Source organism: Topomyia yanbarensis, chromosome 2 (assembly GCF_030247195.1).
Source record: "Topomyia yanbarensis strain Yona2022 chromosome 2, ASM3024719v1, whole genome shotgun sequence".
Classification (NCBI taxonomy): Eukaryota; Metazoa; Arthropoda; class Insecta; order Diptera; family Culicidae; genus Topomyia; species Topomyia yanbarensis.
The window spans coordinates 86,110,700-86,235,647 of NC_080671.1; the positions used below are offsets into that span (position 1 = coordinate 86,110,700).

Genomic DNA, 124,948 nt, shown 5'->3' on the forward strand with positions numbered 1-124,948 from the left:
GAACGAACCGCGAAATTACTAATTCAAAGCAGTTACGGTAATAAAGCTCTAATCATGATCGCAAATCGTTCGTTTAAAGGGTATGAGTTATGAATAAAAATAGAACATTTATAACCACTAATTCTACACACGTCCTAATATAGCCGCATGTGGATTAGAACAATGGAATGACTATCAGGGCACGTGTGTCGCAACATAAAAAAACGTAGTGTAGGTATGTATAGTCGAACGGGGTGGAAGGGCAATGGGTTCGATCGAGAATAGGAGACTGATTAGAAATTTAATAGCTATCGATAACAGGGTGGTGTGGGTAAGGCAAAAACTTACTGATGTAATCAGTAGGACAAAAGAATATCTTATAACGTTGTTAGATTTTTTCTTGCATTTTCCATTAAGGTATTGAACAACACGTTTTAGGACTGATTTTATAAACATTAAGTCTTATGCAGATGGAAGATAAAATAGTTATAAAATTACAAACCAAATGGCGGCACTAAACAATTATTGACTAAGGATTTTCTTTTGCAATAAGAATAAAAATGCGGACGATTCGCTTCCTTTAATAGTTGTTTACTAAATAGTAGTTATTTCACAATCGTTTGTAAATTACAAAATAGGAAATATTAATGACTTAAATATCTTACTGCTTATACTAAGCTAACCGTTCGTAAAGTATACGCTAGAATTACTGTTTTGCATAATATGGACGGATTCGATTATTATATGTAGTATTGTTGAAACTGTTCCAACAGTAGTGTAATTAAATGCTCAAAACTCTCGTGATCTTTTAACTGGAAACATAACCTACATATAAATAGAGAAAGAGACTAATGTACCCCGCTAAACACTGCCCTATATCAATTCAATATCGTTTGGTATAGCCGTAAAAGCAACGAAACAGTAGTCGAAATATTGTCAATCCATTCGTACTTGTAGGTATAGTAGAAACATACGAAATATCGTTAGTAAAGCTCATCACTCTATTTATTGAACTGTCTGCAATGCGTCATATCACCTAATCTACATAATCGTCGTTCAGTTCTGGGAAGATGTAAGCTCATTTAACAATCTTTTCTTTGCTGATTTTTTCTTCTCAATTCTTCATTAGCGGATCAAAACAATTCATATATCTTTATTCTTTAATCAATTCGACCTTCCGTCGACTTGGCGTCTATTCTGTCCAAAAAGGATTGCGCATACGTTTAGTATGAAATTACTGCTCAGCCGCAATGTGGGTTCTTGAACGGGGCTAATTGCGACAGCAGTATGTCCTAAACGACGTACATTCAAAGAGACGCACATGAAATTTAATTAGCGTTCGTCTGTCGATCCAAAAGAGAAAGGTAATCTGTAAGTAGATTGGAGGAGAGAAAAAAGGTTAATGCTAAACGAATGCAATGCAAATGAGTCATTTAGTGAGATATTGTGACGTGTGAGGTACAGTCACAAATTGCGAGTATACTTCCCTTAATCGCAAGTCAATCCCATGTTCTATGGAATTCGCTATTTACATGAGACTGAGTTACGATTATAGGCAGTATACGAGATACATAATTTAAAAGGCGCAAATAAGTGTACGTGGTGATACGTATCAATCACAGAGAACAGACATCCATCTCGAGGGTATTCGATCGCTGTTCTCTATGGATAAATGAATTGAAAGACGCATTCGCGGTCAATTGAAAGGTTGCTCTAGTTATCATCCAGGTTTATTTTTATGACTTATGATAACTGTTTACAAGCATTGCAAAAAGCGATGATGTATACTTTTAATAAATCTACTGTCTATTGTGCAGTTTGTGTGCTGATAATAAACTTGAAAAAATGTACAAAACGCCAGCATTCTAGGTATTGAACTCATATTTACTCCATTCCGTCCATCTGAAGCCATTGACCAGGGGTGGCATTACGCATCTCGATTCGATCAAAATTCTATCGAATCGACCTTGTTTCGCATTATGTTTTTCGAACCGGTCTCGAAAGTAAATTTTCGTTCGAGTTCGATCGAAGAAGTACTAGATGTTGGCATTATGGAAGTGTTGGCATTATGGAACCAAAACAATCGAACTCGAAAGCGACTCGAGTCGAACGTATTTGCTCGATAGTTTTATTGCTATCGACTATCGTTCGAGATTATGATTTGTGTATTTATTTCATGTCATTTTTTAAATTGGTTAACAATCAGAATACTTAGAGGATATAAAATCACCAAAAGGTGTAAAAAGTTCCCGCGTACTTTGAGCTACTTTATTTTATATCTATTTTCACTATCAGGAACATACTTTTTTGTAAAAAGTAATACTAACTTCTGATAGTTAATTATCCTACACCAAGTAATAATAAAAAGTGTTAAAACAAATCGATGGAGCAAAGTGAAGACACCTTGACTTGTCTAATCGCCATTCGATAGATGTATCATTCATTCTTGATTTCAAAGTGGTGATTTACACAATTTTATATTCGAATTGATGCATTTGTTTCCGGCTATACCTCAATGGTTTTCAATATCACAAGAATGTAGCCTTGAATTCAATGCCATAATGTGCGTTTTATACACCAACGGATATAAACAGAATTAGGTGTTATATCGTCATTTGTATTAAATGCATGAAAATACATAATATTATTTTATATAGCAAAGAACTTTGAATCAAATTGGATTGCTAACAAATTTGAATGCATCAACCGATTAAAAATTATGCCATCTACAATTTCTGGAAGCACTAAACTTTATAATCTTCATTTTAATTGTGTTCTCCCTGCTTCTAGTTGTGTGCTATATCTTTAACAAAATAATTAATTAACAAGTACACGGAAAACTCCACAAACACAAAAACGAATTTTTGTCTTGACTATTCCAACTAAAAATGGCTATTTTAACGAACTAGTTTTTTGATTTTTGCGCCATCAATTGCTGAAAAAATTGTTGCTTTTGGAAGCAAGTTTCCTGAAAAAAACGCTGAAAACAAAAATTTTAATACAAAATTAGCCATTTTTATTGAAAAGGGCAGTTTGTTCGCTATGAATATTTTCCAAAAATTTTGAAGCTAATATAAAAGCGGCTTCGAAATTTAATTGTGCTAGTTTGTTCTCTTAGAGGTGAGGGTGAGTGAAGTGAACAAATTATGAACATGTTTGGGTCAATTTCTTTACCACTACCACTATTTTTACTCTGTGAATTTGACGCGAAAAAAAACAAAACAAAGTGAAATTTTGTTTACACTGAAAAAAATTCTTAGGTGGATTGAAAATTATCATACAATGAACGAAATCATTACTTGTTTTCTGCAACGAAGCATATTCTTGCATAGTAAATAGTTGGTTTGGTTTATTTCACGAACTGAAAAATGGCATCTTAATGAACGAAAAGTTGAGTAATGCTACATATTTAATGTACGGGTCATTCCACGGCAGATTTACAACCACAATTTTAAATCCTTCCAAAAAAAATTCTTGCATTCTTAGCACAAAATAATTAACATCTATTTTTTGTTTTGGCTGTATATGAGATTTTTTTTTTAAGTTATGAGTTTTTTTTTTAATTTTACGAATTGGACCATTTTTCAACCACTGATAACTCGGAAACTCTTCGTTGTACGGAAAAATGTATTAAATAATAAAAAGTGCGTTTTCGCATGAGCTCTCCAATAAAAATCTGATATAGTTTTTTTGTTATTTATGTTATGAATGCTGCAAATGTTAAAATTTAAAAAAAAACAAGCTTGGACTAAAAAGTTTTATGACAACATTTATAATTATATTGAGAACTTTATTGCTTTACGAGATATTTCAATTAAAGCTGATCAATACATGGCGTTTAATACAAAACTGCCCCTTTTAATGGTATAGTTGTAATGTCTTGTAAATCATTTTAAGATCCACTGCAAAATTTTTACACAATATGTTTAACATGATTATTATCATTTAAAGAAAAAATAAGCAAAAAGAATTGATCCAACTTTTAAACAATTTTTTATAATATTTGCAGAATATAGAAGTTGTAAAAAAAAATTCTCAATTTTTCCGGCAAGCTCATGCGAAAATGCAACTTTTTCATGCGAAAATGCAACTATTTTTAGCTACAAAAAATTGGGATTGAACTAAAATTTTATTTGTAAATCTGACGTTGATTGGTCCGTACGGTGCATGAAAGTTGTCATCGATATCCAAACTATTTTTCGTGAATGAAACGAAATGACTCGTTCTTTTATCAATTGTTTTATATCGTATGAATATTTTTAGAAAGGTTAATTTTTTTTGTACATAAAAGGAAAAATTACATCGGATCTTTTTGGATCGATGGTTGACAACATCGATTTTATTTCAAAGTGCTCACCCCTATTGAGTACTAGAAAAAATGTTTCCAGTCACTCGAATCGAGATGCGAAATGCCACCCCAGCATACTATGTGGTAACAAGTGCAAAATGCTGGCCAAAATTATTTCCCTTTGATCTATGTTTATGTGTGTTTCGCCCATCGACTGCATTTTGAAAAAGCTTCAATAAATGATACAAAGACCAAGTATCAAATACGCTACACTAAATCCAAAAAGTAAACCTGAGTTTCTGTGCTTGGCTACCCGAGACATCAGTCTCCAGCCTAAAGCAGCAGCCAATGCGAGATGTACTAAACGTACATGGAATTTGTTGCATTTTTTCAAGCACAATTACAGTATTCTAATCAGGGCACTGACCGGACATTATTACATGGCATTATTCAGCGTGCTGAGCATTACTCGTTGATCTTTGTGAATTCGTTAACGGAGCTGCATATCATTTGATATGTAACTACCATGCAGTAATGCAATTGCGTATCCGGATTTTTGGTTCTCCATACATAAGATTTGTATATCTATCTATATATATAAAAGTCAAAGTTTGTATGTATATGATTTATAGACTCCCAAACGGCTCAACCGATTGCAGTAAGGCGTTTGTTCTGGAGCGTGTTTGTGTGGTATTGGTTGGGGATTATCTGCCCGCCAGATGGCGCTTCGGAACAAATTGTGTTTTCCTCCTATTTCGTTGAAAGTCGCAGCAACGCGCGGTGAGTATTAGCTAGTGTATTATAAAATTCAACTGACAATTTGTCTAAATGAACTAAACTAAACTAAACATAATTAAGCTAGTGACAATACACGATGACGAAACTGTAAAGAATTCATAACGAAGTCGAAAATTGGACTGTTGGTAGCCTAGTTAGTGCTGCGCATTTCAGAATGCAGCAGAGCTCGAGGGCGAAGGGTACGGGTAGGCGCGTAGAGGCTAATTTGACACGAAGGTAGCCTACGCTGCGTGTCTCCGATGTGTTAAAGTATTAAGTCCTAAAAGACGACAACGGTCCTCGTACAGTGGCAGGTTTAACGCATCATTCCACGGCAATTGACGTAACGCATATCGTACGAATTTACGCTGGACTGCTTCAATCCTATGGCTCCGCGTAGCTTGATAATGGCACCAGATGACGTTTGCAAATTCCAACTGCGGACGTACCAGTGAGCAATAAAGAGTCTTAAAACACAGAGGATCCCGAAATTCGTTGAAAATTTTGAAAATAAAACCCAGCAATCGATAGGCTTTGTCGATGGTCACAGAGACGTGATGAGTATACGTTAGCCTTCCATCAAACATGACTCCTAGATCGTTCACGTGTTCAACGCGTTGTAGCTGAGTTCCTGCGATGTTATAGCTGAAGGTAAGCACTTCTCGTGCGATAATAGCTAATGACAAAACATTTGGCAACACTAAGGACTATCATGTTTCTTACACACCAGCAATAAAAGGTGTCGATAAGATGCTGTAACTTACGGACATCAGCTTCATTCCGTATAACAAGAGAAATTCTTAAGTTGTCGGCAAAAAAACAACTTTCCTCCACGCCTTAGAACGAAAACTGCATCGTTCACGAACAGTGAAAAAAGCAGTGGACCTAGCGTACTACCTTGAGGAACTCTGGAAATGTGGCAAAAGCATTCTGAAACAATATCGCCAATTTGAACAACGATTTCACGGTGTTCAAGGTAGGTTCGAAGCCTAGCTTATCAAGCTTTGCTGTCAGTATATCATGATTAACGAACATTGAGAAGAGGAAAGATTGAGCCTGGGGTATCAACCCTTGAAAAGCTGCGGTAAGATACTGGATTTTAATCAACTGGCCAACGACTGCGAAACAATGCTTCTCATCAGGATGACCTTTTAATGAATGTGATTCAATTAACACTTGTACTTGGACTTGTGCTAGTTTGTTCTCTTAATTTGTTTTCTATGATTTTCCTAAAAATACCGACTCCATTATGGAAGCTAGGATGACCTTAATTTATATTAACCCTACAACGGTTTTGTGACTTTTTCTATACGTAAACGGTTTTGTGGGGTACATTTGTACCCCAAAGCCAAAATCGCTCTAATATGCCTAGTTTTTATTGAATTTATAATTAAATTGGATAGTTTTATGCAAAAATAAGCCAAGCAAAGCAGCCTTTCAAAAATATTTGCGTTTTGTAAATTTTATTATGCAATATTTCATTTTTTTTAAACAGGTCTTTAAAATACGTCAAAATCCGCTTTTTCCTTAATATTGGTATAACTTTGGAAGTTTCTAACCGATTTGACAATCTATACGGTGTTGAAAAGATTATTAAATTGCCTTTTGAACAAATAGTAAATAATTAAAAAACCGACAAAAAAGTGTATTTATTACGATGCTTGTTTGAAAAACAAACGCCAATACAAACAGTAAATATACAGCAAGATACAGTAACGAAGTTAAAACAGGAAGGCGTCGAAGGGACAGGCCAGTGCACTGTACGTTCCAGAGCCTGGGCTGCAGAAGATGAGGAATTGAGTGGTGCGTAATACATATTATATACAAATCATTCTCACGAATGAGCTTTGTCTCTTTTGTCCTCAAAACCATAAAGTATGATAACGCTCCAAGCGCCTTTTCTAGTTACTTTGCTATAGAAGCTTTATTACATCAAATAACAGATTCTATTGTTCAGCAGTGTTGAAGCATATACAATTTAAAGCAAGTTTCTCGCTTACTATGTATCGATATTTTCCTTATAGAAAAAGATATAATAAATTTTCCGAATTATATACACATAACACAAAATCTAACGTAAACAGTTTTGTGGGGTACATTTGTACCCCAAACTTTAAGCGGGCACTGCTAGGTTGGTCAAGTGAAACAAATAGGTTGCACCTGCTTTAATGGAAATTCAATAACCAAATTGATTTATGATAAAGTTTGCAGGGATTGCAAATAGCTCTGGGGTACAAATGTACCCAACAAAACAGTTCTAGGGTTAATTTTACGGGAATCTGCTTTTCTCGGAATGGAACAAGGAATTTGTCTAAGTCAGTGAGAGGCAAAAAATGCCAGTTTAAAGGTGTACTTTATCCGAATAGACGTAGTCATTAGGCATTTTATTTGTCTGACAAAATGATACCTAGATCTTTGCGTTTTTTTTATTTTTTAAGCTTTCCAACTAATTATAATAACACTGGAACATTCTTTGCTGATTTTCGAACAGTACAACTTATACAGCTTGTAACCCGCCAGGGTAACAATTTAGCACTGGGTGGAAATATACCTATTTGTGCGTATTCTCTCCGTAAAGTGTATTGTTATTGCAACATAACTCACCGCTGTTCATTATGCTCGTTCATGTTTTTGATGTAAATTTCGTTTAAATAATAGTCCATGAACGTTGTCATTAGTCCAGATAGGTGTAGTAATTTTTGTTGTGTATTTGTAAATAAATAGCATAGGGTTTAGTTAGGTTACCGCTCTCCTTTCGCTGCAAAAGTGGTCTGACTATGCTGTGCTATAGCGATGACAGCTATGCGGCGGTGCGTTTTTTTTGGTGTTTGTTTTGTGGAGTGATGAAGGCTGCCATCGACAGGGATGCCAAGTGCACAGATTTATCTGTGTTTCACAGATTTTCAATATGCTGCACAGATTGCAAAAAGTGCACAGATTTCCACTGTTTTCTGTTTTAAAGCACAGATTGCACAGCTTTCTTCTAGAATGCACAGATTAGCACAGATTTCTCAATTTTTTACCTTGCGCTTCATTTTTGACTCGCGCGAAAACCAAAAAAAAAGGTCACCACATCTTGTTTTCAACCAAATTTGTACGTTTTCCGTGACACAGATAGACACAGATTTTTAAATGGGCCGCGCACAGATTTTTCAGAATATCACCTGGCATCCCTGGCCATCGATAAGATAGATAGGGACAGACCACGGGAAAATACAGACGACCCCGTTACACCAGCTCGGGACAGTTTCCAGCCACAATAGCCGTAGTGCGAAGTGCGCGTGTGTGACGGAAAGTTATCCGTCGTAAAGTGCCGGCCCGTGGTTTGGGCGCTTGTTTATTTTGTGGTGCTGGAACGCCGTCGGGGGAAGCTAATCATCAAGGAATTTTCGCTTCCCCGGCTAACCGCAAAGGATCCAGACGCACCAATCCGCCCTCGCTGGGAAGGATAAGCCGAACGAGCCTTGCTCTCCTTCCCAGCTAATAGCCAAGGAGGGTGATGCAGGGAGGACAACGGCTCCCCCTGGGAAGAACACTGCGGTGTCTTCCGGGATTCTTTGTGGGGAGCAAAGAATCCGGTGATTCGTCACCACCGACGCTAGGGAGGTTCCGACAAAGGAGCAAAGCTCACCTCCCTAGAGAATTGTTAAGGACCGCTGCCGGAGCAGCCAACGAAAACAAGGAGAACTCGGCCGTTGTAGTCCCGGCCGATCGGACGAAATCGCCCGCCTTTCCGTCCGCAGCAGTGACTCACCAGCAGTGAAGTAGAGAAAATATAAAGTCGGCAAATTTAATTTGTTTTTTTCCGTTTTGTTTGTTGTGTAACGAAAATCCGAAATTCCGGTATAGGCACCTAGGCCGCCCTGAAAAGAAGGGTACGCCGGGCAAACAAGAACCCGAGTAGTGGACTAACTCCTACTTACATTGACTTACAAGCTTTAGGGAGGTTTTCGTGAAGCTACGTCATTATCAGGGGTGTTTCGAGGTACGCTTTGTTCGCAATGACAATTGTAGATGTTCAAAATATTTTGAAAAATCGAAGCTAGGTGATAATCAACTCTTGTACGCATATTAGTATAAATGTTTGGAAGATTGACGTTTTCATCCATTTTTTGCGAAAATTCGCTTTGCTTCCGGCAAAAATACAATGAGTTTAGCAGTCATTTTTTTATAATTTGGACCCCAACAAAAATATTTTGAATCTAATAAAATTATCTCAAAAATTATTCAAAAGGGCTAAAGAGATTTTGTAAACAAACTTATTTCGATCATTATTCCGCTGCCGCGTTGAATTTCATGAAAAATACATATGATTCGACATCTTTACCCTTGGTAGAATCAATTTCAAATGTTTTCTGGGTTGTAATTATGATGAATTAAGAGAAATCAGCAAAACAAAAGTTTGTTTACAAATCTTATTAGCCCTATTCAAAAGTTGATATGGAAGTAATTTTTAATTCGAGGGTTAAGTTTTGCATTTTGTTTCAGTTAATGACATCAACGGTTACTTATTGGGCCTTAGTAAATTTACTTTTCAGGATATCCCAGAGCTGCTTACGATGGAAACTAGATCCAGCCACAATTTAAATAACTGTTCATCCGATTACTTGTTTCTGCTTGGCAAAAAACGTGAGATACTGACCGACCGACTAGCCAGTTACGCTTCGATTAACATTGAGGTTATGGTCGCTCGTGGGCATGTCGTGTTCCGGTGAGGAAAGAGACAGAGAAACGAAAAACCGAAAAGGTACATAAATTTCACTGCCATTAACCTCCACACTATATAGGTACGCACAGCTGTCGGTTTCATTTGCCTATTTTTAATAAGACAAGTTTCCTTTCCAGAGATGTCTCGATTTCAGCGAGAGACCTTCGCCGGTCCAATGAAGTGCAAACCACAACTCAACACCGGCGATGGCGACAGGACGGAGGCAAGCCAAACCGGTAAGCACGGTGCTTTTACTAGCTTTTTCTATTATTTCAGGAACGATTTCTTATTTGTTTTTTTCCTCTACTGAATGACTTCTTGCTTAACTATCGTCTATACGGAGGGCAATTACTTTGTAGTTAGTTTCTATTTTAGGAACGACAGTGGCGTAGTAAGAAAATTTTTCGGGGGGGGATATGAAATTTTTTTATATATTTGAAAAAATGTTCAAAAATATTCTGAGTAGGAGAAAAAAATGTTCAAAAACCAACAACTCAGGGAACGGGTTTGGGTAGTCAAGGTAGGAAAGCTAGCTGTTGGTATAGAATAAATGCTCTTCCTCTACGAGGACAATCTGGGCGGCAAACTTCAGACTGTCTAATTTACTGAGCCCTTCAGTTCCCTTGTGCCATTCAGTACCACTTCCTCGTTGAGCTTCCGACTGGTTCGCGAACTACTCGGTCTAGTTTTCGACGCTAGATCTAGCCTACTCCGACGAAAAGTTCCCCGGCGAGAGAAGTTCGAGCCAACCAGCCAGGTGCTGCGGTCAGTTCGGCGATTCCGGTAGAGTAGGGCATCCGGTTTGCTGGATCCCAGGCGCGACTGGTGGTGTATCGTCGCGGTCCACGCGGTCTCGTTCCCGGCGATGAATCTGACTGTAAGCTGACGGAGAGGTCCCAGACGAAAAAAGTTCTCCCGATACCGATTCTTATTTGGTTTCAGTACCACAACTTCTTGATCCCTTTGACTCCGTAACCGGTGCCATTTAGCACCGCAACTCCTTTAAGCCATTTAGTTCTCTTCTTGGGCCATTTATCACTACTTCCTTGATGGTCCATTCAGTCCTCGACTTGTTCGCGAACAACTCGGTCTAGTCCCCGACGATGGACCTGACCTACTCCGACAGAGAATTCCCCGGCGAGAGAAGTTCTCCCGAGATCGAGCTAATCAGCTAGATGCCGAGGTCAGTTCGGCGATTCTGGTGAAGCAGGGTATCTGATGCACTGGTGCGCCGATGACCCGCGACTAGTGGTGTCTCGTCGCTGTCTACTCAGTCTAGTCCCCAGCGGTGAATCTAGCTTACGCTAACGGAGAGCTCCCTGGCGAAAAAAGTTTTCCCAATATCGATTCTTCTTTGGTTTTCGCTATTTTCTATCGGAACAACAGGTGGGGTGCCGTGGTCGGTCGGGCGAATCCGCATGGAGCGTGACGTCCGGTTCGCTGGCGTTTCGACGACTCATACTCGCTGCTCTGTTGCAGTCTATTCGACTAGTCCTCGGCGGTGGATCTAGCTTATACCTGCGGAGAGTTCCCTGGCGGTGATTGCTCTCCCGAAACCGTTGTTCGATGTCCATTCCGCTGTAAGACGGTGTCGATCTACATCAGCGGTTCTCAACCTTTTTCTTACCACGGACCCTTTAGATATCACACTGGGTTGCTGTGGACCCCCACAGATAAACATAAATTTTGTATGCTATCAATATGTTATTTTCAATTTGTTAGGAAACAAGATTTGAAATTCAATATGCACTCGGAAAATATATTTCTCTTCGCGGACTCCCAGCAATGACTTCGCGGCCCCCTAGGGGCCCGCGGACCCCAGGTTGAGAATCACTGATCTACATCATATCTCTGTTTACTGCGTTCCACGTCCTTACGTCGCATGTAATTCTGTAGGCTACATTATCCGGGTTGATGTCCGGTCCTCCCGTTTTAAGTAGCTCCCTGCACGTCCCTTCAAACCTCGGACATTCAAAGACTCTGCTCGGACATTCAAAGACTTCAAACCCCGGACATTCAAAGACGCTCCGGTGTCTCCTCGACGTTCTCACACTCCCGGCACAGTGTTGACGTTGCGTACCCAAACCGATGAAGATACTCCTTAAGCATCTGTGGCTCGGTAGGAGCTGTTTCAGGTGGAAGGTTATCTCTCCGTGCTTTCTATTGACCCACGTCAATTGGATTGGATGAGCCGGTTGGTCCACTTTCCTTTCTCCGTATTATCCCATTCCTGCTGCTACGTCACCATCGAATCGATTCTCATCATCTTCCTCACGTTTCTGACGTTTCATCGATTGTAGCACTTGATATCCTCCGTCAGGGCAATGCAGATGGGAATCATCTCGGCGTCAAGGCATACTGCCTCCGGTACGCAATCGCAACTCGTACGACCAGCAGTCGAAGAGTCCTGTTCAGCTTTTCGCGGTTTCACTTGGTTTTCAGCGCCGCACCCCAAGCAGGAGCCCCATATCGCAGTATCGATGACGAAACACTAGATAAAGACCCGACATTTCGCATGTGTAATCAACGTGGTTGTTTAAGCTCAATCAGTCGTCGATTATCACTCCCAATTGCTTCAGTGCACGCTTCGATGCATTCACATGCCCTTCGATGGTGATCTGTATCCGCTGAACCGCTTTGCAGTAGCTGTCCAACAACAAATCCGTCTTGTAGTGAGCTATTTGCAGCCTGACCCGTTCATCCAGCTCTCGATCGCATATATTGTCTCTGTCACCGACACCTCCATTTCTTCAAGTGTCTCACCGTTATTGACACATCGTCTACGAAACCAACGATTTTCACTTTCCTGGGCAGCCGCAGTGTTAAGACCCCACACTGATAGAATATATTCGTAAATCGCTAGGAATTAATTTCGTAGAAACAACTTTCATAAAATATACGAATTTTTCCTACATATGATGAATTGTTCGTAGTTCTATCGAAACACTTTTATTTTTTATTGCGAGTTTTTCGTGAAAACCACGAAATGACTTTCGTTGGCTTATTACGAAAAAGCTTCATTCAGCAAACGAGTCGTTCGCTGTTATATACGAATATCTTTATAATATTTACGAGCACCATTCATCAAACAGTCCACGTCAAAAGAGCAATATGGAGCCATTGTTGATATTCGTCAGATAATTGTTGTTGTCTGACTATTTAGTAGTCGTATCTGTGTCCGCCGGTTGCAGGAAGATTCCTTGAACCTCTTTCGCTTCCAGTTGATTCAGAATCTGGAGCAGTACAGAATCGATTGAGCCGTCGCGAACTGCTCGTTGATTTTGTATGAACAATTTTGAGTTTTTCTCTGCCGGAGCAATATCGGTGCATTCAAACATCGATCCTAAAAGATCGAATGCGACCAACGAAATCGTTTGTAATATACATAAACGTTTATTAAAATAAACGAAACATTTCGTTTCTTTCACGAAAAATAATGTCGATAACTTTCGTGCAATGTAAACTAAATAAGTAAAATTTACGAAAACTTTCGTTCATCAAGCGGCCATTTCTTCGTACCACAATAAAATCGATTTGGCAACATCGATTTTTTTAAACAAAAAAAAACGATTTTGTCAAACATCGATCCCAAAAGAACAATAAGAGGCTAATAAATACGAAAACTTCTAAGATAAACGAAAAAATTTCGTGCGACCAACGAAATCGTTCGTAATATACACAAACGTTTATTAAAATAAAAAAAAAAAACATTTCATTTCATTCACGAAAAATAATGTCGTTATCAACGATAACATTCGTGCAGTGTACATACATAAATGTGTAAAATTTACGAAAGCTTTCGTTCACCATACGGCCATTCTTATTCATAAAATGAACGAAACTTACTATTTACAGGGCACGAAAATACTTCGTTGCAGAAAACGACGCATGAATTCGTGCATTACATGATTCATTATATTCACGAATTTATATTATCAGTGCATCCCATTCCAAAGTGTTGGACAGAGAATGGAGCCCTGAGTAACGCCCGCTGCGACTCGCATCGCCTTCTGCCCTTTTGTTCGTCTGGTATAGCAGTGCTCTACTCCGGAAGTAGCTCTTCAGGATGCCACATTCTTTTATGCCACGCTGCGCATTGGTCTATTCGAGGCTGAATGGCCCGGTGACTTCCGCCATGGTTGGTATTCCATCCGGACCGGGAGTTTTCTTTGATTTTAGTCACATCGACGTGTCTTTGAGCTCGCCGTTAGTCACTTGCCACTCGACTGTGTTACGTGCGGTGTCGGTGACCAGGTATTTGTATCGTGATTCGGGAAGAGACCCTCAACGATTATCTTTAGCTTACCCGGGCATGTTTCAACTGGTGTCGACGAACCCTCGTCTTCGTGATGACGACTCAGTACGCGTCCCCCAGGGATTGACGTTTATTTCTCAGCACAGATACTTATGGCAATTGGCTTGCTAAGCTTGATCTCCCGTTTTAAAGAGTCCCTACCTTCTAGATGCGCTCCTATTTCAGTCTCCGATCTTGCGCTCTGAGCCCGCCTTCTGGCTCTAAGACAAGCAGCGTGTAGCGTACTGAGTTACTCATTTAACCAGTAAACTGCACGCCGTCTACTGCATGGCCCTAGTTTTCGTGACATTGTAACGTCACAAGCCGTCGCAATCCTTCTTATTAACCGTCAGCCGTATAAACGTACTTGATTCCGTTGTTCGCCGAAGTAACTCAACAAAGAGGTTTTCGTTAAAGGCGTTCGTCTTCCACTTTAGCTTGCCGCCCGTCTTTCTTCGTACTACAGCAGGGTTCCATTGGCCGATGCGGTAGCGAATCGCCTGGGGGTCTCTATGGGGATACTTCTCTCACACTCTCCAGTCCATGTTCGCCGTCAGTCAAGGACTACAGAATGTGGCGAAATTTCTCTCGGTACCGATATCCGTTTCGTGAACCATTAAGCTCCTAGATCCTCGCTTCGCCGCGATCTACTCGTTATAGTCCTCGGCGGTTGAGCTAGCCTCCACAACGTGCCGAAAGGAAGGTATCGAGTCTGCAGCCAATTTTCACTACAAGGAAATATTTTCACAAGATAACTTTTGCAAATGAAACTTTGTGAATTTAAAATATTAGGCATTTTTTTGTTCAACATATTCAATTTTCTCAAATTTCTCCAAAATATTTCGGGGGGGGGTTTCGTCCCCAAAACCCCCCCCCGCTACTACGCCACTGAGGAACGATCAAGAGTGGCTAGTTGACGCCATCTGAGGTAGTAGTACGACGGAACGCTAACATCTAAAGAATGTGTAACAAATAAAGTGGTTTTTGATGGCAGATTGGCAATGTCTTATGTTTCACCAGGTTCATTACAGGAAATCTCTTTTCATTCGAAGCTTGTTTAGTTCGGAAAAAAAAAACTTGTAACATTTGTCCCGCAAATTATACAAAGAGTTTGTTCTGTGTTCTGACTGCCGTAGTAATAGTAATATTTGAATGATTTGGAACGGTTTGCTGTTTTTTATTTAGACACAATTTACTTTCACAACGACGGCGAAAACACTCGTTCAACTCAGGTATTTTTTCGTCAACGCTGCTCTCAAACTAGACCGTGCAAAATGTTATTTAACCGTGCAACAAAGTTGGCCTATTGCCACCGGAATGCCTTGACCATGGTCAACAGAGTCAGTGAATAGCATGGCCATAAAAACAGCGCATAGAACTGACACCTCTCTGATCGTTGTGAACTTCGGCGCTGCTGGTGGCGATAGTAGTTATTTTCTTGTTTTTTTTTTCTTCTAACGAGCCTGTAGTCCCCATGAGAAATTCATGCTGGCATGGGGCGGAACTAGCCCGAAACAAGCCGTCGATAGCTGTGGCTGCGTGACGCACGATTTCCGCGCTGTAAGGTTAAGTGGTTTTGCACTGGAAATTACCACGAAATAGATTCGCCCTGCCTGCCGATGTGATAAAACTAAGATCCGCTTTGTTGCGATTATATCGCAGATTCACACCGGCATGGTGAAAGCAAATTCCCAAAAGTTTGATGAAGTGTTAATTCGTGTTTATTATCAACTGGGAATAGCAAATATAACCATGATGGCGCAAAAATAAGTATTTAGCGCGGATATAGGGGAAATCAGTCGATTCTCTAAGTTTTGACCAATTTCAGGTGTTTGGGTGGTGATAATTCAATCTGCGTGACTCGGTGTGCGTGATTGTTGAGACGCTGTAGTAGTGCCGGCAGATGTTTTTATAAAGTTGTGCCAAGGTTCCATGAAACATATTGTAGCTACCTGAATCGGCAAATAGTTCGCGTGACACATGCTAACCGAGTAATTTCGGCTACGTGTAATTGTAGGTACCGATGTGATGTTTACTGTTTCCATGCTTCGGAATAGTGTTTGATTAGGCAAACAGTTCAACGAATTAAATTCAGTATACAGTTTATTTAAGTACACGAAATGAAACAAAACAGACTGCATGTTTTAATATCAGCAGAATGCGAAAATTACACGGCGCTTCAATCAAGAGTTTATGCATTGTACAGATAGTTGATTTGACTACATTTTTGCCATGTACATTACTGTGTAGCAACAAATGACACAGGATTGTCCTGATTTTTTTTCATAATCAATGTGACTAAAAACATATTTATTTGAAAAACAAAAACATGGTAATGCTTCAACAGTCCCTTTTTAACCGTTGTGTGTCCGACGCGGTACCCGGGTACCTTTTTAAGTTTCAATTAATTAAATTCCTATGTTTTATCCATAGCTGGAAATTGAAACTTTGTGACATCTTAGAACTTCACTAAGTCAAGCTTTTACGTTAATAATATTGTTGATATAGTAAGGGTGGGAGTGAGGAGGGGCTCCTGAATTTTTTTACTACGTAACAGGCCGACGTGGGTACCCGGGTACCCACAAAACTAAAATGCCCGTAACTAAGGTAATATCCAACCGATTTCGATACTTCTGGCCGTTTTGGATTCAGGAACTCATCCACTTTTGGACTTGGTAAAAATGAATCGGGTTACTTCATTCGGTTCCCGGGAATCCGGGTTTCCGGAAGCAGGTTCCAGTGCTGGGGTACTATTTGCGAACTTCAATGGAATACTAGCAATATGGGTATCAAAATTCTTGGAATTGCATCAGTAGGCTGTATCTCGTGGTTTTGGAACCATTTGGTGATTTGACCCCGGAACGGACATTCCGGAGCAGGCTCCCGTGGGGCCGTGAGTGGCCATTCCATTCCAATTCCATTTTTCAAATTTCCATAGGGTCCCGTAACAATAAAAAACAGACTTCTGAGACAATTTGAAGAGTTTTGATACTCATATTGCTAGTACATTATTAAAATTTACAAATCATATCCTAGTACTGTAACATTACTCCGGAAAATCCGGATTACCGAAAACCAGATCCATTATTCCGGTTCTATTGTACAGAATCAAAAACTGGACGAGTTCCTGAATCCAAAATATCTAAAAGTGTCCAAATCGGTTAAAGGAAGCCATAGTTATGAGCATTTCAATTTGCGGGTACCCGGGTACCCTCGTTGGCCTGTTAAAGGTGTTTTTTTGTTGGACACATAACTGTTAAGAGTCACTTTCAAAGTTCACTTGTTTTACCAAGAGTTCATATAGTGAAGGGGGGTAAGGGTTTCAGCGTGAAAATAAACACTTTTTTGTGAATTTTTTTAGAACTTTGCGTGAAGCGAATTGATCAAAACTTTTATACATTATAGTGTATCATTTCAATAACATTCTGTAATTTTTCTATGCAAAAATATCGACAAACGACTCGGTAACGAAGCTTTTTGTAGAACGTCTCTGGAAAAAAATGATTTGCGGTGTTACCTGCCATTCAAAAACTACTTGACCGATTTCTTTCAAACTTTGCATACACATTAGACTGGTTAAATTTTTGACTTTTAGCTTTTCTGATTCCTTTTATGGTCCTTAGTAATTGTGCAAATTTTGGTACCGATTGGTTGTGTCTACGGACCCTCCAAAAATTTCAAAGTTTATATGGAAGTTTGTATGGAAAATCGGTTAACATTGAAAATAAATTCTTAAAAAATCACCTTATCAATCAATTCGTGAGAACACTATATATTTCCAAAGGTAATCTTCTACTGAACACATTCGTGGAACATTAAAAGTTTATGAGAAAAGTTATTAACTAAAGAAGCAGCATGACTTAAAAACAAGTGGATTTTATTATTAATCATAGCAACCCTGTTTGAATAGCTGTATCTGCCATACGCGAGCGGTGGGTGGCAAGTCTAGTTTACACTGGTATAACGATGTAGCTATTCAAACAGGGTTGCTATGGTTACTAATAAAATCCACTTGTTTTGAAGTTATACTGCTTCTTTTGTTAATAACTTTTCTCAACGAATTTTCATAAAATTGCAATGTTCCCCGAATGTGTTCAGTAGAAGAATACCTTTAGAAATATATAGTGTTCTGATTAATTGAATGATGAGGTGATTTTTTAAGAATTTATTTTCAATGTTAACCGTTTTTCCATACAAACTTCCATATAAACTTTGAAATTTTTGGAGGGTTCGTAGACACAACTAATTGGTACCAAAATTTGCACAATTACTAAGGACCATAAAAGGAATCAGAAAAGCCTGGTGGAGTTAAAAGTCAAAAATTTAACCAGTCTAATACACATTCTATGTTAAAAATGACGAACCCCTACGTTGAGTTTTCGAGATAAATTTTCAATTAAGGGAGTTAAATACACTGGACGGTTTACAAAATGCTTCGTCACCGAGTCGCTTGTTGATATTTTTGCATAGAAAAATTACAGCATGTTATTGAAATGATACATTGTAATGTACAAAATTTTAATAATTGCGCTTCACGCAAAGTTCTAAAAAAAATTGCAAAAAGTGTTTTTTTCACGCTGATACCCTTAACTAATTTGATTTATTTATTTTATTAATTCGTTTTATATAAAGAATGATATTCATTATTTCATTTTATGTATCCGATGCTTTTGTTTTATTAAGTTCTTAATTTTATTGATTTTATATCATTTATTCAATTTATTCGTGTAGGACTCGAAATTCGTTCATCTCACTTTTTGCTGGGTACTCCTACTTCGCATGAGTTCTGCAAACTAACCTAATGATATAAATTTGTCCATATTTTGTTTATATTCGAAAAAGTGTCAACTGTCTCTGATGTGAGACGACGAAACTCACCTCACTTTACGTGACTTTTCTCACCCGATTCTGAGAGTCGACTCGGGTGAGGAGAGATTCCCCATAGCGGTTAAATGGGCGTCTCTCGTCACTCGTTCAGAATTGAGTGAGAAAAGTCATGTAGAGTGAGGTGAGATTAGTCGTCTCACGTCACACGCCGCGCAGAATAGCGCCGATTATATTGGTGATCAGCTTTTCCATCACTAGGTATTTAATTTTGGAAAGTTATACGGCCCTATTCTGCGCGGCGTGTGACGTGAGACGACTAATCTCACCTCACTCTAAGTGACTTTTCTCACCCAATTCTGAAGAGTCACTTCGGGTGACGTGAGACACCCATTTAACCGCAATGGGGAATCTCACATCACCCGAGTCGACTCTCAGAATAGGGTGAGAAAAGTCACGTAAAGTGAGGTGAGATTAGTCGTCTCCCGTCACACGCCGCGCAGAATAGGGCCGATAGTGTGTAAAAACAGTTCATGGGTCTCGTACAGTTCCTTGACGAATGTAGGATTTTTCAGAAGTTCATAGAATATCTCTCGATTTAAAATGAATGAAAGCAATAAGACTTCTTGGAATATTGCACAATTTCCGTGATTTTTGGATAAACTCTTTGAATTTGATAGCATTTCATTTAGCATTTCCCCATATTTATTAGGATTTTGGCAGGATGTTCTTGAATTTCGTTGGAATTTTAAACAATTTTAAAATTATAAAATTTGCAGGATTTGCTTGAAATTCATAGCATTCCTCTGAAAATTTTCTTGAATTTAGGATTTTTGGGATAAGGTCGACCGTCTAGAAAGCAGGTCTGTTCATTCATTTTAACTAACTATATGCATATTAGTTATGCAAGCTAAAGTAGATGAAAAACGCTTTTAATCCACCTAACAGTGTGATGATACATTTCCTATAACTCTTATCGCTTCCTTCAGGCATTATACCGATTGAGAACATTTAGAACTTGATGCTTCGCGATGTTTTTGATAACACATACTACATGGGATGGTGGTAGGACTCAGAGAATCGCTTATATTAGCATAGGACAATATCATTGCAAGAAATCTCAAAGGCTAAACCAATTTGATGGTAAAGCTGAAAAATGGCCCATAAAATAGACATACAAGCGAATGCTCCGTTTATTTATCTAAATTCTCCAATCAATGTATTGTGTAGGGAAAACTGAATTTTTCTAAAGGGGTTATGTATGTTGTGCTGAGTCAAAAAAATCAAAAACAAATTTTTGAATGGATTTGAAGTTCATACTCTCAATATTATTTACTCAAACTTCGAACGCGGCTGAGAACTAAGCACTGAAATTTCAGCTCTTGATCTCTCGCTACCTCTGAAGTGCATAGCTTAAACTTTATTTCGATATAGATTTTGTTTAAAAATGATTTCCCAGTAGTATCTTTGATCTGAATTGTTATCCCTAATCCTAATGCCAAAGAACGAATAAAAAACTCCCGAAACCCGTTAGGAAAATCGTCATCATTACTGGAATTTTCTTTTTCACGAAACTTCACGATAACCTTCCGTCACTTCTATTGAAAATTTTCAAATACTTTATAATTTTCACAATCTTATTAGGGAAAGTTGTTTAATAAGCTTTTGTAATATTGTGTAGGAAAAAGCTGAAAATTTATGAATTTTCTTTATCTGCAACATTATGAACCCTTATCAACGAAGGCATGGTTCAAAGGATTGGATGTAAGTCGGGACTTCATCCGTGTGATGTCTAGGCTCATGTCCAATCATTATACTTTAGATGCGCATCTCCGTCGTATTGGGCTCGCTGAGGGTAATCATTGTGCTTGTGGAGAAGGTTACCATGACATTGAGCATGTTGTTTGGTCCTGCACTGAATATCGTGAAGCCAGATCACAATTAGTAGATTCTTTACAAGTCCGAGGAAGACCAATCCATGTTCCTGTTAGAGACATCCTGGCGTATCGCGATCCTCTATACATGGAACTTATCTATCATTTTCTAAAAACAGCGTCTGTCAAAATTTAATTAAATTCATCTCCTCATACTCTCATCCAAGGCTAATCATTCACCAATTAAAGTGTCCTAGAATATTTAGTTTTTAAATTTAGACAATAACAGAAAAAAAGTAAATAAATACACCCGAAAATACTAGATCAGTATGAAATACAACAATGTAAGGAAAAAAGCAAACAATAAAGTGATTTCAGTGTTAGTTTTAGACAAAGTACTAGTATAATTAAAATTAGTCTTAAGGATTTTTGTAACGTGCTATGTAAAAAAAGAAACTGGCGTAAAAAGCTTTTGCAAATGCCGTGTCAAATAAACGTATGAAAAAAAAAATTATGAACCCTTAAGTATACCAATTAATATAGGATACTCTTTTAACATAAACTGTCGCACAAATGGGAACAGGTTCGCTGAATTTTGGAAGTCGATAAAATAACCCCTTGAAAACTATCTAAAAATTGGTGTTGTTCGATGCAATTGAACGAAAATATCTTCAGAAAATGGGATGTACCTATTAATGTGAATAATAAATACAGTAAAGACCCGTTTTTATCAGCTCCATGGTGTATTTTAGGCTGACAAAATGGGGACATTGACTAAATCGGAACATTTTTTTCTTCATAATAAACTGAAGCTATTAAAATATTCTTCCCTTGATGTAGTCTAATAACTATTTCTGATTATTTAATATAGGGTTCTAGCACGAAAATTTAAAAAAATATTTTTTTTTACTTTTGCATATTTGCATCTTTAGATAAGGAAAACATGCTCAAGACAGGATTTACTCGAATTCAGCCTTGTTCGTCTGTTAGAGACCATTAAACATATTTTCATATGAGGCTGACAAAATTGGGGACTGATCAAATCGGGTTTTCAATGTATTATAATAGATAGGCAGTATTTGAAGAAGTTTCTTGTGGACGAGTGCAGAACGACTTTGTTCCTAGTTACTAGTAGTCAGCGGCGTAGTCAGAAATTCGGTTTGGTGGGGGTTTGGAGAAAATCTAACTTACTGTCCAAATGGCATAATTACGAAACCACCATCTTTGAAATTTTTAAATAATGGAGAATCAGTTTTTCAAAAAATTGTTACAAAGTTCCTGTTTTTAGAGAATTTGTTTAAACTTTAATTTAAAACAACTTTATTGTAGGCATGAATAGTACGTATACGGAGTATATCGAGTTATAAAATGATATTTACGAAGTGTTCCTTAATCTAGCTTTTATTTTCTAAAACACTTTCTATTGTGAGCTTCACAAACTCAAGCTATGGACAAAATATGAATTTTATTGTTTATAAACAACAGAAGAGATTTATCATAAACAGTAAAATCATTAAAATTCATTTTGAAATTAAATACAAATAACCTAAAATATGTTAATACCCTTAACACATGGAGCCTTCATGTCTTCAACAAAGTGGTTTGTAGTAGCACTACCCAAAATTTTGCTGAAGACATTAAGTCTGGAACTAAATGTGTTTGAAGAGTAAATTCTCCATAAATACTTCTTGGAGGATATAACGCCAAATTTTTTTTATCAGATGATGTGCTGTTTAGCGTTTGTAAAATTCATCGAAGATACTAAACCTGCGAAATTGGCGGTTTTAAAATAATGCGATCTTGACATTAAATTCCTGTTTTCGAACATTTATTTTACCTATTCATATAATTGGTTATTCAACAAAAATCAAATGTTAACAAAAGTATATCAGGACTTGCTAAAGTCGAACGGAAATCGCCACTTTTCATAAATTCCCCAAATTTTGGAAAGTGTTATTTTCATTATCAATTCTATTACGTTTTCATCTCAACTCTACGCATTTTCAAAATAAAAACATTTACAGCAAATATTGAATGTTTTGCAATTTTTCGCTGAGCAGTCTATGTTTCATAGACATTAAATGAATTCCAATTTCGCTTCCTATTTTAAAAAGACCCTAATCTATATTACAATACATCTCTTCAAAACTGAACTCAATATGATAGAAAATCTGAGGATTATGATTGATTTCAGAACTCTGGAATGAGTTTCTATTGGAATGCTTTTAGGCAGGTATTTAATATTGATGTGAGATCAAGACCAATAGATCAGTTACAGATCAGGGTCGCATTCCCACAATTTTTCTAAGGTCCTCATGATGTTTAAAACAGCAGGTTATCAATGTACTGATCGGATAATTATCATTGTAATATTGAATTAAACCAGTCTGCATAAATGAATTTTTAACTTCAATCCAATTATTTTTTTTTTGTGAGGGGGGGGGGGGGGGGTTGAACCGCAAAGCTTCCTTGGCTATACCGCTACTTGGAGTTATTTATTTCGCTTTTCATTTTCTGAGATATGTTTCAGATCGATCTGATGGTTATAAGTCAGATGGTTCACGCAAATGAAAATTTTTGCACCGATAAGTGATCAAGTTCCATCTTGATGGAATTGTTCGGTGGTTATTCTAGCGGTGGTAGATAGAAAAATGAAATACGAAATTAATTTTACCGAAATAATATTTGGCTTATTTAAATGGATTATTACTATATAGAACAATAAATACGCGACAAAGGGTAATCCACAAACAACAAGCTATAGCTTTTAAAGTATTCAAAATATGTATTTGATGTCTTCAGTAAAGTTGTTCGCAAAAGTAAGAGCTATAAATTTGCTGAAGGCATCATCTCAATACAATCACTTCCAAGGAAATTTATGAAAATATCTCACTTTTAGGGAGATTAATCAGTAAAATCACAATATTAAAAGAAAGGGCATATTGTATCCCTTAAATTATCCGAAGAAAATTGTCCTAAAATTAGCCGTTTCGGCGTTAAAAATACATTGATTGTTTTTGGTCTTATTTGTGGCTACCGTAAACCGGGGTGACATTGATCACTTTTCGAAGTAATCATTATATATTTTTAGAAGCAACACATTTTTTTCAAGTTTAGTATTTTTAAACCATGTATTGATGTATGGAGAACAAGATTGGATGGTTTTACCTGAAATTGTCTGCTTTCAGCTATTTTTCCAAAAATGAAGTTGAAGTCCGTTTTCGTATTCCGGGGTGACTTTAATAACCTGCATATTCACCCACATTAAGTTCTTGATGTCAATGTTTTTCGTTCAAGTGTTTATTTAAACTAATTCTGGAAAGATACTCATTGTTGAATAGATGTCAATTGGTATTGTACAAAGTATTTCAATGTACTATAAAATTCGAGTAACCAAAATTCGTAAAATTTGCTTCCAACTAGAATATGAGATTCTGAAAACCTTTAAAACTGCTAAAATTGTTTATTTCAGTGCTTGATCAATATATAAAAAGTTTCATCCATTTAAACACGTTGGAATATTGAAAAATAAAAAAATACTGCGAATTTTAGTTTAAAACAATTTGAAATAAGTGCCAACTAGTTTCACAAAAAATTGTAAAATACAAACTCTTAAAAGTAAATTAGGCACATCCCACTCTAAAGGAAAATAAAAAAATGCTCGTAATTTATTACTCTTGCTCAAATCTGACATTTATTTGTTTTATAAAAAATAGACACTTTACGAAGCTTCGTAAAAATGAGGTAAAGTCAAATTTCGGTTTTTTGTAGTTTTTGTACCCAAAAACCGAACAATATACTCAAAAAGTATAACAAATCAGTATTTTATAAGTTTAGAATAAAAATCATATCAAATTAAAATGATTCGGCAGACTATTCTGGTTTAATAAGCGATCTATGAAAAAAGTTTCTAACGATCAAAATCACCCCGATGATCAAAGTCACCCTGGTTTACGGTATAGGAAATGATGAAAATCTTTCACCCGCATTTAATGTTTTATACCTCTTTTGATTATAGTTCGATTTCAACAATCTATAACTCGTTCGAAAGGTATTCGTATAAGCATTCTAAAAATATATAAACTGCTTAAAGGTATTCGTATAAGCATTTTAAAAATATATAACAGCTTAACTGCGTTAAGTTGTCAATTTCGGCTGAAAATTTAAAAAAACTGCAAAGAACGCCATTTTTTCTCTTTCAAACATTCATATCTTGGAAACTAAAAATCAGAATCAAAAACCATTTAATAGCGTTCTGTCTGGGTACTACGCCTTTCATTTAAAATTGGATAAGATCGGTTCAACCGTTGCGGAGAAACACGAATGAGAGTTTGTCCGTTACTTACACACACATCACAGACATTGTCCCAAATCGTCGAGCTGAGTCGATTGGTATATAAGACTCTATACATTTCTTTTATAAGAAATGTAAAAATGAAAGGTGCAAGCACAATATTTCAATTTTTAACCAGGGCTGGCGGATGGCCTGGGTAATATAGATGGTACTATAGTATACTTACTCGAAAAAAACCGAGTAGGTTACCTACTCGTAATTTTTAAACAAGTCGAAAATTTTATATCTACGCATGTGTCTAATGTAATGCAAACGTCAGTATTGCGAAAATGCTAAAAATCCCTACAAATAGATCCCTCACCCTATGCTTATCTTACTATCTACTCGGCCAAGTGTGACGCCGGCCCTGTTTTCAACTGCAACCAGAATACTTAGCCTTCATTACAGGTGAAACGTAAAAGGTTTCATCGGAATCGACGATGGTCGATAGCGATTTATAACAAAATTTGATCAATTTTGGTGGGATTACTCTTATGTAAGTGCTTGAGTGATTTTGTATCTGGATTCGAGCAAGAATTAGCACTGAGTCTTATGGGTTTTTAGTAAAAATCAGATATACTTACATCGAACGTTGTCACTCTCGGGGCTCCGCAGTCACACTCGCTATACTTTTAATTCTAAACGTAAACAAGCAACGATGTCTCTTTTGACGATATTCGTCGCCAGCATTTTGCAACGAACGAATGAGTATGGAAATTTGAGATCAGAACCGTTCATCAGGAAATCGAATCAGACTCCACCAAGTGCTGGCGCAGGTCCGCACTGGTGGTGGTGGTGGTGATGGTGGAAATGCTGTGCGGCCGTCACGTGTCACTCCCCACACCGAGCAGCATATTGGCGGCGGGATCGTTCGCCTTGGTCGTGAGGACACCGATCTTCACCGCAGCGGCTTTGGTAGTTTTCAGGAAATCCGAACCCACCGTCGTCGTTGCGATGTTGGCGGCAGCGGTGGCCATCAGCGTCGGGGGTTTCGTGTAGAACTGGGGCTGACTTAGAATGTAGGATGGCGCAGGTTTGGTAGTAGAGATTTGGCTTGATTCGAGCAGCTCGTGATACCAGTTGAGCGGATTGAAGGTGGGCCCTTCGCCACCCAGCTCCGTCGGTAGGATATCGCGAGCGATGCAGTCATGCACTGTGGACAGGTTACCGCCGTGTAATTTTATCCTTTCGCGTGTTTTCTCCTTCAGGAATGGTCGTATTACTGCTAGTGCCGCTTCCACATACCACGGTTGACCGATGAAATGGATCGCTTTGAAGCGTATAGGAAAACAATCCTGTATAATTGGAAAAAAACATGGTTAGATTTTCGAGAAATAAATATAATAGCACAACTGAAGTGAATCGACTCACCTGTAAACCTTCTATCATCAGTTTCAGAACCTTCGGATTCAAGTTAGACGATTGCCGGAAGGTAAAATTTGTCCAATCCACGATCGCAATGAATCCATTGGCTTGATTCTGCTTGTCCTCCAATAGTTTTTCCAGTGATAACAGCATCGCTCTGTACACTGTGACTAGCGAGTACGACGAGTAATCCCAATTGGCTGCTAAGAAAATTAACACTTTCCTACCCCGCCGATCTCTGTTGGGGAGCACACCTGGAAAACCATCTCTCAGTGCCAGCTGAATATTCTCATCTAGTACGGATAACCTCTGCAAAAGCGAACCATTTCGTTGTCGATACGCATGATAATTTATCACAAGTTGAAACGAATCATTGACGTTGAATTTTCGTGCATACAGAAACCGATACAGGAATTCGTCATCCTGGAAGCAGGATTTATCTTTGAGGGCATAATCCATACTGGCTCCAATCAGCTCCTTCAGTGCCTTCAGAGCTCGAATTCGGTCCGCGGGTTCATGTTTATTGTATCCCTTCAGGTCCGATATGGTTAAGTTGTGCCGGAACCGGTTGTTGGACCACTCAAAATCACAGATGTCAGACATATTTGTGCCGTTCACTAATCTATCTCATTTGTAAGTTTTAGATACTTAATCACCAGTCACTAACCCTTACTTTTATCGTGTTACCAGCTTAGCTCTTTTTATGTCATCGATAAAAATCACTTTATCACAATACCCGCGGGGATATACTGAACACACTATGAAAGGCACCACCATTCGTTTGCCTTTTTACGGCGTACACATTTTAATCCCCAAGCTCATTGCGACTGGTCGGGATATGACGCTGCGACCGTTGTAGGAAAATCGCTTTACCTCAGGTGACTTTTATCGACTATCAGGTCGTGTTCCTAGCGGATTAGGTGTTGATTTGCGAGGTTTCTGGAAAGATAGATAGAGAAACCATTATGTGATAAAATTAAAATGTAGTAAAATGTGATAACATTAAAATGTTAAATTGTTTAAATAAGAGAATTTCAGCCTCTCTGGTTGCAAATTGCTTGCGGCAAAAATCGCCTAAAGCTGGAACCGACATAACATAGTTTGTTTGTTCTTCATACATCTTCGGCAAAGCTTAGTGAAACTGTTCTAGCGAAGTCGTTTGATGTACAATCAATTTTTTTTTGCGTGACTACTAAATTGATCGGTGTAAATCAACCCCGGAAGCATGATGATTGTTTAACGAAAGAGAAATCATGAATCGCGTCATAAATAATTATCTCATATCACGCGAGAGACTCTTTCAGACTTACTCGAAGCCCGAGCAAAGTCTGATATCAAATTGATATTGTCTGTAATGATTACTCAGGTTTTTCTTCGTTTTTGTCGTTTTAACCGTTAAAAGATAAAAACCGAGGATAGAAAACCTGTCCTATAAAAGATAACACAAAAATATTTCTTTTATCTCAAATAGCAAATAAAAATAAATATTCAATTTGAAGTTTGGCCAAAAACATATTAAAAAAAATATCTTCTAAGGAACACTAATCTGAGTTATAAATTTGATGTCCCATTTGACAAAGATAAACTGACATCAAAATGAAATTTCAATTTGATGCTGGCATCATAACATGAGTTGTACTTGCGGTAATTTGGAAGCTTGACTTTGTTCGACAAGTGTCAAATCAAGCAAAATTATTGACATTTTTTCGAGAGTTGTCCCACTGGAGCTACCTTATCGGAAGGGCTCCCCGTCAGAGTCGCTACAATTGCAGACGAGACGAGAAATGTTACCCACTAAAACACTGCTTTAGGCCAATTGCAGCGGGCCATGATTCTGAATGTGATATTCAGAGTACGATTCAGATATGTTTGGGCGTAGAGACTTCACGAACGCGTGTATCATCGTGAAGGGTTCGAGCGTTTGAATGTTAAAGTGGTCAATTACGTGGGAGTATGTAACTTCGCATGCATAAATAAGATTACGTATCCGATGCATTATTGCGCGAACATGAGCATTTGTAGGTTTGTAGGAGACCGCATTTAAAGGTTTATTAGTGCTAAAACATTCACTTAATCACCGGGGTATTTTCGTATTTGCGAGACCGCGGACTTTAGTGTGCGTGTATGATCGCGAAGCCCTTAAGTGTTTGTATGTTAACGTACTGAATGAGGTGCTGAAGAGTGAAATTTTACATATGTGGTTTAGTGGATATGCGCGTGATTTTGTCGATTGGTCCAACTGAAGGCATGGACCTTTACAACTAGGATCAATGGTAAGGATTTATGATCGCGCGCACATCGGTTTGTAGGTCCGCGCTTGAGACCGCGCTCTTAAATTTGGAAGGTTATAAGTATCAAAACGTTCACTCAATCACCAATGCTGCGTGGACGAAGCTCGAGCGTTTGTATGTTAACGTGTTTGTCGAGTTTTCTAGCGTGTATGTAACTTCGCGTGGATGAATTCGATTTTATAACCGATGAATTCGATTTTATATTCGCATCATGTATGTTTTTGAATGATCGCGCGGACCGTCATTCTGTTACTGTTTTCAATGTTCGGCTCAAATATTAGAAGAAAGCCCTAGTAACAATCGATGTTTTATGGCACTCTCGAAGGTCTCCTTAAAACTTAGAATGCATTTGTAGTGTGTTATAAAATCAGAACTACTACTTGGGAGATCCTCTATATCACTAGAGTTCCCGGTCATGTCGCCATAGAACAAGTTGTCTAGTGATTATGAGCGTCATTTTTTAATTGGAGCTGAAGGTATGAGGCTAGACTGCAATGTCATGACAAGAATGTCATGACCGACTTATGATCGCGCGAGCGTCCAGTGTATTTTTTGCCAAAATCGTGCGATCTATTAATTACACCTAAATCGTTAAATTTGAGTCAATGATGTCCTCGGAGGAATTTATGCATACTAGGTTCTTTACGGAAACAGTTAACCTCACTTTTCTTGACAGTTCGATTGTACTGTTTACATGGACTTAGAAAAATTTGTGGATGAATAGATTCGCTCGAAGCAAATCGTAAAGAATTTTTCTAAGCCCATGTAAACAGTACAAGCGAACTGTCAAAAATGAACACTTAGTTCATTTGTGACGTCACTGTAAAGTATTCAATTATAAGCCCTTTCATATGGTGATGTTATTTTAATAATTAATCTTGCTAAAAGTGAGATATATTAACCAACTTTATTGCAAGTGCATAAATTAAAATTATGTTTTCAGCAAAGTTGTAGAGCAAGCTTTTGCCAACAACCTTGCTGAAGACACGAAGTCTTTACCTTTAATATCTTCCACATTATTGCTGGTTGTTTGTTGATGATCCCTTTAAAGTCAATTCATTAATATATATTTTTAAATATCATTCTGACAAGTTCGGTATGGTCTGTAAAAAGGTTTGAATTATCAAAATGGACAACTTTCTATATTACATTAATCTCGCGTATTTTCAAAGCAATATGGCAATTTTAGAAAATAAATTATTTCAAATGGTAATTGGTCATTAACGTGGAAACGGCTGAGTTTACGTCAATAGTGTTTTCGGAATACTTATCAAAAATAGCAAGGTTTGTTATTTGCTGCTATGATACTCGTGATTAATCTTCCTATAAGTCAGATTTTTCAAATAAACTTTTTTTTGGTAAAATAAATGAGCTAACGTCTTTGGAGAAGTTGTGGGGATTGCTTTCATAAATATCTTTACTGAATTTACGAAGTCTCTTCTTTAAATGCTTAAGAAGTTATAGCTCGTCATATTTGGATGACCTCCAAATGCTTTTTTTAATAATTTTTTTCGATTATCATTCCTGCGAGTTTCATTTATTTAAATCGTCAAAATACGCAATTTTTATTAAAACATAATTGTTCATATCTCGAATATTTTGAAGATATTGGCCATTTTTTGAAAAACAATAACTTTTTCAAATCATCTAGAACTCCACTGGAGACATCGAGAGACAAGTGAACTCTATTGAGTTTTATAGTGTTGATGTACCATTTCTAATTGCAACCAGAGCTGGCTGTCCGTTTTTGCCCGTTGCCATACTTTTGTATTACCTGTAGAATTTTTGCCAATTTTGCCGAAAATAACGCAAAAATTTCTAAGTCACAAGAGACAGACCAACAATCCCATTATAAAAGATATGTATCGTGATAAGACGAACAACTTTCCGGAACATGCTGAAGCTTTATCAACGATATTAAAGAAGCTACGTCTAAGGGGCATTTCACAAACAACGGTCAATAGCTTCGAGTGTACTTTAAATAGGGATTTTTGGTCTTCAGTAAAGATGTTAAAAAACAAGTTCTTTAAGATTTCTGATGACTTTATCTTATTATTCATACTTTGAAAAAAATGTAGTAAATATCTCACTTCAAGGGGGATTAATCACTTTAACTATGTCATCAAAATGAAGATCTTGGATCAGCATTAAATATCCCAGAAGACATCATTGCTTTCGCGTGAATAATTTTTCGCGCGTTTTCGGCGAAAAAAGCCACTGTGGAGCGGTGGGTTAGTGCTTGAGATGGCGAGATCGCAGGCATAAGTATGTGTGCATGATTGTAATTGCATATTCGCGTTTGTTACCAGGTTTGTGTTAACGCGAAGGCCACGAGCGCTTGTACGTTTTGAATGGGAGATTGTGAGTGTATATGGGAGAATATGCAATTGCTTGTGCTAGTGAGTATTAGTATGAATCTAATTTAAGATATAGTAAAAACGGAAAAATAATATGCCGAAGACTGTATTTGAATGAATAAAGAAGAAAAAAAGATGCAGAAAGATTAAGTAGTAGCGCATAAATTGTTGTAAACATACTAATGAAGAAGAAGAAAAGAACACATGTAACATGCAATGAAACTACTTGAACTCGTCTAAATTCCAGCAAATGATATTTTTTTTATCATTAATGACATTGCATTCTGTTAGAAATTTGTCACATTATGCTGACCGGGAATGAATGATTCACCTGAATCGGTAAATCAATCATACCTTAATTTAAGTAAACCGATCTTTCCGAATGGATGGAATTGCACATCGGAAAAAGTTACCAACGAATCCTAGGAAGAATTACACATTATTCTATCATGTACATCATTTCTGCAACCATTCCCTGATCCAGTTCTCACAAATACTCAGACGAACACATTTTGATTTTTTTTACAGTAAATGGAAAAAACTGTCGCATTTCCAAATTAACATTGTTTTTATTGTAAAAATACATTATTTTATTGATAGTTCATTGGCCCATGTTGCCTAGAAAAAATAAGATCATTACATGTACTACTTTTCAATTCACGAGCATTTTCGTAATTCGGGGGGCTAACCTCAAAGGTTACTACAGTGCAAAAGGGGCTCACTAGAGATGGTCGGGTTTCAATTTTTTCAAACCCGAACCCGACTCGAACCCGAGAGCTTGAAAATTGAAAAACCCGAACCCGACCCGAGTCCGAAATTTTAAAATTGGAAGAACCCGAAACCGACCCGAGCCCGAACATTTTAAAATTACAAAACCCGAACTTGATAACTTCATAATTTTAAACCCGAACCCGACCCGAACTAAAAAATATAATAATTATACTTTGAGGAACCCGATCTGAGCTGGATCCCGAAGATTATATCTGCCTTCGGAGCACGAATTACAGGCGACAGTATATATGTAATATTCTGAGAAACTTATAAATCGTTGATATCTTAACCGGAAAGTAGGTTAAATCGGCGGCTAACGCATGGGGGAACAAGAGGCATAATGATGACAGATTCAAACAACCTTTCCTGTCGTACTTAACCAAAATTTCTAATCTTTAATCGAAAACCATTTCTGCAAGAGCAGTTTTGTAGTTATTACATGAATTAAATTAAGCTATGTCAATTAGCAATTCGTATTCGACAGTTTACAGGACGTCACCCGCGTTACTGTTTGGTACGGTTAAACTTGTGTCGAAAGGTCTCAATCAAGATTCTTTGACGCGTTCTTGATATCACATTATTAGCTAGTATGGTATAAGTACCAGATTTTTCAACATCTCCAATGAAGTTCTCGGAAGGACTCCAAACTTCTACAATGAAGGAATTCGGATCATGCAACGGCCCAACCCGAGGACAATCTTATAGATTGCTTTTGCTTCATATATGTACCACTGATTTGATAGTGACGCTAGTATACCATTACCATATAAGTGCCATCGTTGATAGATTGTCTCTACTTCCCGTAGATTTCTACTTACTTGAACCAATATTTGCCGATAAATTTACTTTGACTTAGTTTATTGAAGATTATCATGAAAACTAAATCGCATAAAGATTTTAGACGCGAAACACTTATTGTTTAATGCTCTCTCGTGAGTGCTCGTTTAAAAAATAAAATAATTCAGGCAGTTTGCAAATCTGAAGAAAAGAAATTTTATACATGAATAAAAATACAATAATTGAGCATCTGAAAATATGATGAATTCTAGCGATTCAAAGGTGGTAAAATTTAATATGGTTATATGTGTCATCCATTCATATCACGAAGTAAAGTTGAATGCTACAAAAAGAGACTGGGTGTTGTGTATAGACATAAACAGCGTCAAGAAAAGATTGGGTGTGATCTGTTCAAAACCCGAATCCGAAAATTCCAAAATCGAAAAACCCGAACCCGACCCGACTCCGAAAGTTTAAAATTTCAAAAACCCGGACCCGACCCGAACCTGAGAAATTCAAACCCGGAACCCGACCCGAACCCGAGAAGTTTAAATTTACAGAACCCGAACCTGACCCGAAACCCGTCGGGTTCGGGTCGGGTCCGGGTTTCGGGTCCAAAAACCCGAACCCGACCATCTCTAGGGCTAACCCACAATTCACACATCCTTTCCTTATCTTTCCTTTTAGAGTTATGGTGTCTTTGGCAAAGTTGTTGCGTGACATCTAGCGCTTCATTTGGTACTTTCATATTAGTTTGGAATTCAGTCGCTAGGGCGGCGCTGTTATAAACTTTTTAATGGAACGAGACAGAAAGATGGTGTCTGGAAGACGTCAAAATGTTCCATCCGGAATTTCACGGAAGAAAATTTCTTCGAATGAAATTTGTAGAAAATGTGCATGGTGTTACAATAAATCTGGCCATCAGCGATAAAAACGCCGTGAATGCGGAAATCCGTTTCCCATGTTTGATTCGTAGTGCCAGGGGAAAAACCTTTCTTTGAGGAGCGCGGTGATCTTCTTAAATTATTCTATTCCTTATGAGGAGGAACCGTGCCCATCAAAAGAAGTTCTTTTCAGTGTTGTGAAAATTACCTGATCAATTACCGGCTGCAAGAATTAGGAAAACTTAACAGATGAATGCCGATGCCGATGGTCGGATCGAAGACTACGCCGAATAACACTGGATACTCAAAACGATTCCCGATACTTCGACGAGTTTCGATACTTGGAACAGATAATTTGGTGAGATCAAACTTGTTTATCTTCTTAATTATTTTTATATGCTGAAAAAGGGCTAGCGTTTCTAATATTAGTAATTATTATTAGTAACATTTGTTTAAATTCAAATTCAAATAATAATATTATTTATATCCTTCGCCTTTTGTTATCTCCGTCATCTATGAAAACTGTTTCGGTTCCGAGCGTTTTCCTTAAGTAGATGGTAGGACTATTATGAAATTTAAACGCTTGTAAGGACGTGGCCAGGTGTGTGGAAATTAGCGGGTCTACGTCATTGAGAATTGTGGCGAAAATTGATATGACAATGGATATGCGTCCTTGTTGTCGAACAGCTTTGTCAACGCTTCCTTCTTCTGCTTCGTCATTATCTTCGCCGGACGGCCGCTACCCGCCTTCCGCTCCACGCTCAGGGATGCCAGGATCCGGTAAACTGTACTCACAGGTACGTTTTCGTCTCGAAAGTGATCTACCGTAGACTTTTTTTTTCCACGATGACTATGCGTTTCGTAAAACCGAACAACACGCTCACGGAGTGCTTACGGTTTCGACGCCATCTTCGATTGAACTGGCAGCATTCGAGCGAAAAGAAACATGCCGCCCATTTCTAGGGAATACAGAGAGCAATTCTCTTGGAGAGAAAAAAATTATGCTCTTTACTTTAATTACAGAAAGATATGGAAATCATTCTCATTTTTTATTGAACACCCGTTAGAGCTCGAAAAATTATAGTGTGCACAGAATGTACGTTCGCCAGGCTACTGTATACGGAATACGAAATAGAAAGAAATGCCAGAGAAAACTATATCAGAGATAGATAAATCTATTGACCACACTTTATATTTGTGGAGCACTTTTGGATTCATTCCAGAATGTTTTCCAAAAGTCCATAAGTAAAATGTTACAATCCTGTTTCTGTGCATTATTATCAAGCAGGGATCTTTGACTGATTTTCATGGTTTTTTGTGTAAAGTCGGTCCATGTGTCGCCACGACGGAACGAAAACTTCAATGTTCTCATTCTTAGCGAACATTCAAGCTTTTATTTAGAATTTAGAAACCGATTAACCCGTTATTAGAAATTGTACTGCTCGGAAAATTATTTAAAACGAAAAACTTAAGCATCCCTTTCTTATATGAACTTTTGATTGATTCAATAATGTTTGCTTGAATTGATTAAGTAAAACGAACAGCTCAACCCCGCTATCCGAAATCACCCTGCGGAAACATCCAGGAGAACGATCGAAGGAAAATGTAAAATGAAAAAAATGGACATAATTTTTAAAAAATATTTGTAATGGCCTTACAACATCACTGGGAAGCAACTTTTTTAAATAGTGAAACAATCCTTATTTGTAGCTTATTTCAGTATATTGTCCTCACAACTATGAATACTGAATAATTAGATGAAAAACAACCAAACAATAATCAGTTTTACTATCTTGTTATCCACAAACAACTGTACGGCAGACCGTGACGTGACGTGCGTTGGAAAACGAAATCAAATTAAATCATTGAACATTGAGAGCACGAACATGAACACTTTTGCTTATGATACACCAGTTGTTTATTTTTCCACACGTTCAATATTTGTGATTTGTTCGCAGTAACGGCATGGTTTTCCAAACTGAAGCCCAAAATCTCTACGATCAAAAGGCGGCATCGGTTGAAAGTAAAGGCGCGAGGAGCTAAACACTTGTTAGTTTAGTATTGAGTAACAATGGTTGTAATGTTAGGTAGATGCTCGACTATTTTACACCCTGTCTTTCAGATGCCGGTAATTTAGCAAGTACCATTAATTAAGTCATTTATATACAATAATAGGTAAATTCCTGCCTATAGCATACGCTGGAAAATTTATCCGTTTCATAATAAAGTGCTTAACAATGAGGTTATTGCAAACAGGTATTATGCTTTCAGTAACAAAAGCACTCCTTATGAAGCTTTCACCTGAAACCACTGCAAGGTTGGCGTGAAGGTCTTTTCTTCTGCTCTGATTATGCAGATGAGCACTTTGGCGAAGGCGAAGAGGTGAGATTTATGCGTGAAAATGAGGTCACTTTTCCGCCTTCGATACTTAGTTGTAGTTTCCACAGCCGACTGAAGCGAGCTGAAGCTCGAATAAACGTATACGGATTACTCATCGGTTTTCTGCAGCCCGAACGGGTGGATGCGTCTATTCGCACAACACGCAGATGAGAGCTTGATGGGAGCCGGTTTAAAAATAACCAGTTTTTACCTTTCTCCAGTCCAATGATGGGGGGTCGAAACTTAACAACCATATGCGATTTGATTTGTTCATGAACTTCACACATTTGCCATTATTAGCATAGCTCGGGTGCCATAGTAGTTGATATTACCATGGGTGATGATGGGATGGAAAATACGGCCTAATTGAGTCGTTCAGACAAATTCTTTTAATTGATTAAAGGGGCTTGAAAAAGTGACACCTCACTGCTATATGGATACAACTTTTTCATTCTATTTACCATCATTATATAGATTATTCTCACAGTTGGATTGTTTTCCGCCCTAGTATCGTACTGGGACTAATACCACGATTCCATTGTACCCACAGATGCCATACCCCGAGCTGGTTACAGCAGCTACTGCCGAGTCAGACAAAGGAGATGGATTATACACAAAGAAACAAGCTCAATAAATGGCTTTGAGGCATACCCGGAACATAATGATGCTGTTTATGGGGCTATTTTTAACAGCGGTTACATACTACCGGTTGCTTTTGAGGTGATATTTTTAATTTAATTTTCGTGTTTGTTTTCATCCTTCCCTTTGAATTTTCTATTAACCCTATTTCAGTTTCTAGGTCGCGCGCTTGAAATTGTAAGTATGACCTTAAACCATTGATCATTGAAGCGAAACAAAAACATCGAAGCATCCTCGGGTACACAGATTTGTGCAAGACTCCGATAGCTTAAATCTAAGCTGCCGCATTCAAGATGCAAATCGGCACAAAAAAGAAACTAGCTACTGTCCGAATCGTTAGCTCAATCTGCCAAGTCTGCAATGAATCATTCATACAACGCAAACCGTCCCGAATGAGACAATGTCATCCGGCTAGCCAAATATGAAAACCCGATTCCTATACTTAGCCGAGTGATGGTCAGCGAGTCTGTTGCTAATTCCAAATTCAAATCCAATCATAAAATGGAGTTCAATTTTGGTTCCCCTTGCGAATACTCCCTTGAACGCAAATCATGTTGCGGGTTGTACACTCCTCTGTTATTTGGCCACTTACGAGCCTCCCTTCTCCTTTTTATTGGGGGAAACGTTTAGCTATTAAATGGTCGCGTTAGTGCGATTGGTCAGTGCACACAATTAAAAGTTTATGGTTTCATTATGTTTTAGTGACTGACCTCAAATCTTCCACCCACAACATAGTGGTAGTATTCAGATGGTCCACATGCAGAGGACACGTGCTGCTACGCAGGTCAGTAGAGCACAGCATGTCGAGTAGCAGGTCGCACATAGTAGTACGCAGTGCTAAAACGCGGCCAAAATTATTTCAATGGATTTTTGAGCAGCGAATGTATCAAATAGCGTTAATGCCTGTTGATGTACATTTTATAAAGTTTTTAGTGTACCTCTTGTTTTACCTCCCAATCACATAACTGCTTACTAATATACAGGTAAATGTTTTGGAAAGCTTGAGGCTCTTGTTTTATGAAATGATTTTTGTTTGGGTGAAAACACAGATATAACCTAACGATTATTTCACAAAAATGTTTAGTTCGTGTGAATCGAGTACTGAAACACAACCATGCACTGTTAGGCCCCATGCAAAACTGACTCAGACTTCACTTGGTTAAAAGTTTAATAACTTCTTTTATCAAAGCTGGATTTACTAGCAGTCTTCGACAAAATTGTAGACAATTAAATTGTCTTTCTTATTTTCACTTACAGTGATAATACGATGCATACAGTGCCACCTAGCGGCGAAAATGCGAGCTGGTGGGTTTTCTCCATGTAAATTGTTGAAAATTCCCATTCAAACTTCAGGCACGTTGGTCCAGTAGTTAGACTTGTCCGATTTGCTTCAAATTCGGTGCAATTACTCCTGGTGGGACTAGGAATCGACTCAGAGGTAGGTCGATAGGGGTCATTTTTTTCCTGTCACTCTACTATCCACCCATCAAGCCGATTTGCTTAGGTAGGTCCGAATAGCCCCGGGTTCTCCTATTATTTGAGATATATGAGATGTGGAGATGTTATTGTGCGATATGAAACTTTCATATCTCCAAACTACAAACTCCGAAGGTTAGACATACATTAAATGTATATCTATGACTATTATACTTGAGATGCATGATGTAAAAAATAATTATGGTGATATTAGCTGAACATAACTTTAGTTGTTCTCTCATCCGCATTCGCCCTACATGCACAGACTAACAGACATAACATTTGAAAACAATGCTTCGCCCGCTTCAACAGTCATTTTAAATATATCTGCAGTTGGGACTGTGGCCACATTTGCAATTATGGCGCCACCGACATATGAATGGGGGATAGACCACTAGTGAAAAATTGTTCCCCAACCCACTAGCAAATGAGTGTTTGGCACCGTGCATAAAAGGTGTTCTGGGAAAATTACCGGATCGATGTTTTTTTAGGGAATCCCCTCATAGTGTAATGTCTGTTAGTCTGTACTACATGTCCAACCCACTGTAGTCTACCGTGTTTATCACCGTTCCAACTTGGTACCAGAGTTAAAAATATTCAAATTCATTGCATGAAAATTGATCATATTCAGCCGCATTCATTTTCAATATTCAGTGACGCAGCTGAAAACGTCAAACGAACAAACCGCCCATTCATCCATGCAGATTTTCATTCGTCTCCGATTATTACACGAAGCGGCCGTGCAACAACGAATCAAACGCATCAAAGTAGGCCCTGGTACAATGTAAGCGATGATGACTGTTGTTTCATATGCTTTACCGGTATTTGAAAACATTTTCCTATATAATTAGTGAAATGAATATACTGTACGATATTCAACTGAATGAATAACATGGATATTTGAATGAATATTTTTTCTATTCACCGCGAGTCGTATCAGGTTCATTTTCAGCCGTCAAAAAAGAGCTTCGATTATTTTTAACTCTGCTTGGTACAACACGTAGTTCATACGACTGCGTCATTCTTTATTTTCTACTGAGCCGCGTATTGAACGAAGAGTTCTTCTCTCAAAACACCGAGCACTCGAGTCTGGTTCCTTCAACGACCATGCCAAGTATCAGCGATTTGTATAGAGCAGGTTTTGTGTGCATCTGCAGATTACAGGGCCTAAGCTGACTATGAAAATCATAGGAAGTTCTATTCGCAACAGTAACACACACGCCTTTCTACCTCGCAGCTAACATTATTATCACATGTCCCAAGATATATGAATTTGTCGACAACGTCGTATTGTACTTTATCGATTTACATCTCGTAATCAACACCGCTCTACCATGAACTTTGTCTTGTCAGAATTTATAGTCAGTCCGATTCTCGCAGCCTTCCTTTTAACGGCAAAACTGCCTCTTCCACTACTTTGCGATCAACGAAAATGATGGCGATCTTCCAAGAAGCCAATAAGTATGTGTCAGCTACGTGGGTTTAAATGCAGTTGATGTACTTCTCTAATATATCGAAACCGCCTGGAATTGGTAAACAAAGTCCATCTGGACCATTTTACTACTTAATTGATTGCAATGATGCCAAATTTTCGGGTACGCCTGTGATCGTGTAGGTAAGCTTAATTCGGCAACAAAGACCCATTCTTTCTAAATTTGTTTTGGCGATACAGAGAATTTTAAAATATCCACAATTGAACGATATTTTATCAAATTTTCATTGCAAAATTAACTGAAAAATGAGCGAGTGATACACCATAACTCAAAATCTACTGGATCTATCCAAACTACTTCTTCGTACATATTCCATAATTATGGCAACCTAAAACGAAGCGCATTGCTCTTGATTTTTTTTCTGGAATATGTAATGCTATCAAATTTCATGATCATTTAGATGAACATTGGAATTTTAGAAGACGATCACTAAAATTCCACACTTTTAATTGACACGTAGCTGTCAAAATGGAAGCAAAAATTTGACCGTGTTTCGGTTGTATTTTCGATAGATTCACTTCCTCTTCCCTTTGTTGTAAAGCTAATAAATATCTTTTTTCTAGAAATATGCTCGGTACAAACCATAGCAATGTCGAGGATTCATTTGACTACACCACTAAAACCGTCCTGACATCACACTATCTACGAAAAATAAGTAGCAATAGACCAATAAAATTCAACTTGTACCCATATGTTTTGTTCACGATCCAAACATGATAATACCATGGAACGTATGAATTTCACAATTTACAATAGTTCCATTGTTTCGTTCAGTGTTGTTTTCAACATCCTGATGTTTCTGATATGATGAAATCGGATAGAGCCGATTTCCAACGTTGGAATAAGCTACATTTTTTCTTCCAATCAATATTCCGTTTCGTTTACTGATGGCCGAATATTACAGCCTTTGGAATCAATCAATAGGATGTTCAATCTAAGTGTCGCCATGAGATTGGTTTATTTTCTATGTTGGCATTCGTTGCTGCCATAATAAAACTAACGATTCTTTGAAATATTGTCTCATTTTGCACGAATTGCTGACAAGGTAGATTTTTGTTATATATTCCGATAGAAGTTTTGTGTTTGTTTATTGTAACTGGTTCGAGGAGGCGTAGTAAGCGAATACATTTTAAGTAATAACACTGAAAACTGACATACAAGTAAAGTTTTCAACGTGTGTAAGAAATAAAACTGTCGTTTTGAAATGCTACCAGCAAGTAGCAACTTGCCACTAGTCGGCGCTATGATCGGCCAGGAAATGCTATACGGGCGTTGCGTGCAAACATGGATAGAATGGTGATACATGCATGCAAATCTGTATGCGATGGTAATTTTCAACGTATTTTCATTTAAATGTTTACACAGGTTTTTAAGGAAAGTTTGTTCTAGCTTATATGTCTGTTTTCTGTGGTAATAATAACATTCTACCTATTAAACAAATTGGTATTCCGAAGATGGCGTCGGTGGTTACGTGTCAAGCCTTGGGCTAACCGTTATCTGTTACCTTTTTAGGATTCCATTAACAAAATTCCAATGTTTTATCCATAGCTAGAAATTGAAACTTTGTAACATCTTAGAACTTCACTAAGCAGGGCCGGCGGAATGCGTGGGTAGTACCCACTCGAAAATTAGCGAGGGGGGATTTACCCACTCGAAAGTTTGGAACAAACCAAAACCTGAGATTAACCACGAATGTGTCTTGCGCACAAAATTCTTGCATTGGAAATCCTCGATGTAAAACAATTGCATATTTTTATTCAGATACAAATTTCTTTGCTTTACAATTTAAATTTCTTGAGAATATGGGATAATACTTAGGATTTGTTTGAAATTTGGAATTATTTTTCATATTTATACTTATGGGAATACATTTTGACACATCTATATCTTAAAACAAGGAGTTCAGATCGATAGACAAAAATATTAATACCATTTTATTCAGACTATGGGATGCAGTTAGAAATATTTTTAAGGACAATATATACAATTTGTAATTGTTTAGCATGAACAATCATTTGATTAAACATTGAAACAAGGAGAAACAATCGCTAGATAATCGGTAGATATTTTTTTATAAGGAAGGTAAAAGACTGTTGATTCCAACATCAGTAGCAAAGACCGTATCAGAGAAAGCGTGCAGAGGGCGGACAAAAATGTCAGGGAAAAACAGAAATTAAACTCGTAGCTTTGTGGTAACCGGAAGATCACTATCAGGACATCATGAACCGCCGACTGGCCTTCTTGGATCCGCTGGGAACTCTTGGGACCACATTTGCAGGTAGCTGTTAGCAAGTCAACTAAAAAAGAAGATATAAATAAATTTGAAGGATAGCCTGCACATCTCGGACTAGAGCTAGACCGAAGGTGTTCGTTCACCGGAGATCTGGCGCTACACACCTAGAAAAACACGCATAAATTTACGTCTCCTGACCATGACATATAAGAGCATCAAAAATGACAGTTTTTTTTCTGGTCATACGTTTCTCTCTTGTTTTTCGCGTCCCGGTCAAAACTGGCTTGGTGGCCGGGATCAGATGTTCTCCCCTGCTTCTTGCACTTATTGTTGATCAGTGTAAATCCGTCGTCATTGTTACTACATTCGTTGCCGATGTTGCTTACAGTTGCTTTTGGGGTGCTGGATGATTCTTTTGCGGTTGTCATTATGGTCTGAAAGACTGCCACAAATTTGGCCACAGCTTGTGGTTCAGGCATTGGTATTGAAAACTCTGTTTTAGGTTGGTTTGTCGTAGATGAGCTGGCCATCGGTTGAGGTTGTCCATGATGAGCTGTCTGATTACAATACTTGCACGTAGGAGTTTGCCCCTCATGTGTGCATAGCGTAGTTTGCATAATTGTAGCTCCGTGAGTTTTGAGTTTTATTATCAAGTGGGAGGGTATAACCCTTTCAACCTGCATCCTCACTACAAAAATGCCGTTAGGAGTACCCGGGAAGAAGTTTCTTCAAGTATCAGGTGTAACGGATTCTACTTCTCCGTATGCATTTTGCAATTGGCTCAGGAGGGGTACGAGGTGATAGGTCATATAACCTTACATCTATATAATCAATCTCAATATATACGGGAATCTTAATTCCAACGTTGTCGCTTTCAACCACGTGTTCTAAGTTGTTCTTCAAAACGAAACGCTTGGCTTGTGCTAACGTGTTGAATGATATTAACACTGCATTGCGAAGATGATGATACTACATAACTTCCGCAAGCCTAAGTTGCATTTTTACCTTCAGAAGGTATTCCACTTCACTAAAACTAGATCGTTTTAAACAAAATTTAAAGTCAACGACCGCAGCGTCAGGTCGGAGTATCAGGAATCAGTAGCGTCTGGCTCAAATGGCACGTTCCCCATGTTGATCGGAGATTTGTGGTCGGAGTAGAACTTTTTCGTCAACTTTACTCATGATGACAAGAATAACCCGATATTTCTTTTGTTCTCGAGAAAATGCACACTAGATCAAGAGGCCTGTTGTTCCCTGGCTCGATTGTATGTCTGACTGCGGCAGAAGTAGAAAGTAGGAAATTTGTGTGTTTGAAGAACAATTATTACGTTTATATAAATTATAATTTTATCGCGAAACATCTATCATTTGAATGTGAATCTACGTGGAATGCTGTTGTCGCCGATAAAGGATTCTCAGTTCCGTGTATTCCGATCAAAGGTCGAATCGAGCACACAACATAGGGGCCAGCTGCCAGACGAAATATTGTTTCTCCTGTTAATCCGTTGATGAACCGGTGCCAATAACTGCGTTTTTCAGTTTTCAGTTCAGTTTAATTTGCGTTTCTAACGTCGCGTATATTCGGAAAAATTTGGGCGATTCGGCGTTCAAAAAGTCCTCACAGGACCTTTTCGCATACAATTGTGAGCACTCTGCTCACAAATGAGTAGGAAACCGTCCACGGTTGTTCGCGCCGGGCATTCGTTTCATTTGACCTTTAATCGCAGTGAGTGTTGAGAAATACGCCAGTCAAATCGTTGTACACTTCCACCGGAGGAATTTCTTATTTTCATACGATTATTTCCGATATAGTGGACGCATTGCTCTTTTGGTCAAGCGCGTTAGATTTAACGTTGTACTCTACCTCATGCCTTATTTATACAATGAGCCCATTGTTTGCAACGACGGCAGTTCATGCCCCGCGATACAAAAAGGCAAGCAAATGGACGAGCCCCGTTCAAAAGAACAAATTTTGGAAGAACAAATCCGGCGAAGGGCTCGAAAGGAGGCTTATGGGAAATAAGTTTTCTTATACTCCTCGTTTTTTACTGAGCGCAATTGCTTGCATACCAGAATATTCACTGACTATAGCACAGGGATCTGGAAGGAGCCACCCCCTATTTCGTAATTAGGGCCCTTCTCAGAGACTACACCATCAATCTTTGCTTCCCAGGCGGGTACGTAGACAAAATACTTTTTCGTACACGGTCGAGCGAGTGTTGTTTAGTTAGATCACGCGATATATCGATGATGTTAAATGGCTTGTCTTTGATCCAGGGGTCGGTTGTATTAGATATAATTTGCATCGAAAATGAGGCTTATCGGCATTATTTTTGTCATCGGGGAAATATTCAAATCGACCTCCACTAAGCCTGAAAGGATGTCGGCCGTCGAAGATAGTTTCCCATTAGTCAACACTATCATGCGGACCAGCACCCATGAAAGGTAGGTCTTATAGTGCTATAACTGCTATGCTCAGGGAACGGAAAATTAATGCAACAAAATTTAAAAGAATGGAGTAATTGGTACTTAGCTGTGGAACATTTGTAGTATCTGTATTCAACAAACACATCGTCGCTTAGCCGTTGGACATACAGCCCTGTTAACAAATGGTGTTTCCAAATAGCCACCAGATATTATCAAGGAATTTTCATTTTTACTTACACACGCCATAGCTGAACTTTCGTCACTACGGGGAGAAATTACTCCGAATCTTACTACTCACTCGGGAAAAAGGTATTCCGCCGGCCCTGTCACTAAGTCAAGTTCTTGGGTTAATAATATTATTGATATAGTAAGCGGGCAGTGAGGAGGGGCTCCTGAATGTTTTTACTACGTAACAGGCCGACGAGGGTACCCGGATACTCAGAAAACAAAAATGCCAACAACTAAGGCAATTTCCAACTGATTTCTACACTTTTGGCTATTTCCGGAAGCATGTTCCAGTGCTGGAATATTATTTGTGAATTTCAATGGAATACTGGCAATATGGGTATCAAAATTCTTAAGATTGCATCAGCAGGCTGTATCTCGTGGTTTTGGAACCGTTTGGTGATTTAATCCCGGAACGGACATTCCGGAGCACGTTCCCACGTTCATGAGTGACCATTCCGAGGTCAAATTGCCATATGGTCCCGTAACAATAAATAACAGACTCCCGCGACAATTTGAAGAGCTTTGGGGTTACCAAAATTAAATCTGTATTTTTGTCCTGAAAAATATTTTCATCTGTATTTACTCTTCGAAAAATATGTGTCGATATCTGTATCGAATCAGTTGAGTCGTTTAACCTTTTGCTGGATTTTCTATCGAAGATATTAATTCCTTTTGTTTAAATCAGTCAAGCAATGACTTTTGTAGATATATATTGTTGTATACGTTAACGGCCAATTTCTTCACTTGAAAGAAAACCAGTTTTCGGCTAATTGGTCACCAGCAACCTGAAAACTGGTTTTCAGCGAAAACCAGTTTTCATGCAGTGAAAAAATTGGCCGTAAGTCGACCAATGTAGCTGTCGAATTTTCGGACAGAAAATTGAGACTTAACAAACAGAACATTACAATTAACGTTTCTGGAAGTAGACTTCAGCCAGGCGTTTGCTGGGTGCTAACTTGAGTGCACTAGAAACCTTTACCTTTCAGAATGAGCGACCACTCTCAAAAGTGAAGATATATTTTAATTAGGCTGTGCACGCAGACGAAGCCGACATAAATAATGACTTACTGTGAGCCGTGTTTATCAACACTTCCATTAAACTGTGAAGCAATGTTTGTAAACACGGCTCGCAGTAAAAGTCATTTTTAAGTCGACTTCGTCAGCGTACACAGCCTAATATAGAGAGCTAAGCCGAGAGACACAGAGGAAGTATTATTGAAACTGAAAACAATATTTCTAAAAATAGTTTTTGTAACATCATTTCTAGCCTAACATGTCAAATGGGCCTAAGTGCAAATGACAGTTTTTCTTTGTTCACTTTCTCTTTCGCTAATAACTCAGCAGTTTATACGTTTGTTACTCAACTCTTAGTAGAATAAGCTAGTCGAAATCAGAGTTTTTCGATATATCCTGAAATAATATTGAAAAGTTTAAAGATGACTCCGTAATAATCGAAAGAGGAAGTAAACAAAGAGAGGCTCTTATTTGCACTTAGGACCATTTGACATGTTTGTCGAGATTTCTCAAAAGTCTGTATATCTGTACATATACGCAAAAATCTGTATATCTGCACATACAGATTCTTGGTCTGAAAATGGCTGAAAAATCTGTATAAATACAGATTATTCTGTATTTTTGGTAACCCTGATACTCATATTGCTAGGATATTTCAATTACACCAAAAAAAAACTCTTGCAATAGTTGCAAGCGACAATCACTTGCAAATAATGTTAGCATCGCTTGCAATTTTGCACCGAAACCCGCTTGCAACCGCTGCAAGCATATAAAATCACTTCATCTCTCGCTATACGTACATACGTTTCTTCAACACACTGCCAAAAGATTGCCACCACATTCAACGTGCCAACACTGGTTGGTATAGCACCTCACGCCGACTTTTTATTTACTGTCTGCTTTTTATTCATTATTCATCAACATCATCAAGCGCAGTATTGTGGCTTATTCATTACATACGAGGCAGTATCGAATTCCGGACGTGCTCACTGTACGAGTTTTAACGCTCCGTTTTTATGTGTAAAAATAGATCAGTTCTTATAGTCTGTACAACGATTCGTAAAGGGCACGAGTTCAAATCTGGATGCTTCCTTTACTTTTTTCATTAATCGTGAAATCATCCAAATGCTTATATATGACTTTTATCCACTCATAATTATCGGATAGCATGGTTGGATGTATAAAGTGTTGGTTAGTGATCCGTTCGTTCGCAGCTCATGTTTCAATGCCAACCTTTTTTTTATCTAACGCATATTGGTCACCAATACACATACATCGCTAATACACAGGCAAAATTGGTTTTTTTTCTGTTTCTTGCATTACATTCAAGGAAGCTTCTTGCAATTTTTGCACATTACCAGAACGCTTGCAATTTTCTCTCGTATTTCTTGCATTAATGTAAGCGAATCTTACCGGGTACGTTTTGGGTGTACAATTGCCAAATTTACATCATACCCTAGTACTGGAATATAACTCCGGAAAATCCAAATAACCGGAAACCATATACATTCATCTGCTTCTATTTAACAGAATCATGTTCCTGAATCCAAAACATCTAAAAGTGCAATCTATACGCGAACGGAGGTCTTAGCGGAATGAACGTTCTTTATATATGTTTTTCTACCATTTAATAATGGAATTAAATGGTAGAAAAACATATATAAAAAGTGTCCAAATTGGTTAAAGAAAGCCATAGTTAAGCCATAGTCGTTGGTTTGTTGAAGGTATTTTTTGTTGGACACATAACTGTTTAAACGGTGGAGTCGCCTCTCTGGTGTCGGTGATAGGCCCTGAGTGCGAAATGAGACCGATAGAAAATAAATTTGAATAATAACAATAATTTTCAGTTTTTCACCATTCGATAGTACAAATGCTCAATACCTTAATGGTGGCAAAGTTCGTTTAAAATGCTTCCTAAACGAAACATCGAAATTGTTCGAACCTATTAATATGAGCGATACAGCTAATTTCAATGCGTCACTTAAAACAATCGAAATAGAAAACACAATAGTACATTTTGAGATATGTACACCGCATTTTTTCGATGTGCCTCCGGAGATTCACTGCAACTTGCCCTCTTTTAAACATTCCACAATGAGGAAATAGGAAAATGTTATTCAAAACGTTTAAATTTACTGAATAAATCTACTTTGTATAGTTTTCAAATCATTTTAAACCCTTTCCTCACCCCACTCGCGCATTACGTATATGTTATAACCATACTTTGATTGGAAACACCCCACAATAATGTTTGGTTCATGGTTAAGAATTTCTCGAGGGATGATAGAGGATCATATTTAGGGAAAAAACGTTCTACACATACCATCAACTCTCAACCGTTACAGAGTTATTGTACTTTTTGATAGAAGAGTTGAGATGAAAAGGCAGGTTGAGATGAATTTCTTATTAATCACCCTATATTATAACTGCATAACTTTAACAACGTCACGGAACTAAGAATTTTTCCTGGCCTTCTCTCGAACTAAACAAGACTGTCACTGAACCAGGACAATACAGAACACATTATAGTTTATTTGAGCGTGTTATCAAATTAAATGCTGACTTTCTATAATAACGTTTCACAATGCATATGTTTATCCAAAACACCGCAGCTCCATGTCGCACTCTATTTTAGTTACACCCAATTTCTCCACTCATTTGCTAGCTTTTTGTAGAGGCGTTTCGCCCACAACTCGGCTTGCCATTCAGTCGCGACGCGTGGCCCCCTATACATATATTGTTCGGGTCACTTAAACATAAACCGCCCGACAGATGTTTTTTTTATTTTCGCGTTGCCACATACCCTTGGCTACTGGAACCCTTATTTTTTTTTATTTTCGAAAGTTGCCCGGTCACTTACGACTTACGATGATTGTAGTACTGTTTAAAGCTTTTTATGCCTACACTGCTACCTACATACATATTATTTCAATCCACGGAAAAGGGGTGCTTATTTTGCATTCTGATAAAACCGGGTAAATCGTCGCGAGTTGAAGAAAAATATCAACAGAATGGCTTCTGGCTCCAACGAAACCGCAGCCGTTTGCCAGTGAGGCTCTCTATGTAGTCTATATTCTGTTAGTTGTTCGTGGAATTACACCTTCCGTTTTGTGAGTCGCTTTAAAGCCAATGTGATGAAATAGAAAGGTGAGAACATTTGGTCGGTGTTAAGTCAAAGGGAACTAAGTAGCAAAACCACAAAAAGGGAAATAATGATAGCATTGGATCAATGATTTTTTCAACTACATTTCACTTCTGTCAGATTTGGAAAACGTTACGACATAAATTGATTTCGATTGATAGCGCAAAAGTATGCGGAGATTAAAACTTTAAATTCGTTTTCCTCGAAATCAATAAAATCTTAGTTCGGTCTGGCATAGCACCGACGATTTGTAATTTTGCCGGATATTGTTTTTTTTTTGCTAGCGCGGTCGAGCCCTTGGAACATAACATTATCAAAATCAATTAGTCGAAAAGAAGCACGTGGTTTCACATCTAGAAAGAAAAAACGATAACAGCACTTATACACAAAAAAAATGTCACCTTTTCATCTTGCTTCAAAACCCACGGTTTGCTAAATACTGCCACCAAGCCGCTGCCCCTATCGATAAAAAGCAAAACTGTGAAAAGTGATCGACCTTGGTGTATGGTTTTTTGATGTGTGTGTGCGTTTATTCCTGATCGTCCAGGTTGCGTCGTGAATGTCTGACCATCGCATGTGTGTATCTTTATAGCATATAATTACACCTCGCTCTGCCATCACATCATATTAGAATAATGTGCCCGCCGATATACCCGGCTATGTTTCAGAGGAGGCACGCGGAAACGACATATGTGTTCGGAAATTTTTCTCAGTCACCGATCAATCAGACATGTTGAGTTTGAATGATCCAAACTTTTCTATCACATTCAGCTTTTGGTACCTACCTAGATTATATTATTGCGATGGGAGTAGTCTCTCTGTTAGTAGTCGTGAACAGGTGGAAAATTGTTAATTAACCTACTACTTGTGAAACTGGTGTGATTTGTTTTTCTATGGGTACAGTTGGAACACTTTTTATTCTCACGGAACATTGATTATTCGCAGCTAGATACCGGTTTAATGTTTGTTTTAGAATTGTGTGAACGATTCCCGGCTACGCAAAAATGTTAGTCGTATTTCTGTCGTGGTACGACTATCGATGATAAAGGTAATTTAAATACGCCTGGAGACGTTTTTAAAATATGGCCGTCCGGCGAGCGGGCTAATGTTTTCAATATGTTACTGATATCGAATGTAACATTTTTTAAACTATGCTTAAAGTGTTAGATTTAGCATTACGATATCTAATGGTACGTTTAATGGATTTCTAACGAAGGTTTAAATTCGTTTCACTTTTTAGCCAACTGATGCGTAATACTGTCGGAGCAAAGAGATAGATCTAACATTATTTCTCTTCCATATTTCCGCACTACCAAATATTGCGAGGTTTTGCTTCCTTTGTAAATGGAAACAAATCTCTGCCACAATATGATTCAACCTCTTAAAAATCTTCACAAGATGGCAGTGCCCAATATATCTGTACAGGATGGGGAAAAAGTCCATAAGTCATATTTTAGTCATATCTTTATTGCTTGTATTTGAACAGAAATATTTTTTGGAGAAATATAGTCGTATGATAATGCATTGAAGATTTACACAAATGTCTCAAAGTGTTTGATGTGTTGAATATTTACATAAATGTAACGTGTGTTATGCCAAAATCGTGCCATCTATTAATTATGTTTAAATCATTAAATTATGGCAGAAAAGAAACTTGGGTCCACAAAAACATGTATCTAACGAAACGTTATTTGAGAATGTATTTTACAGAAAAAATCATAAAAATTTGAGTCTAATGAATAATATATTCACTATACCAATATGTTCTCAAATAACTTACTGACCAGATATTGACATGGAAGTCGATGCGGATGGTGAAAGCACTGGAACAATATGCCCGCCACTCTCGTCATTGGCCGTGGCGAGCTAACAGTACCTGTGCCGGCTTCAAAATTAACCGGTAAAAATGTACATACATATATGTAGGTACGTACAACACCCCGTTCTACAAACGAATTGTACGGCGCTATGGTTTGGGTGCTACTGTTGTTTTTGTTATGCTCGGATGCTTTGACTGCACAGCAGTTGGCATCTGCGTCTTTTTCCTTGCAACCGCTTGCGTAACTTGGAGAACCGTTCACGATAAAACTGAGGCGGTTGAAGTATAGACGCATTATAAATTGATTTTTGTGAAGGAATTAACAGCAAAACTAGCAACAAGCTAAAATTACAACGGCTGGCATGTACTGTGCGGCAGTTTGTTATTACATGACAAAGAGGGGTTTCTAAGATAAGAGTTACTGTAACTCCATTTTTCCGTGCGCTACTTTCATGTGTTCCTTCCAACGGTTCTAAGTTATAATGGATGTAAACATATTGCCGGTTGTGTTGTGGTAAGTCAGTGAAATGTGAGAGCCCGACAAAAGTCCGAGAATCGACTGTCAGTGACCGTCATGCGATAAGGAAAACAAACCTGGGTGGGAATTGATTGCAAAGGTTTAATTTTCGGATAGTCTTGTCAACTGGCAAAGGATTTTGGGGAACGTCCAAAAGTGGTTTAATATTTTTGAGTGATTACCTGAGCAGCGTAATAAATAACGCCAAGCAGCACCAGTAGCCAAGCGGGGGAAGGGGGAGGGGTTTGAGAATTAAATTGATTCGAACCTCAAACCAGCTCAAATTCTGGATGGGTTTTACTGGAATGAAGCCATCTACTTTGGGAGTCGAGCAAACTCCATATAGGGCTTTTTATATGGAAATGACGAGTTAATACAGAAAGTCGAAAGATGACCTTTTAAAATCGAAGAAAGCGGCATTTGATTGAGTGTCTATCTCTGTAATTGGTATTTTGGTACGGGTTTAACGAGTTGTTGCTGGCAGTAGATATCTGAAGTCCTTTAAAAATTCAAGATCGGCAGCACCTGTTGGGAAACATTCTCTATGCCCCCATAATACAATATCTCGAGAAATACCATATTTCAGAAAATTTTCGTTATGAGCATTTTGATTTGAAATGACGTTTAGAATCTTATTCAAAACGAAAATTGTATTTTTGACGGCAAATAGTAAGGATTTATAAAAATATGACAAAAGTGGTCATGAAAACTTTTGTATTGAAAGCTTCTTCGTGATCCAAACACATTGAAAAAGTTCCTATTTAAAACGATAAACATTAAATTGTTGACATTTTACGATGGGGAATAACTTTATAAATGGGTATAACAACACGAAATAATTGTTTTTGGCGGAGTAAAATTGCAAATATCTCGACAACTATCGCATTTTGGAAAAAAAAATTTAAATGTATTTTGATTTAAAAAGATACTTAGATTCATATTCTGAAATTAAATTACAATTTTTTACGTTAATTAGTATGAAATTTAAAAACATGTATAAAGTGATCGTTAGAAAAACTTTTTTACCGATAGCTTCTCCATCATGCAATCACTTTCAAAATGTTTCTTTTCTCTTTAGGTTTTTGTTGACAAAATATAAAAAAATCGAAAAAAAAATTAAATTTTAATTTTTAACATGAACCTTTGGCTTTGTGTAAAATGATAGATAATTTCTTTCAGTACGTATATTTTAATTCTCGTTTTCAGATAGTTTTGTAGTATAAAATACGGTAAAGTTTCGGTCACGATTTTAAAGATTTTCGGACGGATCTTCGTGGAATTCCTGAACATTCAATGCAGGTTTTCATTCGTCCCCGATTATGGCACGAAGTGAACGTGCAAAAAACGAATCAAACGCATCAAAGTAGGCCCAGGCACAATGTAAGCAATGACAATTATTGTTTACCAACATTCGAAAACATTTACCTAGATATTTAGTGAAATGAATATTATTGTACGATTCAGTTGAATGAATAACACATATTTTTGAATGAATATTTCTTCCATTCACCGCGAGTTGCATCAGGTTCATTATCAGCTGTCAAAAAAGCTTCGATTATTTTCAACACTGCTCACTACCAAAGATAAACTCAAGATAGAGTGGTCTGAGATTATTGGTGTACCACTCGAGTTCGACCTCTCGATGAACTCGGTTCACCGTCAGAATGACAGATCAATGATAAATTGCAGCGAGGCTTTGTGCAACGCTAAGCGGCGCCGATGTATATATGACATCCACGGGAGATTGATCTTATAAATAACAATCCAATAATCCTACTTTAAATATGATATTATTATTACAAACCTATTGGTTTTCTGACCCGAAAATAACTGTATACGAGCCAGAACTAGGCTTAAACCCGGTATTCGACCGCATGATGGATATGAAGATTTACGAGATAGGGGTAAGATACATAAACTTAGAGAATGCACCAAAAACAATCTCACTCTTATGAAAATAAATATATGATTCCGTGCATATTCTACTCTGTATTTTATCTGGAAGAACAAAGAACCTTCCGTTGCTTTAAGGGACCATTCATAAATTACGTAACGCATTTAGGGGGAGGAGGGGGTACGTGTGACATATGGGGGAGAGAGAGTAAGTTAGATCGTTACGTAACATGTTTTTACTGAACAAAAAAATATTTCAAAGAATTTGTTACATAATAAGGGAGGGGGATAGCGAAATTTGTGACAATTTGTTACATGGGGGGAGACGGGAGTCAATTTGGGAAATTTTCGCGTTACGTAATTTATGAATGGTCCCTAATTAACAGTGTTCTATGAATATTAATCGTTCAAATATTCCTACTTGAAATCAATCGATAACACTGACGTTTTAAACATTTTCATTTCATGCAGACAAATTTCGCAACATTGTTTATTATTGTGATTTTTGATTGATTGACACGGGTGTAGTGAAGTGCATTGGTTTTGCACCATTTTTGTACTATCTAACAGAAGTGCAGAAAACTGGGTATATCCCATTGGCACTTCCGCTAGAAAGTGCAAAACCAGTGCACTCACTTACACCGGTGCACATCAATCGAAGATCCTACACGCAAAAATAAAACTACCCACAGAATAAGTTCTTTTAACTTAAATTTAGGCTTCACTGTGTCTCATCGGCATAAACAGAACTTCTGCTCGAACGGGACATCACGTTTGATCAGTCGTTCGATTGAAACACATAGTGTGTTTTAGTTTTAAGGGATTTGCGTCAAGCCGGCGCTAATCTATTCCGACAATAAGTTAGTGTCGGTTTCTGATGAGGCGAAGCCGAAACGCAACATAGTATGAAATAAGGATTTGTGCCCTCCTGTACAAAGACTGGTTTTTACCAACAAATTTTCACGCTAGTGAGAAATTTTGGTTTTTACCAAATTTTCCTCCTTAGGGTGAAATATAGTATAGTTAAATTTAGGTTCTTTTGAGTTTTGCGTCGCTTTCGCACTTATTAGTGTTGTCAAAAACAAAATGAGAAAAGCGGCTCAGTCGAGGTCTTCCGTGCAGTAAGGGACCATTCATAAATTACGTAACGCTTTTAGAGGGGGTGAGAGGGGGTACGACAAGTTGTGACATAGGGGGGAGGGGGTGTTAATTAGATCGTTACGTAACATGTTTTCATCGAAGAAAAAATTTTTTTTCTTGGAATTTGTTACGTAACAGGGGAGGGGGGATGGAAAAATTTGTGACAATTTGTTACATAGGGGGAGTCAATTTTGGGCCATTTTTGCGTTACGTAATTTATGAATGGTCCCTAAGGTACTTTTGAGTTGTTTGGGGTATACTCAAAATTAGGTAAATTCAACTTTAATTTAAGTAAATTAAACTCAGGGTTGAGATATGATTTTTGCCGTAGTTAAATGGGAACAACCTTCAACACGCTTTACCTAATTTTACCTTCCTGCACGATACCACGAGTTTGAGTCAAAAGTACTCAATTTTAGGTAATTTTTCGGTAGCGTGTATATGTATCCGTGGCATTTTATCAACGCAACGCATTTCAATATTCAGAAACGCGATCAACGCATATCAAAGAAGGGGCTACAAAAATACACTATTCTTGAGTTCATCGGTTCACAGTCGTTGAACCATAATTTTGTAACCGTCTGTATGAGACCTAGTAATCTTGAGTTTATCTTTGTCACTACTACTGCGTGATCGTTGACTGTTCGGATTGCACAAACATGATGATGGAGAGAGGATTCATTGCATTCTCTCATGGTTCGTTGCTGCATGCTCATTATGCTAATTGTGTGGGGCTGAATCAAAACTGAATGGCTATCAGATGCAATTAAACGAATGAGTGAATTTTTCCCTTGCCTGATCATATAGGCTTTTTCATTTTCGCGCGAACCTCGGTTTTGAGTGTACGGTCCAGATCTGGAAGGGGGTGAATTTCCCCATATCACTCTAGAGTAGCCATCTATTGCGCCCTGACTTCTAATGTATATGAGTTTGATTTTTTTGACGAAGATGGAAGACTTCCGTGCGTGACCGATGCGTAATATTGTTGGTATAAGTATAATCGTACTTGAGAACGCATTTACGTATTCGCAAGCGCTAACATGTTAACTTGATCGCATCATTTTTATGTCTGTCAGATCGCGGGTGTGCGCGAATGGTCTCGATTTCACGTTCGCATGCGTGGCAAAATTTATGTTATCGCGAAGGGACCAAGCGTTTCTAGGTTAACGTATTTGATCGAGTGGTTGTTTTAATGTGACGTATGCTAGCGTGAGTATAGCTTTACGTCTTTGAATTCATTTATATAACCGAGTAGTAGTTTGCACCAGTGCAGTAAAATTCCAGCTCATTCAATCGAAACCAGTGCTGCCAAAATTCTAAATCAGTTACCCTTTTTTGCTTGTATTTTTACCGATACCAACATTCAGATTCCGCCTTCCTCATTCATTAACTTTCCAACTGACGAAAAATTCATGCAGAATCGAATGCTTGAGTGCAGAGGAAACATAAATTCCTGCATCAACCAAAGCATTCATTTGTTATTATGTGGACAGTTTGAAGGCAGAAGCTGGCATCTTCTACATTTTTGAGCATAAGTGAACTGCGTAATCTATATCTGGTGCACTTTTGCTCAATAATTCCCCCCAGAGCTAGCATAGAAACGAAATTCAGTTTCGAAATTGATTTGAATTTCGTTTTCTTTCAAGTTCATGCAGGGATGTCAATTTTTTTGAGCACTGATCGAAACTGAATGGACTCAGCCAATCAGTCGTCTACGGTAACATTCATATTCATTTGACGCATTAGTTGCTGTTGGTTTGATGCTCGGTTCATGGCTTTTCATTCACCATCGCTTTCGAATGAGTCACAGTACATATTCAACCTCCTTCGTTTGATCCTCTCAAATGAATAGATTCGCTAGCAATTAACCCAGTGAGCACCAGTCAAATGCGATCTGGGTAATCCTAAGACAAGAAGAGGCAACTGGCTTCTTATGTTTGATTTTCATGCCTTTCTTGTGCCCTGCTGCATAATTGATGACAGATGACTATATACAGCTAGCGAGGTTAGCAGTGAAGCCAATTACTTTATCATGTGACGTATGCTATAAACACATTCATGTAGAGCAAAATCTTTTCGAATTCTTTCTGAAAGAGAACATCGACCATTCTCGTGTCTGTGGACTGTCCTCGTACTGTATTCCAATAGAACCAGTGTAGAAGTGTTTTACCCCTTTAGAATGTCATCGGGCTTGTGTACAGGAAAATATTAGTAGACATGTAATGAAATTCAGCTATTACATATTTAATTTTAGCAATGAATTCGACAGCTTCATACATTTATAAAAATATATTACGGCTATCATATATCTTTTCTAAATTTCATAAATTCGCCAGATTTCAGAAATGTGGTAATAACAGCTTGTTGGAGCTGGTAGCAATGAAATACATTATTTGGTAGTACGTCCATCTCTATTTCAATTTCTGTTGCAAATTTCATTCTGATGAATAGGCTGCTATGCTGCACAAATTTGCTAGAAACATGCAGAATGTGATAAAAATGTTGGATTGATTAGTACCAAATAAATTTTGTCGAAATGTATGTTAATAAAACGGGCATTGTTATGTGTATTATAGCAACATATCTAAATATGATAAAGAAATTGGCTGCACTGCCAATCTCACTAGCCACATAAAGCCATCTGTCAACAATTACCCAGCGGGGCACAAAAAAGGCCAGAAAACCAAAAATAAAAAGTTGTCTTCAAGATGAAGAGAAAGAAAAGTGGGAACATTTGGTATTTTCGAGTGTATTAGTTTTCTATACATGTAAAATTAAGTATTATCGCCGGGCCCCTGGATGTAAACATAAACATGCGAACGACCATGAAAATAGAGAAAAGGCCGAGTTTCAACTCGAATCTTCCGATTCGAACACTTAGGGACACTTTTTTACATCGAAACTACTAATAAAACATAATTGTTACTGAACCGAAACGAAACTTATACAGAGAAAAAAATGTGCCCATCTGTACCTGTCTTGAGTTGTCTCGTCTTGTATTAGCCTTTACCCTGTGTATATTTATTATCTTGGTCGGAGTTGGTTTCATGTCAGTGAGTGTTCGGTCATATTCATTTGGGTATGGTTCATTGGAATGGTTCACTTCCATAAGCTGAGACCGTGCTAATGTGAGGTTGGTTTTCAATAGAAACTGAACAGGCAAAAACGTCAAACGACCAGAAGCTGTTATTCAATTGACAGTGAACTCTAAGTGCCTCAAACGAAGACGGCAGCAGAAGTTAACTGATATAGTAATGGTATGCTTACAGTGAATGACTCGTAATTTCACTTGAAACGTATATTTTTGTTTGAAATTGACATTTGACCGTACTGGTTTGCACATTTGCGCGGGTTTTTGAATATTCGCACGAGTCGTCATTCTGATGTTTAATTTTGTGTGAACGGTACAGATGAAGGAAGAATTCATTGCAATCTTCAACTATTAGGTTCTTTACAGACACAGTTAACCTCACTTTTCTTGACAGTTCACTTGTACTGTTTACATGGACTTAAAAAAATTGTGGACGGCTAGATTCGCTCAAAGCAAATCGTAAAGAATAAGTCCATATAAACAGTACAAGCGAACTGTCAAAAATGAACACTCAGTTCATTTGTGACGTCACCGTAAAGTATTCAATTGCAGCCTGAGACTTGATGTCTAGTGAATACGAGTTCCGTGTTTTATAGTGTGAGCTCCTGGACGGGTATGATTGATTATCGCACTAGAGCGGGCGTTTGTATGCTAGCACGTGAGACCGCAAATTACAAATAGCTTCCTGGACAAGAGTTTTATATAACAATCGGAAGGGGAGAGGTAGTATATATTTCCAAGCCTTTTAAACTGTCAAACTTAGCTAAGAAATATCTGGTTTGGCAGGCTAACTATCCCTGTTGTTTGAAGATAATTTGTCCACGCTTGTCCGGGGAGGGGAAAGAAGTGGTAAAACACGAAGGTGTTTTTGTCCACGTTGTGTATGCAGGGCTTAAAACAAGCCGCGTTAATAGAAATGAACTGGTTTGTTGTGTTTCAATTGAATTTTTCTTGTGTTAATTTTGTGAATAACAGCAGATTTTCCATTACGCTGGTTTTAAAAATTTTGGTTTAGTTTTATGTCATAGCCAAAAATGAGGCAAATACTTTGGTTTTAAAATCTTTGAATTCCCAAGAATTTTAGAATGAAAAATGTCATGTCATGTAGAAATTCCGAAAATATTTGATCCCTTTGGAATAAAACTTGGCACAATTCACAAACGTGTCAGAAAATGCTTAAATCTCCCTTCTCCTTATAGAGACCACATCATTGAAGGATATTCCCTTAGAGTAACCGCACTAAACAATCAAATTACCATTTTTCTAAATCAATGTTTTTGTTGAACATTTTCAAAAAAAAACATGTCATTCGTCACAATAAGAAATGCAGTTAAACTGTTAACCCATTCATGCCCATTTTGTTTGTGGACAACAACGTTTTTAAACAGCTATAACTTTTGATTGAGGCGAGATTTGCTCACAAAAACAAGTAAGGCTTATTAATGTGATTATTGTCTTTAATTTGAGTATTACCAGTTACAAGGATCAGCTCTAGAACTGAAGTTATTGCAATGAGTCTTATTGGATTTCGATAGAGCAGTGCTGCCAGGGACAGTTTACGTTGACGACGTAAAATGATTTTTGCATATATCTTCATTACGGTGCAATATTATTGAAAACTGATAAAACTTATCAATTTAGACTGTCGTTGGCTACGTTTTTCACGTAACTGGACTGTTGCGATTATTCTAGGAGAATTGTATTGAGCATTAGAAGGTAAATATCTTTATGAAAATAAGCTTTTCGTGTTTCTTGACTGCACCGTTTTCAAGAAAAAATAGTTTTGAAACCCTACATGCACTAGAAAAAAGTTGGGCATGAAAGGGGTTAAGTGTAGGGAAAAAGCAGTACAATACTCCACAGTAACATTTGAATTCTGAGGTGAATATTTTCTATTTAACTGAGCCAATCAAATCGTGTAATTGGGAACACTATATCCGTTCGCAGGACCTTCAACGCACGGACAAGAATGACACTAGCAAGAATCACTAAACTGACCTAATTCTATTGCAGCAGTGTGAATAATTTGAAAAAACTCAAACGCTGCTCATTTAAAGAGTCGTTAAAGCACCTTCCGGAGGGTTAAAGATGAAATCTAACCTGAAGAAATAATAACTGTCTGACATAGAAGAAGGAAAACTATTCGCTCATGACCGCAAATCGCCATATTACTTTGCGCGATACAAGGAAAAAACACGCGCATTCACCTGGATGCCACCAGGACACCGTCCAAGAAACCTGACTGAATAATAAAAAGCAGGCCGTTATTAATGATAAAGTCTCTCGGACGGTATCACATCGTGCCAATACGCGCGGTGCTGGTAGTTCAGTGATTTGAGGAGCCCACGTTCTTAACCAGTTTTCCAGTCAACGAGCAACAGAACGATCAATGAGTCGAATGACAACTTGTAAGCTGTAAAAAGATACCTAGTTGCAGAAAAGTCAGCACCGCGGTATGGCATTAAAATATATAGATTTTGCTCTTAAGTGGGCTTCCAGCTAGGGACGGATGTTAAAAGATGGATTAAAATAATTACCCCAAGAGCCTCATCGGCGTTGTGATGATGCTGGCTGTTCAAAGTGGACAGCGAGAAGAAGAACATTCAAAGCACTGTGATCTTGATTGTCTCAAAAGATAGAGCCGGTCACGGTCGGAGCACCGCATCAAGAATCGTCTGTCTCAGCGATCCGGGTTTAAAGATTTACTTTAAGCACAACCACCTTCGGCATATGACTGTTACTTGTTGACGGTACCGGTGGGTGAGTCAAGGACGAATGAAACGAGGGCCAATAAAGAGAGCTGCAGAAAATCGGAGTAATTGCCCACGCGGTCAAATTTTTGCGGTTGCACCCTGGGCGTCTGCAGGTAGAGCAGGTTTTGAAAGTTGTCCTACAACACTTTAGAAGCGATATGCATTGAACAGAATTGGTTAACACCTTCTCCGTTTGAAAAATGAGACAAAATGAAACTAATCCTGGACATAGTTTTTCTTTTTTAAATTATTTGTCCATATTAAACAGCACGCAAAAACGACAGGATGTATCAAAACGCGAATTATAATTCCTTGTTCATATAATTATGATAATTGATGCGTGAGTGCTTTATAGTCAAACTACCACATGTTTCTTTGATTTGCAAGCGAGCAAACTGTGTACCCCTTACTATAAACCTGTTCCACAGCGACAGAAGATCTCATCCAACATGGATAGTATGCTGTTCAGCTAGAGTTCTTTATATCTCGTAGCAATTATACACTCCCATGTGGAATGTAGAGCTCTGCCTTCCGCTACATTTATGGAAGTAATTAAATTGACTGTCCATTTCCAAACATTATTTTGTTGGCGGATTCAAGCTAACCGAACACGGCTTGCAGATCCCATTTCCGACTGGAGAGCAAAAGCAAAGGTAGGTATTTTTTAACTCTGCTGGCGGTAATTAATTTATTCTTTTCATCACACACATCGTAAACCAGGAGGAAGTAATGAAGAGCGAAACAACGATAGCTGTTACGTCATTCAAATTTATCTTGCTTCGGATCAGCCTAGGTATCAACTAGCGAAAATTAATGATCTGCAGATAGTATCGCAGATTTTCTAGTGATTAATCTGAAAAAAAACACGATATACCATTGATCGTTATTGTCGAAAAATCCCATCAAAAAGATGAATGAATGGTTTGTTTTTTCAATGTACCGCAGAGCAGGTTATCAAAAAAATCCACCATGCCTTATCTTGAGTCATACTTTATCCTGTTTTGAAAAATTATCCAGGAACGTACAGGTTTCCCTATAAAAAACCAAAAATCTATGTAACTCGAACAAAACCCATTCAAGCAGGACTATTGTTAAGAACGATTATGTTTTATGGCTTAATATTTTCATTAAACATGTGATGATTACAATAATCCAAATATAGCCAAAGAAACATCCGACTTGTTTGTGATGTTTGTTGGATTGTAGCAGAGCGATGTACTCTCTAATTTTTGTTAAACATACACGGTGTCTTTGTCGAACAACTTTATTCGAAAAAATTCGGCATCTGTAAAACTTCGGAATATGAAAGAATGGACTTTTTCCTTTCATTTGAAAGTAAAATTAAAATATTCTGTCGGGGGGTCTATAACAACTTTTTATTTTAAAGTTTTTTGATTGAAAACTTAAGCTTTTTAATGAAATTAATGCGCATTTTTGCTACTAATTGGTACTGTAGACATTCAAAAAATACTAAAAGTGAGAATCTGATGAACAATCCCATTGTTTACAACTTCGTAGAATGCTATAAATCGATATAAAATCACCCGAGAAAGTTATTAAAATTTAATCAGTTTTTAGGTGTGCGCGGGGCCTATGGATTAAGAAGTCGATTAAGAAGGACTTACAAAAAATTTTGGGTTTAAATGAACAGTAAATGCAGATAAATTTCAATGTATACAAAGTCCCATTCTCAGCAGAAAAAATATATTATCAGATTTCTCCGGGTCTTGAGCGAAAATGACACTTTAGAGGTGTGGTAAGGTGTTGACCTAATTTATTCGATAATCTTATACCTTTTCAAGATGTTGATTAATGTAGTAACGGATTTTATCACGCTTTTTTCATTACTTTTCTCGCTCTAGGGGATAGCTAATGTAAACTAAAATGACCCTTCTTCCTGATCCTATCCTGCCTGGTTATCGTTCCGCCGAACGATCTTTCGCCGCAGAGGGGGGTGCTGGGTCTAGTTAGAAGCGTCCTGCGGTACAAGCCACTTCTAATTCTAGACTAAGTATAGTTTGTGGCACCTGCGTTACAAATACCACACGCTATAGCGTAATAAGCCGGGAATTCCTCGTCCAGTTAGTATCGTTCTGCGTAACAAACCAATACTAATTCTGGTCGTAAGACAATTTGCTTCCCCGCTTGCGTTACAAACAAGGAAGTAATTTGACTTTGGATTTAACAAGGTGGAAAAACCAACGAAGAACTCCAGGGTCTGGACACGAAGTAAAGGATTTTCGACTGAGTGAAGTGGTACTTTCGACTGCTCGATTTCAACTTGATTTTATTATACAATTTTTTGGTTTATATACCTACTTTCCTAAAGCTAGCTATTTACAAATAATCGATTTTTGAATCGATTTTATTTGGATTTGTTTTGGTACAGAATGTTAACAATGAATATTGTTGTCAACTCTGCACAAATGTTTTATTATCCAAGCCACCGCGCGAAGTCAAATATCGATATAATTATCGTCTTCGAATGCGCTGTGACCGGCAGTGGCACCGAAAATGCCGATGAAGCATATATGACCCTTGCGTGAGCGCGCATTGACTCATCATTGGGCGCACTTGAATGTAATTTGATTTTCCTTCTGCCTCTTTAGGTCAGAACGAACTGTTCTATGTTGCGGTGGTTTGTTTTGATTCTGCCGAACGGTTTTCTTGTGCTCGCTGCGAACAGCTGTTTATGATTTTGCGTCGGCGACATATTGCCCCCCGTAAGTCTATCCCATAGACCTTACGAAAAACTAGCCGACGCGCCGATGGTCATCTTGCTTGTCGAGATTTTCGATGCCTATTTGATTATAAAGGTTCATATAATATTTACTTTTGTTACCTACTAATGATTTATGTTTTTGGAGCCTAGTTTAATATTTAATAAATGATAACGTTCCTATCTTTCAAGTTATTTTTTAATATTTGTTTAAGTTATTAATGCACTTGCTTTAAATTTGTGTAACACTATTTGCAGCTGTTGTTCGTGGAATTATTCTCGGTGGTCGTCTTGGAAGTGGAGTTGGTCTGCTCGATGTTCTAATGGTGTAACGTCGACTGCCTTTCTTATAGTAAAGGGCGCTGATTATCGTGGCCACAACAAGTACTGATGATACCGCTGCTACTATGACCGGAACATGATGATTTATCGCCTTTGTTTCAGGATCGTTGTGATAGGATGAATGGGTTGCAGCTATCGGATCAAGTTCTGTTGTTTCCCAAGTGTCTTCTGACGCATTGAAATTGTCGTTTTTCCATTGAGGTATTTGATCGTGGCGTTTGAAGTATATTTTTTGTTGCTTTGAAGTTCCGCCAATGCTAGCGTACGTTACGCTGTGCTTGGTTCGTATTTCACAACCAGGATCTAATTTTACAACCGCTATGTTGTATGAGGTGAAATTCAATTCCTTATTGCAGAGTATCGTGATTGTATTTGGATCTTTTGCGTAGTATAGTAGTGTGTTTGGTTGTGATAATATGATTACTTCCGCGTAATCGGTGGGCAGGTTATCGAAAGTTGTAATATTGCAGTTTCTTACGGGACGCTTGTGAAATATTGCTGCTGGCACGCATGACATTTCCATCTGTATTGTTGGCTTGAAGCAGAGGAAGTGTGTTTCGTTTAGTTTCCTTGCCTCATTAGAGGGATAGAAATACTGGTTGTGCTGATTGATGGCGATTCTTGGTTGATCAACATGAATTTTTGTTCTGTTTTCAAAGTCTGGTATAGCTATAACCTTGAAATTTTCGAATGATTCTCTTAGTATCACAATAGATCTCATCGTGATGTGATACGAATCATTCTTTATTTTGAGTTTATAATGGGTTGCAAACTCATCCTCGGGTATGTAGTGATTTGCAGGAAGTCGCAGGTTCGCTTGTTGGATGAATTCATTTCTTTCTTCTATGGTGACGGGTATACGTTTCAATTTTCTGTGACGTGTGAGAATACTCTCGATCAGTTGTTTAGCCACCATTATTGTGTCCATCAGATGGTTGGCTAGAGTTTCTGCATAGTTCATCGCGAACTGTTTGTTCAAAAGTTTGATTCCATCTAATGCGTGGTGAATCCGTTGTTCAAATTGATTGTTTTGTTGCAGGGTTCTTTCCCTTAGCTGATTCATGCTATGTGTGACGTCATGAATTTTTTGTTCTTCGTTCATTCGGATAGCCTCGATTTGCTCTGTCAGATCATCGCCTCCGAATAGTATGTCTTTAAGGAATCCAAAAATTCCCTTTCCTCTTTTTACTCGAGCTGGTTCCAAAATTTCCTGCTTCGCGGCGTAACACTGTTGTTCAATCGAGGTAGCCAAGTCGATGAGTGTTGGATTTTTTATTTTCTGCTTTAGTCCATTTATAGCGTCTTCGATGTTTCTGTGTATCGTGTCAATGAGTTTTACATCGTCGGTGGGAGATATGTTTGTAGTAATTTGTGTGTCCCAAATTCCGGTTTGTATTAAATAGGTAGCTTCGTGATCGAATAAAAGTCCCGCATTTGGTACGGGTTTGATGGTCATACTAGACGTTGTATTTAAAGATAGTACTGCTGCTGTAGTGACGAGCATTTTTGCCCACATGTTTGGCCTAGCTCGAATAGTTTTCTTTTTCGGTTTGGTTGGATGAGCGGCTTTGTGCTTTTCTGCTAGTTGTTTTACTAGCTCTATGTCGATTTTTTGTCGCTTACCCCAATCTGTCATATTTGCCTTTGCATTTGAGCTACTATTTTGCGGGAAGACGTCTTTTCGTTTTGGTGATATTTCCTGTATGTGACCGGTGAATACCGTATCTGCCTTTACGTCTAATTTGGCCAATTTTACAGTTGGCCTAACTAATTTAGAGTTTTCAGTGCGAACGACCGCAGACCTTGTTTGGCCATCCTGCGCCTTCCTTACTTCGGTTATAATTCCTTTATGAAACTTCCCTTTCCGTTGTTCGTCTGGAAAAACAACGACATCATCAGGCTGGAGTGGTTCTGTGTTCTGTTTCCATTTTTCTCGTTTGTTCAGTTTAGGAAGGTATTCTGTACTCCACCGATCCCAAAATTTAGTAGTTGCCATTTGAGCCTTTTTCCAGTGTTCTCTTGTTGCCTCGGCTCGCGACGTGTCGTCGAGTGAAGGATACGTTCCTCCTGCGCATCCAATCAAAAAATGATTTGGTGTCAGGGGTTCATCATCGTTGGAGCTTAATGGTATATGTGTTAACGGGCGACTGTTCAGGAGATGCTCTATCTCGATTAGAGCATTCCTAAGTACGCTCTCCTTGGGTTTTGATACTGGCCATAACTTTTCATTTAGTAATTTTTTAACCTCTTGTATCATACGTTCCCATGCTCCTCCAAAGTGTGGAGCTGATGGTGGAATAAAATTCCATTTTATTCCTTCGATCGCTGTTCTGATTTCTAATTCCTTCATCTGATTACTTGCGCCAACCATATTGGTGCCGTTATCGCTGTACATTTCACAGACCTTGCCGCGCCTGTTTTGTAAGTTTTTTATGCAGATGAGAAGCGCGTCTGTACTTAAGTCGTCTGCTAGTTCCAGGTGTATAGCTCGAGTAGCCATACAGGTGAAGAGTGCACCCCAGCGTTTTTCACATCTTCTTCCTACTGTAACTTCCATTGGTCCAAAGAAGTCTATACCGGTGTGTGTAAATGGTTTTAAATTTGGAGTGGTGCGGCAGCTTGGCAATGTGCCCATTTTTGGAGGGTGAGGGCTTGCCTTCTTGTTTCTGCAGAGTTGACATCTTGCATTCACTCTTTTTACTGCCGCCCTAATCTTGATTATCCAGAAATGCTGTCGTATTTGAGCTATAACTGCTTCTGTTTCACGGTGTAGAAATTTCTCGTGGTATTGTTTTATGATCAAATTCGTTATATGTCCCTTGTTTGGTAATAGTACTGGAGTCATGTTTTGTATTCGTCCGCTGATTCGGATGAGACGGTTTTCATCTAATGCAAGCTCGTGATCTGCTACAGAGCTGTTCTGGTAAATACCTTCGCCGTTGATCAGAGCCACTAGCTCGGATGGAAAAGCTTCTTGCTGTGCTTGTTGTAACAATAGGATTTCTGCTCGCTTATAATGATCAGAAGTAATTGTCTCATCATATCTGGAGTTTGATACTTTCGTCCTCAATTTTTCTATGTATTTGAGCCAGTAACAAACTGCCTTCTTTAGTCGTCCCCAATCCGAGCACCAAGTTGTGTGCATAATAATGTTCGCAGGTTGTATTTCTTGAACGCTGCAAACCCTTTTTTCTTCTGAAGTTTCAATGACTGCACCTTTCTCCTTTGGCCATGATTCCACTTTTGTATTTAGGTACGTCGCTCCTGTATACCATATAGATTCCGTAGGTTGGATGTTCCGTGTTGCTTCGTCTGCCGGATTCATTCCTGATGGTACCCACCTCCATTGGGAGATCGTTGTGTCGTCGAGTATTTCGCTTACTCGGTTGGCTACAAATGTTTTATACCTGCGATGGTCACTTCGTATCCAGGAGAGTACAGTGGTGCTATCTGTCCACATGGTTACGTTTGTAATATTCAATCGAAGTTCCTTTAAAACGGTTGTTTTCAATCGTGTGCCTAACACCGCGGCTTGAAGTTCTAGCCTTGGAATTGACATGGCTTTATTTGGTGCAACTCTCGTTTTTGCTGCTATTAGGCTTACGCCGTATCCGTGTAAGGTTTCTGCTCGTATATATGCTGCCGCGGCAAACGCTGATTCTGATGCATCAACAAAGATATGCAATTCCAATGATTTTGCATCCGGTATGTTGGGAGAGAAACACCTAGAAATTCTCAGATGTGATATTGTGGATAGTCTATTTGTCCAAATCGTCCAATCTTCCATTAATTTCGTAGATATTTTCTCATCCCAGTCTATACCTTCTTTCCAGGCTTGTTGCATTAGTAATTTACCTCCAATCGTAATATGCGCTATTAATCCAAGAGGGTCGAAGATTCTGGCAATTGTTGAGAGGACTTCTCTTTTGGTCGGTATGGCGTTGGACTTGAAGTCTGCTATTCTATACCCAATTGTGTCTTGGGTCGTGTCCCAGTATACTCCGAGGACTTTCTCTGATGTTGCAGTTTTTTCAATAAATTCCTTTTGGGTGGATTGTCTCGCGACGTTGCGTTCAGGTAGAACGTCTAGCATTTCGGCATCGTTTGAAATGATGTTTCTTAGTGTGAAGTGTGCAGCTTCATGAATTTTTATAACTCCGAAAGTGACTGCACTGGCTTCCTCCGCTGTCGAGAAACTGTCCAGATAATCGTCAACATAGTGTTGTTTTATAATGGCGTTCGCTGCCACCGGATCGCAATCTCGGTAGTTCTCTGCGTTTGCATTCTTTACTGCTTGGGCACATGCAGGTGAGCAGGTTGCTCCAAACGTCATTACCTGCATTACGTAGTGTCCCATGGTATTTGAAGCCTTACCGTCCCTCCATAAGAATCGTTGAGCCTCCTGATCCTCTTTGCGTATTTTAATTTGTGAGAACATCTCTTGGATGTCTCCTGCTACTGCGCACTTTCCTTCTCGGAATCTCAGTAAAATTCCAAAGAGCGATGTCAAGTTATCGGGACCAGAGAGTAATTCAGTGTTGAGCGATAATCCTTGTACCTTGGCAGCTGCGTCAAATACAAGTCGCGGTTTTAAAGGTGTTTTATTAGGATTTACGACAGCGAAATGAGGCAAATAGTATGTTTTATCGGTTGTTAGTGTTATCTCGTTTGCTGTTAATTTTCGTGCGTATCCCTTTTCAACGTATTCCTTAATTTTGTCCGTGTACCATTGGGCAAACTCAGGGTTTTTCCTCATCTTAGTCTCAGTGTATTCTAACCTCTTTAATGCTCCCTTGAAGCTTTCTGATTTTGGCATTATGGACCTGGCTTGTTTCCATAAAAGGCCAATTTCGTATTGACTCCCGTCATACTTCATTGTTTCTTTTATCAATTTTTCAGCTCGTCTATCCTCCTCGCTCTGTTGGTTAGTGGTGCTAACCTTAACGCCAAACTCTTCCGTTGAGAAGTATTTCCTCATTTCTTCTCGTAGTGAGTCTTGCTCCTCTACTACACAGGAATATATTTCTCCTTGATGTCGGGAGTTGGTCCTTCCGTAAATGACCCATCCTATTGGTGTTTTAGCGGCAACTGGACCGACTTTGCTTGCTCTCTGTTTTGTTGCTATTAATAGTCGGGGATGATCAAGTCCAATAAGTAATGTCGGCTCAGCATTCTCGTATCCTTGAATAGGAAGGTTTTTAAGATGGTTGTAGTTTTCATGAAGATCCTTGTAGTCAAGCGTCTGTCGTGGTAAGGATAATTTTTTTACTGTACGTACACTTTCCATTTGGTATCGAATTTTGTTGTCGCCTGATATTTTGAAACATACGCTTTGGCTTTCGTTATCTTCGTGTACGGAGTCATTTGTCCATTTTATGCATAATGGTGATACTGGCCCTTGCAAACCTAAATCTTTGGCCAAGTCGTCGAGAATTAGACTGTTCGATGAGCCGTGATCCAAAAATGCGAAGGTTTCTAATTGTCTTCCTTGCGCATAAAGTGTAACCGGCAGTATTTGGTAGTAGACCTTATTTCTTTTGGTAGCGTGTATGTTAGTGCGTACAGCTTCATCTTCTTGTTCCTTCGAGGTGGACGATGTTGGAGCTTGCGCATCTATTTCTTTCACTTCCTTCTTATCTTGGTTCTTCTTGTTGTCTTTTGAATGTCCTGAAGGTTCCTTGATTTTTTGTTTTGTTTCCTCCTTTTGGGAGGCTCTTTTTTCATCATTTGTTTTTGGTCTGACGTGAAGAAATGTGTGATGATGTGCTGTACATCCTTCTGTTCTGCAGTTTGGCCTCATTTGACAGTTTCTAAAGGAGTGTCCTTGGCGTAAACAGTTAAAGCACATGCGTTTCTCTAGTGCCAGTTCTCGTCTTTTTTCCACACTCATCTTTTTAAAGACCGGGCATGCTACTATCCAGTGTTGTTGACTACAACAGGAACATTTAGCTTGGGATCTGGATGTTGTTTCAGCGTGCATATTGACTCTTGATTGGCGCTCATTTTTCGGGTTTTCCTTCTCAGATTGACACACCTTTTGTGCAATAAGAAGTGTTGCCCTTTGCTGTTGCGGTTTCAAAAACTCGTGTAATTCCTTTAGTGTGAGTTTTTGCCGTGGTCGTCCTTCTTGCGGAATCATTGCTTCTGCTTCCTTGTCCGCCCATTGTTCTCTTAAGTTCAGTGGTAAGCGGCAAACAAGTTCAGCCATCTGCAACGGATTAGTTAAATAATCCTCGCACTGTATCATGGACATGTTGGACACCAAATTTCCGAGAGTCACTACGAAGTCCACCATGCTTTGAGGGTATTCCATGCGTGGGTTCCGTAACTTTGCCAAATCCTTCCATAGTTCGTTGTATATAGCCAACGGTTGTCCGTAAATACTATCCAGAGTTTCTACTACATGTTTCTCGTTTCCTGGATCCATCAGCAAGGCACTTACGTGTACCTTTGCTGCCTTGCCTAGACTTGCCATAAGTCTGTTTATATTGTCGGTATCGCTGAATTGACCTTCTCGTTTGCTTTGTTCGTAAAGCCGTTTGAAATTTGGCCAATCCTTGTAATTTCCGTTGAAAACTGGGAGGGGTGTTGCTGTTTGCCTCCTCAGTAAGTTTGTAATTTCATCCGGCAATTTGATTGTCGGAGCCATTTGTTGTCCCGCTTCGGGGTCCATTTTTACTTGGTGCATTTTGGTTGCCATCTCAATCATGGCTTTTTGAAATGCCTCATCACGCAATTTTTGGCTTTCCATTTGTGCCTCAAATTGGCGTCTTAGCAACTCTACAGTGTCTGCTGGTCCGCGTTCCTTGGACACACTCCTGGTAGTCTTCTTCTTTTGATCCTCCAGCTCCTTTCTTAGTTGCTGGAGCTCCATTATTTCCTCTTTGCACTTTGGGCAGTGCCAGAGGTCCTTAGTGGAGGGTCTTTTCTCAAGTTTGGTGCAGGTCATGTGGAACCAGTTCCAACACTTTGAGCACTCGACCATCCATTCGTCCGCGCTGTCCTTATCCTTGCACAGGCGGCAATTCCCATTCGGGTTGTGCGCGTATCCTCCAGATGCCATCCTTTAGATCCGCTTTCTCTTTCGGCTTGTTTTAGGTTCACTAGTGATATATCGCACGGTGTGATATATATTGTGATATCTTATTCAAGCACTGTTTGTTTTCACCGAATCCGCTATTGGCTACGGATACGCCTTATTAGCGATTTTGTAAGTGACGCGTATTGCAATGCGTATTACTGTCCGTTATAAGCTACGGACATGCTGTGTTTCTAGCGTTTTTCCACCACAGTTTGTAGGTGTTCGCTTAATGTTTTATGCCTTTTTCCACTACCGTAGCTTGGTCAGTGTAGGACTTAGTAGTTTTTCTTTACTTCGTGCCTTCTGTGGCGAGAATTGTGAGGATAAATCCTCTCTGGAGCCACCATATATCGTTCCGCCGAACGATCTTTCGCCGCAGAGGGGGGTGCTGGGTCTAGTTAGAAGCGTCCTGCGGTACAAGCCACTTCTAATTCTAGACTAAGTATAGTTTGTGGCACCTGCGTTACAAATACCACACGCTATAGCGTAATAAGCCGGGAATTCCTCGTCCAGTTAGTATCGTTCTGCGTAACAAACCAATACTAATTCTGGTCGTAAGACAATTTGCTTCCCCGCTTGCGTTACAAACAAGGAAGTAATTTGACTTTGGATTTAACAAGGTGGAAAAACCAACGAAGAACTCCAGGGTCTGGACACGAAGTAAAGGATTTTCGACTGAGTGAAGTGGTACTTTCGACTGCTCGATTTCAACTTGATTTTATTATACAATTTTTTGGTTTATATACCTACTTTCCTAAAGCTAGCTATTTACAAATAATCGATTTTTGAATCGATTTTATTTGGATTTGTTTTGGTACAGAATGTTAACAATGAATATTGTTGTCAACTCTGCACAAATGTTTTATTATCCAAGCCACCGCGCGAAGTCAAATATCGATATAATTATCGTCTTCGAATGCGCTGTGACCGGCAGTGGCACCGAAAATGCCGATGAAGCATATATGACCCTTGCGTGAGCGCGCATTGACTCATCATTGGGCGCACTTGAATGTAATTTGATTTTCCTTCTGCCTCTTTAGGTCAGAACGAACTGTTCTATGTTGCGGTGGTTTGTTTTGATTCTGCCGAACGGTTTTCTTGTGCTCGCTGCGAACAGCTGTTTATGATTTTGCGTCGGCGACACTGGTAAAATACAATTGGCTTAAATTCAAAGCTTTATATTTGAATGAACTAAAGTAGAGAGTTCGAGTCATTGTAATAAACGACGGATTTTATTGCAATTTTGGGTTGAGAATCCTGTTTGTCTTTATCAACACTAAAAGAAAGATGATTGAACAAGAAGAAAAGCTATTCGAGTTTTGAATCCATGTTTGTTATCTTTTGGGGTAGATTCATTTCATCAGAATTTATAGATGCAGATTTTTGCTTGTCCTCAAATTTTATTTCCAAATCGAGCACATAATCTTAGAAAAATGAATAAAACCATGTTTCATAATTTCCTTTAAGAAGAAATTCCGGAGCCGTTACTCTTTGTACACGGATCACAACAGAAAACGAACAAGAAAATACCAGGCTGTACCATACATTCAAGTAATAAAAGTCTGTTTATTGAAGATTTCCCTCATAATATGGGATAAGAGCAAAGACAACATATCAAGAAGACAGAGTTGCCAGTTCAGTTCAGTGTCAATCAGGATTCTCAATCGAAATCAAATCAAATGACTGCATATATAATTGAGTTTGATCAAATATAAAGTTAAAATTTAGGCCAAATATAGATATCCCACAAGATGCTAACGAGCAAAAAGGTGGATTCAAGGTTACATCAAGCATACTCCAGAATGAGTGAAGAAAAAAAAGAAGAAACAAATACAGTGGAGACCCGATTTTATCAGCACCCGATTTTATCAGCTTTTTGATCCGATTTTATCAGCTTCATATGAAAATTGATAGTTGGTAGTTTAATGGGCTCTAGCAAACGAACCAAGTTGAATTCGAATAAATCCTTTCTTAGGCATATATTTCTTATCTTGGAGATCCGAAAAATGCAAAAAAAAATATATTTTTTTTAATTTTGCACTGTCAGACCCCCTTAAGGGGAACTTAAAGTAAATAATCAAAAAAGGTTGCAAGGCTATATCTAAGGAACAAGGAAGAATATTTTATGAGCTTCGGTTTAATAAAAAGACAGAAAAATATATGTCCCGATTTTATCAATGTCCCTGTTTTATCAGCTTAAAATTCGCCAAGGGGCTGATAAAAACGGGTCTTTACTGTATATCTGTGACAGAAAAAAATGTTTCATTTTGCTGCATTGCCCAGCATCTTTCAAAAGAGTACTAATTTCGTTCAAATTTTATCTACTCTTCTCTATATCTCCATGCTCCTAAAATATCATTGTTGCGCATAAAACGGTGGAATCTGGAATTATGTTTTTTTACCCTTCAAGGTGGGACTTTGTTAGCATTCAAGTTCTTCTGAGCACACTGTTAAAATAAGGCAATCCATTTTTTTACAAATAAAAATGTTTTTGGAACAAAGCTTCTTAACCAATAGGCCCCGTGCGAATCTAGAAACTTTGATAAAAATTTAATATCTTTCTCTAGCGATTTTAGATCGCGATGTACACAATGAAATTGTCCATCAGATTCTCACTTTTGGTAATATTTGAATGTCTAAAGTACTACCTAGGGGCAAAAATGTGAACCAGTTTCATTGAAAAACTTAAGGTTTCAAACAAAAAAAACTTTAAAATAAAAAGTTGTTCTGGAGCCCCCGATAGAATATTTTAATTTTACTTTCAAATGAAAGAGAAAAGCGCATTCTATCACGTGCTGAAGTTTTAGCGATGCCGATTTTTTTCGAATAAAATTGTTCTACCAAACACACCGTGCATAACGCTTGAAGACCCGATTCGAAGATTTGATGTGCCAAGGAACGCACAGGTTATTAGCTGTCACAGGTTATTAACATCATTGGTGTTGATTGCAGAGTAGTGGAAGAGGCATTTGTGCCCTTTAAAAAGGAGACTACGAGAATCCGACCGAAGGTTCCTACTTCTTGGCAAGAACCTACTGTACCAGTACCGGCACTGTACCGGAAATACCAGGAAAAAACCGGTACTGGATTTTTTTCAGATACTCTCCATAGTGAGGTCGAACAGGTGACTTTGAATATCATGCTTATAATGATCAGATTTTGTATGCTCACAAGTATTCTGATCAATAGCATGTTTAATGTGTCACTTACTGTGGAACATTTTCTCACATTTCAACAAAAGATTTTTCTTTGAATCTGAGGTCTGGCGCGCTTTGACGATCACTTTCTTATTAGTAAAGCGACTTTCACCGAATTCGCTAGTTGATAACTACTAGAAACCTTATTTTTAACAATAAATCACTTATGGATACCACATCTCCAGCACAATCTACCATCAGGACCGGCCTGACACTTTAAGCCCCAGTGGGTTATAAGACTACTAGAGGGGTCTATTACTAACGATTTGTCGCATCTTCGCAATACACTTGTTTGCATTAGAATCACATAAAATCACTCGCGGTACTTTTATGCAAATGAAAACGTGTTACGTCGAAAATTTCAGATGCGAACATTACATGCGCTAGTCACATGCTTGACAGATTTCAAATTTTAGAATTGTTCTAAGCTTCCGAGTGGGTAATTACCCTTTTTCGAGTGGGTACTACTATCCAGACTACGGTGGGCCGGGCACGTAGCCAGAATGTCGGACAACAGCCCGGTGAAAACGGTTCTCAATTGTAATCCGACCGGTACAAGAAGACGTGGCGCGCAACGAGCACGATGGATCGACCAGGCGGAAGACGATTTGCGGACCCTTCGCAGACTGCTTGGCTGGCGACGCGCGGCCATGGACCGAGTGGAATGGAGGAATCTTTTGTATACGGCACAGGCCACTTCGGCCTTAATCTGTTAATAAATAAAAAAATAAATAAAAAATAAAAACTATCCATAATACCCACGTTATCGACCAACCATGTCCACCACAATAGGCTTCATTAATTTGGGAAATTCACATAGTTTTTCATATGCATCGAAAGTGCTTGTCCTTTGGCTGCACATTTCGACACAGATCTTTCATTAGGGCCTAAGTCGCATTGTACTCAAATGGAGAAATATCAGTTTCAATATTCGGTGATGCTTTTCTAAATGTAGTTTTTATTGTAGGTATAAATTACTTTATGCTCATATTTTCCCTGAAGCATCTTTGGTTAAACCTTATGACAATATAACAAAAAATTTAATTCCTATGTGCTTTTAGTGGGTAGAAACTAAAAAAAAATGCTTACGCCCAATTTGCATTCCAGTCGTGATTTCGCCCTTCAGCAAACACCATTTGTGAAAGGGCTAAACCGTGAACATAATTTGCAGCAGGGCGCGGTAAACGGGCTAAACTGACTCTATCTTGCTGTGTAGGGCTGGGTAAATGGGCGAGATTGACAGTATACTTTTTAATAGGGCTCAGCAATGGGCGCATAGAAACCCAATGCAAATGAAAGGGCGCATGCATCTTTTCTTCAAATTTCATGAAAATATCGAAAGATTCGAATGTTTATGTGCAATAACTAACAAGTAGACATGATCATAGTAGATATTGCTTATCATTTATATAATAGAACTGCCGCTTAAAGAATAATTTTGTGAATAATAACCGTACGGCTCGGTTCTGTATAAAAATGTAAGTTTAGCCTTTATATTCCATATGAGAAGAAGGGCCTAAGTCGAAATCTCGAAGAAAATACATGTTTCGCCGTTTTGTTTTCTTTAATTATAAATCGAACTAAAAACCATTTTAACTAATTTTCACCTCAATCTTGTAGTATTTTTGTCGCATAATGTCATAATAGCGAAAACGCAGTTTGTTTACATTTTCGATTCAAGCCCTAATGAAAGAAAAACGTAAAAAACCTAATGAAAGATCTATGTCGATTTGTACTAATGTTGCCATAAAAATTTTATTGGAGCATTTACAATGCAATCAAGCTCTATTTTTGCATCAGACAGCTGAAATAAAGCACACAGAAGTGGACCAAGTTTTTCATAAAACTGTTAAGCGCATGGTGCATATTGCATTAGTAAGCCAAACCAAGTTTCAATTTCATCAATTCTCGTCGACAACACAACTCAAATGGTAGTGTGATAACTGAGGCTGTGTTGCGTTCAAATAAGAGTATTGCACCGTTTTCGCCAGGTTTACTATATTAGTTCTTAAGTTCGAACTATATGCCTATTTATACGCATGAAATAGTGTCGTACTTTTCCTAATACAGTCAAAATAGGCTCTTTACACTAAATAAAACAAACAAAGAATTTAAAATAAGTCATCAGACTTTTGCATAATTTATAGAAATATTTCACTATACAAAGAACGACGTAATTGTAGTGGCCCACTTCTGTCTTCAAGCGCCGTTTTTTGCATACCAATTCCACGTGAATACAATATAAATTATGGACAGAAACTTCGGCAGAAACCATTTTGCATTTCCTAAGATTGTATCGTAAACTAGAATTTTGTAAATTTACCTGGTGTGATGCGATGAGAATATGATGACAAATTGCATGCAAGAAAGCTCTTAAACCTTTTCGGAACAAAACGCAATCGCAGAGTACACTCAAAAAATTCATGATTCACTTTGCTTTTATGTGAAAACATATATGAATCTCATTCATCGCACTTTTCACGCGTACATTTAATAGAGTGGACCGATAAATCAGTATCTGGTTCATCATACGTGTTTTCCATATATTGAGGAATTCACGTAACATTTACATGAATTCAAATATTCAATGTTCATGTAATTGTTACGGGAATTTCCGATACGCAGTCAATAAAGAACACGTAGTTTTCACCTGATGAGCCAGATAACTTGGTAGTAATTCAATAAAATAAAACAAATAATTTGATTTTCAACGTTTCAAAAAATAATCATGTTTATTCCTCAGATTAATTACTCTCATTAAAATACTTCATGTAAGCTTAATTAAAATACTCAAACTCGTTAAAAACTGGCTATGTTGGGCAGCAAGTACCCGCAATTTCAATTTTTTCAGGTGTTTGTCAGACCGAAAATTTGTCCGTACGCTCAATCGATTACTGAAATTAAAGCATATAGAACATGAATTTTATCATTCATCCAAATAAATGCATACACAACTTACGTTGAAAACCTTCGTAGGATCAAGAAATTCCAAACAAATAAGCACACTGTCGGCCATTTTTAGGTTTGATTTTTCACACATGAACTTCACGCAAGTTTCACGTAGGGTTTCAGGGTTTCAGCGTGAAAAAAAAAACATTTTTGCGATTTTTTTAGAACTTTGGATGAAGCGAACTGATCAAAACTTTTGTAGACTATAATTTATTATTTCAATAACATTCTGTAATGACGTAATGCAATAGTGTTTTCTCCTCTCATTTGCACTCCATGACTCCTTTCTCGTACATAGTGTCTTCTTGCTGGTTACTGCCTATTTCGCGTTCTTTCATTTTGATTATAGCTGTTTTCACCTGAGAGTAATTCGCATCTTTTTCCGGGTAGAAAAATCCCTTCAAAAAAATAGCGTGTCCTATGTGTGGGGCTGGGAATCGAACCCAGGTGAGCTGCCGACAAGGCTATCGATTTACCAACTGAGTGCCTTGGCCAAGGTCTTGCTCTGTACCGAAGACTTAACCTGGACGGACCTTAAGGTTTTGCATCATAGCCTTTATCCATCTGTTATTGAGTGAATCACTGACATATAGTCACCTTTTCTGATTCGCTATTCTCAATTGTGTACCAACGGCTTCTTCTGGCGGTTGTACACAGCCGTAAATACTATACCGTGGAAGAGCCGGTATAACTTTCAAAGCTTTAGTTTAAAAACCGCATTTAAAAAAGCATGTAGGCAATTTATTGAATTGGCCTAAAATGAAGCTGTCGAATTGCAAAAAAAGATGGGTGGGTAATGTCAGAGACATAACCGGAGTGAAGTAGAATACACTTTAGACCGGTAAATTCTGCTCTGGAATAAGCAATTTCTATGCGATTTTGTCGACTTTAGCACATTCATAGTTTATTTGGAGTATTTTTGGAATTATCAAGTTGACAATTTGCAACATTCTTTGAAAATATTGTTGAACTTTTATGAATGAAGGCACGCAAACGAGCGTTTGACCGTCGTCCTACTACCAGCATTAGAGAAGTAGCAGATCAGCATTTTTCGCTACATGGCCTGTACCAAACAAACCGCTCGTAAGTCCACCGGAGGAAAGGCTCCCCGCAAGCAGTTGGCAACAACTCCCTGGCAACCCTATACCATCATATGGAGTTTGACAGCGACCGACATATATGGGGCGTTATAGCTATAAAGCCCCAAACAAAGAATTATGTTCGGCACTATGCTCGATATTCAAGCATTTCACACGACGTTTTGCATCTTGTGGGATGATTTAATAATTTAATTTAATCGACATTTTGTAACTAAATACAGCTTCTAATCATTCGGCTCAAAATCAATGTTTTGCCTTTCATGGCAGTGATGCTGGCTGTACAGAGACGTCGTCCTTGACAGGGGCTGGTTGGCAACGAAGGCCATGTAAAAGTGCCCCAGTCACGGTTAGCGTTAAGAAGTCTCATCGCTACCGAACAGAAACAGTCGCCCTGCGAAAAATTCACAGCTATCAGAAATCGAGCGGGCCTAAATTGTGACCCAAAATAAACCACAAACCAACAAGTTCTTTTCAGGACCAGCCAATTATAAAGTATTATTATTATAAATGAAATTTTCCATTGCCTTAAAACCTCCCACCCCCTTTCCTCCCGGCTTGAATAACTATCAATCTTGATGATGCTGTGCGGCGGGGGCACTAGTTTTTATTATAGTGGAAAATTTAGGTTTACGCGTTTTTCCCTAAAGTTTTTTAGCTGTGCTGTTTTCAAGGAAGTTGTAGTTGAATTCAAAATAAAATAGTTTATTTCTGTTGTCAGAGATGGACCTTCCAACGAAAACTAGTCTGGCTCGCTTGGAATCGAATTGTATGGACCAACCACTGCTTTCACAAAATCTGTTATTTTCAGTAATTGAACATTCTACACAACTAGTCACAACTATTTTCAATCAGCGCAAAAATCGATGATTTTCATTCAGTACAATAGCAGATTTTCACTTTTAGAAAAACAGGCAACATTCTGGCCGAAAATTTTGAAACGGAGCACCTATATCGAAATGTTAGAAAACGTTCGATTTTTGTAAATTGAATCATTACACTAACCTGTCTACAAATCACACAAATAACTTTTTTATTTTGTGCCATTCTACTTGAAAGCGACGATATTGTTCACAAGTGGCTCACTTACCATCCAACGCTCTTGGCAAGCCACTTTCTGATGCTTGTAATAAAATTTCAATTCGATTCTTTGTCGATAAATTGATGGCCCTGAAAAGGGCCTTTTCTTTGGGCAGTTTTCGAAATTTACTTGGTGCTGGTGTATATGGTAACAGTTTTGGTGCCATCGAAGACGGCGTGCTTGGCCAACTCTTCTGACAGCAGCAACTGGACGGTGGTTCGAATTTTGCGGGAGATGCTGCAAACAAACTGCTGCATGCTGATGCTGCAAACGAACTGATCGTGAACAACAGCATGCTGAGTTTTTATACCTGACTACAGCACAATGTAAGCTCGTCCTTTTTTGTGTTGTCCTCAATATGTGTTCGTCGTAGCTCCACCCCTTGGTTGGTCGACCACATATTTTTGATAAAGAACAAAATTGAAATTGTGTTTCCAATACGGAGGTTATCGAACACTCAGGGTAAAAAGAGTAATGTAATATGGCACCTTGGTAAAATGTTTGAGAATTGAAACCTTTTTTGAATGCGCCTAGTAAACACGAAACTGTAAACAAACACACAAATGATAACTTTTTATTTTATGTCATTCTACGTGAAATCTACGATATTGTTCACAAGTAGCTCACTTGCCATCGAACGCTCTTGGCAAGCTACTTTCGGATGCTTGTAATAACAAAATTTCAATTCGATTCTTTGTTGATAAATGGCCCGTACCAAACATACCGCTCGTAAGTCCACCGGAGGAAAGCCTCCCCGCAAGCAGTAAGCAACGAAGGCCGTGTAAAAGTGCCCCAGTCACGGTTGGCGTTAGGAAGCCTCATCACTACTGAACAGAAACTGTCGCCCTGCGAGAAATTCACAGCTATCAGCAATCGAGCAGGCCTAAATTGTGACCCAAAATAAACCACAAACCAACAAGTTCTTTTCAGGACCAGCCAATTATATTCCAGTAAGATATAAATGAAATTTTCGTTTTCCATTGCCTTACAACCTCTTTCCTCCCGGCTTGAATTACTATCAATCTTGATGATGCTGTGCGGCTGGGCACAGGCAGTTTCCATTATAGTGAAAAATTTAGGTTTGCGCGTTTTTCCCAAAAGTTTTTTAGCTGTGCTGTTTTCAAGGAAGTTGTAGTTGAATTCATAGTAAAAAAGTTTACTTCTATTGTCAGAGGTGGACCTTCCAACGAAAACTAGTCTGGCTTGGAATCGAATTGTATGGACCAACCACTGCTTTCACAAAATCCGTTATTTTCAGTAATTGTACATTCTACAGAATTAGTCACAACTATTTCCAATCAGCGCAAAAATCGAAGGTTTTCATTCAATACAACAGCAAATTTTCACGTTTGAAAAAACAGGCAGCATTCTGGCCGAAAATTTTGAAACGGAGCCCCTATATCGAAACGTTCGATTTTTGTAAATTGAATCATTACACTAAACTGTCACAAATAACTTTTCATTTTGTGCCATTCTCGTGAAAGCGACGGTATTGTTCACAAGTGGCTCACTTACCATCCAACGCTCTTGACAAGCTGATGCTTGTAATAACAAAACTTCAAATTCATTCTTTGTCGATAAATTGATGGCCCTGAAAAGGGCCTTTTCTTTGGGCAGTGTTCGAAATTTACTTGGTGCTGGTGTATATGGTAACAGTTTTGGTGCCATCGAAGACGGCGTGCTTGGTCAACTCTTCTGTGACAGCAGCAAACGGACGGCGGTTTGAATTTTGCGGGAGATGCTGCAAACGAACTGCTGCATGCTGATGCTGGAAACGAACTGAGCGTGAGCAACAGCATGCTGAGTTTTTATACCTGACTACAGCACAATGTAAGCTCGTCCTTTTTTGTATTGTCCTCAATATGTGTTCTTCGAAGCTCCACCCCTTCGTTGGTCGACCACATATTTTTGATAAAGAACAAAATTGAAATTGTGTTTCCAATACGGAGATTATCGAACACTCAGGGTAAAGAGAGTAATGTAATACGGCACCTTTGTAAAATGTTTGAGAATTGAAACCTTTTTTGAATGCGCCTAGTAAAAATTCACTTCACTCCAGTTTGTTTCTGACCATATTTGCAATTTGCGTACTGAAATAAATCATAATTTAGGGTTTAACCCAAATAGCTCTCCAGGGAGAAACAGTCCATGAAACAGAAAATGCAAACTCATTCTTTGAAATGATTTTGGTGGCCCTGAAAAGGGCCTTTTTATGATACAAGTGAGTTCTACCTTTTCAACTTCCAAATCCATACAAAGTGCGTCCCTGCCGCTTCAGAGTATAGACGACATTCATTGCGGTTTTGCGCTTGGCGTGTTCAGTGTAGGTCACGGCATCTCGGATGACATTTTTCTGCACACCATCAGCATTCGTAGATTAAATTGGAGATGCATTTTACATCACCACGACGAGCCAGACGCCGACTGGCAGATTTGGTGATTCCCTGGATTTTATCACGAAGAACCTGGCGATGACGCTTGGTACGGGAACGCAAACATGATACCGCTCATTGTACCGTCCGGACGAGCATGTTGCTCGTGTGGTAAGCGAGCACCCACTGATACAAAACAAGCTCGCGTGACCTGTATATATAACATTCCCGTATGTAATGAAACGCTTACATGCTCCTTTTTGACGGCTCTGCGTGGGATATGCTGACAAATTGCGCATTTTCCTCGCTGTTTCCGAAGGATTTTCTGAAAATCCTTGTTTTGGTTTATTTATAGTAGTCGCAGTAATTCCGAAATTTAATACGATATACGTGCACAAATTTCCGATCAGATAGTGCAAAAATATTGCGATTTCGTCCAGTAGAACGGAAGATACTCGCATTTCAAACCTGGGAAAATTTCTCAACTGAAATTTTTGAAACGGGACCCCATATTGAAACGTTAGAAGTATTCTACTTCAAAAGTGTTTTGTATGGAAAGCGATCTGTAGGTGTGTCAAAATAAGCCAGATTTTTATTACATGGTGCAAGGTTGTGATAGTAGTTTTTAGGGTAAATCGGGTGCGCTGAGTTCAAAAATGATCAACAATGAGTTCATAAATGACCTGTTTTTGAGATTTCTCCATTAGTTTGTTTGTTTTACTAGGCAGTGTTAAAAAAATTTCTAAATTTTTCGAATTTACAAACTGTAACAAATCTATTATTAAAAGGTGCTACAAACACCTGAATCAGAATTTCAAAATTTAATGCAAAATGGTTGTAATTACTTTCAACACATTAGTTGAAGTGTTTTGTTCAGTATTATGGGAGTCATGACCGTTAAACTTACAACAGCACGGTCAATGTTTCCGTACCGTCAATGACAAATGTACCGGTCTGAAGTTGGTAACACTTCATATCACCAACCCTGTATATGTACTTCTTCGTACATATAACGGGTCGCTAGCAGCTGGACACACCTGAGTAGAACCATGTCAAGTGATCCTCGAAAATTTCGCAAAATAGCCGATTTTCATGAAAATGAATCAGTTCACGTCGTATAATCGGACTGTAAACAATGTTCCTAAATTTACCAATAAAATGAAACTGTGACTGCAGTTCATAAAACAAAAACAAATATATCTACTGTTTTTTTGCCTCTCTTGTCAGTTCATCTCAATTTTGTCTCCATTTCATAGTAAAGTTATATTGGACATGACAGGAATGATAAGCAGGAAGCACGATGGCAGAAAACCGAACGATTCTGTCACCTGAAAAGCCCTCAACCGAAAGGGGTTTAAATTGTGTCACCACGAACCTAGTTAACAGTCATTACCATAAACAGAAACACATCCCACATACATTATCACAGGTTCGTAGTTTCCGTCTTCCATGATTTCACGTACATACTAGGTAAGTGTACCACAAGTTGAAACTTAGTTGGTTATTGGAGCCAATCGTATCTGTTTCAAGTTCGCCTTAGTTCATTCATGCCGATACAATGTCGATAACCTAGTGATACTTTTAAGTAGGGTAATGAATCTGTTTACGCCCTATTTCTATTATCACCCTACCCATTCAAAATCATTGGTTTGCGCAGTGCCTGCCATCTCCCGCGTATTGGCATTTTTTGATACATTTTGAATTAAATTTGTGCATTAATAATGAATTATGTACATTGTAAACATAAATATCACAAAACTATGTTTCGTTCCCGTCTACGACATTTAAATATATTTACATTTGAATTATTGACACAAAGGTCATGATATGATACGGGTTTGTTAAAAAAATACTCTAATTTCCACGTTTTTCAAGAATTGATAATAAATGCTGTGTGTCATCTTCACCCACCTGCGGATTTGTGTGTTTTCCGAAAACTCCATTGGAGAGGTGGTTGTAGCTCTACTGGTGCATATATCATACTATCTAAAACGAAGTAATGAGGAACATTTTAATGCAAATAATCCGATATCGAGAACATGCCCGAGAACTTTCATTGATATCCTTCGACACTAGCTTCGCTCTACCAAATCGTAACGCGGGTGGCGTCGTGAAAACTGTCAAATGGGAGTTGATTTTATAAGTTAACATGATTACCAGCAGTTTTTTTAATTGATTCACGTCAAAATACAAATCTGTACTTGTAAAAAAGGCCTTCGATAAAAAAATAATCATCTTTGGCTTGAATACGATGAAAAAGGTTGATTAAAACCGTCATTTCATCATTAAACTTCTTTGTTCCCCACGAGCATGCGTTGCGTTCCGTGGCGTTGTGACGATGATTTTGGCGGATTGCACACTGACTTCATCATGTTTGACTGCTGATTATCTAATAATAGTTGCTTAGGAAATGGCAAGTAGGCATTCATACCAATCCGACTCATATTAAAACTTCAACAGCATGATAACCATCAGTGCCGACCGCCCCCATCTCCATAGTTCACGGGGAAGGATAAAGGATACGGTAGATGGGAAGTGTTGATGCTTCACCTATTTAACGGAAGGACGACGATTCATCAGACTCTTCCATAGGTGTCGCGGAGTTGGTAGTTTGGAAGGGTATGAAGTCTAGGATTCGCTCCAAGCAAGCGATGCGATTTATAAAACATGATTTATTAGGTACCGTCGTGCGGGGCTACTTTGGATATGTGGGGTTACTTTGCACACTTTAGTTTTTCAATATTTACTAACGACGCGCTTTTATTAGTTTTATTATTCCGTTTGTTTCTATTACGTCAAGATCGGTTTTTATGAGCATTTGAAGGTTTTTGTGTGATGAAAAATGGTGTTTTTGTTTGTTTCTAGTATGTAAGGATCGATTTTTATGAGCATTTGAAGATTTTTGTGTCTTTAAAAAAATATTTTTAATATCATTATCAACAACTTTGCCGAAGACACCAAGCCTCCAAATAATGTTTTGAGTTTATTCTCCGTAACTATGTACAAGAGAATTAATTACCAAAATTGTTTTTTTTTTCAAGAGATGTTCTGTATTATGTTGTATAATTTCTTTGAAGACATTGAACCTCCAAAGTTGGTGGTTGCGAAATAAAGTAATCTTGGCCGTGAAAAAACTGGTTTCGAACCTTTATTTCAGAATTCTTGACATAAAAAGTGCATAACTTGAGAACGTGGCCTTCGGTACTAAAAACGCCATCAATTTAGCACTCTAATATACGTCATAAATAGCCCCTTATTTCACTTTTTTATATTGCGAAATTTTCAATCCCACCGTGTGTCTATTAATTAATATAATGCTCTTAAAAACTTATTCTGACATACTAGAAATAAACTGATATTGCCATTCTTCATCATTTTCCTTTTTTCTATACGAAAATCAATATGCAGTCTTAACCCACTCAAGTTTTTCTGACAAGTAACGTTGCAAAAGTTAAATTATTTTAGAAAATGCGATGAATGCGTGATGCTTTATTGTTGAAAAAGCCTCTGATGTCAGTATAAATTAATGATATTTCAATGAAAGTAAATAAAACTGGTTAATTTTTAGTTTATATCGAATTCAAGAAGTGTGCAAAGTAGCCCCCAGCTAATCCTCAAAAAATATTTTTGAACGCTATATAAACAACTTTTTTATGTGTTAACCAATTCTGCTCATATTTGCCACAAATAATACATACACGATGACGATAAATCTGTGCTGATATGATACAAATCCATCGATTATTAAGGGAGTTATAATTCGTCAAAATTGAAAAATTGATAAAAAGTGCGCAAAGATACCTCGCACGACGGTAGTTCTTTAGTTAGTTTTCGAGTACACGATCCCTCGAATAAGAAAAGATCTTGTTTAGTTTTTGGTTCTTTTTAAACTCTGGACAGCCGGCTACCGAGAGTAGCTTATGTTCTCTAAACAAAATCAATTTGAACTCCACACAGCCGACCGTCGGAGTATTGCCTAGAAAAACAAATCTTATCTGCGTAATGGGCCGGATTACTATTTATAGCAACAGTATTTAGACAGAATTCGCTAATCCTTCTCTGCGACATATATATTGTGTTGAAAACTACCGAGTGATAACACATTATACAGGCAAAGATTTATGATAGCGCGAGATGTTATAAATCAAGGAAAGTAGGGGAAACCGAGGAGAACTGAAACAGTGCCCATTACCAGCGAAACCGTACCGTTAGGAATAAAACAATAATGCCTTTGTTTGATTTATATCGTGCCCACAAACCCCCCAATACACGCCAACTACTTTAAATGAGTGGTTGATTATTCACGGTAAACACACCACAAAAATGAGCAAAAGTAAGTTTTCGTTATTTTCTTCAAATTGGTATAAATAGGATGTTAAGTGATGTTCGATCATAAAAATATCACTATTATGTGAGCGATTAAAAATAAAAGTCGCAAGGCTTCGTAAAACCCGTTTCAAATATATTAGAATATAAAAACCGGATATAAACTTCAATTATAAAAATCGGACTGGAACTTTCCTTTGTAAGAGTCGGATAAAAAAAACCTTCAGCAAAAAAACCGGAAAAAAATATTTCCGATTCTTACAAAGTATTTTTTGTTAGCCGACTTTTATTCCTGAACATCAAGATATACGGATGCTCCTATGAGCGATTTATTTATTTTTAACCGATTTTTATACTGGACGTTCATCCTTGCCGAGTTTTACGGGTGAGAACTTTTTAAGCGATTCTTATACTGAAGGATTTCTGTCCGATTTTTATGCTTGAAATTTATTTCCGATTTTTATATTCTAATTTAATTGAAACGGGTTTTGCGAAGCATGTTATATCCTTGCGACTTTTATTTTCGATCGCTCATGTAGTCTAAGAGTTAACATTTATGAATTGTATGAGTTTCTTTCTATCTTTCCGATGTATAAGTTATAAATTGCTGATCAAGCCTTACTTCTCGACCTAAGAGGGTTGAACACCTTGTTTCAACTCTCCTCGATGATGAACTTCTAATCTTATGGTATTGTAATAATGAGATTACCGTTCCTGAACAAATAATTATAATCAAAATCCTTCTTTCCTGAATTTGACAACAGTAATCTACGTTCTCAATTTATTAGATTTAGGTTATTTATCACCACGGAATATGCATTTGTTTAGATTGTTTACTCCTATCAGCTTTTGAAGCTTGGAGAGAAGTGACCATAATTCCAAATGAACCAAATACTACCGACATAGATAACAAATTAACTGTTTTCATAAACCCGTATCACTTGTAGTCATAAATAGTATCATTGGTCATATCAACCATTTTAATGAATGCAAAATGTTCTAGGGAAAGTGGTTGGAAAATAATACATTAGAGTGGGACATGGTTATATGAAAAAAATAAAATTTTGCTCCCAGTAACTTTTTGGGCCCCTTTTAGCTCCCAGAACAACTCTGAAAATTTTTAGCTCGATCGGTCAAACTATATTTTTGTGCCCACGCACAGTGATCACCTTCCATACAAAAGTCGGACAAAACCTCAAAAGTGGCCCGAATTTGATGAAAACTTCACATTAGGGTAATTTTGTGACGCTGAATTCATATTTGATGTTTATTTTTTGTTTTTTATTAACTCAAAATTTTGGCACTTAGGGTGGTTCGAAAATTCAACATTTACGAAAATAAAGTGCACTGTTTCCGAAAATTCATTTTCCAAAAATTAGGTACGGTGATTTTTTTAGCAGAATACACATTTTTTCAATTGTTGATAATGATAAGACACATCTATAAATTATATTGGGAAGCCTGGGTAGTCAAAGGCTACCATGCGTCTCCTTCAGACGTATCATGAAAAATCACCTTTTTTCATACCTCGGGGCAGAAAGGGGCAAAACAAGATATTCATTTTCGGAAAGAACACTAATTTTCAAGTATCAAGAACAACAAGTGATCTTTCCGAACCGTTTCAAAAAAAAAGTACAGCCACTTTGAACATTATAACTTTAAACTATTGCTCGATTTACTATTTGTTTTTCATGTCTGAGCGAGAAGGAAGGCTTGTATCGACTAAATCGAATTGTAGCTATAAGTCCAGCAAATAACCTTTCCAATGAAATCAGTTTGACCCCAATCGGAATCTTAACTAAAAAGATATATTCATTAAAATAACTTAGGTTTAAAAATAGTTTTCCTCAGAATCCATCATCTATTTCACCTTTGAAGTTCTGTAAAAAATCGAACTCTCGTCCTCGTGACTTTATATTTTGAGAAGACTATATTGAACCTGTTAAAAATCAGAGAAAAATGTTAAATCATGAAAAATCTAAAATAAAATTTTGAGGTTTTGTCCGGCTAGGCGATACTGTGCCACGGTTTAAAGTTTACATGGGATTTCGTATGGGGCAATCGTCTTTTGCAAAATAATTCTTCCAAGAGTCACCCGTTACCTCCTGAAATAAGTAGATGTCTGATTTTAATAGGAAATTTGTCAAGGAAACAAAGTTTAGAAGACCGCGAAACGATCTGATGCTTGTAGAAAAAGTTATTAAGAAAAAACTGATTGATGCCCTGAAGATTGATGAAAATTTCACTTTTCATAGCATCACTGCTGCTGACGGTCAAATTTTTTAACTTTCTCTCATTATGTACAAAAGAAGCCTCAATTTATCACTCAAAACTATTGCGAAGTGGCCAAACAGTATAGATAAATGATTTAGACACATTATGAAAAGATTAAAACAAAATTTCGTATAATTGGACAACCAATAGCAGTGGTGCTAGAAAACATGAATATTTTATGAATCGTCAGAGCATCAATCGGTTTCTGCTTAATAACTTTTTTCTCAAGCATCAGATCGTTTCGTGGTTTTCGAAACTTTATTTCTTTGTCAAATTTCCTATAAAAACCACATAACGATTTATTTTTAGGAAGTAATGGGCGACTCCTGGAGGAATTATTTTGTGAAAATTAATTTTCCCATGCAAAATCCCATGTAAACTTTAAACAGTGGGCGCAAAAATATAGTTTCAGGGATCGAACTAAGAATTTGCACAGTTGTTCTAGGATCAAAATGGGACCTAAAAGGTTGCTCGGAGCTGGAATCTAATTTTTGTCCACTCTACTATACATACAAAAAATGGGTATCAAATTTCTTTACAGTTAATTTAGTTTATTACATACAAAAAATGGGTATCAAATTTCTTTACAGTTAATTTGGTTAGATAAAGTATCATACTATTATTACTGTAGGGATAAGTGCAGAAATTCCTGCATTTGTAACCAAAATCTAACATAAATTTTCCAAACAAGTGTCAGTTTATACGTGGATATATACTGCGAAAAATAATGATAAGAATGCATGTCATTTACAGGAATTATCTTAGTATAAACGAATAAAAATGACACAATTGTAACATTTGATGCTTTATAAAACGTTTTGATTATATTGACAATAATTGTTTACTTGTTTCAACTCACATTCATTGCTGTTTCAACTTACCTCGGTATGAGGAGAGTTGAAACAAAGAGAACACTGTTACAAAAATCAATATATTGATGCCTTGTTATTGATTTGTACCGGTTGTTCTGATGTAATTTGATAAAGCATAAACAGAAGAAATTTAAAAATAAGCAATCATCGAATGACAGTTTTTGTCGATTTATCCAACAAAAACAATAAAAAAATTTCAACCCTCCTCGGTCTCCCCTATTTCTTATTTTTGATATCGGATTGTTTGAGGAACACAAATATGCGAGCGATAATAACGAACACTGAAGGGAAATATAAAGGATTGTTAACATGATGCACGAAGTTGTTAGCAAAAACGGAGCTTGAAATTAGGTTCATAATTTCCGATCAACTGTTCATTTTTACGGCAATGTTTTCTAGACTAGATCTGTTCGCATCCTCTCATTCTACTACTATCAGCAGAAGGCTAATAGCATCAAGTCGTCGCCGGTCTAAGGACCAAATGTCATCGATAGACTTAGACTCACGTGGAGGCATGAGATAGGAAACTTGTGAGAATTTTGTTATCCCACCGTTTGACGACCTGTTTGTTCCCCAAGAGCATGCAGACGATTTACCCACGTCTCCGCGTGAGACGTCGACGAATTGTACGAATTTCTCAGAACATTGCAAAATCGACGTATAATAGTAAACATAGGCAGATATAAGTGGACGTGCAAGGATTTTACTTCAGGTTCAAGTGACTCTATAATTGTTATATGAGAACTAGTGCTAAAATTTAAAATCTTTGGGAATTTTGGTTGGTTCTCCATATTAAAAAATTCGGCGCCGGGTCGAGTTTCTTAAATTTAAAATTTTCGGCTTTTCTGATTTTGAAATTATCGGGTTTGGGTCTTCCAATTTTCATATTTTTGGGCTCGGATCGGGGTTGAGTTTTTCTCGGATACGGATCGGACTCGGGTTTTGCAATTTTTATGATTTCGGGTACGGGTCGAATCTGGGTTTTCCAATTTACAAGTTGCAAACGAAGGTTAACTTTTGTGTTTTACTTTACTAAGTACTACTACAAATTCGAATCAAACCTCTATTTTTACACTTAAAAGAAATAAAACAGAATGCAATGGGCGAATTTAAATAACCTTGAACTTAAATAACCACGAAATTGAGTAAAATATATTTATGACATGCTTACTAGATCCGAATTGCTGTGAATTATTTCTGATTTTTTGAAAGTTAATGTGCGTCTTTTTTGGAAATTAAAATGTTTCAGTTTCAATTATTTAAGTATATATCCAATAACAAATTATACAGTCCATCAGTAGGTACAAAAACAAATTTTTCAAAATATTTCTAGTAGCCTAATACTAAGCTATTTGTTCCAACGAGTAACTGTGTCGCTCGGCTGAAAAACAATTTCTCCCCTCATTCGGCAGTACCGCAGCGCAAAAAAGCACAACCAAACCTGTAGCGGTCTACCTGACGAAACTAAATGAAACTCTCGACACGTCGCCATATGGTTCTTGTAATTGAAAAAAAACTGCAGTCCAACAATAACCCACTACACCGTGTACCGGAGACAATAATTACACCTAGCTATTGCAATTGTTCTCTGAGCGAATAGGTATGACGAAACTTACATTTTACTGCTCCCCTCGTGTAAGTGCAAGGTGTGCAAAACCCCTTCGAAATCTGCAGTAACTTTCGCGTCTGCTGCAATCCACCGTGCTTTTTTATATTTGCTGTGTAAATTTGAAACCGATATTTTTTAGCCTTTCGCCGATCAACAAGCAGGTGTGAAATTCGTTATCGCCAAACTTGTTTATTTTATCTTTCAACACACAATTTTATCATCCATTCGGTACGATATCATTTTCACTATTCCGGAATCAATCACTGACCCAACTGATTCTTCAGCACACGAATAAATAATCTAGGTTCAAATTTCGCTTGATAAACAACTTTTTCACCTGCCACGATAACTGCGAATCAAAACTAACCGTACAGAACAACTCACGTCATCACCAACAAGAACATTCTGAACGTAGGTCTAGGCTAGAGCATACGAAAAACAAACACGACTATCCGGCGCGACGACGACTACAAACTGGCAGCCAGCGCGAAACATCGTAGAAGGAAAAGCAAGCGAAGCTGGTGGTAGGTATGAACCGGGAAAATCGACTCGATACATGTAGATATATGGTTTGATAGGTATGGGTATACGAACGAAAGGCCCACGATACCACAGCCGACGAAAACGAAGCACTGCTAAAGTGACTAATCGACAGTGCAAAGCTTTCGGATAGATAGGTACCGGGAATCTCACTCACTCATGTTTGATTTGCGTGTGTAGTCGCCTCGAAAAACCGGCTTTCGGAGGGTGGTCGGTCGGTGTTTTACAATTGATTTATAAACATTGTGGTTGGCTTTATTCGTGTCGTTGTGCCCTGCTTTAGCAGGAGGAGGAGGTTTGCCGGCGTCAAGACTTGGTTGATGATGCATCAAGTCGGTTTGCATAGATTCTCTGCTTGTCCGGGGTGGTTCCAACATTTTACTTAATTTGATTTAAGTTGCAAATGGATTGATCTATCCTGTTATCCAACTAGAGCCGTTAGGAAAATTTGGTAAAGATATATCGGGAATGCAGATATTTTTAAAATTCATTGATTGATTTCCTTTCTCATCGATCTGTTGATGTTTTTCCTTTCACGATTTTTTTCCTACAACAGCAAATTGCTTGCGCATCTTCAGTTTATGAAATAACACATCAACAAAAACAACTTTGCCTTTTCGAGGAACAACGCGCTGAAAACCATGGGACAACCTACTTACCTACGCTTTGTGGCATTGTGATTAATGGTCATTGTTGTTTATGGAGATGTTAAAATAGCATTAAAGGTTTCTTTGCGTCGAAATCTGGACACCTGAAATACCTGTTCTATCTCAAAGTATATAATTTGTTGATATGTGACAAGCGCTTTCAAAAATAGCGTCGAAAAAAGTGATGGTATAAAAGTTATGTGCTGTCCAAACTAAAACCTGAGATAGCCAATTTAGATGCTTTCTTTCACAATTTTCGGTATTTTTTGTGTTTGTTACCTGCTATTGGTATTTAGAGAGCTCCCCCAATACCGGACCCCAATTTCACATGATAGGACGTAACTCCGGACAGTTCGTTGAATGTGGCTCGATACAATTTAGACGTTATTTGCTTCTAAACATGCAAAACATCAGTCACATAGTGAGCAGATGCCAAATCTGACCAGAACAGAAATAGTAGATTATGATTGCGCTAAAATCATTTCTGTAAACAATCTTCCTGGTATTCTCGGGTAGCTGCTGATGACCTGCCAAACCAAATATTTCTTAGGAAGCGTGTACTTTTCTGTAGTTCAAAATTACTTTGTTGCCTCAGTTCGTTGCACTGCAATGTAGAAAAACATGCCATGATGCTGGTTAATGTCTTCAACATCTATGTTTTGTCAGCCACTATTACGCAGGAAAATTGTGTCAAATGTTCCCGAAAAATTGTTCGAATTTGGATTTTCACACGATTTAAATATTTTTTTACGAAAATTACCTTCAGTAAGTCTCCAATAGATGTACCTTGCACTGTCATTGGCTATTGGCTATATGGTCAAGGCTCCGAAAATGGCAACCACAGGCGACATTATTTTTTATCAAATTTTGCATCAAACTGTTTGTTTTCTGTATGTATATAACCTCTAATATTAAAAAATATGAATGGTGATCTCAGAAAAAAATTTCATGTCTGTCATTTATGAAAGTTTGTTGATGCTACTTGCATGACCTGAAAGTGACTAAAAGACCGTAAGGAGATAAAAAGGTAAACAAAATCCATATTTTCAACTTTTTGCTTGCAACCACATTTTTCTATCGTAGTCTAATTTAAATTTGATGATATTGCTTGAAAATTTTTGATGAATATGGATTATTGCTTATTTTCAGTTGTGAAGTAATGGAAACCAAATAACTTGTAACGTGACAGATCAAAAATTCAAAAAAGTTGCATACAATGTCTAACCTGCATTTTTTCTTACTATTTTGAGTCTACTTTTTGAAACTGTATTGTGAAAACTTTAAAGTTTTATTAATTTTTAAGAAAACACAGTTTATCTTATGTAACGTGACAGATTTTTTCTGCTGTAAAGCAATTCTATCAAGTTTGATTCAATTGCGTCAATATTGGTGATCATCTTTGATTCTGATGAAACCTTATACGTTTCATGTATATGGGAGACTAAGTATTTTTCAATATTAAACAAACAATTTTTATTGAAGAGTAATATTTAAAAAGGGCGTATGGGATCTTGAATGCACTACTTTCAATATATATTTTTCGAAAATCTCCATTTGTGCAGCAAAACTATATGATAGCGAGTTCTAGGGAATTAATTGTTCTGTGTGAATATTTTTGGCGAAACTTTTCAAAAAATGTAAAGAATACAAATTTTTTGTTAAAAAAACCAAAAAAAAATGAAAATTCAATTACAGAAAAGCAATGTTTTTTTGTTAACGAAAGCCTGTAAACTGATGAAACTATAATTGCACTATTAGGAAGTTATTAGTAAGAAAACATTTTTAACTTCAAGTATTCTTCTAAATTTCTTAGTATTTGCCAGTCATAAATATAATTTTCTTATGCAATATTAATACTAAATATAATTTCGAAGCAAAATGCTCTTAAGAATTTTTTTTCGAAATATTTTGATTTTTTTCAACAAAAATATCTAGTAGTGAAAATACGCCCTTTTAATAAATTACTCTCAAATACCAAACGCAAAAAACATAACACGTTTAAAATTTAATTGCAAATTAAAAAACTTTAAAATATAATTGCATCGTAGAGAAAATAACAATGAAAAGTTTTAACATATTTCAATAATTCTTTTAATTTTGAATTTTCATTTAATTTTTTTTTCTTTAAATAATTTAGTTATAGAATGTATTTCAAAATGGGTTTTCAATTCAAAATGCTCACGAAACATTATCCTTCAAAATGCAGATATTTTCAAGTTTTTTTGGATTTTCTTTCGACATAATATGTTACTTTGTGAAATTACAACCTTTTCAAAAGTTTTTCACGTTTGTTCATCAAAACCAATATGTTTTTAAAATAAACACGAAATTTCCCGTTAATACTCAGTTCCTAGATTAAGGATGATTTGTGTACGATTGTCTTGATATCTTTGCTTCAATGAAAATGCAGAACTGTAACGTGACAGATTCTGGTTGTAACGTGACAGATCATTGAGAATACTCCATAAAATCGAAAACAACGTTTTTCTTCAGGAAAACTATATTTCAAACTCTCCCTTGCTTTCTAAGCTTCAACTTAAAATTGTTTTCATGCAAATTTGGGGGCCAACAGAACAGACTTTTTCTATTTAGTCGGGCAACCTCCAAACTAACTGCGAAAATTGTGTAACGTGACAGACGTATCAAAATGACAATAAAGTGAAAACGGTTCATGATAGAAAAAAACTTTCTGTAGAATTAATGTGCGGATTAGTGACCTTAATAATGTGCAGTTGTGATAGAATATGGTTTTATTGTTTTTGCTGACTTATCTTATGAAATATGCGTAAAAATGTAACGTGACAGACAGAAGCCTTGACCATATGCGAATAAAATTCTAAAGAGGGGATGCATAACGAATAAACTTACAGCACTATATTGGCTTTATACTTACTTTATAATAGTTCTAAATGCATTTGTAAAGCATACGTGCTTGAATGTGTTATATCAGCTTTATATACGAATATAAAGCTGAAGATAATATTAAATATACTCTGTGCTTTATGCATTTACTGTTCTAATATAGAGTTAAATTGCAGTGGAAATGCTGAAATAGGGTTTTAAGCAATATAAGTGCTAATTTACAACGATTATAGTGCAATATTTGGGTTACTCCTTGCGACTGGTATTATCTACAATTTATCATAAAAAATCACCCCAGAGGCAGGATTCAAACCTGCAACCATTGGAACTCTAGCCCAATGTAAAAAACCTTTATGCTATCCCTGGGCTATGATGACGTCCCAGGTGGAATACATAATTACCGCATTAGCGACTGTGATCGTACCCTGCCTCTAAAGCTAGATTGCACACAACCGCGGCTGCCACTCAACACATTTGATCATTTTAATTTCCGTGCTTGTGTGTCACCCAAAAAAGCGTTGAATAAGGATAGAGAGATCTTTGTGTGTAAGTGTATCAATTGTGTTGCCATGTATTAATTTTTCCGGGATACTCCTTTGTTCTCTATATGGGAGTGTATTTTACAAATTCCATACAAAAATATAAAATAGATTTTAAAATTTTGGCACATACCGCTCAGCAATACTTTTACGAAAAGATTTCAATAAGTAAAACTATAAACTTTCTTATATTATCCCTAGAACGTTGCACTGGGGTACAAATGTATCCCACGCCTTCTTTGGAGCCGTGTGAACCCGAGAATTCGGCATTTACCGACCTGGGACCCTAACCACAATTCAATTTAGAGTTCCTGGTATGAGTAGTAAAAGGTGGTATAGCCAGTTTGCTTGTAGTCTTTGTGGAAACAGGTGTCAAAGTTGGCGTGGGGTACATTTGTACCCCAGTGTACGGTTGCCGTTAGTGTTTCGTCAGGTTTTGTGCTGTCAGTAGAAATGTGATTCGTGACAATTCCAGTTTAAGTACTGATTGTTTTACTACGTAAGTAACAATTAGTATTATATAATCTCTTTCAATCATTTATTTAATATATTTAATTTAATTTTGAAGCGAAACAAAAAATCGTTCTCATTTTTACTGATGTTTATTGTTTTATAGTTTATTTTTTATAGTTTTTCAAAGCAATGACTCGCAAGTATAATTTGCGCATAATAACTGCTGTAAGAGTAGCGTTGCGTGTTGCCAATGTATTACTGGTCAGAAATATTTTTTTTTCATTTCAATTCCCATCCCATTTCGTGGTATTTTCCAAAACACGATTTTTAAACTTTCACTCTACAAAATTATTGCACTTTTCAAAAATATCAAAATTTTATTTTTCACCGTTTCAAGACCATTCTTTTAACTTCGAGGTAACATAAAAAAAAATTTTCGAGGTAACATAAAATCTCGACGTTTCATGCATTTTAAAGATGTTTGGCATCAAAAATACGAATTCGATTTCTGAAATTTCATGGAGTCCCCCCTTTGAAAAAAAAATTTGAGTTCCGGCTTATATGGGAATTTCATATGTGACCGGATAGTCTATATTTCCGGACCCATATAAGCGATCCGTACGAAATTTTATAGACATCTATGGGGATATTATAGTTATCATTTGGGACTAAGCTTGTGAAAATCGGCCCAACCATTTCCGGGAAACTGATGTGAGTTCGTAAATTTTGAAAGATGGCCGCTTTTCCCGGGAGCTTCCGGAACCGTCTATGGTGGTCAATGTAGTCAACGAAAGTTTGGTTGGCCGTCGGTGACCTAGAACAGCAAATTGAAGTTGTTTGAGAGACATTTTAGCGAATTTTTTACCTATTTTGGTTTCATCGGAGTATCGGTTTGAATCACAATTTGCTATGTGATCGCACGCCACAACCTGTAACTCCGGAACCGGAAGTCGGATCGGGATGAAATTAAATAGCCATTTACGGAGACGCAATACCTTTCATTTGAGACCAAGTTTAGTTGAATCGGTCTAGCCATCTCCGAGAAACCGATGTGACTGTTATTCTGAATTTAGATACTTCCGCCGCACAGTGGGGCAGAATGCCATTTTCGACGCTCAAAACCTCTAGCGCCCTGGGTATACATCCTAGAGGATTAGTGTCTTCAGCAAAGTATCTTGGGTGTAAATTAGGATTATTTTGACAACTTTGGTTTTGATCTAGATAAGCAGAAACTGATCTAGATCAGTTCTATCTTTTTACAGGAGCGTCCTATCAAAAAACTTTCTTCGGTAAAGTTGTTTGTTTTGATCTTTTAAACATATATACCAAAGACACTTATACTCTATATCCTATGTAGATGGCGCTACATGACTTTAAAAAAAAACTCTCGAAAAAATGAATTTTTGCATTTTTTAATGAAAAAATTCTGGATTTTTTATTTTCTATGTTTAATCCTCTTGAATATACAATAATAAAAAGGTTGTAAAGAGTGATAAATGTTATCATGACCTTTAAAGGGAGTTTTCATCATAAATATTGAAAAAATATGTCCCACAAAAATTTTAGTAACTAACGAAGCGGCAGATGGCGGCAGCTGAAATTTTGTTTGTGACTAGTCGAGACCTTGAACTATATAACCACGAAGAGAAAAAAGTGGGGCAAGGTGGGGCTTTTTATCTACAGGACCTTTAGGTTAGGTGAAAATAATGTATTTTTACAATAAATAGCCAGTTTTCGAATTTCGCCATCATTACTCAATGTGCGACGGCAGCTGAAATTATGTGTGTGGCCAGTTGAAACTCTAATCTTTATAAGCGTTAAAAGCTAGCTTAAGGTTATGTGAATCAAACTATAAGATACACGACAATAGTAAGGACGAGTTCATATATTCTAAACAAAGTTGCTGATTTTTTGACATTAGAAGGAATGTGTACATTTGTGTGAGAAAAACTTATTTTATAGGAATTTCTAACGAGTGTGTACGGAACTATTTCTGTCAGTTTCTAATGATTTGTCTGTTGCACTGATTTGGTGTATCGTGAGTACTGGTGAAATTGTTGAATGAACGCAATGTTCCGCACAAACAGAAACGCCATATTTGAAATGCTTAACGAGCATATCAGCGAATTTCGGAGTGAAAGGTATTTACATGCCTCCAAGCAGATCGAGAAAAAGTTGAATCTCAAAAGTGATGCTGAAAGAAAAAAGTCAGAAAAGCTGTTGTGAGAGAGTGTTCAAAAATCAAGCGGAAGTGGCTTAATTCCAATCGCTCATACAAAACATTTCTTGTGAAGAATAAGCGCTGGCTTATGTCTGAACTACAATTTGGCAAATTGCAGAAAGCACGAGATACAGCAGGTATTTGCATAAAATTACCTGTCACTTCTGAAATATCATGTATTATTACTCGTTTAGGAGGACGACCGGCTACTGACTTTCTAAATAGTAGTATTCAGTCGAAGCGAAAGAAGGTAAGTGAGTTGCGTGAAGTTGTACCAACACCACAACTGGTTTTGGCCACAGAAATGAACTTGCGTAGTGAAGGAAAGATAAAAGAAGCTGGGCTCATAAAAGAAATACTTCAAACAACTCCTACACGAGCATCTCGTATTTCTCGTTTATGGGAACAGTCTAATAAAACAGTTAAACTGCCGTATACACCCACCGAAGCACTCGCTCTAATGCTGGACCTCGATTTATCCAAACAAAAGTATCAAATTTTAAGAATGCAGACTAAGGAGAGAGGATTCGATTTGTATCCATCATATAAACGAATTCAAGAGGAGAAAAAGTACAGCTACCCTGCAACGCACAGCACTTTAGTAACCGAAAGCAAGGCTGAGGTATCATTACAGGCTTTGATGGATCATACTTTACAACGCATTGCGATGATAGACCCAAAGAAGTTTGAAGGGGTGAGTCAAGACGTTGTGAAAAATTGTACTCTAATAACAAAATGGGGGTTTGATGAAAGTGGATCACAATCATCGTATCATCAATTACAAGAGAATCATGAATTTGACGATTCCAGTGTATTGATGACGTGTTTTGTTCCTCTCCAACTTTATTGTGTAGATAAAAACGACACAATAATTTTATGGCAAAATCCGAAACCTTCATCTACGCACTACTGTCGCCCCTGTAAAATAGAATATTGCAAGGAAACTACAGATAACATCAAAAAGGAACAATTACTTATTTGCACTCAAATAGCAGATCTCCAACCAACATGTATTAATACAAATAATGGACCGATAGAGGTAACCCATAAACTATCGTGCAAAATGATTGACGGAAAAGTTAACAATGCTTTGACTGGGACGAAATGCTCTCAAAATTGTTGAATATGCCTAGCGTCACCTAAAATCATGAACAACATTGATGAGGTTTTGCAACGCAAGGAAAATATAGAAGCATTAGAGCTAGGACTGTCAACTCTACATGCCCATATTCGGTTCATGGAATGGATGCTTAAGGTAAGCTACAGGCTGCACATTAAAAAGTACTACAGGACGCGAGACAATAGAGAAATCGTTGACCAACGGAAAAGTTTCATTCAGGATCGATTTCGTAAAGAGCATGGTTTGCTGTTGGACGTGGTAAAAAATGGATCAGGCACAACAAACACGGGTAACGCAGCTCGCCGTTTTTTCGGTAACCCATCTGTTACAAGTGAGATAACCGGCATTTCAGAAGAGCTAATTGATAGATTGGACACAATTTTACGCACGCTATCATGTGGAATCGCTGTGAATCATAAGGCCTACCATGAATTCGCCATCGATACAGCTCGTATGTACGTAAGCTTGTACGAATGGTCCAATGCCTGCGAGCGCCCACAAAACTCTCATCCATGGCTCAAAAGCGATTGCAGTTGCGCTACTACCCATAGGCATGCTGAGCGAAGAAGCGCAAGAAGCCCGAAATAAAGAATTTCGCAAAATACGAGAGTCGCACAGCCGAAAGTCTAACAGAAAAGAAACAATGCAGGATGTGTTCAACGGAATGTTGATCACATCTGATCCATTCTTGTCCAGCATTAGAACCAGCACATCTTCAACTGACAAACGGGAAATGAAGTCAGCTGTTGTGGATCTCCTTCACTACGAAACGGAATTCGAAAATTAAAGAGAATAAATTTTTTATCTAGCTTTTGTATGTTCATGAATTTAATTGTTTTATTCTCAATCCGAAATATTATTTACATATTTTTTAGATTACTCAAAAAATCTTAAGAAAACTTGGAACTATTTCACGTGAATTATATTTTTTTTTTCTTTTTTCAAATGTCTGTAGATAAAAAGCCCCACCTTGCCCCACTTTTTTTCTCTTCGTAGTTCTAAATTTCAAGGTCTCGACTAGTCACAAACAAAATTCCAGCTGCCGCCATCTGCCGCTTCGTAAGTTACAAAAATTTTTGTGGGACATATTTTTTCAATATTTATGATGAAAACTCCCTTTAAATGTCATGATGACATTTATCATTCTTTACAACCTTTTTATTATTGTATATTTAAGAAGATTAAAAATAGAAAATTAAAAAATCCAGAGTTTTTTCATTAAAAAATGCAAAAATTCATTTTTTCGAGTATTTTTTTTGAAAGTCATGTAGCGCCATCTACATAGGATATAGAGTATAAGTGTCTTTGGTATATATGTTTAAAAGATCAAAACAAACAACTTTACCGAAGAAAGTTTTTTGATAGGACGCTCCTGTAAAAAGATAGAATTGATCTAGATCAGTTTCTGCTTATCTAGATCAAAACCAAAGTTGTCAAAATAATTCTAATTTATACCCAAGATACTTTTCTGAAGACACTAATCCTCTAGGATGCATACCCAGGGCGCTAGAGGTTTTGAGCGTCGAAAATGGCATTCTGCCCCACTGTGCGCCGGGGCTTCCGGAACCGATGATGGTGGCCAAATAGACTTTGAATGGATGTTAGTGACCTAATACTACAAATTGAAGCAGTTGTGGTTATATTTTGGAAAAAAATTCATTGAAGAATTTATTAAAATCGACATATTCTGCGTGTTCGTACTCATCACCCTGTAATTCCGGAACCGGAAGTCGAATCCATTAGAAATTCAATAGCAGCCTATGGGAACGTTGCACCTTTCATTTGAGACTAAGTTTGTCAAAATCGGCTCAGCCATCTCTGAGAAAAATGAGTGACATTTTTGGTCACATACACACACAGACGCACATACACACACATACATACATACACACATACACACACATACATACACACGCACAGACATTTGCCGAGCTCGACGAACTGAATCGAATGGTATATGTCACTCGGTCCTCCGGGCCTCCGTTAAAAAGTCCGTTTTTAGAGCAATTGCAATACCTTTCTATTGAGAAAGGCAAAACGTTTAAAGTGCTTCGATTTCATTCAATTTCGGTACACATTTTTCATTTTAAGTTTTAGACCATTTTTGACTTGTGCGACGGGGGCTTCTCATGTCTTTGTTCATAACCTGACCTTTTCACGCAAAGCACGGCGCAATTTGATTAGTTGTTGGTGGTAGCGGCGAATTTTGACAGCTTGTTTTTTTTTAATTTTCTTTTTATTTTATTTTTTTGATTTTTTTTTGATAACGCACTGTCACTATAGGCCTCTACAAGCATTCAATTAGGCAGACGATTGCTTCAAATTAAAGCAAGAAATAAGAGCTTCCCGCATATGCTCTTTTGGTGACACAAACTTAGACCTGATTATGCAAGGGAAAATGTAAGTTGTTATATGAAATCACTGATGATGTGCAATAATTGATCCAGAGGTTGAAATATGTGCCCATTTCCACAAAAAGCAGTATATTGCACATCGTTTTTATCCTCAGTAGGCAGGAACCCAACTTTTTACCTTTCAAGAAATTGCGAAAAGCTGTTGACAATGCAGTAGGGAAGCGGGATAATTTCGCAGGATTGAACCTCGTGATAAATTAAGTTCAAGAAAAACCGTTGATATATTACATTACATTACGTTACATTATAGAAAATATTTAGTATTTTTATTCTACGGATCCGCATCTACTCCTTTTTGTGAAGTTTTGTGTTATTCGAGAGTTTTATGTTAGGCGCGAAATTATCCTCTCATACGATGAAAAGATGTTGTCGCGAAAACTTGAAGAGCAAACAATGTTACATCATATGCTCGTTTTTCTATTGCAGATCGAAATAGGTGAAATATCGTCTATTTCTGTTCACGAATGTGAACATTTCAAACTCTGATATAAACAGTAGGGTGTTGCAAACTGACATCATGTTAAAAAAATCATCGGGCTCACTTCTCAAATAAAAAGGTTAGGGTGTTAGGACCACTTTCTTCTTCGGAATGAACTTACTAAAACGCTGCCTACTGGTGGCGAATTTTGATTTTTTTGGAAAAATGGTCTGATTTTAGGTAAAATTTCATATTTATACCTGTTAAAGTGCTCCTGAACTATTTTAGATTCTTTCAGCACTTTTTTTATTTTTCTGAAGATCCAAAAAAGTTTGGTTAGTTTGTTTGTACAAATTTTGAATTATAAGAGCGGCACGACTATTAATACTTAGTGAAAAGTAGTCAATTTTTGGTGTTCTTCAAAACTGGTATCCACAAAATATCATAGGTATAGGAAATGCATCATACAGTTGAGCCAAATATAGAGGAGTAATTTTGCTGAAGAAAGTGTATAGCTACGGCTAATAGGGTATGAATTATTTAAGTTTTTGTAAAATAATCTTTTGACAGTTTATGCTATACATCAAAAATAACACTGTTCCACAAAATAAAACAATTTAGGTATGCTTAGTTCGCATTTTATTTTTTCGAAAAATAGCAGAAAAGTGATGAAAAATGGCGCTTTCCATTTGGCTCTAGTACATCAGAATCGATTTTAATAAGCATTTGACGAATTTTTAAAAATTATTTAGAAAATTACGAAAATTAAAAAAAATAAGTCGAGTTACCTATGGCATATATTTGAATGCTGAATTGAATGGCGTATTCCGATTATAAGGTATCACTTCCATTTTGGGTACCTTAAATGACGAAAAATGCAGAATAGTGAGGTGAGTTTTGAAAAACTTTTCTTTACGGTTTAAATCACGTTATTCCGAAATAGACAATTTTGGAGGATTGGTATTTTCGAAAAAGTTATGCAACAAAATACAGCGCATCTTCTGATACCAGAATTTTGGTGTAATTATGGAGAATTACGTACTTACAAAATAAATAGAGACTTGGTGTTATTAGCAAAGTTATCGTTATTTTGATAATTGATAGTACAAAAAAATCATCAAATGCTCATTAAATCCGATTCTGACGTACTAAAGACAAACGAAGAACGCCTTTTTTATTCATTAATCATTTTTGTTCTAGTTTCCGAAAAACGTTATGTGATCTAAGAACATTTCAATTGTTTTATATTTTGGAACAGTATTGTTTTTCATGGATTGCTAAAAATGTCAATGGTTATATAACAAAAACCCCATTTGCAGAAGCTATACACTTTCTTCAGCAAAATTACCCCCCACCCCCCTATATTTGGCTCAACTATTTGAAGTGTTTTCTATACTTCGAAAATTTTGTAGATAACCAGTTTTGAAGAAAGACCAATGGAAAACACCAAAAATTGCACTTTTTACTAAGTTTGAATGGCTCTGCTGTTGAAAAAGAATATTTCGCAGTGATATACATACGAAATATTCTTTGTGTATAAACAATTTGCCATTCACGGAACGACAGTTGACAGTAAGAACTGTCATACGGAACGCGCTATAAAAAGCTCTGAGATGTCATCTGACAGAACGTCATGTGACAAAAGCTTCAAGTGGGTAACTTGAGCTTTTGCATATGGACGCCGCGCATGGATGTGTTGTTTACTATAGGCAGAGGGTATGACAGGGTATGGTAGTCAATAAGGGACTGTGATAAACAGTGCATGAAATATCAATCGATATCGAACTATGTTAGCATTATATAACTTGACGAACAAGATTCAAATAAAGTTATCTCAAACCTACCTACAGAAATACTTGGAGTTTTCTTACGGTATTATCAACATCTGCCACTCCTATAATCCAAAATATGCGCAAACTAACTAACCAAACTTTTCCATTTAAACACGTTTTTCAAAAAAAAATCGACACATTTTTCAAAAAATCAAAATTCGCCACCAGTAGGGAGCGTTTTAGCAAATTCACTAAGAAGAAAAAAGTGGTCCCAATACCCTAACTTTTTCATTTAAGAAGTGAGCCCGATGACTTTTTTAACATGATGTCTTTTTGCGACACCCTAGTAAACAGGTGTCGAACTCACACACAAAAAAGTATGACGTTTCTATGGTAACTAAATATGCTCAGTAACGCCATCTATGAGCAAACAGCAGATTTAAGCTTATGCACCCGAAAAATAGTAATTTTCTGCCTCTTTTTTAACTTTATATTCCTACTGTTGGAAACTTATTACCATAATTTAGTGAAAATATCTGAAATTACTCAATTTAAAGCCAAAACATGAAAAATGAGTAGTTTTCGGTAATAAATGCATATTTAAGTTTAACATGGCTACCATATTGAGTAACCAAACTTTGCATAAGTACATTTTGAAGTCCCGGGAAGCACAACAAATGCTCTGGTTTGCTGACGAGAAAGCGAAAACGAACTCTTGTGTTATGGCTAGGGAGCCTAACGCCTGGCATTATGCAATATTAATTCCCAAAAGGGAAAATTGGATTAAACCAATTAGCGCATTAAGGGCAAAAATGCCAGGCGTTTGGCTCCCTAGCCATAAGACAACAGTTCGTTTTCGCTTTCCCGTTAGCAAACCAGAGCTTCTGTTTTGCTTCCCGGGACATCATCCAGAATAAGTAAATTGCTTAGACGTTCACATATGTCGTGTGCAGTGATGCCACAAGTACAGATTTATCTAAAAAGGTACAGATTTTTGAAGCATTCTTGGTACAGGTTCTGTACGGTACAGATTACAGATTTTTGTAAAAAAGTACAGATTGGTACAGATTATTTACATGACAGCAAGGTAATATAATTTAACCCTGCGATGCATCCCAGTAAACCGCAGGTAAACGTTGAGTTAGGCAGCAGTGATTGTAAGAATCTGAAGTGGAGCTGGTACTTATTGAGCTTGAACTGAAGCTGACATTAGAATGCGATATGCGAGAAACCTGCTTCCAGCAAATCAAAGGGATGATGTCTAAGTGGTAGCCGAGCGTATCTTCTCGAAGTGCATACATTTACTCTGACCTGCTCCATTTGAATTCCTGCAAGCAAGTTTCTCGCATTCTATTGATATTGCCAGCCCCATCTCAGCTTTTTGCCAGCACTCTGTTGGCCACCTTTGGTTGCAAACAAAGTGGCAACGAGAATTTGAGCTGGAGCTGATATTTACATTAACCAGTCAAACTCATCATCCGGAATTCTAATTGGTTTTTTGCGGAATTCCAGCTCAAATAAAACAACCGAGTCAGAATGTCTGGTTTTATTTCCCCGAATGAAAAATATGTATAAGAAAAATTATTTTTTAATATAACCTTGCTATTCTTTGGGTACAGAATCCGGCACAGATTTTTCTATAGAAGAGTACAGATAGAAAAGATTGTTACACTCCCGGTACATATTAATTTGTGGCAACGCTGGTCGAGTGAACTGTTTAGGTTTTTTTTGCATCTAACTAGTGCTAACTTGGGTACTAGTTTAGAAACATCGTCTAACTAAACTCCCAGTTGGTGCTAGTTACTGACGAGATAAATTCGAAACACAAAAAAAATCAAACTTGATTTAGAAATATGAAACAGTTTGAAAATGTATTATACCAAGGCACTTACTAATTGCGGTATAACCACCCCATCTGTAACAACGGATAGTTTTAGTGAAAACATGCCGGATTTATGCTTGTCGTCTGGCTGTGTGAATAAACTTGCTGCGTGTGGGTATATGCATGTGTTCGTTCACTCAGCTCGGCTGCCACCATAATTCAAACTAAAGCTTCCGGTGTTTAGAGGTACCCTGATGCTTACGCTGATCGGAAGGTTTTCATGTCTTATTATATAGCTTCCATGTTTCGTTTGTTTGTGGCACGTGTGTTACGATGACAGCCAGCACAATCCAAAACGGCGCTGTTGCGTTTGATTTTTTTTACGGGATCGAGATTGTTATCAGGGCCTTTGTTTCATAGAGTACTTAATATGCCACTGTTCCTGGTTCTGTACGCTTGGGAATTGAAGCTCATTTAAGTTTACACGAAATAAGTGTAGTTCTATATAGGTTTGTGTTGAATACTTAAATAGTCGCATGTTGCACGGTATATGCAAGAAGAAAGTTTAACTGAACATGGGGAGGCTTTCAGGCCTACACAATATTATATCCAGTGGCTAGATTACGGCAGATATAATTGGTTTCTTTAAGGGTTATTGAATTTCCTGATGCGGTGTATTATTGTAAGTTCTTACCTCAGTCTTTCGTATTCAAAAAGTGCAATATTTGGTAGAGTTTATAAATTGCTTATAACTTAAATACTTATCACGACCCATTAGGGTAAAATTTCAGATTGTAAACAGCTTCAGCTCACACACAAATCGATTGCATGTTGCAGTAACCGCACCCGATCATGTGTATGGGTGAAACAAATGCACTTTTTTCCAACTGGGCAATTTGCTGCCATTTATCAAAGATGTTTGAGCGCTAAAAACAGTTCAGTAAGCTCGTAAGAACATCAAAGTATTTGTTCGTAAATTAAAGACCCTTATTGTAACTATTGTAACGCATTCATACTAGAATAACCTTTGGGTCATCTCCGCATGTGATTCGCTTTATATGTACTCATACACAGGCGTTTATTTTTTCACCAGGGTAGTGAATCAAATAAGCGAAACATTGCTGTTCTCAGTGTAAAAAGAGAAACCGCATACTTACGACCCAGTAGTGGTAAATATAAATGGAAGTAAACTCTTTCATATTTGACATCGATGGACGGTCGCTTTTACGATCTCTAAAAAACGAAACACTGACTGTTAATAAGTGCCTGCGCTCAACACTTTATGCTCTCACCCATAACGTGACAGCTGCGGTACATCATTTCGCGGCAGAGAAGAAATGAAATATATATTACAAGCACATCGCCATTTTTGGGTCAATAGTAATAAAAACAACAGTTTCGCCTTTTTCAGATCGCCACTAATTTTCTTTCTGTAAAGTATATTTTGACCTCGTATATTTTATCTTTTTCCCTCCTTGATAAATATAATGTCTGGTCTTATGTGATACAGTTTCGGTGCATGATCCGTGTTAAGCTTAACACGCGATCGCGTTTCGTGCCGGTATAGGGACGGGTAAAGGTAAAGTACACATTTCATCGCTTGTTTCGTTAAGCCAATTTCGACCGTTCAATGGATAGAATGATCTATAACGCTTGCCGTTGTGTAATTGTAAGGCAATCTGTCGATAGCGGTAGTAAGCGCGTTCCCAAATTAACTCTTACGATCCTGTTCAGATCCATTCCGCGTGAAGTTTAGCAAAATGTCACTCGCGAAAATAAGGTTCGTCGCTTATTTCATTGGTGGTCTCTCGTCAAAAATGAATGAAAGCTAAGGACCATTCATATTTTTGAGACAAATCAATAATTTAGGAATTCGTGAAGTTTACTGTGTGATTCTATATCATCGTCTTCGGGAGATACTTTAGGCCAAAATAACGGAACAAGATTTAAGTTGTAGTTCGAATTTTATGTTGTTTTTTTAGCAAACGCAACACATTCGTTAGTTCGATGTTTTATTTTCGCCATAAAACAAAGTAACATTTTAACTATAACTCATGCATTTATTTAAAAATGAACAATATAAAATATGCAATGTATGCATTTTATCTATGTATATTGCATAATGTTCGCCTCCCTACCCCAGCTCAGCCAGAGTCGGCTGGCGTAGCACCAGCACATATTGGGGAGTGATTTAAGAACAGTTGCTTCGTTAGGCGGCTTGATGGATGATGGGATATGTTTTCCGATCCCACCTGGTTGGTTTTGTGGTTGGGCAATTCTCGGCTGAGAGTGTTTTCATTATTTTGATCAGCAATAAGCAACCATGTGTGGAAGCGGGTAAGAGCGTTCGGACTGATTGACAATTATAATTTCACCACACGTGCAAACGAATTAACGGTAAGTTACAGTAATTGAATATATATCGCAACGTCTGAAAAATATGTGTTATGATTACTTTTATGGCAAGAGTTGATGTACCGTATTAATTTGAGTTTGTTGTCTTTTTTTCAAAAATACTCATCTATGCTGTTCTGTCCTAGGAAGCAAATTGAATTAAACCAAATTTGAGCATAGGGGCATAATACCTAACCTGAATAAATCGGACATAACTTTAATAAGTGGAGGTGCTAAGAAAACTACAAAAATCTGTGATCCTATTCTATTCGTCCCAAAATAGATCGGTGGGTTATGTCACATACACAATCACAGTGGCGTAGCCAGAAATTTGATGAAAATCGTAAATTTTTCGAAAAATGCTAAAATTTAATATGAGTTTGATAAATTATTTAAAATTCAGAAAGTATCTAACAGATGTCATTGCAGTCTACAAACCAGAAGAATCAGCATGAAACAGTTTTCAAACTTCTATAGATTATTTTTTTGTATAATATGTCAATGAAGTCAAAGATTGCGATCATAAAGTGGGATAAATGTTCGAAAAAAATTTCAGCGTTCAAGATCACCTAATTTAATAATACTTGAAAATTTGACCACTTCTATAAGTTTTCCATAATAAAAGAGCGCATACTCTGATATAATAATTTCAGTGATAAATTCTCAGAGGTAATTATGGAAAATTAACTCTTCAAAAATAGTAAGAGACTTGGTGCCCTCAGTAAAGTTGTTGATAATGTCATTTGAAACAATTTTGTTCAAAATATGAAGGCTTAATGAATGCAGCATATCGAGATATAAATGAACATATGCTATATTTCTCCTTAGCGCAGAAAAATTTAGATAAAAAGCATTTTTTCTGCGCTTCGGAGAAAATTGTTTAAAACAATCATTGCAAGTTGAGAACACAAAACCTGTAACTAAATTAGTTATGGCATTTGCGTTTCGACTTCATCTCATCAGAATGTAACACTAACTTAGTGACAGGACTAAGCTAGCGCCAAATTGATGCTAGCTCCAAAAAACGGAAACACGCTTTGTATGTCTGGGCAAACCCCTTGTCCGTTTAATATTTGGGAATTTTTTTAAAGTTAGTTATTTTGAATATATCTTTTTTGTAAGCTTCGGAGACTCATACCTTGAATGCAATGTGAATTTATTGTTTATTAACCGCAGAAGAGATTTACCAAATACAGTAATATTAGAATAACTTGCTGTAAAGGTTTTCTACTACTATATTTCGACACTCTGAATAGTCGACAAAGTTGTTTGAAATAGCATTTTCGAAAACTTTGCTGGAGACATTAAGTCTCAATCCAAATTTGCTTGAAGAGTAAATTACCTATAATTACTTCTAGGAGGTTTAACCGCCAAATTATTTTTTGAGAAGATGAACAGTTTTACTTTTTGAAATTCTCAATGTTACTTAACATCGAAATTTGGCAGTTTCGAATGAATGTGATCGTGACCGTTACAAATTTATCGAACATTGATTTTATTTTTCTTTATTATTCAAGCTCACAACTTGACAACGAGTCCTAGTACCTAGCACACGAAATTTTAGTACGCCATTCAATTCAGCACTCAAATATACACCATTAATAGCCACTAACTTGACATATATTGAAATATTTATTAATTCCAATCTTGCTTAAAGGCTATTCATATAGTTTATAATACATCAAAAATCAAATGATCATAAAAACCGATGCTGACCTGCTAGAGACAAACAGTAAACGTCATTTATCATCAACTTCCAACTAGTTTCCAAAATGTTATTTTTGTTATTAACCATATTAAATGTTGAAATGTATGCAAGTTTTCAGTGAGTAATTGTTTTTATAGACAATCAACCTATTCAAACTTAGTTTCCCACTCGAAAAATTGTCTCTTTTTTATTTTTTTTATATTATTTTCTATTTGATTATATTGTTTTGTTTGCATTACATTTCTAATTTAGTATATTGGGTGTTCAGCCACAAGTGGTGACTTTTCATCCCTATTGTTTACATGATTCAGTTAATTATTATTAAGTTATAATATGCTTTCGCAGTTAAGTATTTTTTTCAGTAGTTTTAAACCTACTTGTCTTCTGAATAAGGAGCTAAACAAATCTTATAAACTAACTTATAAACTATAAAGAGAGCTAATCGTTGCAATTGAAGATTGCAACGATTTTTGTCGGAAGTTAATACTTATAATACTGTTCGTCATAATTTCTAATGTTTCTATGTTTGCAAGTCTGTGCAACTCATTTGTGCTAAACCAGAGAGGACGCTTCAAAATCATTTTCAGATTTTTATTCTGAATTCTTTGAAGCGTTTTCTTCCTAGTAGCACAACAACTTGCCCAGATTGGAACTGCATATAGCCTTGCCGGTCTAAATATATGTTTATAAATTAATAGTTTGTTCTTTAGGCAGAGCCTAGAATTCCTATTTATAAGAGGGTATAAACATTTTATATATTTGTTGCATTTTTTTTTTTTGGATTCCTTCAATGTGATCCTTAAAAGTGAGTTTTTTATCGTAAATCAAACCCAAGTATTTAACTTGATTTGTCCACGTTAAATTCAAACCATTAAATTTAATAATATGGTTATTATTTGGTTTAAGAGAAGAAGCTCTTGGCTTATGCGGAAACACAATCAATTGTGTTTTTGCCGCATTAGTGGAAATTTTCCATTTTTTCAGGTAATCATTGAAAATATTCAAGCTTCGTTGCAGTCGACTGCAGATAATACGAAGGCTCCTCCCAGTGGCTGAGATGCTAGTATCATCACAGAAAAGTGACTTTTTACAGCCTGTAGGTAGATTTGGAAGATCAGAGGTAAAAATATTGTATAGGATTGGAGCAACGCTTGATCCTTGAGGGACGTCTGCTTTACCGGGTAGCTTATTAGATTTACAATTCTGATAAGAAACCTGTAGAATACGGTTAGTAAGATAATTTTTAATTATCTTTATTATGTAAATTGGAAAATTGAAATCTCACATTTTGGCAATTAAACCTTTGTGCCAAACACTGTCGAAAGCTTTTTCGATGTCTAGAAGAGCAACTCCAGTGGAATAGCCCTCTCAGATATTTGCCTTTATCATGTTAGCTACTCTCACAAGTTGATGAGTAGTTGAATGTCCAATACGAAATCCAAACTGCTCAGGAAGAAAAATAAAATTCTCATTGATATGTGACATCATTCTAGTTAGGATGATTTTTTCAAATAATTTACTAATAGAAGAGAGTAACCTAATTGGTCGATAGCTGCTTCTGCTGGGTTTTTATCTGGCTTCAAAATAGGAATAATCTTGGCATTTTTCCATCTTTCAGAGAAGTTTGCTAATTCAAAACATTTGTTGAATATTTTGACCAAGTATCTCATGGTGATTTCGGGAAGGTTTTTAAGAAGAATGTTGAAAATTCCATCATAACCTGGAGCTTTCATATTTTTTACCTTTTTCATGATGGATTTGATCTCATCATAGTTTGTTTCAACAATATCGTCTAGAGACAATACTTGATTTGAAACGTTTTCATATTTTTGTAGGACTTCTGTTTCAATAGGACTCACAACGCTAAGATTAAAATTAGGACGCTTTCAAACTGCTGAGCAAGTTTTTGAGCTTTTTCTTCGTTTGTAAGAAGTATGTGGCCACCTTCCTTTAAAGCTGGAATTGGTTTCTGAGGTTTCTTAAGAACCTTGGAAAGTTTCCAGAAAGGCTTAGAATTTGGCTTGATTTGGTCAACCTCTTTCACGAAATTTCCATTTCTTAAGAGTGTGAATCTATGCTTAATTTCATAGCAGGATCACGAGAACGTTGATATTGACGTCTTCGAACATTCTTCAAGCGAATTAGAAGTTGAAGATCGTCGTCAATAATAGGAGTATTATTTTTTTTCTGTGTTGTTAGTACTGATAAATTTCTAGCATCAGCTATAGATATACTTAAATTTTGTAATGCCGTATCATGTCAGCTTTATTTTGTAAATCAAGGTCACGATTAAAATTTTTCTCAATATAAGTTTTATACCTTTCCCAATTCGCTTTGTGATAATTGAACACTGAGCTAATGGGATTGGAAACAGCTTCTTGAGAAAGTGAAAAAGTTACTGGAAGATGATCAGAATCAAAGTCAGCATGTGTAATCAATTCGCTACAAATGTGACTTTGATCTGTCAAAACCAAATCAATTGTTGATGGATTCCTTACAGACGAATAGCACGTAGGACCATTCGGGAACAAAATTGAATAATAACCAGCAGAGCAATCATTAAAAAGTAGTTTACCGTTGGAATTACTTTGAACATTATTCCAGGCTCGGTGTTTGGCATTAAAATCACCGATTATGAAGAATTTCGACCGATTTCTTGTAAGTCTCCTTTCAAGAAATTAATTTGTTCGCCAGTGCACTGAAAAGGCAAATAGGCTGCAGCAATAAAAATGATACCAAGATCAGTTTCAACTTCGATACCCAAGAGACGGCGTAACGGAATGTTTGATCCTGCGATTAATCGCTATTGCGATTCCTCCGCCGAATCCAACAATTCGATCAAATCGATGAATAACAAAATTAGAGTTACTCTTCAATTTAATATTTGGTTTTAAAAAAGATGGGTGGGTAATGTCAGAGACATAACCGGAGTGAAGTAGAATACACTTTAGACCGGTAAATTCTGCTCTGGAATAAGCAATTTCTATGCGACTTTGTCGACTTTAGCACATTCATAGTTTATTTGGAGTATTTTTGGAATTATCAAGTTGACAATTTGCAACATTCTTTGAAAATATTGTTGAACTTTTATGAATGAAGGCACGCAAACGAGCGTTTGACCGTCGTCCTACTACCAGCATCAGAGAAGTAGCAGATCAGCATTTTTCGCTACATGGCCTGTACCAAACAAACCGCTCGTAAGTCCACCGGAGGAAAGGCTCCCCGCAAGCAGTTGGCAACAGCCCCCTGGCAACCCTATACCATCATATGGAGTTTGACAGCGACCGACATGTATGGGGTGTTATAGCTATAAAGCCCCAAACAAAGAATTATGTTCGGCACTATGCTCGATATTCAAGCATTCCACACGACGTTTTGCATCTTGTGGGATGATTTAATAATTTAATTTAATTGACATTTTGTAACTAAATACAGCTTCTAATCATTCGGTTCAAAATCAATGTTTTGCCTTTCATGGCAGTGATGCTGGCTGTACAGAGACGTCGTCCTTGACAGGAGGCTGGTTGGCAACGAAGGCCGTGTAAAAGTGCCCCAGTCACGGTTGGCGTTAAGAAGCCTCATCGCTACCGAACAGAAACAGTCGCCCTGCGAAAAATTCACAGCTATCAGAAATCGAGCGGGCCTAAATTGTGACCCAAAATAAACCACAAACCAACAAGTTCTTTTCAGGACCAGCCAATTATAAAGTATTATTATTATAAATGAAATTTTCCATTGCCTTACAACCTCCCTCCCCCTTTCCTCCCGGCTTGAATAACTATCAATCTTGATGATGCTGTGCGGCGGGGGCACTAGTTTTTATTATAGTGGAAAATTTAGGTTTGCGCGTTTTTCCCAAAAGTTTTTTAGCTGTGCGTTTTCAAGGAAGTTGTAGTTGAATTCAAAATAAAATAGTTTATTTCTATTGTCAGAGATGGACCTTCCGACGAAAACTAGTCTGACTCGCTCTGAATCGAATTGTATGGACCAACCACTGCTTTCACAAAATCTGTTATTTTCAGTAATTGAACATTCTACACAACTAGTCACAACTATTTCCAATCAGCGCAAAAATCGAAGATTTTCATTCAGTACAATAGCAGATTTTCACTTTTAGAAAAACAGGCAACATTCTGGCCGAAACGGAGCACCTATATCGAAACGTTAGAAAACGTTCGATTTTTGTAAATTGAATCATTACACTAACCTGTCTACAAATCACACAAATAACTTTTTTATTTTGTGCCATTCTACTTGAAAGCGACGGTATTGTTCACAAGTGGCTCACTTACCATCCAACGCCCTTGGCAAGCCACTTTCTGATGCTTGTAATAACAAAATTTCAATTTCATTCTTTGTCGATAAATTGATGGCCCTGAAAAGGGCCTTTTGTTTGGGCAGTGTTCGGAATTTACTTGGAGCTGGTGTATATGGTAATAGTTTTGGTGCCATCGAAGACGGCGTGATTGGCTAACTTTCTAGCAGCAGCAAACGGACGACGGTTTGAATTTTGCGGGAGATGCTGCAAACAAACTGCTGCATGCTGATGCTGCAAACGAACTGATCGTGAACAACAGCATGCTAAGTTTTTATACCTGACTACAGCACAAAGCAAGCTCGTCCTTTTTTTGTGTTTTCCTCAATATGTGTTCTTCGTAGCTCCACACCTTTGTTGGCCGACCACATATTTTTGATAAAGAACAAAATTGAAATTGTGTTTCCACTACGGAGATTATCGAACACTCAGGGTAAAGAGAGTAATGTAATACGGCACCTTGGTAAAATGTTTGAGAATTGAAACCTTTTTTGAATGCGCCTAGTAAAAATGTTTTCCACTTCACTCCAGTTTGTTTCTGTCCATATTTGCAATTTGCGTACTGAAATAAATCATAATTTAGGGTTTAACATAAATTGCTCTCCAGGGAGAAACAGTCCATGAAACAGAAAATGCAAACTTATTCTTTGAAATGATTTTGGTGGCCCTGAAAAGGGCCTTTTTTATAATGATACAAGTGAGTTCTACCTTTTCAACTTTCAAATCCATACAAAGTGCGTCCCTGCCGCTTCAGAGTATAGACGACATTCATTGCCGTTTTGCGCTTGGCGTGTTCAGTGTAGGTCACGGCATCTCGGATGACATTTTCTTGCACACCATCATCATTCGTAGATTAAATCGAAGATGCATTTTACACCACCACGACGAGCCAGACGCCGAATGGCGGATTTGGTGATTCCCTGCATTTTATCACGAAGAACCTTGCGATGACGCTTGGTACGGGAACGCAAACATGATACCGCTCATTGTACCGTCCGGACGAGCATGTTGCTCGTGTGGTAAGCGAGCACCCACTGATACAAAACAAGCTCGCGTGACCTGTATATATAACATTCCCGTATGTAATGAAACGCTTACATGCTCCTTTTTGACGGCTCTGCGTGGGATATGCTGGCAAATTGCGCATTTTCCTCGCTGTTTTCTGAAAATCCTTGTTTTGGTTTATTTATAGTAGTCGCAGTAATTCCGAAATTTAATACGAAATACGTGCACAAATTTCCGATCAGATAGTGCAAAAATATTGCCATTTCGTCCAGTAGAACGGAAGATATTCGCATTTCAAATCTGGGAAAATTTCTCAACTGAAATTTTTGAAACGGGACCCCATATTGAAACGTTAGAAGTATTCTACTTCAAAAGTTTCGGTTACAACGGCTATATGCACATTATGTATCCTCAAAAAGTTGAAAAATTTGTCTTCGCACGGTTTTAATGAACGAGCATTCCAATTTAATAAATTTAAATGATTAATTAAAGTCATTGTTAAGCTTTAATTTCATTACAATTTTGTTAGCAAATTCTCAACCCGCTTGAAAAGCTTCAAATATGGAAGTAGAATTTAACATGGCAATCGTCATAGGGAACATTGAGTCCTGCAGGTATTTTAATTTTTCTTCCGTTACGCTACCTAGATCCATTGGACTAAAGGAAGCGTTGGGTGCAAACGAGTTTGTGGGCGTGGTAACTGTAACCTTTGTTTTGGCCTTGTTACTTGCCACTGAAGCATAAGATGACACACCATTGTAGGATGGTGTGACGAAGGTAGAAGAAGTTGTTAATCTATTTTGAATCGGATTAACACGTTTGGACGTGTTTTCTTGAAGTGTACCTGAAGAAGTAGGTACATTTTTTATTTGTTGTTTTTGTTGTCTAGAACGAGAATTTATAATTTTTTCTCGAACTGCACAACCCCAGAAAGTATCTTTAGTGTGCGATTTATTACCACAGATCACATTTGGAATCCAAATGACAATTTTTTGTGCCATGCTCAAAGCCTTGGCATCTACGACACTGGGTCAGATTTTGAATTCTGCCCCCATGTCGTCTATAATGTTTCCACTTTACTCGCACGTGGAACATAAAACGTGCTTTTTCAAATACTTTCAAATTGTTAACCTCATTACGGTTAAAATGAATTAAATATAGCTCCTGGATAACTCCAGAGCGTACTGGCGTGTCATTGCCGGTAGCCTTTCTCTTCATTAGAATAACTTGTGAAGGAGAAAAGCCAAGTAAATTTTTCAATTTGTTGGATATTTCATCCAAACTTTGACCTTGAGGTAGCCCTTTCAAGACAGTCTTGAATGGTCTGTCTTGAAATCATATGAATAAAATTTATATAACTTCTCCGTAAGATACTGGAGTAGTCGTTTGTGGCCAATCAATTCCTCCGCTGTATCTCGACATTCTTCTCTTCGTCCAATCTGAAAAGAGACTTTCACGTCCGGAAGGAACGTCGAAAGCTCAGTTCGAAAGGCTTTGAAGTCGGAGATCATCACTGTTATAGGCGGAGGTGATTGCGTGTTCTTCTCATTGGCATTATGCGAGGAAATTTAGAATTTTCATCAGCTTCACATTCGGATAAAACATCGAATGAGTTGCTGCAGTCAATTGCATTTTCGGGTGGAGAAGATACCCTTTTCCGTTTAGCTTTAATTTTTGGCACACGGCCTTTCTGGGAGGACCCAGGCATGTCGGAAGAATTAAATATTTCTTTAGGCTGAATTGTTCTTGAAAAATGTTTTAGTCTTGAAAAAGACTGATTGAGTAGAAAAAGTAGGTAGTCTTGAAAAAGACTAATTGTCGAAAAAATATGGGTAGTCTTGAGAAAAACTGATCGGGCGAAAGCGGTAGCCTTGAGAAAGACTGTTGCTGTTGAAAAACTCTAGGTAAACCAGGAGCTATCAAGATTTGTGACCGGTTCGAACGAAGGTTCAAGCCGGTATGAACATATAACCTAATTGTGGATCGTAGCGGAACCTGCAAATTATCGGCTCGTAGCCGAAAGTGTGGCGAAATCGGGACATTTTGGTAATACTCCGAAAACAACGGCATTCTGACCAGTGATAGGTTTTTTTTAGTTTTGTGACTTTATGAGGGAAATATGTAATGTGAAATCGATGTTTTGTAATATCTTTTTTTTTAATTTTAGAAATAATTTTATGTTGAATATTTTTCATTCTAGGGCGATTTTCATGAATAAGTATTTTTATGCATTTTGTTGTAACTGTTCTGCGATAAATAATGGATAAAACGTACCCAGGTACATGGTCTGTACTTATTAATGAGTATAATTAAGTGGGTTATTCCACTTTATTTGAAAATGGGTAGTTTTCTACCCGATAATGGGTACTTTGTTTTATCAGTGAACGTGCTTTTTCTATTCTATGCTGCACTCCTATCTTTCTCTAAGGCACACAATCAGCGGATATATAGTCTTCTCCGCGACAGATTGTCTTTCTTCCACACAATTTAATTTGCGAGGACTATAAGACAATGATACTTTAATTTAATCTTACTTAGGGTTGCCACCCCTCCGGGTTTGACCCGGAGACTCCGGTTTTCGGGAGCGATCTCCGGGTCTCCGGGTTTTACATCAATTTCTCCGGGTTTGGTGGGAAGAAGCATAGGTATATTTTTTTTTACAAAATATTTAAAAAAGTCTGAATAAACTATTACTCTGGTTCAGATTTATTTTCCCCTACTAACCCTTCGTTTCAAGGTGGCGAAGAGTTTACCAAATATTGCTAATTTCTTTCACAAAGCAATGAAAATGAAAAACAAATAAAATTTACAACAAATTAACCTTCCGGAAGTCGCGCTAGTGCACTGAGTGCACGCTGCTCTGAAAATCTAGCGAAATCGTCTTAGGGGACCAGCGGCTGCTCGTTCGGTAAGCCATATGCGCGGCTTCCGGAGGGTTAAGGAAAGTAATATTTCGCTATGTGCTACAATTGAAATGTTACATTCCACTAAGTCGCTCAAAATGGTGTAAAAAAGTTATTTTACTGCAATTTTACCAAATCATTTCACTCTTAGTGATGCTTATCACCAGCTGCACTAAGGTCTGGCAGATTTGTTCTAATCCAACTGACTAGGTCAACATCAAACGAATTCTTGCGGTGTTGTTGCTACTCGAGCAGCGATCCTTAACTGGGCTAGGGAGATGAGTTTTGCCCCTTTGCTGCGAAATTAAAATTTGTTGGTGACGAATAACCGACACCACATAGTGTGATGTCGCAGCTCTGCCTCCTTTGCTCTCCTTCTTCTGTTAGTTGTGGAGAGCAATGCTCGTTCGACCTCCACAGTGAGAGTAGCTGGTGCTTTTGTATTCTTGGCACTTAGTCAGGTAAGTGAAATACTACACCACATTAAACCGATAAAACCGTCCTCAAGCGTGAAAAATTTACAGTTTTACTTTAACGTTCTAATAAAAAGCGATTAAAGTGCTCTAAAATGCCTAGCAATCGCTTTGATTCCAATTTCTGTCTCGTTCCACTCAAAACCCACCAGATCAGTGAAAATCTCCGGGTTAAAGCCACTCCAGAGGTGGCAACCCTAATACTTCAAATTAAATTATATAATAATTACGTTAATTACCTGTCCGATTTGTTAAATTTTCGCATTTGTTTTTAAAAAATAATCCTAGAACTGAATGAAACCGTCGGTAATAAATCGAATACTATAGTTTTAAAAATGGCGTCACAACATGGTTCAAGTTTTCTTTTCTTAGTGGTATTTATGTTTTACACATTTTCATTCGTCATTGACACGCATAAAAAATACTACTAATACTGGTTCGCAACTATAATTCAATCATTTTTTAACGTTTTAGCCGTATACTCGAAAATATGTAAAACGTAGACATAAAATGAGTATTCGATATTTAACGTGTAAAAAACTTGTTTACTTGTGATCATCGTCTGAAAAATGGCGGAGTTGTTCAATGTTGAAAAAGGATGCATCCAGCTGGTGCACCTTGTACATACATATATGAATTGTCATTTTACTTACCAAAGTTGACATTGTAGCCATTAGTGAGACTTGGTTAAGCATCAACAAAAACGCCAAAATCAAAAAATCTTGAGAACCACTATAATTATTTTAAAGAATAATTTCTCATAACTTCGAATTTATATTTTGAACCTGTTTGTATAGCTGCAAATTGAGAATCTTACCAAACAACCTCAAATAATTAATTAATTTTATTCCAGCTATGCATAAATCATTTACATAAATTGTGCATAAAACATTTTGCTTTGGTATTACATATGCTGTGTTGCAAAAATATCGTGTTCGCCCTTTATCATGAAAATGATAAAATCAATATAAACTACAAGTAGTCAATGCATAACAAAAGAAATATAATTAGCTATCAGTTTTTATTTCCAATAGCCGCATAAGTTTTTGTGAATAATACCTACCCCCTCCTGAATCAAAACAGTCATGAGTGAAATTAAAAAAAGGCTGAATAAATTACATAACCGGCCAAGCATATCGTCGGTAGCCGGTATGCATCAGCTTACAAGCGTGACTCAAGCATAACCTAGTCAGCACTGTATGTATCTGCGAGACTAAGTGGAACAATGGCCTATCTGTCAAAATTGCTTTTATGCTTATCAATAAAATAAGAAAAAAAATCTAATTAGAAATTTGAGAAATTTGTAATATAGGATAAAATTATAGAAAAGAAGCTAAAAGCAGCTAAAAACATAAACTTAAGGTTGGACAGAGAATGCGCAAAATTCGCAAACGAAAAAAGCAGTCCACACCGTATGTCAGATCTTCATAAAAATCAATCAGCGTATGTAGAATGTTGTTACAGTACTGCTGATTGATTTTTATGAAGATCTGACATACGGTGTGGAAAAAACTGCTTTTTTCGTTTGCGAATTTTACCCTTTCTCTGTACAACCTTAAATTTAAAATACTCCGTCTCAAATATATGTGAAAAGCAACAAAACTAAAAAATGTATTTCAAGAGATTATTTTCCGTATTTTTTCCGTTATATCTAAGCTTTTGGTGATTAAACCATTCTTGCACTTCCTACATAGGATGAATCATAATACACACAGTGTGCTGGTCGTTGAACGGCCAGCACCGCTTGTTCTAAACCTTTACACGATTGTAGGCGCTGGCGATAGGGTTGGTAGAGTCGAGTCTTCCTGACTGTAAACGTCCAGCTGCTTCCTGTAGCAACTATATAGAAACACTAATGTTTAACCCTTCGTTGCCCGAACCATCACGCTGCAGTAGCACCACACCGGCCACATATGGCCATAGTATACGCCACACCTCTGCCGGTACGTTACGCGGACCGAATTCTTAATTAGATAGTGGCCATGCGTAGACAGTTGAAGCGAAGAAGCTGCCCGGTTTGCCTGCCTACATAGTTCTTATGAATGGTGGTTTTGCTCCAGCAAACCGGAACCGAACGGCAAAAAATGGCTTTATGATGGTGATTAAAAGTGGAGAAAAACTTCTGCTATATGTATAGACAAATAACGATTACATTCTTGGCACGAGACATGGAAGCTCGTTCTGCAATGTGATTTTCGATGCTGTCTGCTGTCTGTTGGTTCTACGTGTACTATTTTATTTTGCATTATTTGACACACCCTTGGAGCACATGATTGATACCAAAAAAGGGATCACCTAAATGCAAAATTTATGTCAACATCAAAAATATTTTTCAATCACTAGCGGTTACTTTAATGGTTTTACCAATCGTGTTTTATCGTGTTTTAATCGCCAAAACAAACATGGTTTTGAATAAAATTTTATCAAGACTAAAGCACAGAGAACAGACATCCATGATCGAACAAAAATATTTAAAAAACGTGTGTAAACATTTGAATTAATATACGATAAACACTAGCGGCGCCACACCAACCTATCCCAACTATCCGTCAAATCCATTCTGGAACCAGTTCGACATCTTGAATGGATTCAGTATGTAATCTTGCTCAAAGCAAACAACCGATTCTGACTCTATCGGTTGATGCATTTGAGCTGGAATTCATGCTGGAAGTCCGAACCGGTTCCGGACTAGTTTGACTGGGTAGAGGAATAACCACTGTCAAATCTGTCGAACTTAGCCACAAAATAACATGACGACAGTAGCGCACCTGGTTTACATATCCCAACTACCTTCGAAGCCGTTAGAGATTTTACACAAGTTGAATGCTGAAGATGGACGTCTGTTCTCTGTGACGATACCCGGATAGAATTTTACAATAGCATTTACCCTACAAACAATCATAAAACAATAAATATTATAGTTATTACTGTTTCAACATTGTTCGATTCCAAGTTCTCACAGTAGATTTACAATAAAATTTCATGTAACAATAAATTTCACTGTTCAGCCAAAAACTGATACAGTGCATTCACATTAAATATTACTGTTTTCGGGAAAAAAATGTATGGAGAAAAATTGATTTTTTTAATGTTAAGATACATAACCACCCCCCTTTTTCACTGTAAAAGTCTATTTTACATTGAAATTTACTGTAAAAACGTTAAAGTTTATTGTTTTTGTATTGTAGCATAACACTAAAACTTACTGTAAATTATTGTAAAATTACTGTACTGTCACAGTGAAAATCATGGTTTTGTTACTGTACATTTCTATTCGGGTACCCTAAACAAAGCAGCATTAAATGTTATGCAATAGAGTTAACAATTATATCTTTCGTGTAACAAATCATCAGTAACAGTATTATGGAGTAACATTCACATGTGGATTATAAATCAAGTTTCAAAGTTCGTCAGGAATCTTCTAGTACTAAATAGTAATATTTAATTATTTTGTTAACAAGATGGTTTCTTGTTATTCTTTCTACGCTCAGCTTTTCTTTCTTTCTACCTCTACTCTCCATTTTCTTCAATTTTCGCCTTGCGATATTCAAGTCCTCGGCGCAATGTTAAAACAGCAGGACTACGTCGCTTGAATCGTAATGTGAGTGTTTCAGACGATTCTAGAAATTCAGCAAGCACACTTTTATTTCATTATTTAGCTGTGATGTACTGCTTAGTTTTGTTAACATATAGCTCGTCGAATTCAACAAATTCGAACTGCAAATGTTCTTCAACATTTCAGAAGTCTCCTCTTTGATCATATTCTGGCCTTCAATGAAATGTTCCTTAATCGTTTGATTTTCGACATCCATTGGTTTGAACATATTTAAATAATTTGACCAACAAGAGCAAGCGACTTACCGTTACGAAATTTTTCACTTTTTGATTATTCTAACTTGATAAACAAATAGCTGTCAAGAAAGAAAATCTAGGGGTGTCCAAAATATATTGATAGCAATTTTTAAGACATGTTGTGGACACAATTTTTGAAGACTTTTTAGGTAAAACATTACGAAGAAAAATGAAAAATGTAACGTGCATAATACCAAATCAAACAAACTAATTAAATCTATAAAAAATATTGCAATTATACACTCAGAAAAAGTAAACGTTATGCCTATTGATTTTACACATAGATTTTTGCAATTAACGGAGGCATATAGATACTATTTGCTAGCACATAAACCTAATGTGTATATTTACAAGAAATATTAATCTTACATTCACATTTCATAGCTATTAGGCACATAAAACTCCATTCTATAACAATATGCACATATAACTTATGTGTGTGCATACATAGTTTATACAGTTGATACATAGAAGGTATGTGTGCGCGTGATAACAATAGCATTTCTTCTTCATATGAATTTTAAGCGGTTTGAAGCAAATAGAATTAACGTTTGGATTTTTTTCAGTGTACATTTAAATCCAATTTGAAAATGTATCGATTCCACCGGTTCCTCTTGGCTATCGTTGAAATATGAAACGTCTTTGGTGATATTTTTAGAAATTGTGGGTTTTTTTGTTTTAGAATTGAAATAATGATATTGAAACTTAATAGACAACCCAAGGAATGTAATTGTTGCGTCAAACCAAACAAATGCAGAGAAACTTGGCAGTACAGGAGGCAAATACAATAACTGCCAATTTCTTCATTGGATTTCACTGAAAACCAGTTTTCAGGTTGCTGGTAACCAATTAGCCGAAAACTGGTTTTCAACGAAAACCGGTTTTCACCCAAGTGAAGAAATTGGCCGTAACAGGATCCAAAATATGTAGGTTTCCAAATTAGGTTGGTTACCCTAGTCAATTATAGAGCATAACTCTCGGCATAACTCATTGTCATGGTACCGTTTAGAACTGATTCGCTGAAGAATACCTATCAGTCTTTCAATCTTATAGCTTTCGTATCTCTTAGTCTCAAATTTGCCAAAAATAGCCAATTAGCGATTTGCGGCAAAATTTAAATTAGTCATGCGACACCTATGATTCAGCTCATGAACTGGCAAAGTGATACAGTTTGTTATTTTTCATTCGCAAGTGAGTCGCAGCTTCCAACAAAAATTTCATTTTCTTCTCGAAAAAAGTATACCAGTGCCAAAATATGAATGAAACGAATAAGAAATTTGATTTTCCTTGCAATTATTCTAAACTTACAGCCAATAGACCTTTCTTGCCCAAAAATTTTATATGCAAAAGTGCTCCCATTTTAATACACGAATCGATTCTGCATATTGCCGCGATGATTTGAGGCCTTTAACTATTGAAAAAATTAAAAATAATGCGAAATGCCCATTTCACCCCTTATTCCCATGTTCTATCTTGCCTCGTTTCCCCATATTTATACGCCATTTTGGATGAATTGCTAGTGGGGAATATAGACGAGTTCATTCAAACCTGTCAAAAACATTATTTTAACTTGAATAAATATTGGGAACATTTTCATTAGGTCGTATGTAACGAAAAGAGATTCTCTTTATTTACTTTCTATTCTGTTTATAACCCCATCGCTACAGTTCATCTCTAAACTTTTTAAATGACATCCTAGTAAAAACCAGCTTTCGATATGTACTGGAAAATTAGTGAAAAGTTTTATGGTGATGTAGTCTAGAATGTCGTAGTAATCGAAAGAGAAAGTAAACAAAGAAAAATTCAATGTGACTTAGGTCCTATTGAGAACTTTCTCCAGAAATGCTCTCCCGTTCCCGCAAATAGAGAAAACCAAAATATCGCCTGACGTTTCCCGGGTTTGTCTGTTAGCAGGAGAAGCGCAAAAAACTTTTCTTACCAGAACGCCTAATAGCCTTTCCACGGTTTAAGATCTCGCTGCTGTTTTCAAGAAATATGTTAACCGCGATTAATTTTATTCAGGACGTGTGAAAAAAGTATGAGCCATCACTGAATCAGTTTTTATATGAATTTTTTTATGCACTCAGGTTTGTTTACTTTTTATGAAGATTTGAGTTGGTAAAATAGATTCGTATTTTATTTTTAGGGTAAGTTGGAATCCACTATTCGAATATGATTGCAACAATTTCAACTCATCGAATTAGTCTTTCGAAGTGGTTCCAAGCGCCAGCTATTATGTTTGTTATTCTTGTAAGATCTACGTTTGATCTCAGGGCCGTTTTCGGTGAAAAAATTCAATGGACTCAAGGCAGGCGCAAATACAAAACTGTCGACCTAGAAAAGTGTTCTGCTTGTCTACTGCCCCTGATTTGAAAGATTTGAAAACTATGAAAGGTGTGGGAACACTTTTGGACGAGGATATCGAGAGGTAATTTCGGGTCATTTCCCTTATGTATTATATGTTATGGAACTATGAATTCATATATAGCCTGTATTTTTATTGTTTTGATCTTCAGTTATCAATGCATAGTTATCCGATGCAAACTCGATTAACTATTTTAGTTTCCAATAGATAAAAGATGGGTGGGTAATGTCAGAGACATAACCGGAGTGAAGTAGAATACACTTTAGACCGGTAAATTCTGCTCTGGAATAAGCAATTTCTATGCGATTTTGTCGACTTTAGCACATTCATAGTTTATTTGGAGTATTTTTGGAATTATCAAGTTGACAATTTGCAACATTCTTTGAAAATATTGTTGAACTTTTATGAATGAAGGCACGCAAACGAGCGTTTGACCGTCGTCCTACTACCAGCATTAGAGAAGTAGCAGATCAGCATTTTTCGCTACATGGCCTGTACCAAACAAACCGCTCGTAAGTCCACCGGAGGAAAGGCTCCCCGCAAGCAGTTGGCAACAACTCCCTGGCAACCCTATACCATCATATGGAGTTTGACAGCGACCGACATATATGGGGCGTTATAGCTATAAAGCCCCAAACAAAGAATTATGTTCGGCACTATGCTCGATATTCAAGCATTTCACACGACGTTTTGCATCTTGTGGGATGATTTAATAATTTAATTTAATCGACATTTTGTAACTAAATACAGCTTCTAATCATTCGGCTCAAAATCAATGTTTTGCCTTTCATGGCAGTGATGCTGGCTGTACAGAGACGTCGTCCTTGACAGGGGCTGGTTGGCAACGAAGGCCATGTAAAAGTGCCCCAGTCACGGTTAGCGTTAAGAAGTCTCATCGCTACCGAACAGAAACAGTCGCCCTGCGAAAAATTCACAGCTATCAGAAATCGAGCGGGCCTAAATTGTGACCCAAAATAAACCACAAACCAACAAGTTCTTTTCAGGACCAGCCAATTATAAAGTATTATTATTATAAATGAAATTTTCCATTGCCTTAAAACCTCCCACCCCCTTTCCTCCCGGCTTGAATAACTATCAATCTTGATGATGCTGTGCGGCGGGGGCACTAGTTTTTATTATAGTGGAAAATTTAGGTTTACGCGTTTTTCCCTAAAGTTTTTTAGCTGTGCTGTTTTCAAGGAAGTTGTAGTTGAATTCAAAATAAAATAGTTTATTTCTGTTGTCAGAGATGGACCTTCCAACGAAAACTAGTCTGGCTCGCTTGGAATCGAATTGTATGGACCAACCACTGCTTTCACAAAATCTGTTATTTTCAGTAATTGAACATTCTACACAACTAGTCACAACTATTTTCAATCAGCGCAAAAATCGATGATTTTCATTCAGTACAATAGCAGATTTTCACTTTTAGAAAAACAG

The 124,948-nt window shown here is 37.4% G+C and overlaps 1 protein-coding gene across 1 annotated transcript; it reads right to left on the reverse strand.

Moving 5' to 3' along the window:
- Window positions 1-538: 538 nt before the first annotated feature.
- Window positions 539-90,158, reverse strand: LOC131678733 (clavesin-2-like). Its single transcript, XM_058959017.1, has 4 exons — window positions 89,693-90,158; window positions 26,449-27,381; window positions 25,662-26,372; window positions 539-1,348 (listed from the first exon to the last, which is right to left on the reverse strand). Exons 2-3 carry the CDS (start codon window positions 27,043-27,045, stop codon window positions 25,902-25,904), a joined length of 1,068 nt encoding a protein of 355 aa, XP_058815000.1. The 5' UTR covers window positions 27,046-27,381; window positions 89,693-90,158; the 3' UTR covers window positions 539-1,348; window positions 25,662-25,901.
- Window positions 90,159-124,948: the final 34,790 nt, after the last annotated feature.

Coding starts and splice junctions, on each gene's coding strand:
- LOC131678733 (XM_058959017.1), bottom strand. CDS start 27,045: ATGTCTGACATCTGTGATTTTGAGTGGTCCAACAACCGGTTCCGGCAC. Junction 26,373..26,448: donor TGATGATAGAAGGTTTACAG/GTGAGTCGATTC, acceptor CCAATTATACAG/GATTGTTTTCCTATACGCTT.